The sequence below is a fragment of the Harpia harpyja genome, chromosome 8 (assembly GCF_026419915.1).
Source record: "Harpia harpyja isolate bHarHar1 chromosome 8, bHarHar1 primary haplotype, whole genome shotgun sequence".
Taxonomy (NCBI): Eukaryota; Metazoa; Chordata; class Aves; order Accipitriformes; family Accipitridae; genus Harpia; species Harpia harpyja.
The window spans coordinates 12,169,531-12,298,126 of NC_068947.1; the positions used below are offsets into that span (position 1 = coordinate 12,169,531).

The following is a 128,596-nucleotide window of genomic DNA, read 5'->3' on the forward strand; positions in this document are numbered from 1 at the left end:
GGTACAGAGATCCGTATACTGGCTCTGCATGAAATAGCTTTGGATCTGGAGGCAGTAGAAGTAATATTAACCTCATGCTGGGCTGGGGATCTGCAGCACAGAGATGCATTGTGCCACACTGGCACATCCCAAGAGGCATGCTCCCAAAGCTTTGCAATGCCTGAGGACACAGACTCACCTCCCCCATGGACCATCTAACCTGGAAGCTGCAGGGCAGTGACTTTTCAGCTCTTCTCAGTTTGCAATACCCTGTTTATTACCCAGAGCAGGTGCAGATTCCCAGGGAGACACAAGCCTCCTCCCATACAGGCGGTGCATGAAATCCCACAGATCTGCAGACCACATGCCTCATACCATTGCTACAGGGCCTCCTGGGACAGGAGCTGCACCCATCCATTACTGAGATTCTTCCTCATCGCATACAATATTTATTGACCAGCACAGACAATGATGGAATGATACTCTGTAGGATTATTGAAGCACATGTGATCCAGAACCAGACCAGAAATAAAATTTGCCCTGTAGCATGCCCTGATTGCTCTCATGCCCCATGTCCAAGCTGAGTCACATCCTGCATCAATCAGAAAGCCCCATACTTCACATCGTGCTCTTAGGAAGGAGCTGATGTGCAGCCCCTGAGGCAGGGTGAACTGCTTGGTGTGCCCAGCAGCCCACTGCTGTAACACACTGCTTCCCACTGATAGGACCTTGGTAAAGTTCTCCAGCAGACCTTGGACTGCTGACCAAGACTCGTCCAGACTAAATGAGTAACCCTGGTCTAGTGAGCAGCACGCTGACCAGGGAGAGGGGAGACCTAGGTCCCAGCTCACAGCCCCAACCAACAGCCAACGCAGTCATGCTGAGTGGCTTTTTTCCTCTTACCCAAGGAATTTTGAGCCCTGGAGAAGAGAGCTATTAGCAACTCATTCTCTTTTACTCATGTAAGGCATAAGTCACGTCAGTAAGGGTCGGAATTTTTGTTTTTTAAATCTATTAAGTGAAGTTCATGTAGATTGCATCTCTTTTCTAATAATCTGTATATTTTGGTAGCTTTACTTTCATAAATGTGGCATTGAACAGGGTCAGAAAGAACACAGTGGAATCAGCAGAGGCCTTTCAAAAAGTGCCAGAAACAATACTGCTTATGGCTTTGTAACTGTTCATAGAAAGCAAGAGTCAGCATTGCAGTCCATTTCATAACTAACCCATACACTCCATAAGTAGTTTAAAGCACCAGAGAAGGCAGCGACAAAATCCATTCTTCACTAAGAGGTGACTCTTGTTACGCTCCCTCACCATTTCAGAGATTTACAGTTCAGCTTTCTCTAGGGTTTGCTTCCTGCAGTCCTACTTTCTGAGTATTTTCACCGAACCCTGTCAAAATTGTCCTTTTGTTTTGCACTGCCTTCTCCAGTTCTCTTCTAAAAATGATCATGCTTCTGCTTTTCCAGGCACACAGGAGTCAAAAAGCTGTATCAAACCCAGCATGTTTATCTCAGTATGACATCCCATGTATAAAATGCGTGCCTATTCGGGATGTCAATCTTCATTATTTTATTTACTTCAATCAGACCTAGGAAAACAATCACAAAACATGCAGGGGATTTTTCTTCTTCCTCAGTACTATTTCAGAGTACTGTATGCATCCACAGGATGATGGCATTCCTTTGACTGCTAAGTAAGCATATTCCCTGACTGCACAGTCTCCATAGGCAGCAAGTAGCCGAGCTCCCATGCTGCACAGTTTGTGCGACGGACTGCGTTTGCACAGTGAGATTCAATTCTATCTTCCTGTAGGGACTGTAGCTTGCTTTTTCTTTTTAAAACTAAGGAGCAAAGTTTTACATTATCAAAGGTTTGGTGTTTTGTGTTTTTTCCCCAATTACTGTAACATAAGCTGCATGTAGCCAGAAACTGTGGTGACTATAAATTCCAGCTGCTCCCCTAGTAGACCACGTAGTGGTAGGATGCTACTGATATAGTTAAACATGAAAAAAACGAAAGCTTTCAGAACCCCCATTTTCCTGTCGTACCTAGACCCAGCCTTGCCACTTTCTCATACTCCAGTTTTGTATCACCGCCTCCACTGCTGACAATACTTTTTTCAATGGGAATATCACAGCTGTAGCCACTGCCAGAATCTCTTGGCAAACAAGCTGCTCTCTGAGTCAGAGCCTAATGCCATTACAAGGTCTGCAACAGCTGCAGCAGTCATACATCTGCAAGTCATTTGAACGTTTTATGATGAATAAAAACTATCCATTACATAGACCTATACATTATATATTAACCCTAATACTTATTCAGTTACACTAACAATAACCTTTTCCCTCTGCATGCTGTAAACTTCTTTGGCTACAGCATGTGTTAACAGAGATACTTAGAGCTCCGGTCCCTGTGTACATATTACCTAACTTATTCTACCTATTTAAACACGAAATGGGATGGTGGAAAGAAAGAAAGAAAGTGAATGTAAAGCTATAAAAATTCACACCATGCATAAGGAAACCATTTTTATATAATTGCATGAGCTTGCATACACTCATACAAATAGAGAGGATACAAAACAATGAGAAATGCAGAGGAAGAATGAAAACATGGACTCAAAATATATAGTTGAGAGATTTGATTATGATATGCACAGATCTCAAACCCATCCAGATGTCCCCAGCCGGCAACCTGATCCTCAATACCATAGCCAAGATTTGAAATCTAAAAAGTCAGAATACTGAAGACGGGGTAGCAGGGCTTATGGAAAAAGAAACAGGAGTTGTGAGTAGTCAAAAACCTTTAAAATAATAACGATAATAAAGAAACATAAATGTGGTTTCATGAAGGAAATATATACACAGCCGCAAATTATGAAGTCAGCCCTTCAGGATATTACATTCCTCATGCAAGTTGCTGAGCCCGCTCAACATAAATAGGTGTAAAATACACTCACCGGCTTAGTGACTTCAAGGATAGAGTCCCATATGTGATTCCCTACCAGTGAGTCTTCTACATATGTATACTTTTACAACAGTAAATGCGAACTGGGCAAGACATACCTCCCTATGAGTTTCACCATAAGAGTTTTAAAGAGACAAGGCGAAAGTCTGTCATGACAGAAATCTATCATAATTTTTCCATGAGATGCTTCCAGACCCAGAATTTTACTAGCAACCCATATGCATGTAAATACTATTTCATGTTCCTTCTTTATCTGTCACTTGCAAACTATTTTTGGATTCTCAGAAATACATCTCTCTTGCTTCCCATTCACTTTTACTCTGTATTTCATGTATCGGTTTAGTGCCCTTCATAATATCAGTATCGCTTTGGAAGCAGAATGTCAATTAACTTGCACTTCCACACTAAGTTAAATGTGTGGATTAGTAAGCTATGAAATAGTGTAGGTTTTAAATAAGAAGCAGCTATTAGAATAGTCTTACAGTTAGAGAAGTGACTTTTAGGAAATATTTTCTTGACTTGATCTGCTTCCTCTGAGCAGTCAGAGGCCAAACTGTTTATTTTACTGGCAATCCATCTTTATTGCTTGTGCTGGCTTTAATATTTCCATTCAAACAATCCACATATTAAAAATGAAAAAGAAAATCCTAATAAGGTTACAAACAGTTCATTTAAAGGGGATTCAAAAGGCGTCCAGCAGAGATCTTTTTTTAAGGGTCAGAAAAGCATTACATTTCAGGGTTGAAAAACCACCTTGCCACTGATGAGTGGGATGCTTTACTCAACACGGCCAAATCCCCGTGGTCAGTTTGTGGAGCACCTACCTCCCGCTTAAGAAAAAAGGGAAAATCTTGGCCCTTCTGATTGCAAAGATAACTTACCAAGCGTGACGTGACGCAATGATGTCTTTCTAAGTCAGCAGCCAGCCAGCTGTCTCTTTGCTGCTGCTCCTACTTTTCCCAGGCTCCGGCAGAGCAGAGCTGAGCAGCCAGGCCAGTCGCACAGCCGCTATCGAGTCAAAGGGCAAGAGCGAAGCTTAGAATAAACACGTTGTTTTCACTCGCTTGCTTGAAGTGCTGCCAAATCTCTTAACATTAGCACACATAAATTGGTGAGTATCATGAAGCCCGAGGCCTGAGCAGCTGGAATCTTGTAGTTGTTACCTGAAATCTTAACGTCCAAAAAAATAGCTTCCCCATTCCTTGAGGCTATGTGGAAAATCTCAAAAAACACAATCATAAAAGTATGACTAACATCAAGGAAAAGAACTCCCAATTATTTCTTTCTTTAGTTCTCTTTTTTTATAGTCATCTCAAATTTGCGGGGGTGGAGGGGGGCAATGGGGTGTCTTTCCCTCAAGATTTTCAAACATGCTAGTTTCCCAAGACCACATGGAAGAAAGCACTCATTGATTCTAGAGGTAAATCCTAAAGTTATTCAAAGGGGAGGAAGACTATGAAGATAAGCAGCTCAGGGCCCAGCAGTAAACAACGGTACAGCAGGAGCTAAGCAGCTGGAGGAAGGGTAGACTGGTCGATTTTCCTCTGCCCAACGGCGACCTTCAGGAGGCAGGAGTGGGGTAGAGTAGTGATGTTCCTCCCCTGGACAACAGCTTTGAAATGGTTCTTCAGCAAGGACTTGAGAGAAAAAGCTCCTTCTCCATATCCAGCCGCCAAGAGAAAAGGAGTTGAAAAACACTGAATCCTTACGGCTAATGGGAGGGTGATATAAAAGATGGAGTCCATTGACTGGTGTCCAGAGACAACAACCTGGTATGAATTCCAGCACCATTCCACTTCCCAGCAGCTGGATTTCTCACCAGGGTGGATTGCTGGTTTTGGACACCTCCCCATTTTTTCCCGTCTGTTAACAGTCTTCCACTAGTAAGTATTTGGAACAGTTGTAAAGCTTTTTTTGTATCTAAACGGCCTTGCCATTGCATAAATGCAACTTCAAAATTGCTGGCATTTCTGCACAGACTATCTGAAGTGTATTTTTGTCATGCTGTTAATAAGCGTTGCATCTCCTGGGAGAACCTCAGCTAGCTCAGAGTTTCTAAACGATGTGCACGCTCAATGCAGAAGATGTAAGGAAAAAATCTTTCCCATTTTTTACTGTTTTTTATTCTGAGTTGCTCACTAAATAGATGTGATGAGAAAAAGAGAAAGTTGGGACCACTAACTCATCTATAAAGTGAGGATGAGAACCCAAGAAATGATGCGACTTGCCAACAGTTATGCAGGCAGCCAGGGGTCTCACAAATGATCCAGAGCCAGTCCAATACCTGAGTCACGAGGACTATCCTTGCTCTCAGTTCCTACGTTATCCTTCTGTTTTCTATATTCTGAATTTCTTTCCAGCTCCCCTCACGTTTCTCCCAGTCCTCAAACAATAGAACATAGCTCACTTTTAGGGATACCTCAGGAGAGCTTGGGAAACATCAATAGAGTTTAGAATGGCCTAGTCTGGCATGATTCTAAACCAAAATCTAAACTAAATAGGAGATGCTTTTTGGTAAAGGACTGCATGAAAATAAGAAATGAAAGCATGAAGGGGTGGTTCTTTCAAGTCCCTTTCCAAGCCTCCAGGGAAAAATAACTATTGCCCCCTTCTTTGATACAAGACATTAGCATTTGCCTAGTACAAGGTGTGTTGTGGCTTGCATGTTCCCTCTCCAGTGGTAGACAGATGCTGTCAGATTTCAGAAACCAAGTATATCTCCACTGTGCAAACAGCCAAACGGAATACCAAGAGCACCTCATAACCAGGGAGAGAGGTAAGACAGGAACAGAAAACAAATTAAAAACTCAACCAACAAAAAAAAGCATAAGTAATCTTAATTAGCTCGTTTTTTACATTACTGGATATTAACTGCTTTAGGAACTACCTATCCAGACCTGATAAAACACTCAGATTTGGAAAGGGGTACTGCAATTTGAACCACATGTCAGACTGGAGAAACAAAGACGACTACTGCTAAGAATTTTAGGCATTAATTTTAACTAAGACTCACAGCATGGGTTCTGTGAGTATTAGAAGTTAACATGCATATAGGCTGTACTCTGTGATACTACAGATTTACAGAACCATGTTCCTGTTAATCGATTTTGCAGTTAAATGTTTGTTGAGAGTGCAGGGGAAACCAGAATAAATTCTGAGAGCTTATCCACTGACTCCATACACTGACCCCATACACTGACCCAAAGTTTGTGGGATACTTTATTATCATAAACACACATGCTTAAACTTATGTCCCTAACTATGCATTAACACAGTCTTTTTCATCCCAAACCTGCCACATATCCTAAGACTTTCAGAGGTGGTTATGAATTTCCAAATGTAACTGAATGTGTGTAGGCAAACAAAAAAGAGGGAGCTCAAAAATATGTGCATCGGGAGCGGTACCATCCTGAGATGAACACTAAGGATAATATGTAAGCACCAAAACCATAGAGTCATAGAAAAGATAAATAAGTATTTATAATTCCGTGAAATAGAAGCACATGAAAGGAGAAGGATGATCTGGAAACTTGATGGGATATTTTGTTCAGAGTCCTAAGAGTTTAATTAAAATCATCCAGAGTTTAGAGGAGTTTCTCTCAAAGGATAAAATTAAAACAAATGAAGAAACAAAGCCACAATACAAGAACACCATGGTTGTAAAGTCAATCACTCAAACGTTCAAAGGACCTGTACTAAAGTGCCTATATTACCCTTATTGTGTTAGTTCCTTTTGTCTAACTCTGTATGCAAACAACAGCATACAATACAGAACAGCATGGGAGGGCTGTAAATCACAGGCAGACAGCAAATACTTGGGCCAAGAATGATTCCAAGATTTTTTAATTTGTTTTTACAGCAGGACAGTGGGGACCTGAACCTGCCCTGCACTACTGTCGCTGCATAGCAGCCTGAAGAACAGGAGTCTCCCAGGTCCCTTCCCATTCACTACAGAAGATTCCACACTAAAAAATTAGGAAAATTAACACAAGCCCCCTTCTAGCACGTTATACCTTGAAGCATAAGCTACGGGGAGGAAGACAGTCAGAGACCACTCAGGCAACCTCTGTCGCTACAGAACAGAGTAGGATGCGCCGAGGGCGCGCTGTGACCACGCGAAGACGCAAATGGGCCTGGAGTATGTCGCACAAGGTGAGCCTGAAGGAACGGAGGTTATCTGTTCTGAAGAAGAGAATAAGGGGGATGTTATTACTACCTTCAACTACCTCCTTGGAGGGTACAGAAAAGGCAAAGCCAGGCCTGTCAGAGACATGTAGTAAGGATCAGTGTCAGAAAACAAAAAATTCCAATTAGATAACAGGTAAAGGTTTTGCTTGCTGGGTTTTTTGTTTGTTTTTTAAATCATGAGGGTGTTCAAATGCTGGAGAAGGTGACCAGAGAGATTGTAGGATCTCCATCCTTGAAGATATTCAACACTCAGCTGGACAAGGTCCAGGACAACCTGATCTAATTACACCTGCTACAGAGCAGAGGACTGATCATCTCAAGGCTTTCCTTCCAACCTCAATTTGCATGATTCTGATGTTACAATGCTACAGGATATTGTGAGCGTGCTTTCTACTCGCTCACTCACTGCACAATAGTCATTGACTGGACCCACCAGGAATTAAAACTGTTCGGAACAGACAAGCAGCTGCTCTCACCAGCTTCTCCTACTCTTCCTCCCAAATGCCACAAGACCACAAAATCTCACCAAAGCACTTTATGAGCTGTGGGATTCTCATCAGCATAAAGCTGAGAAGTCCTGCTCTTCTATGGACCTTCAGCAGACTTGGACAGTCTGGTGACTGTTCTCAGCTCACATTCTCATTACCCTGAGTAGCTAAAGGAAGAACTGCACATCATCCCGAGACAGCCTTAAAACTTCTCACTATGTTTTCATCATATGTTAAGAGCTGACTCAACATAATGCACAAGTAGCTTAGACAATGGCTAACCAGAGTGAGATCCACTGAATGTGTTTTGATTGTTGAAAGTTGGGGACATACGGTAGAAGATCTGTAAGTGCAAACAGTTAAAAGTTAACTCTCATTTCCCAAATTTAAAATAAATCTTGAAGATAGCCTTATAGATTGCAGTGCTTATCATGACCGGATGCCAAAGAAAGCACCAGGAAGGCCAAAAAAATCTTGACCTTGTAATTACTAAAGTGATCACCACAAACTCTGCTTGCACTACTACTTCAGGACCTTGGATTAGTGGGTTTTCAACTGCTGTACAGAACCTTCTGGGCTCATAAGTTACTTTCGAAGGTGTAAGGAAGAAGTTCTTTACTGTGAGGGTGGTGAGACACTGGAACAGGTTGCCCAGGGAGGTGGATGCCCCATCCCTGGCAGTGTTCAAGGCCAGGCTGGATGGGGCTTTGAGCAACCTGGTCTAGTGGAAGGTGTCCCTGCCCATGGCAGGGGGGTTGGAACTAGATGATCTTTAAGGTCCCTTCCAACCCAAACCATTCTATGATTCTATGATGAAATTATAAAAAGCAGTTTTATTAGAAGTTTGCTACACTAAAAAAGAAATTCAAAGGACCTAAAGTTTGAAAACCACTCCCTTTGACAAGGAAAGTAGTTGCTTCATCTTTTTAATGAGAAGTTAGTGAATTCCACTTTCCAGATTTCCATATACTCCCCCCCCCCCCAATAACATTGAAAACCCCACTTCTGAAGTTTATGCTGGTTCTGAAGAGCTGGTTTTCACAAACACTAAGCTGAGATTTAATTTCTTTCACAGTTGAGGTTTTCCAGGAATTATGTTAATATCCTGGATTATACATTCTTTAAAACAAGGTCCATGACTGTATCTGACAAGTGCCTAGCATAGCAAGACCAAGTTACTAATGTTACAGAATTTCAGCATATTGTATCACATCCTGCTTGAAATTTAAATGCTAGCATATGACTCAAACACAATAACATCTGATAAAAGCCAAGTACAAAAAAAATGAAGCCTTTTTCATTGAAGTCCAGGAAAACACAACAGTGGGAAAAAGTCTCAGTGCCCTTCCTCACATTATCTGCCCTTCCCGGAGCAGACTGGTTCACTGAACAGAACAAACATTAAGACATGCACTGTAGGTACCAGAAGGGTTATGAAGTTATTTGACTTCCAGCTTGATTCTACAGGCGCAGAAAAGATCACACCGGAAGACACCGAGGCAGGATTAGGAAGGGCATTCACCATTACTTTTTGCTGTAATTGCAAAACAAGGGTAGCAAAATGCCTGGCCCAAACACAGATTAGAATCTCCTCAGCTAGAAATGCAGTTAACGAGAGCGTAGGAGTTGACTAAAAGCAAGACACACTTCTGTTTCAACCCACTCCTCCTCAGCTTATTAAGTCAGTGTTTATAACACCAACCCTCCTTAGAAATAAAAAGGGCACTAGGTGAACAAATCTGACTCCAAACAGCTAACAGTCACCGCTACTGTGGGTAGATTTAGTAAATACATAAGCATATTAATGGACTACATTTAACTTTCACCGTTTAGATTCTGACAATTTGCAGCCTCCTTCTATAATCACAAAACAAATAGGAACACAGTTCAGCACCAACGCAGATCTAAGCTACAGGGTTCAGGTTATTACACAGAGTCTCAGTTAATAACAAAACACAGATTTACTGGGGCCCTCCGGTGGGCCCTTAATAAAGGAAGACCCTTTTCCTTATTCTTTCATGTTTTTAATGTTAACAGCAAATTTCTTTCCATTTTATAAGTACAGTGTACATGGTACCACTGGTGTCTCAAAGTGACTTTCTGCTCTTTATACCTAAGCACATGGATTTATACATTTGCTCATTTTTAAATTTCATAGTTAGAGTCAGTAATACGCTTTTTAGTTTTTACAGGACAATAAAATTGCTTGCCAGAGGTTTTTGACTTAAAATTCTACACAGCAGATTGATGTAGGCCTCTTGATCCTTCTTACCACATTTTTGCCAAGTTAGAATATAAAATATCTGTTCTACTAATTGCACCCAGGGATTTGCGTCCAATATCCAGATAGACTCCTAAAGCTGACTCTGTTTTCCCTTTGATCTTGCATATTCTGTTGCTTGAAAGAATACAGACAGGTGATGGAAAATGCTGGAGCTATTGAAACTACAACTGCTCAAAGACCAATTAACTCCAAAAAACCCCAAACGAACAAGAAGCCAAAATGGAACTAAACCCGCAACAGCTGGTGGTCATCAAGGCAGTTTTCCCAGAGGGCAGAAGACTGTTACTAATAGGATGGAAATACAAAATTTACTGGGACCAACTGTAACTGCTGATAACATATATTGAGGAGTGCCTCATTTCTCACATTTTCTGCAGAGCAAGAGTGAAGCGGGACAGCAATCTTACCTTTTATTGGGGAGGCGGGGGGGAAGAGGGAACTGAAGCATAGTCCCACTGAACAATTAGTACCAGGAGCTGATTTTACACCATAATGCTATTTTCATCACATTTAAAAATAACATTCAGGTCATTCTACTCATAGAAATATGTTATTCCTCAGAATTTAATCAATGTAGTATAGTTCATTAGGAACTGCCCACTGAGGTTCTCTTACATTTTACATTATTTCAGTCACTGCAGAACCTGGATGCTAGAACCCCCAACAGAAGATTAAATAAAGTTGGACGTTCTCCCTTTACAACAGCAGAGGTTTTGAGATGTTTCAATCACATTACGTAAACTTACACTCCTCTACTAACATAAAACATACACTACTTGCCACAGGAGACAAATACTTCTTATGCTGTTTCCAGCCAATGATTTTAACTTCAAATCCAGAGTAAACATAGCCTCTTCAGAGCTGGGAACATGTTTGTGTGCAAGGAGAACAGCCTGCTGCAGTACAGTGATAACAATACCTATTAAAATCCACGGCACATACCGAAGAGGCACATATGCAATGGCCATTACATTCTTTGACATGGTACTGAAAGAATGGTCAGTTTCAAAAGTTTGGAGAAGCTGAAAAGTCAGGACTTGTTTACACTATCACCAAATAATATATACTGAGAGACAGAAAAACTATTTTCATTCAGTGATGATTCATTTGCAGCTCATTCATAAAAGTCAAGTGAGGGACTCCAAGAACCAAAAACAACTGTTCAAAAGCACAAGCATAAGTTATCATGCATCTATTTATTATTTATGATTGATTTATAATACAGATGAAGCAACAGTGCTAAATAGAACAATTTATCATTCTGCCTGGGCATTTGTTTTGAATGTGGTTCTTTCAGTGCCTTGGTGATGGTCTTCCAGAAGATGGCTGAGGCTGCCTGAATTTTGAGAGAACCACAACAGAATCAACAAAGGTATAAATGTTATATTCATGATGCTGAAGGTTCTTGTAGGTAGAATTATCAAATTCTTCTGGAGCAGGCTCAGCAGCTGCTGTGGTCTCTGTGAAAACAAACAGTAACTGGTGACTATAAGGATGCCACACCAGAGGGCAATATTCTTAATTACTGAGCCAGCCTTCATATACTGGCAGATCCCTCATCCAGTCAACATTAATAAAAAAAAAAAAAAAGAAAAAAAGTCAGCAACTATAACAGAAGGATAAGTTTACTAAGTTCTGCTGGTACCTTGTGTGGTCCTAAAGCAGCATATTAGTATGCAGTAGGGGAATGGGAATCAGTACAAGTCATCTAATACAGCATGGGTTTTAAAATCCAAACTACCACCTAATGCTGGGGGTGGATAGGGCAGAACATTTCATTTATATTTTGAAGACATATGTCTGCATTTCCCAGCTTTTTCATAGTTGCCTTGGTTTTCATTCCAGCCAGAACAGTAGGTGACATTCTTAGTAAGCCAGGAGAGGCAAAGCAGCAGTACAAATGATATATTTTCATGTCAGACCATGAGATACAGCTATTAGAACTACTCTACAGATTGAATTTTTTCCATGGGGAGAAGTGATGGAATTATTGAGGTCTCCACAGTTCAATTTCAAATGTGGTTATACTGAACAGTAATATATCAAGAGCCTTTGATGTAAATTTCCTTTCTTCTAAATGTAATCTTCTAAACTTTGTATCAGCTCTTCTTCCTAAAAGAATAACCTAATGAAGTTATTCAGAACTCCTTACTTCACATTAAATCTAACATTAATTCTTACACTTTTAGAATATTATGCAAATTTAGGCAGTACCATTTACATAAAAGGTTCTTGTTACGGGCTGATTTTACAATCAAGGAAATTGCAAGAAATAAAACTTTACTCCCAATATTAATTTATTTTCATATACCCAGAGTTTTAACAACAGGAAAGACATAAGCATAATCTAGTTAAAAGCTTTGTCATATAAATCTGTATGTAGTGGTTTAGGTTAGACTGTATATTAAGCTTCTCTTTGTAATACAACCGTCTACAATAAAAATACAAGAACTCAAGCAACTGAACACCAGAATTTCCCTTTAATTGTGACATAATTATTGCAGTGTAACAGTACCAGTTTAAGAGCATGTATCCATAACATTTAGCAAGACTTGCTTATAAAATGCAATGTATTAAGCCATGGTTTCAGCAAAAGAACACACACAACCTATGAAAGGAAATATCCCTGTGCCTACTGCTTACTTCCTACTGAGACAGCTCATAGGAGACAACACTACAGATATAAAAGCCAGATGATGTGGTCTTTGCTGCAAATAGCCCCAAGAACAGGCAAGCGTAGGCAAGCGTACATTCAACCTGCAAGAGACAGTTGTTCCAAATTAAGAGACAGATGCTCAGGAAGAAAAGCAGATGGAGTCTCATTTTTCCTGCCCAAATACACTGTACTTGGCTTCTTGAAGGAAAAATTTTTCCCTGAGTTCATCCTCCCCATACTTCAGACTTCATCTATGCTTTCTGTCTTAAAGAGCAAGCATTTCACAGGATGTTCTCCCGAAATGAATCAGAGGTATATTTCTGAGTTACCATGCTACTATTTTGCTACTTACTTAGCAGTTAAAGTCAGCAGTTTTTGCTGACTGGTTAGCATGCCTGCTCTACAAAGTGGATGACATCACCTTAACATCCAGGTTTGTAATGAGAAAAATTGCTTTTACATCTTCAGTGTGCCTGCTGCAGAGTTTGCAGATGAACAAAAGAACACAGGAACAGGACAGAAGCAGATTACAGAAGGTATCATTAACTGTGAACATTAAATATGGAAAAGCAGTAGCTGTTCTCAAAGGTGGCCTCAAAAGGAAGAGAGAACAAGATACTCCCGGAGATACCAGTGACACTGTTGAACATGGTGTAGCTAGGTCTGACTCTGCTACCCTCTGGCACCCAAAGACATTACACCAGCAGTAAAGGGGTGTGAACTGGCCTGTACTAACCCCCACCTCTCCTACAGCCACTGCAACATGGTTCTCTAGCACGTACCAAACAAACTTTCCTGCTGTTACAGCCTTACCTACTTCCACAGAGCAAGAGGAGCTCAACAACAAGGGCTGCTTTCAGCAAAGCCAGGTCCTACCCGAAAGGGTTTTGCTGGTGTGGTTATGATGACGATGGGTCTGAGGCACAGTGGTACTACTGCCCCATCGCTACAGATCTACAGGAAAAGTTTGTCACATGGGCTTAACCTTATTCTGGATTTACAGCATCAGAGTAGAGGAGGCTGTTTCATAGATTTTCGATGTATCATAATCTTCACCTTGAATCATTAGCACATATTAAGACCAAGTCCTCCATCTCATACTTGAAATTAACTGAACTAATTTTTTGGGTCTTCATATCAGCTTCAATGTGGGAAAAAAAAAATAATGCTTGAGCATCTAGAACTCCACTGTGGATGAATGGGGAGAAAAGCATCATCTGTAGATAAATACAAATGCCCCCCCCCCCTTTTTTTTTTTTAAAGCAAGCTTCTGCTGCTGACTGCGACGAGGAACAAGTAAGTGAAAATGTCACTTGCAAACACTGCTGTATTTTACCATTTGAGTTGCAGTCAGGGAAGAAGGCAAGCTTAGCTTCCAACTCTTAAAACAGATCAAATTATGAGCCAACTAACCCCTTAAAACAGAAGGCAGGTCTTTTACTCAATACTGTATCCTGAAAACTGATGTACAAAAGCAATTAGTTGTCACTTAACCTGGTTAGACTCGTCACAGAATGGTTGAGGTTGGAAGACACTTCTGGAGGTCATCTGGTCCAACCCCAAATGCTCAAGCCAAGTCAGCTAAAGCAGGCTGCCCAGGACCATGTCCAGACAGCTTTTGAATGTCTGCAAGGATGGAGACTCCACCACCTCTCTGTACAACCTGCGCCAGTGCTCCATCATTCTCACAGTAAAAAAAAAGTGTTTCTTGATGTTCAGGCAAAACCCTGTGTTTCAGGTTGTACCCACTGCCTCTTGTCCCACCAGTGGGTACCACTGAAAAGAGTCTCACCTCTGTCTTCTTTGCACCCTCCCTTCAGGTATTTAACATACATTGATGACGTCCCCCCCGAGTCTTCTCCAGGCTGAACAGTCCCAGCTCTCTCAGCCTTTCCTCACAGGAGAGATACTCCAGTCCCTTCATCATCTTAGTGGCCCTTAGCTGGACTCTCTCCAGTAGCTCAACATCCCTCTTGTACTGCAGAGCCCAGAAGCGAATACAGCACTCCAGGTGCATCTCACCAGGGAAGGATCACCTCCCTCAGCCTGCCTGCAACACTCTTCCTAATGCAGCCCAGGTTACCATTGGTGGTCTTTGCTGCAAGGGCACATTGCTGGCTCATGTTCAACTTGCTGTCCACCTGGACCTCCCAGGCCTTTTCTACAAGGATATCATTCAAAGGATGATATCCAAGCAGTTTTACAATTATGCTGCTTTTACTTCCAAGTAGGCAAATTCTTTAATTCAAAACAGCAACCAGGAAGGGGATCTTAAAATGGTATGCTGCCTAAGTGGAAAGGCAAGAATGGTAAACCACCACAGTTCAGTACAGAGGGGCATTTGCTACTGAAATACACAGAATGAGATCAGTAGGTAAGTTAACAGGACTGGTAGTCAATAAGAAGGCTAAGTTAGACAGGGAAGTATAGCTAGAGAAATGATTATATGATGCATGATGCTCTTTCCTAAAACATATCACTGTCTCCTCCCCAACTCACTACAAAAACTGGTTATAAGGTCAACTCTGTGCTACTTCAACATGACTCGCTCACAACCTACCAATCTCAGAATCAATACCTGTTACTGGCATTACACTATGATTTCTTGAAGTCTACTGAAATCTGAAACACTGCAAGATTAAAAAAAAAAAAAAAAAGGTAAGAGAAAGACAGCAGGATTTAAGCAAAAATCAGATGGCATCAAATTTGGCTCAGGAGAAAGGCAGCTACCAAATCCTGCCAAGAAAAGAGGGAAAACAAGTTTTGTCATACAAAACCCATCATTTTGCTCACAGTGGAAACAATCTTGGTTTCATTTTATAAGTAACTGGTTTATGAAACTAAATACAGTGAAATGAAGACCGCTTCCTTTCTCAGCATAACTGGAAACTGAGTATTACTGAGCGCTTATAACAATTAGCAACGAACAAGACTTTATCTTCCAGAAAGTCACTGCTACATAGTTAGCTTCAGTATAAAGATCAGAGAATCATGAACAGAGAAGATTTAGAAACCCTTTAAAAAAAGTTAAACCCTAGCCCAGATGAATCAATACATTTCAAACAATTTAAAGTTGTACCCTCAATTGTGCTTCTTTCTCCATCCTGGACTCCTGTGTCCTGCATGGTCTCCTCCTTTGCTGTAGTGCCCATCACCGACACTGTGCTTTCAGAAGTCTCCTCTTCTAGTTTAGGAGCAGCTACTACTTCTGCTTCTGACTCCTGTGCCTCCTTCACCTTTTTTTGTTCTCCTCTGGATACCAGTTTTTGCTTTTTGTCTTCCTGAGTCACTGATGAAGCTTTCAGCTGGATAGCTGCTACTTGTGTTCCAATGGACTTTTCCTCCAAATAATCAGATTTATGAGTGACATCGGTCAGGTCTTGGCTGTCAACCATGTGTGGGTCTAAGACCAGCTTCTGCCGATCTGCTTCTTTTGGAGCTGATTTTACTTTGGGGTCTCTTGCTTTGGATTTTGATGTTTCATGGCTAACTGATGTTTTAGAAAATGCGACCTGCTTGACAGGAGACACATCAGTTTCTGTTTTGCATGGCTTCTTCTTAGCTACATATTTTTTGTGGGATTTCTTGGACAAGTTCTCTTTTGCTAGCATTGATGCCTTTACTGCTATGTTCTCAGAAAACATGGAATCTCGTCTAGGAAACTCAACTTTGGTTTTAACGGCAACTTCTGAGTCATCATCATTTTCTTGCTCAGAATCTGAGCTAGAATCTGAATCTGAGCTGGATGAAGATGAAATTTCTTCCTCAACTAACTCTTTCCTCAAGACTCCTTCTGTTGCAGGTGTAGTGAGGTTTTCCTCCTCAAGGGAAGAAACAACTACTCGCTGAGGAAATGCAACCACAGTTTTTCTTGACATGAACATCCTCACATCTTCAGCAGAAGGTTTTGAAGCTTTCTCAAGGTTAGTACTAGATATGCTCTCACCTTTGTTTGCAGATACTAGGAGAGAGCTGGAAGACAACATTTTAGGAAATTCAACTGGTGCCTTCATGGCTAGCAGCTTGGTGCTTCCCTGTGGTGCCACTACATCTAGGAAACGGCATAAAGAGGATTATCATCATTATATCTGACACCACTGTTAATTAGTGATCTTAGTCATACAATTTTAACTTTCTGAGATAATCTAGTACAAAAAGCAAATTGAAAGAAGTTATTATACTAAATACAGGCATTATGAAGCAGAAAGTTTTAAGACATTTTAAGTTAAAGAAACTAGAGTTCTAGTTAGCACTTAGCAGTTTTTGCTGCTGCGATGCTGAAACTCATGAGATAATGCCTTTTGCTCCTTGCTCTGCCAGACTCTGCAAGAGCTGTTTTTCTCTGTGCTTCAATTCTGCATCACTGAAGATGGTTTACAGACACCTTCCTATCTCAGATGAACACTAAGATAGCTTGTTAACCGAGCTCTTCAAATATGCTGCTACAGAGATAATATTTGTCTATGAACAAGCCAGCAAAGCAGAAGACATAGTAAACAGACATAGCAATAGCCAGCCTCTTGCAACAGTTATCTTTAAAGCAGTAGGAAGGGATGACTCCCAAGAGACAAAGTAGCGGAATAAGAGATACCTGAGGCCATACATGAAAGTATTACTTGTTCACGCATCCATGTGACCTACCAACTGAATTGTGTCTAACACAGTTTGACATTATTTCCCCAAGACCTTATCTCCTCCAGTCTTCACTGTCTCCACTTCCTATTTTTGGCTTGAGATCTCTATGTAAAAAAGGTCTTAGAAGATCTCCTAATGCTTCATGTTAGCCTGCCTTTATTTCTTCTCCCTCATGGATACTTTCATTAAGCTAAATTCTCCAGACAAGGAGCCAACAGTTGAAGAGAAAGTAGCAACTTTCAGGCCCCTTCAGAGTACCAAATACCCCTTGGATGCTTGTGCCAATGCTATCCTCAAGAGGCTGATCAACAGCGAATACTGTTGTGGCTACAGAAAACAGTAGGACAGAGAGGACTGGGAGCACATTAGGAAGACACACCACCACTGAAGTTTGCTATAGCAAAGCCAACTCCCTTATGAGTTGCAGCACTTCCAATCAGCAGTGTAATTCAACAGATTTCCAGTCTATGGTGCAGATTTATCTGCACAGTTTGGAAACCCAAATCTACTTCACAAGACCATAAACTAGATGTAGTTTTCCCCCTTACTAGTATTTTACAGTAATACCTTGTATGATACAAGGAGTTACTGTAATTAGTGCTGAATAGAAGCAAGTCTTTAGCAATATCCAAATGAAAATACAGAAGAGAGAGACACATGAAATTAAAAGTAAAGTATTTAAGAAAGAAATACAGAGTTCTTAACATAGGTACAAATGAAAAAAAAAAATCAGTTTACTGTACAGGTAATACTTTGAATAATTTCAAACACATACTTCTCTCTGCCAGATGGAAGGTGCAGGGTGGGGAGGGAAGTAGGAGGATGGGCAGCCACCTTTGAAAGAAGCCTGACTCCCTGCACAGACTGACACAGCCAAACAGCAGCCCGTATAAACTAATAGTGAGGAAATATCACTCAGGATTGAAGAGTTCTTCAAAGAACCATACAGGAAGGTCAAACTAACACAAGAATGCCCAAAGGGATGACAGACAAGTGAAAGCTGAGCAAAAGTTGAAGAAGTATTGATGTTAAGATACCCTAAGAAACCAAGAAGGCAGGTAACGTTCAACTTGACCATTAACAGTAGGTGTTACCCGAAAAATACTTTAAACAGTAATATTTGGATATGTGAAAAAGATACATTTCAACTTTTAATCATAAAGTCTAATACAACTAGTACAGACACTTTAATTAGGGTACTTCAAACTCTGTACCACCTGATCTGTATTTGCATCGCTTTGCCAAAAGAACAATACATTCAAATCAGTAACAAGAATATTATTCCCAGATGCATTCTTACTGATGCTTGTAACATCAGTATCATTATCAGAATGTGTTTAAAACATGTTCGCACTCAGAAAGGTGGCAGGTGGAAATTACAGCTCTATTCCCCATCATTGACTTCGTAAGTAAACACGACCATTTTATTAAAGCAAAGCAAATTTGCACACCCTGTTGCAGGTAGAATCTGAAAAAGACAGATGCATCCTCTACGCCTTAACTAACCTTAACCATTTGCAGGGGAAGCGGCTGGCTGAAAGAGGTGGCCTAAGAGGTCTCCTGACACCTTGTGCAATCAGAGCTGCAGGACAATGAATCTAGAAACTGATGCTAAAGTACATCTCAAACACACTTAAAATAATGAAAAAAAAATTATAATAAAAAGCAATTTGTTATTCAATCAAGCTTATATCAATCTATGCAGCAACAGCTTTCTTAATGGAACAACCAAGCTTTTATTTGCTTTGGCGTTTAAGAAGCTAACATTAGAAGCCAGAAGTCTGCATTCAACTACTATTTCAGTGGTCTTGTCAGCAGCTGTCAGCAAGTCTGATCACTCCTATGTATGGTTCCATGGAGCTTTGCTTTTTAAGCACCTGCATCTCTAATTTGGGATGGGAATCCTACTCACCGAATCAGTGAGCCTCTATTTACAAACAGCATTTTGCACAAGATATCCCTCTTTGAAATTCGTATTCATGTTTTGACTTTAGTCAGGGACAGAAGGGGTTTAAATACTTCTGAATGTCAAATGCACTGCAGCATCCAAACCCAGGTCCATGTATTGCCTTGCTTGCAAACCTATAGGGCAAGAAGCATTATAACTAAATTTAACAGAACAGGGCTGTGGTAGTTTGCTGCAGCTTCTCAAAACTGTTGCCTGGAGCAGATATTCAGATCTTGCAAGTCTTTCTCTCTTTCTGTAAAATGGGATGCTTTTTGACCCTCATAATCCAAACATTTCAAAAGACAAGGGGGAGTATCTGAAGTTCAAAACCAGATTTTGCACCTCATTAAAAAAAGTAACTTGCTACACTCATTTCCACCAAATTTCAGGCAACTTGCAAAGCTTCTTTTTATTAAGACAAATGTAATGATAGCTCTCCTTAAGTCTGATCAAGCATCACAGCAGCTAACATATTAAATTGAAGGTAAACAGGAAAGAAGTGTCAAACTCATAGCATGGCCTATGAATATAAATATATCCCAAGCAGACCCAGTCCTGCCAGACCTTTACTTTTAGTTTTCTTACTACATAGTACATTTCAACAGAAATCCTTGTTTACATGGCGATGACCTTTCACTTTCTGGGCTTACATAGCAGCTGTTCAGAGACACGGCCGTGAGCATTTCTAAGCTCTTCTTGCCTATGTTCTCACCAACAAGGAGGGGCTGGTGGGGAATGTGACGCTCAAGGGCAGCCTTGGCTGCAATGACCATGAAATAGTGGAGTTCAAGATCTTTAGGGCAGTGAGGAGGCCACACAGCAAGCTCACTACCCTGGACTTCAGAAGAGCAGACTTTGGCCTCTTCAGGGATATGCTTGGTAGAGTACCATGGGATAAAGCACTGGAGGGAAGAGGGGCCCAAAGAAGCTGGTTAATATTCAAGGATCACCTCCTCCAACCTCAGGAGCAACGCATCCCAACAAAGAGGAAGTCAGGCAAAACCACCAGGAAGCCTGTATGGATGAACAAGGAGCTCCTGGACAAACTCAAACACAAAGAAGCCTACAGAGGGTGGAAGCAAGGACAGGCAGCCACAGATCAGGTTAGAAAGCTAAAGCCCTGACAGAATTAAATCAGGCCAGGGACATCAAGGGCAACAAGAAAAGCTTCTGTAAGTACACTGGTGATAAAAGGAAGACTAGGGAAAATGTGGGCCCTCTCTAGAAGGAAACGGGAGACCTGGTTACCTGGGACATGGAGAACGCTGACGTACTCAACAACTTTTTTACCTCAGTCTTCACCGGCAAGTGCTCCAGGCACAGCACCCAAGTCACAGAAGGCAAAGGGACTGGGAGAATGAAGAACCACCCACCATAGGAGAATATCCGGTTCGAGACCATCTAAGGAACCTGAAGGTGTCCAAGTCCATGGGACCTGATAAGATGCATCCGGGGGTCCCGAGGGAACTGGCGGATGAAGTGGGTAAGCTACTGTCCATCACATTTGAGAAGTGGTGGCAGTATGGGGAAGTTCCCACAGACTGGAAAAGGGGAAACATAACCCCCATTTTTAAAAAAGGGAAAAAAGGAAGACCCGGGAAACTACAGGCCAGTCAGTCTCACCTTTGTGCCCAGCAAGATCATGGAGCGGATCCTCCTGGAAACTATGCTAAGGCACATGGAAAATAAGGAGGTGATTGGTGACAGTCAACATGGTTTCACTAAGGGCAAATCGTGCCTGACAAATCTGGTGGCCTACTACAACAGGGTTACAGCCTTGGTGGATAAGGGAAGAGCAACAGATGTCATCTGCCTGGACTTGTGCAAAGCATGTGACACTGTCCTGCACGACATCCTTGTCTCTAAATTGGAGAGACATAGATTTGATGGATGGACCACTCGGTGGGTAAGGAATTGGCTGAATGATTGCACTCAAAAGAGCTGTGGTCAATGACTCAATGTCCGAGTGGAGACCAGCAACTAGTGGCGTTCCTCGGGGGTCAGTATTGGGACCGGTGCTCTTTAACATCTTTGTCAGTGACATGCACAGTGGGATTGAGTGCACCCTCAGCAAGTTTGCAGATGACACCAAGCTGTGTGGTGTGGTCAACATGCTGGAGGGAAGGGATGCTATCCAGAGGGACCTTGACAGGCTTGAGAGGTGGGCCCGTGCAAACCTCATGAAGTTCAACAAGGCCAAGTGCAAGGTCCTGCCCATGGGTCGGGGCAATCCCAAGCACAAATACAGGCTGGGCGATGAGTAGATTGAGAGCAGCCCTGACAAGAAGGATTTGGGGTGTTGATTGACGAGAAGCTCAACGTGACCCGGCAATGTGCGCTTGCAGCCCAGAAAGCCAACCGTATCCTGGGCTGCAGCTAAAGAATTGTGACCAGCAGATGAAGGGAATCGATAAAAGGAAATCTTAATGGCTCAGGACCAGGCTATTCCCATGTGCCGCAAGTCAAACCGCCGAGGAAAACGACCGGCCTGGCTGAATGGGGAGCTTTTGCTAGGACTTAAGAAAAAAAGGAGAGTTTATCATCTCTGGAGGAAAGGGCAGGCAACTTGGGAGGAGTACAGGGATCTTGTTAGATCATACAGAGAGAAAATTAGAAAGGCGAAAGCTCAGCTGGAACTAAATCTGGCCACCAGTGTAAGGGACAACAAAAAATGTTTTTACAAATATGTTAACAGTAAAAAGAATCCCAAGGAGAATATCTGTCCTTTAATGGATACAGAAGGGAACGTAGCAACGAGTGATGAGGAAAAGGCCGAGGTACTTAATGCCTTCTTTGCCTCAGTCTTTAATAGTGAGTCCAGTCATCCTCAGGGTACTCCACCTCATGAGCTGGAAGGTAAGGATGAAGAGCATAACATACCCCCCTTAATCCAGGAGGAATTAGTTAGGGACCTGTTACGCCATCTGGACACTCACAAATCTATGGGACCTGATGGGATCCATCCAAGAGTACTGAGGGAACTGGCTGAGGTCCTTGCCAAGCCACTCTCCATCATCTATCAGCGTTCCTGGTCAACAGGGGAGGTCCCAGAGGACTGGAGGCTTGCCAATGTGACTCCCATTTATAAGAAGGGTCAGAGGGAGGATCCGGGGAACTACAGGCCTGTCAGCCTGACCTCGGTACCGGGAAAGATTATGGAACGGTTTGTCTTGAGAGCACTCACACAGCAGCTCCAGGATAAGAGGGGGATCAGGCCCAGTCAGCATGGGTTTACGAAAGGCAGGTCCTGCTTGACCAACCTGATCTCCTTCTATGACCGGGTGACCCGCCTAGTGGATGAGGGAAAGGCTGTCGATGTTATTTTCCTAGACTTCAGCAAGGCCTTTGATACTGTCTCTCATGGCATACTCCTGGAGAAGCTGGCATCTTGTGGCCTGGATAAGTGCACTATTCACTGGGTGAAAAACTGGCTGGATGGCCGAGCCCAGAGGGTCGTGGTGAATGGGGTGAAATCCAGCTGGCGGCGGGTCACGAGTGGTGTTCCCCAGGGCTCGGTGTTGGGCCCTGTTCTGTTTAGTATCTTTATTGATGATTTGGATGAGGGGATTGAGTGCACCCTCAGCAAGTTTGCAGACGACACCAAGTTGGGAGGCAGGGTCGATCTGCTTGAGGGTAGGGAGGCTCTACAAAGAGATCTGGACAGGCTGGATCGATGGGCTGAGGCCAATTGTATGAAGTTTAACACGGCCAAGTGCCGGGTCCTGCACTTGGGTCACAGCAACCCCATGCAGCGCTACAGGCTTGGGGAAGAGTGGCTGGAAAGCTGCCTGGCAGAGAAAGACCTGGGCGTGCTGGTTGATAGCCGGCTGAATATGAGCCAGCAGTGTGCCCAGGTGGCCAAGAAGGCCAATCGCATCCTGGCCTGTATCAGGAACAGTGTGGCCAGCAGGAACAGGGAGGTGGTTGTTCCCCTGTACTCGGCACTGGTGAGGCCGCACCTCGAGTACTGTGTTCAGTTTTGGGCCCCTCACTACAGGAAAGACATTGAGCTGCTTGAGCGTGTCCAGAGAAGGGCAACCAAGTTGGTGAGGGGCCTGGAGCACAAGTCTTATGAGGAGCGGCTGAGGGATCTGGGGCTGTTCAGTCTAGAAAAGAAGAGGCTGAGGGGAGACCTTATCGCTCTCTACAACTACCTGAAAGGGGGTTGTAGTGAGGAGGGTGTTGGTCTCTTCTGTCAGGTGTCTGGAGATAGGACAAGAGGAAATGGCCTCAAGTTGAGGCAAGGGAGATTTAGGTTAGATATTAGGAAAAATTTTTTTACTGAGAGGGTTGTCAAACATTGGAATGGGCTGCCCAGGGAAGTGGTTGAGTCACCATCCCTGGAGATATTCAAAAAGCGAGTGGATAGGGTACTCCAGGGCATGGTTTAGTGGGCATGGTTAATGGTTGGACTTGATGATCTTGAAGGTCTTTTCCAACCGAAATGATTCTATGATTCTATGATTCTCCCCCTCTACTCCACTCTCGTGAGACTCCACCTGGACTACTGCGTTCAGCTCTGGGGCCCCCAACATAAGAAGGACATGGTCCTGTTGGACCGAGTCCAGAGGAAGGCCACAAAGATGATTAGGGGGCTGAAGCACCTCTCCTATGAAGACAGGCTGAGAGAGTTGAGCTTGTTCAGCCTGGAGAAGAGAAGGCTCCCGGGAGACCTTATAGCAGCCTTCCAGTACCTAATAGAGGGCCTACATGAAAGCCAGAGAGAGATTTTTTACACGGGCATATAGTAATAGGACAAGGAGTAGTGGCTTTAAACTGAAAGAGGGTAGATTTAGGTTAGATGTAAGGAAGAAGTTCTTCACTGTGAGGGTGGTGAGACACTGGAACAGGTTGCCCAGATAAGTTGTGGATGCCCCATCCCTGGCAGTGTTCAAGGCCAGGTTGGATGGGGCTTTGAGCAACCTGGTCTAGTGGAAGGCATCCTTGCCCATGGCAGGAGGGTTGGATTAGATGATCTTTAAGGTCCCCTCCAACCCAAACCATTCTATGATAACCAGAGGGACTTGAACTTCAGACAGGCACTCCCCGGTCCAACAGGCAGATAAACTTTTATGGTCTGGGCACCACCACAGGGTGCAGAAGGCTCTCAAGGCTGGCAGGCTGCAAGGGAAGGCAGTTAGCTACCCTGCTGGTTTAGCAGCAGAAAACAGGCTCTGCTACGAGCAGCTGTACGCCCGTTTGCTTTTATTTACACCCCACCACCGCTCAGCACGAAGCAAGCATCTTACTCGTTGGCGGCATCCGGGAGCCCACCGGCTTGGTGCAGAGCGCCGCGGAGGGGGCCGCTCCTCGCAGCCCCCGAGCCTCCAGCCGCAACACCTGCAAGGCACCATATAAAAGAAATGAACGAAACGGGACAAAAACCGTTTCTTGGGTACAGGGAGACGCGGGGGGACTTCCCCCACCCCAAGGCGCATGCGCGCAAACGCCGCCAGTCCCGCCCGCTGTCCTGCCCCACGCATGCGCACCTCCCCTCCCCCGGGCCCGGTGCCCGCGCACCGGGCCCGGGGGAGGGGAGGTGACTGGCTGGGTACGTGCCACCGAGAGGAGCCGAGCAACCGCACGGGGGTAGAGGCGGCCCAAGAGAGCTCTTCCCTGCCCTTGTACCCCCGCCCCGCTCCGCCCGGAGCCCACCCTACCCCTTACCTCACGGGTCGCCGCTCGGCCGCAACCCAGCAGCGAGGGAGCGGCCATCTTGACGTGGGCGGGGTCTAAGCCGTGAGGCGGTGGCGGACGCCGTTAGCGGGGGAGGGGCGGAGGGGAGTGTCGTCAGCGGGGTTGGAAATGAAATAGGCAAGTTCGTGTCTTCTGAGCGGTCTGACGGGGACGCTTAATGCAGAAAAAACAAAGTATTTTCACACAGAGTCGCCGCTTTTACGTTAAAAGCGGTCATTCTCTGCAGCTGCACCCTCAGTGACAGTGCGTAACGCAGCTGCTGAAGATTACCGCATCCCGCTGCCGTGTTCTCTGGCGCAGCCCCGTCAAGCCCCGCCCCCCGACGGCGCCAGGCGGGAGCGACCACCCCAACCCCGAGGCGCACCGGGAGGCGTACGGCACAGCCGGGCGCCGCTGCCATGGCCCCCCCTCGGTTCCCCTCAGCCCGCTTTCCCTCCGGCCTCGGGGAAAGCCGCCGCCGTGACGCGCAGCGGGGCGGACGGACGGACGTTCCCTCACGGGTTCGCCCCCGCGGCCTTCCTTCGCCGCGCGAGCCGCGTCATCGCCTCGTGCCGTGACGCCTGTAGCCTGCGCCCGCCGTGGCGCGCACGTGGCGGTGTTGACGCATGGAAGGTGGCGGCGGGGGACGCGGTCGCGGCCCCGGGCCCGGGCCCGGGCCGGCGCTGACGCTCCGCGGGGCGCTGATGGCCGCCAGCGGCGGCGGCCGGCTCCTGGCGGCGCGGTACAGGGAGGCCGGGTCAGTGCCGGGCGGGGCGGGCGGCCGCGGGGTGCGGGGGCCTGTCCCGCTGGCGGGGCGGCGGATGCGAGCGGCGGAGGCCGCCCCGCCGGTCGCGGCCCAGCGCGGGGTCTCGCTGCGCGGCCCCCGCGGCTTCCGCAGCGAGTGCCGGGGCGGGCGGGGGGCAGGTGGTGGAAGGGTGGAGGAGGCTCGGCCTGCTGCCGCCTTCCGGCAGGGCCTTTGTGTGCGCTCCTGGTGCTGACAGAGCGCTTCAAAGCTTTTTAGTCGTTAAGGGTTTTCTGGCGCGGTTACGCACCGGGAGACGCGCGTCGCTGGTGTGTGAACAACAGGGTGGCTGCTAGTGACGAAGATGTTAAGCCTGACAAAAGTAAAATATCACCGTTACTTTGCCAACAGGTGACAACTTGTTTTTTTCGGCATCTGCATACAGTCCAAGGTTTTAAACTTCTACCGCGTCCGTAGCACTTTAGGAGCCCATTTCACAGGGGTGGTTCCTCGAAATAGGGGTCAGTTGCGCAAATAACTGTGAAATAATAGCATGTTACAAAGGAGCTGACACTCGTCGTAGTTAAACTCATGGTGGTTCTAGTTCCTGTGGTTTTAGTCTGTTGTTTTTTATTTGCAGTGATGATAGTCTCTTCGTGTACGATTGTATCAATGCAGAGAAGAAGACCTTAGGAAATAAAGGGTGAGAAAATCTGCTTAGGTAATCTGCTGTTTTCCTGGAGGGTGCTTCTCCTCCTGAGGTTATGTGGCAGTGAAGGTAATAAAGTCTAGGGATGACTCCTTGATCAGGTGATGGCTAGGTTGTTTTTGCTAACCCTGATGGATATATATGTATGTATTTTTTTGTTTCGTGTTTCATCCTAGAGGGGAGACTCTACATAATTTTCGTTTTTAGAGAAACACCAGTAGTGTAATCAATGATTCTGTATAACTCTTCTTGGTCAAGACGTTTATGGGAGAATGCTGCATTTTTTATTAGACCATCTAAGCCAGAAAAAAACCCCAAACCAGTTATATAATTCCTCCTTCAGGTCTATTCTCTAAGTCATGAGATTTCAAAACCTGAAAAAGTAATTTTCTTAGTTTAAATTCAACCACTGGACATTGTTTTACCTGTAGCCAATTTTACGGCTTTCCCCTAAATTTGTGTTAAGATCTGCCAGCACAAACTCTAGCGTTGGTTGTTTTTTTTTTTTTTTTAACCAGGTAATGATGCAGGCTTAGACCTTATATCAGTTTCCTTTTTCTTGGCTTTTTTCTTTGCACTAATGTTCAAGTTGGGTCAACATTTTAAACACAAATAAAACTTTTAGCGTTGTACTTTGTTCTTCATGCTCCTTCTTGGTGGTGTGGGAACAACCTTCTCTTCTTAAGGATTTCAGTAACTCTCAGGTTGTCAACTGTTGTTCCCCTTCTTTCTATTAGGCAGGATGGAAAACCAACAGATAAAGGAAGTGATGACATCCTAGCTTTTGCCTTCTCCCCATCAGGAGATTATTTTGCCTTGACAGATGACAGCAAACATCTGATTCTGTTCCATACAAAACCTTCCTGGGAATGTGTTAGCATCAGGTAAGAAAGCAGGATGTTGCATGTCACTTTGTTATGGAGTTACAGCTGATTAATTTAGAATTATAAAATAGTAGTACTTGGGATGTTGCCATTTGTTATCACTAAGCTTCCTCTTTTTTTTTTTTTTTTTTTTCTTGCTCAAACAAATTTAATGTTCTTGAGAATTCAAAGATACTTGTCAAGAAGTGATGTGTGGTATGCCCCACACCAAGAATGGGAGTGCACATGTTTATATCATTGGCCAAGGAAAGGCTAATCTCTTTTCTTACTCCAAAAGGCAGTATTTGCATCTTTAAGAACTGAAACTTTACCCACTCCTAGTGAACACTAAGGTCGGGCCCGTAAGAGTGATGCTGAGCAGTTTAGTGGGTGCATTGTCGGTTTCTGTTGATTTGGAGAAGATGTTTTGGGGAGTTTGTGAACTCTCTTAAAAGCATGTCTTCAGAGATGCTGCCAACTGTTTCCTTCTGTAGTACGGTCCTCTTGAGAAAACAGTCTGTAGCTGTCCACCAGAGGTCCTCCAGTTACAAGTTTTCTGCTGCTGCTTGTGACAATTGCCTGTAAAAAAGAGGACCAGGAAGGGCTTCCTGAGAAAGTACCTCAGCATGTGATGTCTCTGCTTCTGGTGGTCTCTGACAAATGTGAGGCTCTGGTTGCAAAACGAAATGGAGTCTCTGTCAGCTTGGCTGTGTGTATAGGGTATGTGATGGACCTTTGGTGAGTTAACCAATCTTGTAATGAGTAAGTTATCACTGACAAAACCAGAAATGGCAAATTCGTTCATTCTGCGTTCTGTCTTCCCTGCTGTCTTGCCCTGTATGTCTTGCCTGTAATATGCCATTGGGTAATTGTTTGATGCAGTTTTCTGCTGAAAGATGAGCTAGGACGACAGCGGGATTTTTTGAGAATGTCACTACCTCCTGTTAGGGAACTGGGAATACAGGCAAAAGGGTCTCTGTGTGAAAAAAAGAATGCCAAAGTTGAGCTATATAATTTGCATTGGTGTTTTGTGGCACACTGTATAAAAGTTTTCATGCGGTGCTAGCTTTTGTATTTAGCTCATTTCAGACAAGGGGAACTTTTGAATCCTTGTGTTTAAGATCAAAGGCAGTACAGTGAACTTGGAGCAAGACTTTTTCTTGTTGGCAAGGTAACCTATTTTGAAACTGTGCTCCCTGAGCCTGCAGTTTGTTAGTAGGCATTCTTGTCCAATACGTTTTCCCATTGTTACGGTATTCCTTTAAACAGTCACTAAAAAGTAACAGAATTTCTGTCTTCCTACCTGAAGTACAGTATATTGTTCTTTTGCCACCAGATGATCACTGAATTTCAGAGTAGGTGAATAGAAATGTCCATTCCCTACGATCCCCGGTGTCCACAGTCCTATGTTAACACACAGGACATAGAGGGGTTTGGAAAAGAGGTGTTATGAAAAGAAAAGAATAACAGTAATAACAATAGCTGTTAAGTTGCAGAAGCATTCTCCAGACTAAGTGATTAAACCTTTTTTGAAACTTGTTCTCTGACATGTATGGCCCTACATTTATCTGAAAAGTTGTAAGAAAACTGTCACCTGCTACACTGGCAGCTGGCACTATATGATACTGGCAGATGATGAGGGAAACTCAGAGTTCAAGTTCAGGGCTTTGCCTGGACACCATACCCTGAGAGCGTGGTGCTCTCACTCTGGATGTGGGGAGGAGTCATCCTTGAGGCTCACAAGGAAGGGCTTCCTTTTACAGTACGAAGTGGCAACTGGAGAATTAGTTTCAACACAGTTTGTAGATGTGTTGCTGCAAAGGACTTTTACTAGGAGAACTACCTTGTCTTCTCTTTTCTACGTGTTTAACTTGTATTTTTATTGTGGAGAGTCTGAGAAAGTCTGCCAGCTTTCTTTAGAGTACTGGCAGGCTGCCGAGGCAAAATGATCCATTGAGAAAGTACCTAAGCAAAATGCAGGCATGCAACTTTAATGGTCTCTCCGTTTTTTTTTTTTCCACCCCCCCCCAGATGTTTGCTATTACATAGTTTAGTCATTTAATTGGTCTCAAAAGTGCTATTTCAGCTCCATACCCTCCCTTAACGTTATTCTCATTGCTGCCATTTCAAGAATGTTGCATCTGAGAGCTTTTTGTCCAGTCTCTTGGTCTGTTTAACTGGGTCTGAATCCAGGCTTGCTGAAGCTGCCATCCAGAGCTGTTCAAACTGTGCCATTTTTCTTTCAGGTCTGTGAGCAGGAGATGTACTTCCTTGATTATCACAGCTGCAGAGGATAAGATTCTGGTTGCAGACAAATCTGGTGATGTCTATTCTTACTCAATAACAGAACCCCAAGCAGATGGAAAACTTGAGCTGGGTCACTTGTCTCTGCTATTGGATGTGGTAAGTATGTGCCTCCTTGCAGTTAGTGTACAAACCTGCATTCCTGCTTGTGTTTGGGTCTTTCAGCATTGCTCTTATCCTAGATTTGGGGGTTTGTTTTTTTAATATAAATGAAGTATGTGGTCTGGATTTCTTCCTACTGAGTTTGTATCTGCAGAGTTTGGTAAAGAAACAAGCTTACCAAAGGGTTATCTGTTCTGGGAGTGGGAGTGTTCAAAAAGTCTTCATGTTACAGTCACAGAAGACTTGGTGGTGGAATGTATATGGGAATTCACCCAGTCTGTCATGTCAGTTGGGCTCTTCAATGTGATAAGTTTCTTTCTTCTTAAGATGCAGTGGGACTTCTGCCTGTACCATTGGAGCTCAGTAGCTTTCACTGAACCCAGTAGTCGGTGTCGCTTGTCTTAGTAAGCGAGGAAGTTACTGTTGTAAAGGTTTATGCTTTCATTGTCAGGGGAAAAGCGTGGCTTAATGTTTGCACCTGCCATTCAGAGTCAAGAGAAACAGATAGTTTACTGCTTATCTTTTTTTTTTCCTGGTTAGCAAGAATTATATTAAAACAAACATTGAACTACTGGACACTAAAACTCTCCTTTTACCAACAGACACTGAGTCCTGATGACCAGTATATCCTAACTGCGGACAGAGATGAGAAGATCAGAGTCAGCTTGGCAAAGGCTCCTCATAATATTGTATCCTACTGTCTGGGACACAAAGAGTAAGTTTGTTGTGTGCAGAAGTTATTGTGTGCAGGTCTTCACTGTGCCTCAGTGGATGAAATGATTGTCTCCTTAAATCATATTAAACAACAGTTAGGTCTATGTTGGAATCATAGAAACGTAGGATGGTTTGGGTTGGAAGGGATCTTTAAAAGTCATCTAGTCCAGCCCCCCTGCAGTGAGCATGGACATATGCAACTAGATCAGGTTGCTCAGAGCCCCGTCCAACCTGACCTTGAATGTTTCCAGGGATGGGGCATCTCTCTGGGCAACCTGTTGCAGTGTTTCACCACCCTCATTGTAAAAAATTCCTTATATCTAGTCTGAATCTACCCTCTTTTAGTTTAAAACCGTTAGCCCTTGTCCTATCACGACAGGTCCTATTAAAAAGTCTGTCCTTATCTTTCTTATAAGCCCCCTTTAAGTATTGCAAGGTTGCAATATGGTCTCCCCAGAGCCTTCTCTTCTCCAGGCTAAACCACCCCAACTCTCTCTGCCTGTCCTTACAGGGAGAGGTGTTCCATCCCTCTGATCATTTTTGTGGCCCCCCTCTGGACCTGCTCCAAAAGGTCCTTGTCTTTCCTGTTTTGAGGGCTCCAGAGCTGGGCACAGTACTCCAGGTGGGGTCTCATCAGAGTGGAGTAGAGGGCCAGAATTACCTCCCTTGACCTGCTGGCCACAAGAGAATCCAAAGCCTGGAGATCGTTAGTTCGGGATGGAGCCTGCCTTAGCCTTAGGAAAGGAAATCTTAGGAAGTCTTTGTGGCTTGAACAGACACTGATCTAATGGCATCTCAATGCAGAGCTCAGACTTGGAGGTTCTGTGGTAATGCAGAAAAAGCTGGCTGTATCAATAGGAAGGATAGAGCACTCTTCCTGCCTGGACATTAGACTGCAGTGAGCTAGAGTGTGCAAAATGGTCCCATAAAATAGATTCAAGGAATCACGTTTTTTAATGTAGTTACCTGGCCTTTCTGGTAGCTGAGAAAAGGGACTTGGTGTTTTACTTGAGATTGGTTCTATTGCTATGAGGAAGAACACTCAGGCAAATAGAAGGATCTGTGGAAGGTGGATCATAGGGGATATCCCTGTAGAAAGGTGATGTGCTGCTGTGTTACTAAGTCCAGTGAAACGTAGGGTTCACTCTGCATCAAAACAGGAAGGATGATCTTTCCTTTCCCTTCCTTTCCTTTCTTCTCCATCCTGAAGTAAAGGTCCTAATTACAGTGATCTAAAGAGTGGAAGGCAGCAAAACAACCTGCTAGCTACACTGATGTGATTCAGATGTACTCTGACTTGCTAGGAGACTGGTAGTTCTTTTGGAACAGGAATGGGGGTTGTCTTCTAGCCAGTTTATCAGGACTTCCTTTTCAGCCTACAGGAGGGACTGTACTTTCCCTTTTCGTCTCAGTAGTCCTTTTCCCATGAAGAAGACTGACATGGCAAATAAACTTTTAAAAGACTTTCCCCCCTACATTTTGCTGCTTAAAATGTCTATGAATTGTAGTATTTTCAGAGTCTCTTGCCTTTGCCTTCCACCTCTATGTGGTTTTGTGGGCTTTTGAAGGCTTTTTGTTGTTGTCAGTTGTTAGGGTTTTTGAGTAGGGTTGAGGGGTTGTGCAAGTTTTTTTTTGTGTGTCCACTGCTACATTTTTAAGTCCACAGTGACAAGGTAACAGAGAAGACATGACCCTGCATAGGGCAGGGAATGCATGTAATTCTGCTTGTCTGGCCACTGAGTTACTTGGGGATAACACCCTTCCAGGCACATTCTTTCATAAGATGATGCAATGTGGTACAGTCAACTCACGATATCAGAAACAAGACTTAAAGAAAGACGGTGTGACTAGAGAACTTGAGATGTGGGTAAACTTGCCCACCAAGGTGTTTTAGTAGAGCATTTAGGACACAGATTAATTTGGAGTGTCAGTTTGATTTTAATAACATCATTTGGTAGTCTAACCTGTGTAGAATTGGCATAGTACAAAAGCAAGAGACTACTCATGTTAAAGATCTAAGTAGTCTTTGATCAGGTCAGTTTCTGTAGCATATTTACAGAGCCATGTCTGATGTTCCACCTACTGTGTACACAGTTGTACTTTCTAATGAACGGAACTTGATGGTTGGAAAGACACATTTAAACCGGGGCTGTTGTGTCTGCACAAAGAGTTCATTAGTGGCCACAGAGTGGAAAGGCACTTAGTGTAAATTGATTGAAATATTTTTAAAAATTCAATATTTAAATTAGGAATGAATAAGCAAAGGATTACATAAAGCAGCTATAATTGTTGTCTTGTTTCACACTCCTGGGTTTTCTTCTTTCAATGGGGTGCATGGTGATTTTTGCTGGATCTATTACACCTGCATGCACCTGCCATTACTGCTTTGTCATGAAAGTTTGTATTACAGTGACCAAATCTCTTCTATTTTTTTCTCTTTCTTTTTTTATTGGCCTCAAAATTAAGTCTGTTTTCAAAAGCAAGACTGTCTCACTTAGGTAATGTTTTGCTCAAGTCACTATGTTTTTAGTTGCTGAGCTCTAAGATAATAACGAACTCCAGAAGTTCAGGTCCTCATTACTCAGCAAAGACAAGTCATGGTAGACACAGCAGTATTACATACTTCTGAAAAACAAGGTTTCTGGGTGAATGTAGACACTGGTGGTAAATTGCCACATGTTTTAAAATTTTGTAAAGATTGCTTTTGAATGATCTCCAAATGTGATGGGAGAGATCTGCTACTCTGAAAGCTGAGTCATCACTGTTGTGTTTTAAAAGCATCTGTTGATTCATGTTTTTAATGTTCATCATGAATTGAGAAAGGGGAATGTGCTACCCAAGTAAGTCTGTCTCCATTGGCATTTTTTGGTCTAAATGGCAATGTTCTCAGTTGGGAGGAAGTCAGTAGAATTCCTTGAGTGCAGATGGGGAAATACTTTTTTTTCTATTAAGTAGAAAGTCAGTAGTTTGTGTAGTATATACACTGTATTAAGTATTGTAGACATATTTTTTTCTTCCTCCTAATTAGCTTGATGTGGAGAATCTGCTTGCTTGTTTGTTTGTTTATTATAAGGTTCTCTTTAAAATTGGTGTTTTCTCTTACTGTGTGTGTTTAAAGACCAGAGTGTCATGCAAGAGAGTTCAACTTTTGACTACTTTCCCTTTAGGTTTGTAAGCAAAATACTTGTAATACCCAACTATCCTGATCTGCTGTTGTCAGCTTCTGGGGTATGTATTGCAATTTCTTCAAAAAAGTATTTTTCTTGAAAATTTAGACTTTAAAACCATTGTTTGCTTGTGTTTCCTGCAAGTTCCTTGGGATACTTGGAATAATCTGTCATGGTTTACAGCATGCCCTCTCTCTCCCCCCTTTCTCAGCTTTCTGTTCAGTGTTCAGTCATTCTATTGCTAGATCATATAAGAGCTGTTTACTGTGTTTATAGCAAGGCTAGCTTCTTATTAAGATCTTTGGGATGAAGGAATCACAAAGTCCTTAGTATTTCTTCATCATTAACTCTTGCTTTGGAGCACAGATAAACTTTAATCATTGGACTATTAAACAACTTTGAAGCAAATGGGTATTATGCCAGTCTGCCATGACAATCAGTGTCTTGAGAATGAATGGCCTTAGAATCACAGATTTTTTTTTTTTTAGAGCTTTTAAGATGAGAAAATTGTTCACTCTACACCCTCCCACTTGCCTTCCCCTGTGAGACTTGTTCTGAATTATGTCCTTGTATGTATGTCCTCAGTGTATGTCCAGTGCATGTTGTGTAGAGATTGCAGGGCAGTGCTATGCAGTGCTCCAATGAGGACTGAAGAAGTGAGTGTTCCCTCCTTTCCCTCCCACCAGCCCTTTCCTTAAATTGATGGCATCCTGCTGTTGTGCCAGACCTGTACAGAGTGAGTAGATGGAGTTGGTCTAGAAGAAGGGAGACAATATTCTTTGTTTCCCAGACTACCAAAATTGCATAGGAAACAAATAATGTTTTCTGTGAAGATGTGAAGATCATAATAATACTTAGCATTTGGTTTCAGCTGCTGCTCTTGCTTCCCTAAGGCTCTTGGCTCTTGTTCCTCTAATTCTTCAAGCAACTCTAGCGTTAGTGCTGTGTGCGGCTGTATTTCATTCTTAGCAAATGCTCTTTGATGACTCTAGCTTCTCTCCAGGAGGTTACTAAATCAAATGACAATTTGGGTGATAACAAGAGTAGGGGCAGAGAAGGGCAACCTGAAAGAATGGCCATTAAAACACTGAGCACATGTATTACTGCGCTATTTGAGTCAGACTTGAAATGCACTCCTCCAGCTACCCAATTTCCACTTCAAAAGGAGAATTAAAGTTAGCGTGATTGAATAATTTAGAATGGAGGGGAAAAATTATGTTAATTAAAATGCTTTATCTGCAATTTGAGGTCTTAACTAAGTGACTATTTAGCAGCTTCTGTGGGAAGCTCTTCAGGGAAATAGGATTTAGCTGAAGGCCATGAGTGGCCTCTCTTTGCCTGAGGTGCTGTTATTAATAGATTTGTGTCTGCTTCCATCTGTCCAGGACTCGACACTGAGACTTTGGGAGTACAAAAGCGGAGAAGAAGTGTACTGCTGTCACCTAAGTAGCATCTGTAGGCCTGAGACAACCAAAACTGACCAGGTACGCACATTTGTGTTAGTGCTTTTGCTAACCTCTGGATCCTTGTGACTCCCAAACGGATTTGTTGCATTTTGTTAGGAGTGCCTCCCTTCTGATGGTGGGTTTTGAAGTTGTGTGGGACCTAGAACCTGTTACAATAGCCTGGAATTTCAGGAAAGGAAGAAAGTCCCTGAAATGCATTCCTGTGTCTTGTGTGCATTTCTAAAAAGTACCAAGCAGTGACCAAAAGAAGCTGTTTGTAATTCTTCCCAAATACAAGTTCTGTGCACTGGACAAAGCCTTCACTAGAAATTTTTTCCAAAAACACAGGTGGCTTCGTCTCGTAGCCAGAAAATATCTTGTAACACTCGAAAGATCTAAAAGTTCACCCAGTTTTAAAAATACTTAGAATTTCAAGTGTTAAAGTTGCAATTTATCTGAGCAAAAAGAAGCTTTGTAACATTTGTAACCAGTCACCTGCAATCCTACTGCCTGGTGGAGTCAAAACACTGGGCTTGTTCCTTTGGGTTGTTCTGAAGCTGGGTAGTGTCCAAAATTAAAATGTGAGTCCTATGTGAAAACTGAATACCCCAGGAACTCTCCTTAGCTTGCAGCCTGTACATGACTGGTGTCATACGTATGCATTTGGGGTGCTACTGTGATTTGGGATGCTAATCTGATGTGAGCAGTGGTTCTGGTAGTAACTGATGTTTGGTTTTGTTCTTTCTTGTCATGTGAATTGGCATATGACCTATTAGCAATGAAACAGTGCACATTCTTGTCCCTGCTGTGTACATCATATTAAGCCAGCTGCTAATCTGTTGGGTCATTTAGGAGTTGTTCATCTTATCACCCATCCTGCTGGGTGTTTTTTTCACGTGAATCTCTAAAAACACTTCTTTCTCTGAAGACCACAGCTGTCTCCCAGTTGTTAGGTGACTGGGAAGCCTGTAGCCATGCATGGCTCTTGAGGCAAATCCACTCTGGAATTCATATCCAGGCTGAAATGGAATTGAAAAGTTCTGTCTTTCCTCCCTTGTGTTTTGTTGCGGTTTTGGTTAGTCGAAGTGTGTTGTGCTTGGCCTCTCCCAGCAGTTGGGAGCCATTCGTGGGGATCTCTGAGATTCTTTGCTGTCCATGTAGGTCTGGCCTGATCTTGTTAGTGGGATTCTTAGTTAATGAACTGGGAGCACAACCTGTGGGAAGACCAAGCTCCTAGGGACAGACCTGACAACTCAAGGTTTCTTCTGTGTAGAAGATATCAGCAAGTTGTTCTTTGTGCTGGAGTAATAACGTGCAACTTTCTGTCCGTACATAAGCCCAAGAAGGCAGCCACTTGCATCACAGCATTCAAAGCTTACATACTGGAAATGTTAGTTTTGGCCTAGAGTTCCTGTTAGCAGGAATTCAGGGTAGTATATATATGGAGAATTTAGCCTGCTCCTGAACTTGAAAGTATACTTTAAAGCACACCTGAGCCAGAGACCTCTTGTACACATTCACAAGGTCTCAGACTCATTTCAGCTTGAGTCTAGTGCTTGAACGCTTTGAAGTAGCTATTTCTGGGGTTTTTTCACAGGCAAAAAATGGGTGTACCAAATTGGGGGACAAGCCCATCTAGCTGGTATCCTCTTACAGTCTAGGCGCAGCAGGATTTGAGTGAGGAATGGATAGTTAACATTGAGGCAAACCTACATAATTACTTTACCACATATAGCCTTCTGGAAATAAGTGGATTGGGGAGTTTCAAAGCCCAAGTGTTTTATCTTTGTGTTCAAAAGTAGCTCATGAATTGAGTGCTTTGAAACAACATGGTTTGATAGACATTGAATCCACGTCTGCAGTAATGTTGCAAGGCATTTCTTTTGGAGAGAAGAATGGTTTTATTTTAAAATACTTTGTCTTCTAGCTTTATTGGATTATTGAGGACTAATAAGCAACTAACTGTGAAGTGGGGAATCTTAATATTAATTTTCAAAATGTTACTTGTTGCTTAGACTGGCTTAGCATTTAGTAAGATAGTTTGCATGTAAATTAACGTGCTTGATCTCACACTGAATCTTAACTCCATTGCTTACAAACAAGTTTATAAAAAATAATATTAAATTATATAATAAACCTTGAACGTAGTATTGGATAAACTAACACGTTAGAGGAAAAAAACTTGGTGCTGCAAGCAAGAGCTATTTAAAAAATTATCTCTGACTCTCTTAGAATGTTTTTGAAGGCTTTTAAATGTAGTTTAGTGATACTTGCCTTGTGTCCTAACACCTGATGAAGCCCCTTCCATGTGATAGTCTTTATGCTGGTTGAGTCTCTCAGTAGAAATTTGGGGTGCCCTTTGACTGTTTGAGGAATCTTTGTTTAGCTTCTTTACCTCGGTGTGAGTAAGCAATGACAGAAAGGGAAAACCCACAAACTGTGGGTTAATAAATGTAACACAGTGGTTAATAAACTGTATTCCTGCAGTGTTTTGCAGTTCTTCTCTCCACTGCTCTATGTGTCTCCTAACTGTGGTCTTGGAAGCCTCAGGCTGGCCTGTTCCTTGAATCTATGAAATTCTGCTTACTGCCCACTCTTACAGGTGTTTTAAAATCTGTCTCTGATGACACTAAATTTGCACAATGCTTGAGGGGTGCAAAAGACTCAGTTGACTTCCAGATTTCATACATACTTGGAACAGTGATCAGACAGTGTCCCAGGGTTTACAGAGAGATAAACGACAGATGTAAACCTTATGCGGTGCATTGCCACCTTTGTGCTGTATTGCTACACAGGTGTCAATATGTACTTCTTTTAGAACAGTTACTATCTTGATGGCCAGCAGGACCAAAGGGGAAAGGAGACTTGGGTTTTGCTGGCATAACAGTGCTAGAAATGCCAGAGATGATATCTGGTGGTAGTATTTAGCCATGCTGTGCATCCAGGTGTATCAAAGATCATCTTCACAACCGAGTGTGACATTTATAGTCTGAATTTAAGGGAAAAATCTCTTGAGTCAGCACTTTGTAGGTTGTAACTACAACCTACAGACAGCATGCTGTCTATAAATGACTCTGGCAACCAAAGATCAGATGAGGACATAAGTGTTTTTTCTTTTCTTTTGTGTTGCATTTCATTTTTACTGTTGATAACCACTGTGAATGCACTGAAGCTTGAAACACAACTTGAAGCACAATGATAATGGAGTCATCAGTAATGGTGGGTTATGTGAGCACATAAATGTGGGCTTATTTTGCTTGGCAGATGATGAATATATGTCTGTTTTGGGAATGTAGGAGTGTTTGTGAGCAGTGTAGCATTGGTTTCAGCTGATGGGTTGCAGATCCTCAGTTCATTTTCCCACTAGAATGGGAGTAATTCTCTAATTTTGTAGTGCTGTATAAATATTTTTCCTACTTCAGAGCTTTCACCTCATCTGATCCTCTTGACAGCAGAAGCTTGTTTAAAGTCCAGAACATGAATTGCACAACTCTACCCCAGTGCTCCAGTACATTAATTTTTCATAGGGTCACCTCTCCTTACAGAGGACATCAAAAGTTAATTTTAAGGTGTTGGCAGGCTGATAACAGTGTCATATAAATGCTGAATAAGTTCAGAGAGTATCAGGTGAACATCTGTTTATCACAGACTGCTCTTGTAGCTCTTCTTTAAGTTAACTGATTTCACAGGCTTGTCCTTGAACAAGATACTACTCTGGGGCTTGCGTTCACTTGGCTGATTGTTAACTTACCCACACATGGAAAGGAAAGAGCTTGCAAAGAAGATGTATTTTCCTGTCTCCATCCAGCTGTGAGTAACACTTGGTTCAAATCAAAAAAGCTGCCACCTCCCTCCCCCAGTGAGGGTGGGGGAGAGCTGCTGCATACTTCAAGTTCACAGAACCCTTTGTCTCTTTGACAAAGCACTCAGCTGTGTAGGTGGCACTTCCCATTGCTACACTTGCCCTGCATGTTTGTCATGAGAGAGGCAGAGCTTTGTTATTAGAAATAAATATCAGAGGTTTGGATTTTTTTAATATATATATATGTCTTGGCTTGTTCCCTTAAATGTCTAAAGAACCCACTGGTGGTTTACAATAGGAGCTGTCAGTTCTACTCTAAAGCTGTGGTGTAAGTGGCTCCATACTGCAATAACTACATTTAGATGTATTAGCTACAGAGAACCTTTCAGATTCAGCCCACTCGTCCTACCTGGTATTTGGAACCGTAAGCATTTTATGTCCATGTTAAACAGGGGTCCTGGGTCCTGATGATAAATATGGACTAACAACTTAGTATTTCTGCAGAGTAGCAAGAAATTAGTCCCATCTGTTCTCAAGAGCTCTGAAACATACCATCCTTTTGATAATGTCTTTTCAAAAGTGCTCCTCTTCTGTCCAAACAGGCAATTATGTGAGTGAAAAGTGTGTGCATGCTGTTGTTCTTGCTTCCCCCCCACAAGATTGTATCACACAACAGATTTTTTTTTTTTTTTTTTTTCCTCATGTGCTGGAGATGCACTGTGTAACCCTAGTTTTCAGCTATATTTATACAATTAATTAAATTTCTTTCCTGCAGTTGGTTTATCTTTTAGTAGTTGCATCATGTGCTGTTGACAAAATAGTTAGCTTCTGGTATTAAACTTGCTGACTTGAATATTTAGAAGCTGTACAGCTTGTTTTGCTTTCCTATACTGATTGCAAAATTCTGAAACAAGCACCCTGAGAATGTCTATACATCAGCTGGTAGCTCAAAGGGTAAAATCTTGTGGTTACTCGCAAATTCAGCTTAAGCTGGCGAACCAGAGGTTCTGTCTAGTGACCAGTGTTGTGTTAGGGAAAGAGGTGAAGGCTGGAGAGGGGGTAAAAGGAAAGTGGACATGATGCATCTGAATTCTGCCAGCAGAGCGTCAAGAAGATCTATTTTCCCTGACCTAAAGGGAATAACTCACTGCTTCTCTAGTAGGAAGGTTTTATTAATCAGAAGTGCTGGTGTTATCGCTACTTATAAAATATACTTGAGAACCAGCCTTTTTGCCTTTGCAGTTTTGTCTTTCACATTATATAACAGATACTTTTGAAAAAGCACTCTAGGGCATCTTCTTGCAGCTTCTCTGCTCCTCCCAAGTTCTTGCTTTGCACTTGAGCCTCAAATCAGTTGCTATATATTTCAGGTAGTATGGTTGTGCAGCAAAGGTATTTCTCTGATTCTCTTCCAGATAAAACTATGTATCTTTTAAATTAGGAGTGTGGTGTGGGGTTTTTTTGTTGTTGTTGGGTGTGGGAGTTTGTTGTTGTTGTTTTGTTTTGGTGTGTTTTTTATTTTAATGAGGAAAATGGCTTCAGGCAGTCTTGCCTTGTTCTTCAGAACACCAGAGACAACACAGCAAGGATATTAGCTATGCATCACTATCTTCTTTTTTTTAACAAACATAACAGCAGCTAATGGCTTGTGTTTATAATCTCTAAGCTGCTAGTGTGATATTCTGGCTGAGCAGGCTTAATGTTGATGTTTTTGCCATTAGCAGTGCAGGAGAGAATATTTGAAGGTGGTGTACTTTTCCTTCATCTGTTAGTTTGTCTATTAAGAGTAGTTCACTAAAACCTTTACATTTGATCTCTGTTTGGATGGCTGTGGAGGGAAAAGCGTGGAAAACTTCATAAAACAGCAAACACTGGTACAAAAATATACTTGACTGCAGTTTAAAGCTAATTATGTTGCTTAACTTGCTGTAAATTAAGACATCTGCTAAATTTTAAAGACATGAAATGGAATGTGAATTTTCTGCCCATAAATGGTCTTAACTTACAAGGATGTTTCTTTTTCTTTTCCTAATAGAAATACCCTGTGTCAAGAATAACCTACTGCTGTCAGGGTGGTTATGTTGCTGTTCTTTGTGATGGGTAAGAATAAATGGAATAATGGCTAAAATCATCACAGCTCCTGCAAAGGCAAGAGCAGCTTTCCCTGTTGGCTGTCCTAACTTTCCCCTAGCCTGCAGTACTTGGTACTGTGGGTCTCTGAGCATCCCAGGCATGCCTGTGGCCTCACAGGGAGCCTCTGAGTCCTTATTGTACTTGGTCTGAGTGCAGAGGTGAGTGTGAGGGGTACCTGGCTTAGTTAAGTTTTGCAGACTTTGTGATGCTTTTCCCTCACAGGAGGAAACGCAAGACTAGGATGCACTGCTCGATGCTCAGGATGTCTCCCTAAATCGCTCTGCCTGACCCGTGTGTTTTTGTTCAGGGTGCTGTGGCAATGGAGCGGCCAAACTTCTGTTACTGTATTCTGCTCCTGTAAATGGGTTCAGCCATTCTGTTTAAAACCACAGCGTTGCTTCAGTTTAAAACTGTCGAGAGGCTGTGTTGACTTTTGGGTTCAAATGTACGTGTTTGCCTAAGGAGAGAGTGCTTGGGAGCTGAATGGCCTAAGCACTGAGGAACCTTACAAATCCGAGTGGCAGGGAAATGTCTTGCGGGGATGGACAAGCCTTCTTCCCCTCTCATTCCACAGCACCTTAAGCATGCCAAGGAGGCTGTTCTTCCTGACAAAAGCTTGCCAACAGGAAAGGGAGAGATTGCCAGAGCTGACTGTACAGTGAAATCGTCAATCTATCCCCTCAGTAGACTTGCTCTTCACCAGAGCAAGGAGCCTTAGCTGCTTCCCATCAGGCTTTCTGCCTGGGCATGGGCATCCAAACTGGCCCTGGAAGGGGAAGCCATGTCAGCCGAGGGCTATGCCCTTGTCACTTGGCCCAGGGGCTGTGCTGTGCTCTGCATCAGGCTTTTATTTCCAGCTCCACAGCCCAGCGTTTCTAACTAGTGCTGTCATGTGGACCTGGTAGGCAACTCAGGAGGGAGCTGAGCTGTCCCGCCTGGCACACTGGGAACCTGTCTGAGGGAGGTTAGGAAGCTCTGCACGTAGAGGCTGTGGCTGTTAGAGGAGTGAGTGCTGATGGAAGAGGTGGAGATGAGTGCAGTGCCAGAGTCCTATTCTTCAGCCGTGTCAAGGTTTTCCTGTCCCTCTCATTCCCTCCTCCCCTCCCCGGCATGTAATTCCTTTCCTGTTTTATTTTCACCGGTGCTCAGCTACATGTTCTTTCAAATGAAGTCCTGTAGGTCAGTGTGCTATGATGCAACACTCCTTATATAAATCCTTAGTAATCCTTATGAAGTTCCCTTTACGACCTTTTTTTTTTTTTTTTTTAAAGAAAAGGCAGCGTTGACTGCTTTTTCTTTCATATAACACTCGAAAAGCCATTTGACATGTTAGGTATTTACAGCTTCTGTCTCAGATCACATAAGCAAACTGCACTTGAAGTGCTAGGGTATTTTTTGCAATTCCTAATGACTTTGCTTTGGCTCTGTTTGAAATTAGAGTAGGTGTTTGCAGTTTGCTGTACAAGTGATGGCTGTAGGTGGATTTGGTTATAATAGTAATTAAGTTTTTCCTCTCAAAAGTATTCCCACAGTCTACATCTTTCAGCTTGATGCCATTGCCCAGCAGCTAGTTTACAGACAGCAAATCTCTTTGAAACATAAAGTTTGGGACATTGCGTTTGAGGAAACGGGAGATCTATGGATTTTGGAGGAAGACAGTGAAGCTCCTCTTCAATTGTACAGACCATGTGATGGACAGTGGAAGGTAGATACTTCTGTTATGCTAACATCCTGAATGTTTTGTGTTGTCTTGAGGCCATAACAAAAATGGAGTAAACTATGTTCCATGAAAGCTAAATGGCACACTTCTCTATGTCTTGAGACTGAATAAAAGTCGTAGATACACATCTACTTCTCTCACCTGTGTATAACACAAAGCTGCTGAGAGCTTGTCATGAATACCAGTCTCTTCTCTGGTAAAGCTAACATCTGGCATATCAGGATCAGACAGAGTAGTTGTCAGCCGTTGCACTCAGTACGTTAAACCATTGCCTGTGCTTTCTGTGTGCTACACTTGATTATTTAAAAAAAACCACAAAACAACAAAATCCCTTTGTGCTTTGCTCAGGAATGCTTTCCACACAGCCTTTCCTGTGCCTGCCTTTCGAGGGATCCTTTGGGGGACAAGGCATTCTGGAAGCATTAGGGGATTTTTATTTTTTTTTCATTGAGAACGGGGAGTCAAATTTGAGGGATGTGCTATCAAGTTCTCTGTAATAGCCTATTAAACAACTAGAAACTCGCTTGTTATCCTTATAAGTCCCCAGTTAATGATGGTGTAGTTGTGAAGTGGTTTTAAATAAAACTTTCTCTGACCTTTTTGTGTTCCTCGTGATATTCCTTTTCCTCACAGATAGTGAGTGGGAATCCATTTTCTTTTCCTTCAAGCTGCAAAGCTTCCCCAGCAGAACACATGATCTCAGGCCAGGTTTTTGTAGCAGTCCTGGAAAAAAGGAGCCTAAAAGACTTCATGGAGGGCTTACACTTGCTCTCGTTTCACTGTACTCATCTGAGAGCTGTTGCATTTTTCAGTGTGCTGTGAAACATGAGATTGCATGGTATTTTGGGAATAATAAACAATGTTCCTTCTTTTCCTAGCCTGTAACTGATGACAAAGGATTACAGAAGATGTCAAAATATCTTCAAGACAACTGGACAGTGTTTGAAGGTGAGAAATTGGGCCTAGAGGCCCAGGAAATGCAGTTTTTACAGCTAAAGCATAATTTTTAGGAGCAAAATCAGAGTTCAGGTCAGCTCAGCTGGCTGTTGAAGTCACTTTCAGTTTTCTCAGTTTCATCACTCCATCTGGTATGGAAGTTAGTGTAGATCATGAAGTGTGTTCAGGTTACTGTTACAACAAAATGGTGTAGGTATTTAGATCGGAATTACAGCATTATAGCTGTTTTACATAGACACCTTATCACAGGGATGTATCTAAACACCCTATGACAGCTGCTGGAGTCTGTCTTACTGCTGTAATATTGAATACTGTTGTTTGTGGTCTTGTCTCTTACTTGGGCATGACACTTTATCAGAAGTACAGCAGAGAGAGTAAGAATGGAATAGCCATGGGAGGAGCAGCTTTGCTGTAAAGATGGGCCATTTGGGTCCACTTTGGCAAAGCAGATTATGTGGAGCTTGCTGTGGGCGGAGGGTGTGACCCTGGATGGTATCATCAGGGGTGAAATTGATTGCTGTCAGGGCTGGTTCATTTTGTTCTTGATTTCTGCCCCACCTCCAGTCTCTGGCAGAAAAATAACACATGATTTACTAGTTCAGAAGCACCCTATGTTTCTGGGATTTTTTGTATTTAAAAACCATCAAACTTTATTTAAAAGCTGAAATTAGGGCAGTGATGGCTGCAGGGGAGAGAAGGGTTGTGGCATGTGCTAGCGGATGTCTCATTATGTATTGAGAGTTGATTAATTGAAATGTCTCTCCTGTACTTTGCTGCGAAACTGGGAACCTTCTTCCTTAAAAAAGGTGTTACAGTCCTCACTGGTCTCTTGGTCTGTTCCTGGTGGTCATACATAAAGGTGATTAACCTACATAGATGGAATTGTTGCAGGAATGGGCAGTCTAATGGAAAGTCTCCTTAATATCTAGTATTGGATGGTTTAGGGTGTATCTGTCATTAAGTTGGTCATTAAGTTGTCATTAAGTTGGTACAATCTTTGAAATTTAAGAGGAAGTCAAGTACTCCTTTAGAAGGGAGATTGTTTGCATGTAGATGTTGCAGACTTGATAGTTACAGCCAGGCAGATAATTAGAAGTATGAGGTCTGAGTGAAAATGAGCAACAGAAGAGTAAAAAGAGCAGGCAGGGGAAGAGGTTCTGAGCATAATTAGCCAGTGTAGCAAATTACTGTGGTACATGGTAGCTGGCTGCATCTGCAGATGGGAAGGGAGGACTGCTCAGATGACAGGGTCTATTATTGTTAATTAGTAAGGGCTGGCTCACTTGATGAGCACTTACGCTAGTGCATAATTAATGCTTGAAAAAGTAGTTACTTCTTTTAAAAAAGGTGATGATTATATTGTTTAAACCCAGTCTTAATGCCTGTATATCGTCCTTTTATAAACTTGTTTCACCTGATTGATGATTCTGTAGCATTTAAGATGTGTAGGTCAATCTTGAAGTACACGTTAAACACTTTGACATTCTATTATAACTGATCTCAGAAAAAGATAGAGCAAGATTTAGTGCAGATTGATCAAGTAGAGAGCAGCATGGCTATTCAACCTGACAGCATGCAATTTCTCGCAGGGCCAGAGGCCAATAAATTGGTTACTATGCCAGTGCAAGACCCTCAAAAGTAAAGGCATGCGCTTTGCTGAGTACCAGTGAGGGAAAGTTGTTTTGTTTGTGTACCAAGAAACAAGGGGATGTTGTATGTACATTACTGTGGGGCAGCACACTAGCTTCAGGACCAAACCCTAGCAAATACTGGATTTCCTTGCATTTGCCCTTTAAGATCGAGAATTTTGGGAAGTGGAAAAAGGTAGGAATACAAAGAGAACTAGAGGTAACTGACTTTGTCAGGTACCACTCTAAAAATTTTTTGAAATGTGGACCTAGCCAACTAGTCTTATTCTGTATTCTCTACAGAAACAATCTGATTGGGGTTTTTTGGAAAGTAGTTAGTTCCCCTGTTAAACTTGTCTAAACTTACAGTCTTGGAGATGGTGTGATGAACATTATGCTGGGTTCACAGAAGGTGTAACAGAACCATTGAGGTGGATATTTAGAAATGTGTATGTGCTGTAGGACATCACTGTTTGAAGTCTACTTCTTTAAGCTTCTTTTAATACTCTAGGAGGCAAGTTAGCTAAGCATAGTTCAGTAGCATATGCCCTTTGCAGCGCTTAAGTCTTGGGGAACAACAAGTGGTGACAGCAGTCATTTTAAAACAGGAACCTTGAAGTTCTGCAAGTGTCCAACATGTAAAAAGAGCTGTGTGCCCTCTTTGCTTGAATGTCAGGTGCTTGCCTCTGCGAATTTAAAAATGGGGGCTGTGCTTGGCTGTGTGAATGCAGGACAGATGCTTACCAACACAAATCAGGCTTATACAGTGCAAATGCTGATATTAAGTAAAGTGGATAGGACCACAGTAAATGAGTTGAAATGCCACTATCTAGAATTACAGTACAGGAAGTAATTGGTGAGACTGCTAAGGGAAATAACACTTGTCTTGTGTTCTTGCTTTGCCCAATTGCAGGTTTTGTTGGCGCAGAGAGCCACTACAGCAGTCTCTACAAGGCTTCATTTGATAACATGGCTGCCTACCTACAGAGGAAAGAGGAAAGGTTACAGCAGCAGAAAAAGAAAAGGCAGGATCTGCAATGTGGGTCGAATGGACAAACAAAAAAGATGAAGACTGAGGAATCATTGCTATGACACTTGTTAGCTTGTAACTTTTGCCTTGCTGAAAGGAACTGATCTGACTGTGGACTGTTTTTAAATGTAAAATGAATTGCAAAAGGAGACTGGTTTAAACTTTTATTCAGATTCAGGTTTTCAGGTAGCCCGATATGAAAATATCCTGCTTGCAGCAGATAATGTGTTTACAATATGCTTAAGCTTCTAGCAGCATACAGGTGTTAGCGGTTCAGTCCTAGGAATCTCTAGGGCATAGTATATGAATATTGGAAATGGTATTTTCCTTGAAACAGGATTTTCTTTTTGCCTACTGTGTTCAGGCTTTCTTCTTCAGGTGGAAGTGCACAGATTAAAGTTGATGTGATTTTTTTTTTTTTTTTTTTATTTGTTTCTTTTGGGTTTAGGCTTTTTTTTTTTTTTTTAACTTTTTAAAAGGTCTGTTAGTTAATGTAACTAACTTACTGTACCTGGCTATGGGAAAGGGAATGTAACGAAATTGTTGCTGTATATGAAAGCTTTTAGCTGAGACTTCACCATCCCTGGTTTTACCCTTTACCTTCAGTTTATATGGTAGGGATTCTGCCTAGCTTCTAATCCATTGCTTCTTACTTGTGGCTTATTTCTATAGCGAGAAGTGCAAAAATAGATTTTATACACTGGAAAGTAAAAGTAAAATGTGTCAGTCAAGTTTGTGTTATTGGAAGATCCTTCTGTTACAGTATGATCCTGGTGTGTCTGTGAAAACAATTTGAGCGCCCTATGTGCAAAGCTTGGAGTGCATTCTGCTTCTTTCAAGAAGTCTTTCATGTTGCAATTAGCCAAAGAATACATCTTTTTGAAAAGTTATCAGTAAGAGCCTTACGGGATCACTTGTTGCTTCATCATGGGGCAGAAGATAGCATTCATCTACCAGATGGCATCATGTCTATATGGAATATAATGTACTTCATAAAACCAGGTGCAGAAAACTGTACAATCGATTAAAATTATTCAGAATTAGCTCATGAACCATGAATAGTTCTCTAGGTCTCTATATAGCTGTCCTCTTTGGAGTATCTGGTCACTTAAAAATTTTGCACTCAAATTTTGGTTACACTGATGTGTAAGACATCGTTGAGATGTAGCTTGTTTTGAGAATAGCAGGTATACAGCAGAGAAGCAGAACTTGCTGCTTATGTCTGCTCAAAATTGCAGCCTTGTCCTTACTGTGTGTCCCAGAGGCCACAAGTCTTTCTTGTGCTGTAGGATATCACATGGATTTTCATGTTACTTCTGTTTGGAATTGCCTTCTTAAGCATAGAGCGTTGCCTGCGTTAGTACAGAGGCAGTCCTTCACCTCCAGAGTCTGATTTCTTCTGGTGATTACCTCTAAGTAAAGAGCCTTCTGCCTTGGCAAAGGTCTCTTTGGACAAAAATTGTGAAGTGTCAAGAGTGGTGGTGTTGTCTGTTCCAGTTAAAAGTCTTAATTCTGGCAGGAGCTGCCTTGGCGCAAATAAAATCCGAAGTAGTTTCTACTATGTGTGCAGTTACATGGTGTAAGAATGCAGTGTCACATCAACAAAGATTATGGTCTTGTGTAGCAGTTCAGCCCCCTCTGTCCAATATCCACATACCAGTGATCTGACGCATCTTGTTTGGATATCACCTACTCAGTTGAGTGCTCCTGGATTACGCTGGCCCTTGGACAAAGGAGAACGTGGTAGGTAGGCATGTTTGGGCTTGACGAGGAGTTTTAACCCCTCAGGTGCAATAACCCTTTTATTACAGAGTCTGCTGAGATAAATGGACCTAACTTTACATAATCTGGAACAAACAATTTTGAGCTGATGTGTTTTTCTGTCTTTCAAGAGAGTGCCTGAACCACCAGGCTGGCCTGGTGGAGTGGCTCACTGGCTCTCACGGCAAAGAGCTGGCCTGGTGTGGAGGCTCACCCCTAGGACAGGGTTAGTGTCGGAGCACGCCGAGTGCCTGAAGGCTCTTGTGCTACGTGGGAGTCCTCGCTGTTTCCTAGAAGTTGGCTTGGGTAGTTTCTTGGTTTGTACTGTGACTGGTGAGGACCACGTTCTCATACACGCAGTGCCCTCCTTGCTCTGGGAAGGTGGTGTCTCTACCTTAGCTACGCTGTATTAGGAATAATTATTTCTGCAGTGCATCATGGTATATGTGTGCATATGTGATGTCATATAAATGGAGCAAATGCTTTGATGTTGAGTGTTATGAGTCCATGTGCATAAACAAAACTCATAGAGGAGGAAAATCTTCTGAGGACGACACAGGTAACTGCTTTCAGTGGGTTGGTCACAGATCCTATATGGGGTTTCGGCATGAACGTTGGTATTGTTACACCTCTAAAGGACAAGAGACTGCAATGTCGGCAGTTTTATCCCCAAGGGATGTTTTTCCCCAGCCGTTTTCTCAGCGCAGGATAGACCTTGGCAGTGATCTTCACTGGCTGTGGGGTACTCTTGTGATCCTCACCCTGCCTGCTGTCCTGGAAGAAACCCAAAATTTCTTCCAGTGCGTGAACTGATGACAGATCGTGGCATTTGGCAGTGAGATGAGATGTGATATCTGGCAGATGATTCAGGCCTTTTTGTTCTTTTTCCTGCAAGTTTTCCTTTCCTATTCCATTTCATGTTTCCTTTTCTGCATGCAACAGTTCCTGAGCTTAAGTTGTGAGCTCGTGTGTGTCTGTGGACTGCTTTGAAGGGGTCTGTGAAAAGTAATCAGAGAAAGGAAACTTGCTGGAAGGTCTAAATCTGCTGTAGTGTGCCTATACCTTGAATGGGAAATGGTTAGACACCCACAAATCATTAAAAAGGAGTGAATACCACTACCACAGAGAGTGAGACAACACTCCTCTCCCTGGTATTTGAACTATTTATTTCTAGTGGTTAAACCTGGTGTCGCTTGCTTGCGTATATTTTCTGAACTTGAACCGAAGCATGTATGTGTGCCTAGCAAAAAGGGGATGCATCAACGAGGGTGTAGTTTTATAGCAGAACTGGAATGCTCAAACCATTGCAAGGGCTGTTTGTAGGCCACATAAGTTCACCCCACACTGCGCTAGACCTTTTTGTGGTGATTGTGTGACTCCCCTGCTTCTTCCCTAAGCACTGACAATTCAAGGAGCCTTTAAAAATGCAGGTAAGGAAAGGAAAAAGTTGAAGCAATAATGAGTTTCTTTTCCTCAGCGTTTTAAACCAAAACATATGCTTCCTACTCCTGTTGCTGGGATTTCACTGAAACCCCTTCAGCACCACATTGTTGAACAGAGTGACTTTTCATCTATCCTAGCAGGAAGGAATCCTAATCAAATGCAGCCCAGTAGCATGCTTTAGAACAGTCCTTACATTTTTAACAAAACTTCGAAAGCGTATTTACTCTATAAACAAAAATGTTCCTTTCTGTAAAAAAAAAAAAATCCCAATACACTACAGTTGCTTTACCTTCAGGCTAATAAAAAGTTGCTGCCAATTTTGATACACTCCAAAGTCTGCTTCAGCTTTCTTTGCTCTTTGCTGAAATATTTTGTATGAAGTGCTTTGATCTGAAAAGGAAAAGCCCTGTGGGCTTAACTCTTTCTGGTTGTCCCTGCTGCCATCAGTCCTGGTGATGTGTGATCGAGGCTAGGATGACTCAGCTGAGTCGTAATTCGCAAATGAGAAAAAACAGGCTGGACGTGATTTGTCAGTAGTTGTAGATGCAGAGGCTGGAAAGAAAAATTAGTAGAGAATTGAATGGCTTTAGAGGCCGACAGATCTCGATTTCCAATGTGTTTGCACAAGTTACTGTGCATCTCTGAACACAGGGGTTCTGGAAAGTCCTGCAAGAACTAGATGTGAAGGTTCTTGCACTCCTGAAGTGGGTCATTGCTTGATAGCCCACATCAGCACTTTTTTACCCAGTGACCTTCTGCACATCCCCTTCCCTCGGTCAGGTCAAGGTCGGAGTAGAAATTCTGTGGAAAAAACCTCTCCGGGACTAACGTGACTAGAAGCCAAAGCAGCAGCTGAGGGATAAACCAAGGGCGGCAACGAGGTGAAACATCCCTGCAGAAGGTAGGGACCTGCATGTGGAGGCCACAATTGAGGGCACATGTGTATGCACGTGTGGGTAGGAGGCTCTCGCAGGTCAGTGCCGAGTTCCCTGGCACGTAGCTGCTTTGAGCAGGGCGCAGAGCGCAGCCCTGCAGCAGTTGCAGTTGCACTGGCGTCCACCCCTGCCACTCAAAACAAGAACGCTCAGGCTTTCTGCTCTGCACTACGATTGGTTTTGTCTTTGCTTTTCTCCCCAGCATCGTCCTTCGCTTCAGACTGAGTCACCCACCCCGGCAGGGTTTGCAGCACTGGCAGTTCTTCTCCTGGGCACCTTTAAGCACAAGCCCCATTTCGGTGCTGAGGTCCCCGAGCAGCAACATTATGGATTGCGGCTGGAGCTGGAGACGCCGTGCCCAGCATGCAGGCAAGTGTGCAGTCACCACTGGTGGTGAGGTGCAAGCCTTGTGTAGTGTGTGACATTTGGCAGGCCTATAATGCAAGGCCACCGTGTCCTGCAGGGATTAGCAGCTAAAATCTATCAGAGCTCATCTCCAAATTGAGCTACCCTGGCTATGGGTGCCTCGGAGGCTGGACCACAGCAGTGAGTAACCATTAACGTGGCGGAAGACTGTTTTGTGTGACCTGATGCTTTGTCTTCAAGAAAGCTCACAGCATCAGCAACATACTTCTTTTAATACTATATTTTTTGCCCCCTCGTTTTTCTGTTAATAGAGATAATGGATGTGTTTGCACATGCATAAGACACATGTTCCTGTGTGCATAACCTGAACATCCAAGAGTGGCTACGCCCCATTTTCTGATCAGTACTTACAACCTCGAGTCTCAACGACTTTTGGTAAGTTTTATTAGAGTCAGTGGGACTGACATTCATTGGATATGGAAGTTAGGGACTGTTGGTTGTTTAATTCAACTTTTAATTCAAACAGTACATTATAGTTAGGTACATGTATTAACTCCAGAGAATCAGCACAAAGCAAATACACGTAGAAGCAAATATGACATTAATGCGGTCATGGAGCCCGCCTGCTTCTATTAACAGCAAAGCTCGAGCTCTCAGTCGAAAAGCTTTGTACACTTGCTCGCTTGTCTGAGATTGATCAGATTTACATCTACAAGCAGGATATAGTATTTCTGCATGTTGCCCATAGGGATAAAAAGAAGAATTTAATAGTCTCATCTGGAATGGAAATTTTGATTTTGGAGTGTCAGACCTAGTCATATATATTTATAAATATAAAATCATATATATATATATATATATATATATATATATATATATAAACACAACGAACAAAAAATCCCCAACCATTAGTAGGAGACCCAAACTGCTTTCTAACACAAAGTAAGGAGACCCCCACTCTGTATTGTATCTTGCTGTCATCCATTGGCTTAAACTTCTGTCGTGGTTTAACCCCAGCCAGCAACTAAGCACCACGCAGCCGCTCACTCACTCCCCCCCACCCAGTGGGATGGGGGAGAAAATCGGGAAAAGAAGCAAAACCCGTGGGTTGAGATAAGAACGGTTTAATAGAACAGAAAAGAAGAAACTAATAATGATAATGATAACACTAATAAAATGACAACAGCAATAATGAAAGGATTGGAATGTACAAATGATGCGCAGTGCAGTTGCTCACCACCCGCCGACCGACACCCAGCCAGTCCCTGAGCGGCGAATCCCCGCCCCCACTTCCCAGTTCCTATACTAGATGTGACATCCCATGGTATGGAATACCCTGTTGGCCAGTTTGGGTCAGGTGCCCTGGCTGTGTCCTGTGCCAACTTCTTGTGCCCCTCCAGCTTTCTCGCTGGCTGGGCATGAGAAGCTGAAAAATCCTTGACTTTAGTCTAAACACTACTGAGCAACAACTGAAAACATCAGTGTTATCAACATTCTTCTCATACTGAACTCAAAACATAGCACTGTACCAGCTACTAGGAAGACAGTTAACTCTATCCCAGCTGAAACCAGGACAACTTCACTTGTAAATGGGAAGAGAACAATACCGCTTGTGGCCCTCACCTGTCTTGACCACTGTGGGAGGAGAAGGGGACAGCCTAAACCCTGTGCAATGGCCAGGGAGCAGTACATGCTGCCACTTTTGAGTTTTCTATGCCATGTGTTAAAGAAAAAAAAAGAGTCCAGTGCAAGCAAGTAGCTGTTGCTGTTAATCCTTTCTGAAGTGACTACTGGGGGAAGGCAGTTACGAAACACAGTATTCAATATGAAAAACACCAATTAAAACATCCATTTCAGCATTCCATCTGTGCAGGTTTTTACGCATGTAGCCTGATTTAACTGCCTTTACAGCTGTGTTGCAACCCACCAGGGTTTTGTGCTTTTAAATAAGAACTGTGTTACTATATTTTCTCATCAGCATGTTGTCAAGATGGCAGCATCCAATATAAAATCTAGTTAGTTTTCTGCAGTGCTGGGTGACTTGGATTTCTCCATTGACTTTTCCCCTTTATAATTGCAGTATTTCACATTGCAGTGCTTCCTTTGCTTTCTAATATTCTAAAGTCCAAGAAAGGTAGGATGAGACACCCCAGCTATTTTAAATTAAAAGCAATATTCATCTGATTTTCTTCCTATTTCCTGGTCTGTGAAGATTCATATTATTATCTATGTACCATTTAGATTTACCTGAAATAATAATTCATCATCGTATCTAAGGCCAACAGTATTCAGCAAATAAACCAGCCATTAGAAAGTGAAGGCTTCTTATCTTCAAGGAAATAATAATTTTAATAATTAGTCACTGTCTTAAGATTTGCATGTACTGCGTTTCCGGAATACTTTACCAAGAAATTCTGTTTTGTAAAGAAGGCAGAACTGTGCCAGGCAACTTCTAGTAAGAACAATAAAAACCAACCAGTGCTTCTCAGTTTTCCTGAAATTTCTTGAGAGTTTCTTTAGAGAGAAGAGTAGTGTCTACCTGCTTGTTTTAATACAAAGACATAGGAACTCTTGTCATTATGTCATAAGACTGAGTTTTCAGCCTTTTTCCACTCTGCCACTGCCTTCATTAAAAAACAAAAAAGCTCTCCAAAAACTAAAACCAACAAAACAACCCTCCCCCAGCGAAATTAGGACAAAAGACCTCAGGGATCCCTCTGCTCAGTGTAAAGTCAGCTATATAAGATTTCAAATTTCTTATCAAAAATAGTCATATCAAATCAGGCTCTGTCCCTTCTCTACTCTCCGTGGTACAGCCAGGAGGAAGTTTCAGCCACTCTGGGGTTTTTTTTTGGTTTTGTAACCCAGCACAGGTATGATCTACAGTAAAAAGAAATAAAAAGAGAAAAATCCACCTGACTCTTTCACCTTTGTAGCTATAGAGAGTCCTCTGCATAAAAGGTTAATGGCTTAAAACTCAAAGTGCTCGTTGGTCAGATGCAGCAGCTTGGGCAACAGTTGGGTATAGCAGCTCCATTTGGATGTGTCAGGTATTAGCATGGAAAAGCTGCTGCTGCGTTTTTGCTTCCTGTTAATAAGAAATGGGTATATTTAGGAAGGCAGTGAAAACAGGTTGAATAAATCAATAAGCAAGAGGTTTTTTCATCCTGTCTGCTTTTTTTTTTTATGCTTGCTGGGAAGCTGAACAGCGTTATCTAGATAGCATAGGGGAAATCCATGCATGAATTAATAACAATTACTGTAATTCCTAGGAAGTTCCCAGTTCACTTATTGCCCTGTGGCCCACGTGGGGCTTTGCTGGCACCGCATAGGCAATGCCCTGTCTCGCTCCTTGCCTGCCTTGTGCCACCCTGCCCTGGCACCCATCTTTCCCCATGCTGGTACAGAGCTGGCAAGGTTGGGGGACCCAGTCTGTGGCTGGGCCTCTTGCTGCATCCCCTTCTGGGAACGCACAGCAGAGCGAGAGCTGCTCTCCTCCCCTGCTGGGCGTGGGAAGGAGGCTCGTGTGCCTGCCGAGGGATGCAGGAGTGCATGAGCCATCAGAGCCCTATTTCCCGCTCTCCCTCTGGCTTGATGTGTCTTCTCTTCTGGTCGATCACCTTCGTGCGTGCTGCTTGTGCTTTGGCACAGCGCCCAATGCTCCTGCTCCGGTCTGGGTTCTGACACCTTGTGTCATGCTGAGAGAAGTGACAGGTGTCAGGATCTCCCTGCAGATGTCACTGGCATAATATGTCTTGCTGAGCAAGGTATGCAGTTGCACCGAACAGTTCAGTAACGAGAAACAGAGAAGTCGCTCTCCTGTTAGGGCTCTCCAGGAGGTACAGTAGCCTCCCCATTCCCACACTCATCCTTCATCGCTCGGTGAGAGATGCCACCTCTTTCTTCTGTTGGCATAGTCAGGCCTGCATACCTTGTGTGCATCTTGGCTCTTTCTGTGATTGCCATCAAGAACCCAGTTGATGTTACTTGCCTGAGGACAATTAACATGTGCAAAGCCTATTGGTGTTAGCCTATTTAAAAAAAAATGTATTTTTTAATAAAATAACCTATTTTTTAAATATAGATGACATCAAAGTTGCAAGAGATGAAGAAGGGGTCAGGAAATTGTGCTCCCTGGTAAGCAATGAACAGCATTGCAAGCGTGGCTGCTGCTTTAGTTCTGAGCAGGAGACATTAAGGCTGAGAAGGTATTTCACCACTCGGATGTTCAATCCTTTCCGCTGCCCCGGGGAGCGGGGTGGTGGCGAGAGGGCTACCCGCTGCCCTTGCTGATCAGCTCCCCTTCATAACAGCAGGAGCGAGCCTGGCAAAGGCAAACACACCGAGACATGCCGACGAGCTGAGGGAGCTGGCTGCGGCTGGCTGTCATGAGCACACAGAGAGAAGGAAGTGGTGTGACTGTGTTTTTAGCTTGCTTTTGCCATCTTTGCCTGCTCCTGAGCTGTGGGCAGATAGTGTCACTGAGGCTGGGAGCTGATCCCACCCTTGCCACCTCTAAGCCGTGGAGGACTTCTGCAGACACAGCTGCCACGAAAGCCAGCCCGCACTCAGGTTTTACTGGCAGTGCTGCTCCTGAGCTGGTCCACCCAGTTCACAGCACTGTGCCATCTAAAGCTGCACAGCCACTACCCACACCCAGCTTACATTGGGCAGGCTCCCTGTTGGGACAGAGCAAGCTCCTATCTACCTGCAGCGTATCACGTAGACTCAGCCCAGTGTGCTCTGCCTGAATGAAGTCCCTCAGGGCCTCAAACCAAAAGGAGTTTAGTCCTAGCGAGCACCTACCGCTTGTTTTTAGCCCTGGCAGGAGGAAAGCCAGCTCCTCTCGGAAGAGACACAGCCGTGCTGCCCCTGCAGTGGGTGGTACATTAATGAGCTTTTACTCACGCAGGAGGTGGTGAAGTGTGTGAGCATGACCCTGCCATGACATTTCTGCCCTGCTCCCCAGGCAGTAGTAGTCACTGATTTCCAGCTCACATGCCTGTCGTTAGTCAAGTATACCCCCATTTATAGGAAAAGTCTTTCCCGGGGAGGGTAAAGGCAGCCTGTTTTTTGGCCCTGTGTGCTTTGCTTTATCCCTGTGAGGTTAGTGGGCTCTTTGCACTTAGCTGAGCTGAGCACAGTGTTCCCAATTCAGCTCATCCACTTACAATAAAATTATGTAATTCAGGAGGAAAGCATATCTAAATTATCCTAATTTAAAAGCATCAGATAAGCTGAACATGCAGGAGTAACATGAGGCCCAGCAAGTTCTAGGGGAGGAAGGGAAAGTCTTTCTGGATCCGAGCTTTCAGCCAAGCTCCTCTGAGAAGCAAACAGATCACCTCTGTACAGAGCTATCTGGCAGGCTTCTGTCCAGGTGTAAGGGAGCTGCATCAGCTCCTGCCTGCGCTGCCATGGGTTGGATTGGTGCAATCAGCAAATCTGTTCTGAACTACAGCAGAAGAAACATGCTGTGACCATCACTGCCACAAGCCAAGCAAGAAACTTCAGCTGAAAAAATGCAAATGGGTTTGCACTGGCAACTTCATTTTGGAGAAATGTAATTAGTGTTTTATGTATTGGGTTCTGCATCCCTGTGAATTTCCCAACCTGTGTCTCCGATCTCTTGGTGACCAAAGCTGGCACCAGCACTGTGTTCACAGAGGTTAATGAGTAGGACCTGCGTGAGGAATGAGGGCGGGAGGAGGAGTCTGCTGTCCCTGCAGAACATTCAGCATCACCAGAGTGCTGCCATCATCTGCTTGCTCATCCTAGGGCATGTATTGCACCACTTGAATTCATTTATGTCCCATTTTGGGTTATGCGGTCAACTTCTTGAGGTAGAAACCATGCTTCTCTTAACATTTGCAGACTGCCCAGCAATTTGGGGCTACGATGATATGAAGTTTTCTTCCAGCAGAAAGTAATGTGGGGTTAGAAGTGAAAAGAGAATTTATGACATCTACTCTAACTTCCCCTAGGAGTGGGAGACACCTGTTTCCATTTTATGCTTACAGGTGTCTGTTTCCTGGTGGAACATGGTTGTCCCTGGAGAAAGCTGGATGAATCTTAAACTGAGAGGCTTCCAGTGAAATGTTACTGTTTTACGTACGCATGTGGATAACCACTGTAGAATTGTCCTTATTAGAGCTAGACTGAAGCAGCAGTGTTTAGATTTGATAGATACAGTCTAAGATTTGAGGTCAGGGTTGCAACTGAGCCAAACCCATTTGGGATGATTCGCATCAGAGACCCTCACTAGGATCTATGATTACAGAATTGTAAAATTGCCAACTGGTTAATCTCAACTTGATCTAGAGGAAGAAAATACTGGAAAAAATTCATGGTAGTTTCCGTGTTGAGAGGGTAAGCGTTGGCTCCATCTTTAACTGTTGTGGTTTTAGTGGCCATGCAGCTTGCCTGTCTTTCTGGGGAGCTGCGCCTGTGGGACCACTCAGAGCTGGAGCCTATGGGTGGCTGATGCACTTTACTTATGGAATCATATTCCTGGCAGAGACATTTGAAGTGATCAGGGGCTTTTACAGACATATAATAGTTACAAAAGTTGTTTATTGCCAGCACCATGTAATCACTGAGAATAGTGGCTATTATCCTCCTCACCCTGCTAACTCCTTAAGGATCAGAAAATGTAGAAGTTCTACCTAATTTTCTTCTCTGATCTTCCCTTGGCAGTTCTTTAATACAACGGTTGTGCAGTTGGGAGTGAGGAGACTGATGTGGGTGTCATTCAAGGGATTTAAATGTGTTTTCCAAAAGGAAAATGAAACGGCCTGCTTGGTGCAGCACGCTTCCAAAGATGGAAAGTCCTTTCAAGTGATTAGTTCCCTTCACCTGTGAAAAGACAGACATCGTTAATATTCTTCTAGGACATTTTGAACAGTAAGTACCAGCACGAAAAGAAATGTCAAGCTCCTATATGTTTCCTTGTTATTATGCTGCTTTTATGTACATGAGAATACATTTAGATGGGCTAAAAAGGGGTTCTTAATGGAGTAGAGTAGATAATAATATAATTCTGAAAAAATGAGAAACTGGAGAAGTTAAAAGGTTTCAGATTTGGACAACATGGGAAATGGATGGAGCTGATGCAAACTAATGAAACCGTATTTGGGCAGAAGAGGGTATAATCATGTCTGATGTAAACACTACAGCCATCCTGTAGCATAAAACAGTACGCCTGTTAGGCCTGCGCATCTGCCATTCTTGCATGCACTGAAGGCTTAATTGGAATTTTGTCTAATGAGGCCGGTATGCAAATTTGTATGCAAATCTAACTGCTGAACCTACTTTGTTAAATGCTGTATTGCAACTTGAAAAACACGCCAACAGCATGAAGGCATTTAACTCTTGCATCCAGGTGACCAGCGCTTCTTATTTTCTGTGTTGGTTACTTGGCAGTAGTGTCTGGCACTTTGTTCCTTAGTTAGGGCCAGCACAGTCCTCAGTTTTATTCTTTACATGCAAAGCCCAGGTAAGGGGTGCCAATCTCCTATCCCCCCCTGGCTTTGCAATGCCAGCTCTTACCTCCACTGCCTGGAGGTGTATGTTGCATGGACCCCATGCAACAGGAGGTCCTCAGCAGGGACGCCACTGCCCTTCCTGAGCCTGGTCTTAGCAGCACTGGCAGAGCAGACATGTGCAGCCTCAAACCTGGAACTTCTTCCCCCTCTCGGAAGGCTGGGGGCGAAGGTGGGGCCTTGAGGTGGGGATTTTGAGGGTGCCAGCTTTGCTCTTCCTTTTGCTACAGCTGCGTCCCTGCTGCAGGGGCTAACCCTGCCCTGGCAGCTGCCAGCTTCCCTACGTGTTAGTGTTGACAGCAAGGTCACAGCTGTGCTGCCATCCCTAGCAGTATCATGCCTTGGTCATTGCCATGTCTACCACCCAAAAAAAGGTGAGCTGTGCAACTGTGGTGCCTTAAGGGGGCTGGCCGTACTGGGAGTGCAGATTGGAGCATGAGCTCCCTTTCTTGCAGACCAAAATGCTCCTGCTGTGCACTGAGGGAAATGGTAAAAGGGTTTGGCTGCAGATCACCCTCTAATGCCTACTGTGATGCCGCCTCCTCTTCTGAGCAAGGAAGAAACAAGGAGCCCCACAGCATAGAGCATCCGTGGCTATGCTGCCAGTCACCTGGCAGTAAAAATACAGCAACAGTTGGGATAGTAGAGTAAGGGCAGCATGTGCACACATACCCAGGGCTAATCCAAGCACTTTTATATGCTCTTGATTATCTGGCTTGTTTACAGAGAAGCTGATTTTCCAGGCAACTAGTTGGAGCACCTGCCTGCAGCTTCAGGAAGACTGCACTGTGTAAATGTACATCCTGAGAGTGAATTCTGATATAACTTACAGTCGTGAAACTAACTTTTTACTGAGCTCTAAAGAAGACAAGGCTCAAAAAAGAAACTTAAAAAACCCCAGGCAAACCCTATCTGGCAAACAGGCTTTGATTTTGACCCCACTGTATGGAGAGCAAATTCTCCCGTGCAGTGCAGCGCAAGATTCACCTATTTTTTGAAAGAATGTCCCAGGGGTTGTTATCCTCTTTTACAGTCTGCAAACACCATTCTTACTCTGCAAACTTTGAGTTCCTCTTGTAAGTCACGCCACCGAGTCCCCCTCCGTGTGCAATGTGTCTTTCAAGATGATTATTGTCTCCCTAGTTAAATTTTAATACCTGGGATGAGAAAAGACCTTTGTCCTAGAGATAAATTCAAAGGTGTTATAAGGTTATTACACTGGAAATATTGGATTTAATCTCAGCTTTGAAAAAAGTAAGCCTCCTGAGTTAGCCTGTATACTTGATGTTTGAAAGAAAGAGCTCTACCATACTAATGGGTGCAAACTTTTTATATTAATCAGCTTGTAACCTTTTCAGTTTACTTTTATGTATTTTCATGCAAAAGACACATGTTGAGCCTCAATTCTGTACAACACCTAAACGAAGCTATATAAATGCCTATAATTCAGTGCAGTTCACAACTGTGGGTGGCACTATCTATGTGTTCATAATTTTCCCCTTAGTCAAAACAGTTACATAAATACATAAATAAAATAAGATGTATGCATAGGAATGCATTTTTTCTGCTTTTTAAATGTACTTGCCAGCAGATGAAGCAGGATGACCTGTCATAGCCCAGTCTCATGAAGGTGCTTAGCACTGTGCAGAGATCAGGCAGCAGCTGATGCTTTCTGCCTGGGTGGAAATGGCAATGTGAAGCACAGGTCAATGAATAAATCACCGTACAGGATGAATAAATGAAACAGCTGGTAGGATAAAACGAAACACTATAAATAAAGGGGAGATTCCTGTACTTTTTGTCCACTGAAGTCCTGCAAACCAGGATCTCCCTGTATGAAGGCTGCCTTCCAGATGGAGATGAAACTCGCCACCCTTCTCTGGCAGAGCATGGGCAGCCTCCGGAGGCTCTGGATGATGCAGCCTTGGCTCACCTTCCCTAAAATGAGTGGTGTGTCCTCTACAAGCAACGGAGCTAGGACGAGTCACTGCAGCTGCAGATCTGCCCTTGGCAACACACACAGTAGCCAGCATGACGAAGAGGATCAAAGTCTTGAGTGAGGCTAAAAAAAAAAAACAGCCTGGAAGAAATGAAATTGTCATTTATGACACACACATTGCCCTGCTGAACTTTCTGAAGTACACAGTGTTTTAGACTTGTTATCCTGTAACCTTTAGGAACATATTATTCAGCTCTTCCCCAAGATAAGCAGCTATCTCCCTGCAGCCAAACCCCGCCGGCCAGCCCCGGCAGCACCGTGCGAGTCCCGGTGCCCTGGACGGCGCTGGGAAGCAGTGGGGTGACGGCTGCCGGTGGGGAAGGAGGCACTAAAACTCCTGGTGCGAGTGGGGTTGGGGCCCACCGGTGCCCGTCCCAGGCTCTTCCCCACTTTCTGGGGTGCACTGGCCTCCTCTCGGGTGCAAGGCACTTACCTGCTGCCCGCACAGCTCCCCTGGCCTGACCCCGTCCTCTGCCCCCCGCCATCCTCCGCAGGGCCCCAGGGCGGCAGAGGGGGGATCCCAGCCACGGCCTTGGCGTCGCCTGTGGTTCAAAATCGAATTAGGCAGGTTGTTTCAAAGCAGGGCAAGGAAACGTGACAGAAAACCTTTCTAATAGGGACGTTGTGGGTTGGTTTGTTTCAAGGGTTTCACCTAAAATTAATAACGTTTTTTGAAAGGGAGATAATAGCTCGAAAATGAAGCAATGTGTAAGCATTGCTCTGAATGTTCATTTAATTTAGCTGAGGATTTTTTAGTAAAGGAAATGAAATGTCAAGCTTCCAAGTTGGTGCAGAAATTTGGAGGGGGAGGGGGAGGGAGGAATTTGCTCATCAAACTGGAAAATCTCTTATTCCTGTAACTTCCATTCTCGAAGCTGTGAGGCTGTCAGGGGCTTTTCCCCACCGCTCCCCTCCTTCCCTTCATTTATGAACCTGGGGGGCTGCGGGGGCAGACGTGGCTGAGGGGGCAGGCTGGGGACGGCAGCCAAGAAACTCCCATGGCGGCCTAGAGCCGCTCTGCTGCTTCTTTCCCCACCGCTTCTGAGCCGCCCTGCGTGGCGTGGGCACCGGCTCTGCCTCACCATCTGCTTTCGAGAGCCACAGGCCTACTTGTAGGCTACGTTTATAGTTAAACTACAAGAGGGGATTTCAGGCCCCGGTGCCATTTTACGTGGCCCCAGATGTGAAGGCCTGACAAGGCGGCTTTTGTGTGGCAGAAAGCCTGGCCGATCCCCAGGCACTGACTGCAGCGGTACGCAAACATGGCCGCTATGTTTTCAGCACGTTGATTTGAAAAGCAGACCAAGCGCTGCAGGGCCAGATAGAAAAGTGCATGAAAAAAAACTATCCAGCCCCAAAAAGAAGCTCCCCCTGAAAAAGCAACCTCAACCAGCTCCCTGATACGAAGCTGGAAAGAGCAGAATGGCCTCAGAGCCAACGTCCCGTTCGTGTGGCCTTCCCTTTGCCAGTCATTTGCATTTACGTTGAAGTCCTTGCAATGCTGGCCGCCGAGGGCGGTCGTGGCTGGGAACAAGAGCCACGGTGCTCAGAGCCCAACGTGTCCCTCACCAGCCGTCCTTTGGGGGGACATTTTCCCCTCTCGGGTATGGGGAGCAGGGGTGGTCAGGCAGCAGACGAGCAGCTGGAGACACCATGCCAGGAGCAAGCTGTGCATACCCAAACACTAAAACTATCTGGGAAAGCCTGAAAAAAAACCCATAATACCTGAGGCTGACAAATTATAAGGGGATGCTATGTCCCCATACCATGTGGTTGCCTGGCTGCCTGTCCCTCTGACTCGACATGTTCTCCTGTGTTAGACCAGGCCAGGGACAGGTCTGGATCTGCCTTTCCACTGAGATGCATGCGTATCTAATGATTTATAGCTTAATTGTCCGTACACAAGCCCATTAGTTATGGGTGCTTTAGAGCATCCTTGTATGCTACGGGGCGGCTGCAAAGGCTGGCAGCTGTCTGGTAGCATGAGTGCTGTGGGACAAGCTGGCTTCCAGGGGTTAAGCAGGGGAGCTATTAACTGGGCATGCTAGAAGGCATGGCTTGAGCACACAGATTTGAGGAGGATTTATCTGCTTTTGTGTTGATTTTCTCGTTGTGTTTTTCAGCCTGGAGCACATCCCAGCTGTCCTGAGCCCAGAACACCATAAGCGGGCTGAGAGCAAGCTCTTTTTGTCTAGAAAGAAATAGAGCTGCTCCAAGTCTCTGTCACCTTGGAGCTTCCTTTAGGGCAGAGGATCTGCCAGATCTGTCAGCCAGGCAATAAGTGTGCTTCCACGCAGTTTGGAAAATAGAGATTTTTTTCCTTAGAGACATTATAGCAAATGTTGGCTGTGACAGGACTAGTTTACACTTTCCAAACCCTCCTGGTTCTAAGTTTATCTTGCAACAGAGCCAAGAGTGGTATTACAAAAATGTCTACAGATAGCCATTTTGTGTTTGTGCATGTGCCTGAGTACACCTGTAATTCCTGATTACATGCCAAAATAGTCAGAAAGCTCTTTTTGTGTGTGTGAGATGATTTGAGAAGTATGACTTCTCACTAGCAAAGAGCCAGATCTACTACAACATGATTACGAAGAAAGAAATGTTTGACTTGGTTACAGCTTCTTCATTTATGAGGACATCTAATAAGTTTTTTGGCCAGAAGTTTCTGTGAAATTGTATTTTCTGAAAATGGTAACTGTTGGTTCTTGCAGTGAGGAGCATTTTACACATGCTGAATACCACAAGGTGCTTTACAGAGGTGGGTCTCTCTGAAAGGAGAGGGAAACCCTGGCTTGGTGACTCGCTCTAGAGGGTATTTGAAGCCAGTGGCAGATCTAGGTTTATTATTAAGACTTACTGGTTTCTTGCGCTATCATAGCACCCACACAGAGACCAGGACTCCAGTGCACCAGTTTTTCAGAGCACAAACTTTACCTCTGCTTAGGCAGTCCCCTGGAGAGCTGAGAGAAAGGAGAGGTCACCCGCTGCACTGCCATGTTGCCTAGAAAAGCAGCATCCAAGCTGTTTTAAACACACTTCAGAAAGTCTTTGCTTCACTTTGCTGGCGCTGAACAGCCTCAGTCGCAAGGGTGCTACATGGCAGAGGGTCGTGCGTACAGAAAGGTGATCCACGAGGGCAGGACCTGCCTGGTGTCCTCTGGACCACAGCCTGGAGCTGGGATGTGCCTGATTCCAGAGCAACCTCTCAGAAAGCAATTTTTTTGCATTAAGAGTCAGAGCAGCAGCTGGATGGCCCTACAACAGGCTGTCCTTTCATATACATCCTTCCTGCAGGCTGGGGCTGAGTGCTCCTTGTCACTAACAGGCATGTTGCTGTGTTTTATACCCTGCCTTGCCACAGGGAAATCAAGGAGATGATAGTGAGGGAAAGAAGTAAATGTGGGGAGATTTTGCATTAGTAGGGTGGGTCATGTGCCCCACTATGTCTGCTCTTCTCACAGAAACCTTCACAACAAAACAGAACAATATGGCAGGAGAATAAAAGAAGTGTGTATGCTCTTAATACCACAAACCAGGCACAAAGGTAAGACTTGTTCTTCAGATGTTTCCAGAGACAAGAGGCAGTTTGCAGTAAAAGCCTACTGTTTAAACAGGAAAATTGAATACTGCTCGACAGTGCTTCTCCTGATGGGCTCATACTCCACACCAGCACTCTGCTTCACTCCCATATGGAGCAGATGCTGTTATTATTGCTGCTCAGAGGCAGCACTGAGATTAACAATTTCCATGTACAGATACTTCTTTGGCATTACAAAACCTGTGTGTTTAACACACACTAAATTTTCATTGCAAATTGGCTGCTGTGGGGGTATTCATATTTTTAAAAAGCTGTTTCCTTCCCAAGGCATGCAGTTATACTATAGCCTTAGTTTGATCTGATTATGAAAGCCATACTAAAAGATGAAGTGAATATGGGGCTGTGGGATCTCATAGTTTTAAAAAAAATACAAAGTAAAATCCCAGGGCTCATCATTAGTTTTCCAAGCTAAACAGTGTGGAATAGTTATAAACTTTGATCACAAGTATAGGAGTAGCAATGTAAGGCTGGGATGCATGTGGCACTGTCATGATGCTGAAAAGACGCATGCAGCAGATCATATAAAGTTCTTTGTAAGGCACCTACTGTAAGCTGAAACAACACTGAGATATAATATTCACTCTTATTCATTGGATTAGGGAGAGAAAAGATTAAATCACACTTGAGACATCTGTCTGGCTGCCTCAGAAAACTTCATTTTCATGCTAAGTGTAGTTTTAAAATGTCACCCTGAAAATGTGTGACATTTTAATGGGCTGATTGCCAAGATTCTCAAATCTGTTAATTTGCATATGAATCACAGCATCAAATATTATGGAAAAAGTATAAGAAACTAGAATTATGAGAGAATGCCTTGCATTCCTCTTGGTTAAACATATGTTGGGAGGATTGTCTTTTAGAAATTTAATATTACAAAGGCAAATGAGATTAAAAAATGCTGTGGTATTCCCATTTATACCAATAGCTGGTTGTGACTGCATGAGTTCTTTTTTACAGCTGTCTGTGAATAGCAGCCTGGATGTTGCCTGTTCTTTCAATAAGCTGCACAGCACATTACAGCATCATGACAGCCACTAGTGCAGCCCTGAGGAAAGGCTGCATTCCCGTCTCCACGTCTCTGATGCAGCTCCAATAAAGTCAGCGGGGTTTCACCAACATCTTCTGATCATGTCTCTCCAGTAAATGGTTTTCAGGTTGCTCTTAAAAATGATGGAGCCAAAATAAGCACCAAGGGCCATCAATTCTCAAACTCCCATGTACTTCAATTAGAGAAAGCTAAGGAGCCTGCACTATGCAATTAGCTACTGTACGCCAGGGTCCATGACTAAGCTTGTGGGAGTTAAGCACATGTATAAATACTTGTTGGATTAGGGTTTATGGTTAGAGAAAATCCTTCCAACTGAAAAAAACTTCCTATCAGGATCTAACTCTTAAACAGTTTTAGTGGGAGGAGGGTGCAGTCAAGTTCCTACAGCAGGTCTTCTCATCTAATGTAACTAGCTCAATGCAGGACTTGGCATATCCTAAGCAATTGTTTGTAGCTCCTGCACAGCACATCTGCTTTGGGAGCTGATTTGTGACAGAAATCCGCTTGAATGGAGATGGTAAATTTGATTTACTTGTGAAAAAGAAGTGAAGAATTCCACAGCAGAACAATCTGGGTCACAATGTACTTTGGATTACAAGATTTAGTACAGAAAAAAGGCCCAAACCACATAATTCAGATCCAACTTTCAAGCATCAAAAGTTTGAGGTTAATCAAAACTAGGGTTTAGTTCATCCATTCATGAAGATGTCTGTGTAGCTTGGAGCTGACCCTGTGCTTTGATCTTCCCTTCTCCCTTGGGGTCCCCCAGGACTGTTCAAATCCAGGGATCAGACCTTTTCCCAGTTTGCAGCAGAAAACCCAAAACCACACAGACAAAAAGCCGTTTAAAGGAGAAGGCAGCTTTGGCAGAAAGAGGCACAAACAGAGAGAACTAGTTGTGGGTCTGTCCTGGGTCTCTGGAAATGTGCAAGCAGGAGCAGGGTAGAGGGATGGATGTTTCAAGGTAATATTGATCTCCCTGAGAGATTGGAGAGTAGCTGAAGTAATAAGAGTTTTGTGCAAATGAAAGAGACCAAACACGGGAAATGGCACTGGGGGAGAAACAAGAGTTAAGCTCAGAGTTAATGTGCAGAAACAACAGGAGAATAAATCTGAATTTCCAGAGCAGGAGGCAGGGTTTGTTGTTCAGTGGTGAGCTTGGACTAGACACCTGACAGAGAGGCTGAGCTTGCTAAGGGGTTTCCTGGGTCACGGGGGGAAAGATTGACCCCCACCTGCTCATCTCTTTTTGAAAGACAAGCTAAGACAATGCATGTGGCTTTGGACTTTGCAGAGGCATAGCATGAGTGTTACCCTTATTGCTAACACACCTAGCAAAGTTGATGGGGCAGCCTTGGGAATGGAGCCAAGGAGGACTGGAGCAACGTGCATGATGCTCCGCCGGCTGCATGCCTAAGGCTGCCAGTGGAGGGGGGGGTAGGGATGTCAGCAAGCCACGGTGCATACAAATCACTGGTCTCAGCAGCCATGCCATGGTGGGAACTGATCCTGTCCGCTGAAACCCCCAGGGAGGGTGACCTTTCCCCAGTGGGAGAAACCAGGAGCAGGTGAGCCACGTGGCTGTGGGCTCACATCTCGTGGGCATGAGGAAGGGAGATATCTTCCAGCCTCCCCTTTGGTGAGGCAGTGCACAGGAGCTGATCACAGTATTGCCTGCTGTCTGTTTGCATGACTGCAACTTTGGGCAAAGATTGGCTCAGAACTTTGTAAAAGTCATCAATGGAAGTCAAGCTCTTCCATCATTGCGCTTATAACACAAAAAATGTTTCCAAAGCTTCTCCTCTTAAGGAGAACTGACCCTCCCCTCTCCTTTACAGCCCCTTACCTTGTGTTCATTATGAAAGCATTTGACTTTAGGAACAGAGATAGTTCTCATGTGAACGCATACACAAAAGAAAACAAGTACAACACCCATTTCTGTAGAAGAATATATTATTTAGCAGATCAGTTTAAAAGTAAAAAAAAACCTGTACATCTTTGAAGGTTTTTCTTGTTGTTGCTTTTTGCATCCATGAGGATAAAAATATGCTCGCACAGTGGTTTCAGCTTTGTGCTCCCTTCTTTGCTTGTGCTGAAGCTTTCTGTCATGTCTAGCTGTACCACGCCACAAAGCAAACCTGCAAACTCGCTAAGGTTTCTTCTGATTTCTTCTAGTGTAGAAAAAGAAAAACCCTGCATCCACTATGCTGGGCTTCAGAATGTACTGTGAACACTATAAAATTCAGAGAATAATACAGAGAAATGTGTCATTAGGGCCTACTAGGCAAACAAAAATATATGCCAGAACCCCTGTCAGAATATAAGTATCTGTTAAGCTATGCTGTCATTAGCATACTGCTGTACACGTATATATGGTATCTTGACTAAACTTTTTCTTTTGTTTTTGGATGCCAGTGGATCATTTTCCAGAAAAGGCTCCTTAGCTAAACTCCGCTTTGTCTCTACAGACTGCGGTCAGTGTGGTCACCAAAAAGGCAAATCTGCTGAAGATTTGAGCCATGCTGCAACCTGTGCAATGTCCGCAGAGGAAGTCCTGCTGGGGCGGCTGCGGTGGGCATGCCGGAGTGAGGGGAGCTCTTGGTGCCCAACGGCGGCAGCACCTGTGCAAGTGGGCTGCAGGCTGTAGACAAGTCACCCAGACAGGCAGGCAGGGCATCCATGCCTGCCACCTCTCCGTGTACATGGTCCTCTCAGTTGGATTTTGACATGGCCACCACATCTGTTTGGCAAATACAGCATTTCTCAAAACCAGAATAACCTTAGGGCTTATGTTTTGCTCAAAGACTTTTTCGTCTCACTTTTCGGTACTGCTGGTAGTCAAACTTTCACTTTTCTTTTTCTGCAACTGAAATGAAGAGCAAAGCAGGATTAATACCCCTGACTCACACAGTGCTGCTTTCCACTGCTGCTGTGAGTCAAATGCTCATCTCTCCACAAGGCACGTGCAACATTTCTTGGGAAATAATAGGCAGCAGCCTGGTATATCACAGGCACTGTTTCATCCAAACAGCTCTGGATGTATGTCCTGAGTAAACAGAACTCAGACTTTCTTATCGTCTGCCGTGCTAGGCTCTCAGATTATTGACTGGCTCCTCTTGTTTCAGGATAATTCTGAATTCAGGCAGCTCCTATTTTCCTAAGACCTCTTGTGCCAATACACCGTAATTAAAGCTCCATCAGTTTGTCTAAAATTTCTGTTTTGACAGCTTCTGTAAACCAGAAGTTAAATCTCGGCTCAACTTGAAAGATGAATAGGACTCAGAAAGTTTGGCAGTCATATTTGAGGAGTTCTTCCCTCCTTTGAGAAATGTTCCTCTCTCAACTGAAGAATGCCTAAAAGACTTTCTTCTCCTTTGTAACTTAGTGCCCTCAAAGCATGTGCTCTTTGATTAACCAGCCTTAGTATTTGTGCTGCTGAGGGGCTTTTCCTCCAAAGCACTTGGGAGGAGGTGGTTGCTACACCAGAAGGCTACTATTCCACTCATCCAGCCAAGGATGATCAAATGAATGAACCTTCATTTCCCACATGTCAAACAATATGAGCAGAACTAGTGCTCCAGGGCACTTCCCAATTTATTTTAATGACAGAGTGACTGATATATCCTATCTACATGATAAATTTGTTCATGTCAGAAAAACCCTACACTGTGATGCCATTTAGGTGGGTTTTGTCATCTTCCTCTGCATGGAAAAGAAGCACTCGAAGAAGTGTGCAAGGCAGGCGTGCAGGCCCAATGTCACAGGCTGCAGGGTGCTGCGGAAGCCAGGCCAGCATGTCGGCTGCTGCACTGCAGGCACAGGGCACTTGCTCCCAGGGCCTGGCCTCGGTCTCTGCCCCGCCAGGCTCCTGAGGCAATTCAGACATGGTCAGAGACAGCAAAAGTGGTTACGTGTATATCCTACTTCCCCTAAGCCTTGCATGTCAAAATGAGAGACGCTGTAAATGGAGGTCCTCACTCAGCCTGGGCCAGAAAATGGCTTCATTGATTGTGTGTTTAATCCTACTGCGTGCTGTGTATGAAAGAGTAATTCCTCATAAATTTTCAAGCACATCCTTGATGATAGACATTTGAGTGGAAGTTTCTTCCCAGAAAATAAACTTATGCATTGGTGGTGCAGTGCCTTGAACTGCCCAACCCCAGGACATTTTGCTGCAATCTAGCCATCTAGCCCAGGCTAACTCCTTCCCGTGGGAAGGCAGCTCCCTTCAGGAAAAGGTGTTTGCTAATGCGCTCCCCTCAGGCACTTATCTCTGGGTTTTGTGTCGAGGTCCCTCTCCTGCAAGCAGCTCCCTCCCCACGGCTACTTGTGTGGTGCCTGGTGGACTCTGCAAGGGCATGCTCTTGTGCACACTTACTGCTTGTGGTTACATGCCTGTCTCCAGCCAGGTATAATGATTGTGTTTCTCATGATAATGATTATGCCATAAGCATTCCTACTGTTTTGGAATTAAGCTGCTATTAAATGATAATGTTTGACTTATTCAATCAAAATGTTTGCTTTATCAAAGAGATATTTAGAGCTTACCTCTTTCATAGCATCATCTATCTGTTTTAATTCCTCATAGTGGTCCCTGGATTCCCAAAGGGGCTGGAGCATCACCTCCTCCACTTCTGGGAATAGCTAGGTGAAAACAACAGAGACAATATCAACATTTCCTTTTGTATTCATTAACTTGTACATGCTAGAAATGGGGTGAAAGGCAGGGTGTGAAGTGTACATCCCCATTTCCCAGGCTAACTAAATGCCTGTCGGAGCAAACGCTGAAGCTCTGCATGCCCCCGCTTCTGCTTCTGGCCTTGGGTGACTTACCTTTGTTACTGTTTCAAACATGGGGATGAGAACGAACTTCAGGAAGCCGATCTGTGCTGTCGGCTTGGTCACTTTATCACGGTCCATGAACGGTGCCACTGGAAGCCCCTCAGATTTTTCTCGGTCGCTCTGGAACAAATTCAGAGTTAACAAATATTAATCCTGGCTAGAAGCCTGTGAGGAGAGTAATATACCAAGCAGATCGCTAGCTAAAGAGCAGTAGCCTTCAGATACAGATCTCAGTAGTGTCTGAAGGTAGCACAGAATAGCAATATGCTTCCCTCGGGCCAATGTATCCTGCTTTGTTGAGAGCAAGCATCTGAATAAAGTGAACTCTGTTCAGTTACCTGTGCATAGCACTGGCATGAAAGCGTTCACCTCCAGGCTTACAGGGCAATGAGGCCACCTAATTCCCTTTGCAAACCCATGGGACTTGTGAGGTAAAATATTTCAGAGCATTCAGAAAGGTGGTAATGGCTCTTGCTGCTCTGGAAGAGAAGGAATAGGTCTTTGACTTCCTCATCATTCTCCAGAGGGTGATTATTTTCAGGTATTCAACCAGAAATTACATCTCCTTCTTTACTAATGATTAAAACTCGTTCTGGCTAGCCAGGTCAATGGAGAATAGTTCCATTGACTGCAAAGACCTACTTGACCACATAACTCACTGTTTCCATGTGGGTTATTTGCAAGGAGGTCACAGACTGTGTGTGCAAAAAAGATATCCTGTAGCAGACTTTATCTCTCAATTATTGGGTCTTTCAGCACATAGTGCCTTTGCTGGATGGCCAAAACAGTAAGGCACACAGATGATACTGTAATTTTGAATAAAAAGCTGGAGACACAGTGAGCTAGAAGTGTTTCTGACACATCATCCGAGATGTCTGTCTCTTGTGAGAAGCCCTCCTTGGCATGCACCCTATCAAAGTATAGACAAAACACAAGAAAGCTCTGGCATCTCCTCCTTGGAGCACTGCAGCTGTGTGTAGGTTAAGATCGCGCTGCTGCAGCACGTACATACTGCTCAGGAGCCCGTGTGCCAGGGGCAGCTGAAGGCTGCTCTTCCAGGGATCCTTTTTTAAGCAATCAGAAACTGTGTTTAGCTGGGAATCCAGTGAGGAGCAATGGTTTGTGGAGCTTAAAGTCTGACTGTGCACACCTCAGCAAGTCTTCTGTTTTCTCTTTAGGGGAACATTCACATGCAGTGAAAATTATCTAAACTAGTTCCCATGTGATATTTGATATAATTTACTTGACAACTTTCTCTTGCCAGTACTCTTGCCCTTTTGGCCCCAAAATCATTTACACATCAAATGAACTTGCAAGGCAGCCACTTTACAGAGAACAAGCTTCAGTCTGCTAGCATTAGGATTTCTAGGTTGCTATTGTCTTTCATCTGCAAATTGCAGTCAATTGCATTCACTTGCTTTCTGAACAGCTTCTCTTGCTGATATTCTTCTCTGACTTTCTGTAAAAGAATCCCTTCCATCCTAGAGCTAGACTGGGCTGTCAGACAGCAGAGCACCTGTAGCTGAGGTGGGATTCAGGAAGAGCAGCAATTTGTGCAATTGCATCTCTCCCTCATTCTTACCTGCATAAAATATTCCTCTAGTAAGCAATCTACCCAGGGCTCTGCTACTTCCATCGGGCGGACTTCGTTGGAGATGTCACAGCATTTTATCAGTACCATCTTCAGCTGAAAGAGGACAATACTTTAATACTGCAGTCTTAATGCCAGCCCTTTTTCCCCTATCCAGAACCTGTGTCTTTACAATGCAGTGAGAGGCAATGTTTTCAAACAAAAAAGACAGTTTTAGGATTAAATGATCTGGATTTTTTTCCACTCTCCCAGTTACTCTATCTAAATCACTTATCCCCTTTCTGCCTTGGTTTCCCTGTCTGTAGCACTGGGATGTGTCACAGTGGGATGTGCGCTTATCTGCTGCATGAAGAGATTCAGCCACAAATGACCATGAAGTTGTTTGTGGAACACTCAGAGGCAGCTGGGGAAAGAATTCCCTGGATGTCAAAGATGACTGGACTGGGAAGTAGAGGATACTAGATTTTGTACTCCTGTGGATACTTTTTGCCCCACAGTAAGGGACAATAAGAGTTTGTGACCTGACAGACTAAATATATTTTTTTCCTGATGGGACTCCAAGATTTTTAAAGCTGGAATAATCTATTTTATATAGAGCACTTCCAAATTGTAATTCTCTTTGGTGGGGCAGAGGACGTAAGAAGGATTCTTTTCTGATAATGTATATTGAATCTTGGTTTTTAAACAAACAAATGGTAATCTACAAGCTTTCACACTATGCACAGAAAAATAATAATCCACAAAACCTCCTTACACAGGTCATGTGTTCTTCATTTGAGTAATCAAAATTTTCCATTTTTTCTTTGAAAGCGTCCAGTATTTCTGCATGTCTCGCCATGTCTGTAGCCAGGATTAACGTAATTATCCCCTAGCAAAGAAAATATGTTCACATATTAACTTGACATTCTTTACAAAGTCTTCTATTGCAGAGCAAAGTAGAGTCTTTCTTACACACAAAAAACCTCAGATGCATTACATTGCTAATACTGAAAGGGGAAGCTTCTGACTTGAAACTGCCAAGCAAACTGGAAGAGGGTTATAAAGAGTTCAAGGTATATGAAGATCATGGTTGGATTGATCTGTAACACTGGTGTGATATTCCAGAGGCACTGAGGTTTTTCCTTTCTGATTGACTAATTGTGGAAAAACAAACTGTACAACAGGATGTTAAAAGCCGCACTCTGTTCGCCAAGATCCACTTTTGGCTCCTTGGAAAGCACTATAGGTTTTGCTGCTGACTCTTAGTGGCCCTAGGAAGAGATAAAGATCAGTAGATGTGGATGTCCTCTGTGCTTCTCCTCCTTTGATTAAGGTCTTTGAAATACCCAGATGCAGCCAATGTGTTAGGAGTTCTGTATCCTTCTGCTAGGCAGAGTTTATGATGGGAAAACATGTGGTTAATTTAAAGTTGCGGGTTTTCATACAGATCTATCCATTTTGGGTCCATGCCTGCTTCCCATGTACTGGCAGTATCAGTAACTCCAACCAGACCAGTATCTGAGCCCTTGTATTGGTCTGCTTTTTCATTCGGTGTTTAAGGAAGGTGCAATGTGGAAACTAAGACCAAATTTTGGCCCTTAGTGCTCTGATGGGAATTGTAGCATTGTTCACTGTCTCAGAGATAACTGTGATGACTCCCAGTCCACCAGAGCCTCTTCCAACAGTACAAATGCTCTGCTGTTGTAAATCTTTTCCCATTTTGAAGCCCCTCTTAAAATTAATACAATGTTCTCTTAAAGCATAAACTTCTGCCATGAGAGCTTAATCCTTTCCCAGTCAGAGCTAATTGGCTTCTTCAATAATATAAATATCTACCCCCAAAATGTCATAGGCTTTAATAGTCAGGATGTACTCATTATTTCTCAGCAAGACATTCCAGGGAGTGCTGCTGTGGAAATTTTCCAAGAATCCCTCTTGGATCCTTCCAGTGTGAGGGGCTTTCTCAGTCATATCCACTAGGGAGAATGATTCACTTGCATTGTACAGCAGGGAAGTCTGTGTGTGCTTACATCTTCAGGAACAGTTTGTACGACACAGATGGGACCAGCATTCATACCTGTCTTATCTGTTTGAATTGGTCCTGGTCAACATTGGAGAAAATGTTGTATTCTGGCTGGGAAATGATCTGGAAAGCCACAGCACAGTGGTGGTTCTCCAGTGGGGAGATGTCATTGTAGCGTACTGCAAGCTCAGTTCGTGCGTTTATCTGATAGCTGATGGGAAGAGAAACAATGAGAACTCCTGCAGACACACACCAGCTGCTCTAAACCATGCTGCTTACTTTTATTTACATGCTTTTCAATACTTATTAAATTAGCCGCAGTTTGGTTTTTGATTGTTAATGCTAAATCAGATTTTTAGAGAAGATAGATATTACTTTAATATCATCTCAGGCACTATTCCGCTGTAGGGTTTTTTTTAAATTTTACCGAGCCTCTGCAGCTTAAAGTGACATAGAACAATCACAGAAGTAACTGTCTGGGCTTCATTCAACCCCCACTAATGTCAATGGGGAGATTCTCACTGATCCGAGTCAGAATTGGGTTCTGCCCTTATTTAATGAATGGCCCCAAATAAATTAGATTCTCTCTCTCTTTTTCACACACACATACATGCACACAAAAGTGTCCATGGGTCAACAATTCTAATTTCCTCACATGATAATAAATAGAATAATATGCACTTCATGATTTATAATTATGAAATAATGTGTAAGTTAAATCACCCTTTGCATTTTAGTGTAATTAGTCCATTTCAGTAAATGGAGCTATAATCATTTATGCCCTTTCTCTCAGCTGTGAGACATTTTACCTTGTTTTCTCAGGAGTGGGGGAAAACGTTGGAATAGAAATCTGAAAAAACATTTTCCTTACAGAGCCAAGGACACCTGGCAACCCCAGCCCAGACCTGAGTTTTCTGCATGAAGCTCTGCCTTGGCCCATATGTGAGTGAACAGCAAGGCCTTGGGGGAAGGTCATGGCCAGCTCAAGCTGTGAGAAGGAAAACCTGTTCTACCAAAAATGCCAGCTGGTATTACCTTCCCAATAAATTTTAAGGGAAGAGAAAGCAAGAGACAGACTTACGTGTTGTTATAGCCCGGATGGTCCAAATCATGGCATACTGCTGCAGTCATGAGAATCAAGATGTCAATTTGGGAAAATTTCTCCTGTAAAATACAAAACATTAATGTAGTATTACAATTTCTACTTCCCCTATCCCCATAAATGAAAAGAAGTAAAAAAACTACCCACATTTACTTTTTAGAGAAATGCAAATCTGAGCAAAATGAAGTATTTTTCCATAGGTCAATTTACTTCAGTCAACAAAGAGAATTCTGCCTTCCCTTCCAGTAAAAATGACTCAGATTTGCCTTTGTTGCATTAAATAACAGCAGCTCAGAGGGGCCAATTTGCTTGAAACTTGCTATTACTGCAGAGATCATATAAAAGCACTGAGATATTAGTACCCTCTTTTACAAGTCATTTGAGCATCCTGATTAGTTAAGGGAGGGCTGGAAGATAGCTTAGTTGCCATTGCATTCTGCATTAACTAAAGTTATGAAAAGAGTGAGAAAAATTAAGTATTGTGTTCCCACAGCTTCTGAGTAGGATGAACTTCCACTAAAGCAAGTTTTTCTTCATACTTTTACTGGCAAGAAAATAGGCTTAGGCCAGTAACCAAGATGTTTAACTATGGAGAAGAAAGGCGTTTTTTAACTGAATAAAATCTGGCTTGTACAGAAATTAAATGAATATATAAACACAGGTTATCCAGTCAACAAAAATAAATGATGCCTATAGTTTTGGACAAAGTACAGGTTGAATGTAAAGCTTGCATACAGTACATGCAAGGCATTATTTGCAGTAGTTCACCTAGGTGCAAGCACACATTTGGAGAAAACCTCTTGTGGGAACATTTTGTGTCACAGATGAAGCCCATATCCACAGACCATAATTCAGTAGGCTTTTGGATCTGATTCATCGATGTTTCATGCTATCAGAGTGTCAAAAGAGCTTCATTGTGCAAACTGGGGATATCCAGGAGGTGAAGGTAGCTTCCCAGCAGCCTCAGAAAGCTGTGCAGGTGCTTGGGGTCTGGGATGGGATGGCTGACTGTGCAGCCAGAGGTGGAAATGCAACAGCTCTCCTCCTCTCCCCAGGGACTGAACAAGTGCAGCTACTCTAAAGCTCATCACTTGCTAGCAAGCTGGTGGGCTGTTTTGCAAGAAAAGTGGCACAGGTGCTGTGGTGCTCAGTGGACAAACATGTGCCCCATGATGGAAATGGAGTGATACTATTGAGGGGGGGGACATACCTGGAGGCTGCAGAGTGAGATCATGCTGTACATCATCTGGGTCACACAGAAGCAGTGCCGGAAATTATGAAAGGGGTTGTTTCTGTAATTGTCGTGAATACATAGCTGCAGAGAGAGGGAATGAAGCAGTCAGAGACAGGAGAGCTCTTTCTTTATAAAAACTTGATTACGTATGCTTCCCAGCCTCCCTGGAACCATTGTATATCCCTACAGGAGTCCTATGGAGCTCCGTATTATTTTCTGCTGGGGCAGAGTGACAGCATGAGGCCCTCTGACACCCTGCTTTCCTGGGGGAGGGTGAGAGATTACTGCCTTTCAAGAATTTGTCAGCAGGTAAAGCTCACAGCAACTTCTCTCTCATACCAGATAGCAATGGGTAAACATCCCAGCACAGCTGCAAATGCATCTCAGTCTTGAGATAGGACTCTGTGCTCTCATCCTGAATTTGTATTTCAAACCGTGAGGTGGTTAAACAGTGACTTTGAGGTGTGTAAAGAACTTAAAGTACATCCCCGTTCCCCTCTCTCGCTGAATGCAAATTGCAGCTTTGAAGTCTTCAAGGCTGAAATGTAGTTATTTCATTTGCAGATGCTCAGAGCTGGCACTTTGGGATGTGTTGCTTGGCAAAGTGAAGATGTGAATGCACACACACTAGCATACCTGTGTGGATTTCCTACGCTAGGCAGCATGGGAGAGATTTAGCCATAAAGGCACATGGGACTGATTTTTGTGTGTTTAACTTTCTACAGATCCTGGCTATGTGCCCTCATTACAAAAGCAAGCTAAAGCTTGTTTTCCCATGTGTCCTTGCTATTGTCGGCTGGGCTAGCTGAGTGAAGGTGGCACAGCTGGGCTAACACATGTCACAGTCACTCTTCCAATGCACTGGATAGCCTTTGGTATCCTGTCCCACAAAAACCAGCCAAGCATCAGCAGCACTGCTGGACCCCTGCTGCTGAAGCCTCCATAGCCTGGACCCTAGAGAGCCCTTATGCACATGCTTCAATTACTGAGCCTGAATTAATGACATGTCCCCTTCTCCAGCTAAGCAGTGAATTTTCTTCAAGAGTCCTCAAGCCCCATCAGGATCAAACCATTCAACCTGGTACCTGATTTCAAGGAAGCCTCAAAGCTCTGGATGAGGTCAAGAGAACTGTGGGTTTTCAATGCTTATTCAATATCTGGGGGGGCATCATTGCAAATGCTGTTCAGATTATTCTGCAGCAAGGACTTTAGAAATATTTTACATTATTTTAAAATGAATAACTAATGGCACAATATGGTTGACAGCCAGGCTCACAAGTGGTGGGCAGTATCTCACAGCCTCCACATGGACACCGTGGTTGCGCTCAGGCACCGTACAACACTGCACGGATGTAATGTATACATCCAGCAGTGGAGCCCAGAGCATCCCAGGGGACTCCTGACTCAGAGCACTGAAGGGCTGGAGAGATTGGGTTGTGTTACTCATCCTTTCCTCCCCTTTCTGGAACGTTTCTGTAGCCAGTGGATGTGGGAGCAAGAAAGCAAGCATATGCATGAGGTGGCTTTTTCTCACCCACTTAAGTTCAAACTGGTGCCCATACTGTGCCTGGGAAACTATCACAGTTTGAAGCAGAGTCCTTGGAGCTTTTTTTGAATCACCTTTCTTTCTGTGAAGCTAGTGTTTAAGAAAGGAAATCTCACCCTGTCTTACCTTTGTAGAAAATACATAATAAACTCCCCTTGTTGTTCAGAACAAGGCTGTCTTAAATGCTAGTGGTAACAAATTGCTTGGAGATACGAGCTAACAGGAAGCTGCCTGCAGTAATGCGTGTGGGTGGCATGTTGATGTGTGTTGACATATCACCTTATTTCCCATGTTTTCAGTTTGTGAGACAGGAGGAGGAAATTTTCTGGTTTATCTGCTCTGTGCTAGCCTTGATTGCATTGGGTTTTGTCCCACCCCTTCTGTTCAGCTGCTTTCTAAGGTCACAATACTGGGCTTTTCATCTGCCTTCTTTGGGGAGAGATTTCCAAGGTCTCGATCATTTTTTATATCTCCTTGAATGTAGTCATACCATTTTTCTAAATTCCTAGGCATAAATTCCAGGTCAGCCTTATACCTTCTATGGAGACATGGTAACATTAGTTCATTTTATCCCTTATTCCAGTCTCTGATCAGCCTAATGCCTTGTTAGCTTCAGCAGGTAGCAGCACACCAAGCAGTGGCAGTCACTGCCCTGCGTACGCTGGTGCCCAGGTGCTTTTTGCTCTTGCTGTACTTTGTGATATAATGAATCCAGTGTTTTGCTTTGTGTTTTCTAGCCACCTTCTGAATTTGTGGAATTTGTTCAGGCCTTTCTGGGAGTCTACGTCAATCGTAAAAAAGTTCCTTCTATTCTGTCCATACTCTTCAGGTAATTAGAAGATATTAGTGAGATATAATTCTTTGCTACAGGAATCATATGAAACATCTGTATAATGAACTTCACATCATGATGTTTTTAATGTTTCAATCAGTTTGTCAGGTAGAGATGTAAGTTTTACTAACCATAATTCTTCAGGGTATCCCTACATCCTTTTTAAACAATGGGTGAAATATTTACTGTTCTACAGTCCTCTAGGAACATGATGGGTTTTTCTGAGAAAGCCAATATATTCTTCAGCTTTTTAGCAAATTCTTTCTTATGGTCTCCCTTGGACCTTATAACCAGTGTTTCTTCTTTAGACATCTTAGTTTTGGTATGATCTCATCTTTATCATCTCTTGCATCTCTGCAACCTTCTCAACATTAAAGACCAAGGCAAAGAAAGTTATATAACTTCTCAGCAATTCTTTTTCCTTCCTGCCTTGCTCTTTTACTCCCTGTGATTTAGGACATCTAGTGATTATTGCACATACTGGCTTTTTTTGCCATATCTGAAGATACTCATCTTGTCTCCATTTACAGCAGGTATCAAGAGCATTCAACAGAAATGAACTGCTTTCAGTAATAGAAAGCTCAGCAAACAAATGCAAAACAGTTAAAAAAATGTAAGCTGTTACCACAAGAATGCAAACATTTGCTGAAGTACTTAAATTTTAAGAATTTTTATAGATTGACTGCTTTCAGTGGGATTCCTCATGTGAGTCAAGTTAATTCCATGACTAAATGTTTTGTTTATTGGTTTTGGGATTTGAAAAATTGCAAATATCAGGAATTTGAAATACTTACCAACCACCTCTTTAACGTGATAGGATTGATGTTGAAGTCTTTTACCAACCCAAGATCATGGTACATATGTTCCAAACAACTCAGCATCTGCAGCCAGGAACAGATAGGTTATTGGCTTGGTAAATAGCACTTTATGATACATTGCAGAGTGAATTTCCTCCTTGCAAACATCGAATAATTGCAGAGCCCTCTTGTTAAGATGAAAGAAAGATGTTCAAAGATTGCATTATTAAAGACAGTGCAAGAGGTGAGACAGAGAGGTTCTCAAAGCTTTTTGAAGTAGACAGATTGCTGTTGACTTCACAGGTTTTGTGCAGGGCTTTGAATCACACCAGCTCTCTTTAGTAATTGTGATTCATGCATACCATAGAGATTCTTTCTGACAAAAAAAGTATTGCCATTTTTCTAATTGAGCTGGGATATGTTCTAATACTCAATGAAATAGTTTTCCACTCACTCCAGAGGCCCTAGCTGTACAGAAATGGATCAGGCCCTAGCTGTATAGAAAGTGACAGCAGAAAACAGGAGATCCTTAAAGAAATATTTGTTCTAGGTATGTGTCAATATCTTCTTTCTTTATGACTTTTTGTGAGTTCCTAAATCCACTACCTTAACTCGGATTTCTTGTTTAGCAAAAGATCTCCCGTTATAACACTACAAAATTGCGGCAGGTTTGTGATTATCCGCTCCCACAAACTGTTAACTATGAATCCCAATAGCTGAAATGCAAAGGCAGGCTCCTCTTTTGAGACAACATCTGCTCTGCAGTAGGAAGGGGGATGCACTACTGCTCCCGGTTAATATCTTCTGGGTTTGAAAATATTGCAAAAGAAAGGTATTGATAATCTGATGTGTCTGGGCAGTTAACGGCTGCCACCAGTCAGAAATGAACAGACTTCAGGAGTTTAGGAGTTTATGTATCTGCATTCCCATTTCTGAAGGAAAAATCTGCAGGGGATGAAATGCAGCCATTGCATTAGCAGATACAGTTCTTAGACCGTAGACTGATCCAGGAGTTTTTAATATGATGAGTGTAATGTCACAAATATGCCTTGGAGACATTTTTAGTTAGGTTTCTGTTATTTAGGCTCTTAAAAACTCTCCAGAAAAATGATTTCATCTAATGAAACTTTATACTTATCCAGGGAATATACATAGTTCACGCAGTAACAAGGGGGCTGGTTTCGAGTCATCCGAACAGGAAGTGACTTTCCTGCAAGACTTGAGGGACAATGTCACGAGCTGAACTGTGCTCAGATCACACGGCCAGCATTTTGCTGTAGACCTTGTCTTGTTCCTAGCCCCTGAGGTAGATTATATGTTTTGCAATAGTTTCAGAAAAGACTTTCCGAGACGATAAACTTGACCTAGAAGGGCTGAATTACCCTCAGAAATGCTTATCTCCCTCCAGTTGTTGCCAAGAGAGCTTTGGGTGAGTGGCAGGGTGACTTTGCCCAGGGTGACAACTGGGCCCTGCCCCTGAACACATGAGAATCTCAGTTTTCATTTTTAGCTTTCTTGGTCAACAGCAAAAGCTTGAATATTGGACTCTTCTAAGGCTTGAAAGTGAGTGGGCATTTGAGAAAGAGAACACAAGCTTGCTGTATAGCTCTGTTCACTGAGATGCTGCAGAGCACAACATTATTAATTTGCTTACAGAAGACTATGGTTTATAACCTGCCTGCCCCACACTGAGCATGTGGGCAAATGCTCATTACTAAACAAGCATTGACAGAATTGAAATATTCTCTGTAAACATAAACCAGAGCTAAAAGGGCGAGATAAACCCATATGGTGCTCGGCTCACCAGAGTTTGTGTGGTATGTTATTTCTGAGCAGCACTCCTCCTTGCAGGGCATGTCTAACCTCCGCACCCTCTTGTTAGCCTCGTTCATGCCACCATATAGTGTTTCCTAGTACTCTGAATGAGTTACTGTGCTAAAATACTATGCCTCAGCACACAAGAATCCGTGGGTAATGGTTTTTGTCTCTCCCTATTCTTTCTTAATAGTCAGAACAACAATGAGCCAGCAGTGTTATGGTCCACCTGGCAGGTCGTAATTCTCTCTTGCTGTAAAGACCTGACAGGCATTCAAAAGCTGGGGGCGAGCCATTTTGCCTGAGCTGGAGAGGGAGCAGTAACTGCAGAGCACCATCCTCAGCTTGGCACGGACCGCACAAGGGAAGCTGTGCCAGCCTGTGTGAATGGGAGATGGACCTAAAGCCACCAGAGAGTCCTTCTGTTATTCTACCAGCCAGATGAAATATCCTGAAGGGAATATGCTGTTCCTGTGGGTGCAGTATGGGGTGGTTTTGCTTGTCATGTTGATCTGCAGGTGCTGAGCCAGAATGACTCTTGTATGCACAACATCTGATTGAGAAGGTAATTAAGGTGATTGCTGCTGGGGTTGCTGCTAGAACTACCCGGTCATTCCCTTGGGAAAAACCTAGTTTAATCCTGCCCTCCCTTACATTTTTCCTAGGTGAGATTTGCTGGTATTTGCTGAATCTAGTTTTACATTATATTATAAGCTGGCCATTACAGAAACATCCTTCTCCTTCATGTTTCTGCAGAGGTTTACAAATGGGCTTTCCAGAACCTTCTGCATTACAAGTGACAAACAACGAATAATACTAATAGCAATAAGAAAAATAAGAAAATGAAGCCATAAGAAAACACTAATAGGCCATGCGTGCAGCTTTGCAACCTCTTCAGAAAACATCACAGAAAACCCCTTGTCTAAAAGGGTATGAATCAATGCATGCACCTCTGCCTGCCTTCACACAGCAGCACGCAGCTTTATTTATCTGAGCAGTTATTGATGATGTGCTTAAGCATACACTTTGCTAGGGATCGATTTGTTCAAATAAAATGGCACGAGAGAACTCATGTGGCAGTAATGATAGTGCGCTGGTTGTTGTGGGACATTGCTAGCAAGGGGTTAAAGAAAAAACAGAGGGATCAGGTTATGATAATGAGCATAATCTATCTGGCATCTGTAGGGAAAAAGCACTGTAATCTGGTGTGATATGAAAATAAAAAAAATATAGAGATTAAGGGCAGAAAATGGGAAAAACCCTGCAGACCATCTCAAAGGGCTCTTCTGGCCTTGTTGTCTCTCAGGAAACGTGCTAACCCAGCTAACATGGCATCCTTACCTCGTTGGGCTCCCACAGCCAGACGTCAAAGGTTGGTTTCCGAAGCGCTTCTATGGTCTCCTGGGACAGCATGTACTGCAGACAAAAAGGCAGTCGGTGTAAGTGAAGGTTCCCTGCCCCGGTGTGGGACCTGCCATTGACATGTCCCTGGGATTTCTGGGGTCCCATTCACATGGGGTTTAGCTGTATTTCCCAAGGATAGAGCAACTGATCTTTCTCTCTGCCTGCCCAACCCTCCTCTCCCTCCCCACCTGCTGCTCGTGGTCATGCCAGGATGCCCATGCCTGGCAGGCAGCAAGCCCCCAGGCACCTTGCTGCCTGCCACGGCACCAGCTGGCAGGCCACTGATCGGTGGTGGAGATCCTTATGGAGCAGGGAGGTGGAGGGTTTGGGAGAAAAGGGAGGAGAACGGAGGTGTTATGGACAGGGTTGCTGGTAGATGCAGCAAGGGGATGTAAGGGGCGCAGGGCACAGATTCATCCCCAGCTGCACTGGTTCTGCTGCCTGCAGAGCATCAGCAACATTTGGTGCAGCCAGTCATGGCTGGGTGGTGTGAAGTGTCTATGCTTATAGTGTTAAATTAGCCCGTGGGCATGATATATTTACTGTCAGATGATTTATGCTCTCATTTTGAGTATTTTTTCAAGAACACCCACATTTTCAAATTGGTTGTCAGCCTGCAAGATTCAGGTGATTTTTTTATCATTTTATCATTTGAGAAGGCAGTGATTTTTGCATTTGCCTATCTCATGTACATTTAATATGACGTTCTGCAAGAAATCTGTCTATTAGGAGTACAGATTTGTTATTTGATAACAGTGTTGTAATAACATCTTCTTTCAGTGGACTCATCACATCCTAGCATCACTGACATTGGACAAATCCAGTACTTGACAACTGATAACAAATTTTGCAAATCTCAGACAGAACCCAAACTTCTGAAACCAAAACTCCTATGAGCTTTGGTCTAGGGACAACCCAGACTATCAATTTACTCCGCAGTCAGTTACTACAACTCTTCACTGCACTTGTTGTTAATTCAAGATCCTAACATCATAGCAGTAGATCAAAGGTTGATCTGACATACATACTTATCAAGGGAAAAATAATTTTTAGAACTGATACATTTTGTGAAAACATGTGTTAGTGTCAGGAGCACAAGCCTCTTGGGCAACAGTTAATTAAAAGAAATGTAAGTCTCATGATGTCTGCTTCAGAGACCTAGAGGTCACTTCTGCTAGGCAGAGCAGAATAAACAGCAGAACTTATAATTTGTTGCTCTGTAAGGCTCTGAAGAAAAATATACAAGGATGCATGTCCATATCATACACCTGCATCACACGGGACCATATGAACTTGAGAGCAGCTCAGCCAGCTTTGATGTGTGCAGGCAAATGCCCATGTTAACTATGATTTGCACATGTGGGAGCTGGTGTTTTGTCAAGGTGTGAGCTGGGCATTGTGCAGACATAATCTGGTAGCTTTAAATAATTCCTGTGGGCAAAGACTGCTGGTGCTAGGACCAAAGATCCTGTGTGCTTCATGGTTTCAGCCTCATTCATCACTGTGGATTTGTACTTGCACTTGCCCAGTAGACATTTTTCTTCAAGCATTACTCTTTTCTCTAGCAAATACAGTAACTCATTTTCACAGGGACAATGAATCATTCTGGAGAGAATCCAAAGTCGCATTTTCGCTTTGTTTTCCTAGGTGAAGCATCCCCATAAATTACTTTTTAAATTGAAAAATAATCCATTAGGAGAAAACAGGCAGCAGCACTATTTTCAATTAGAGTACAACATTATAGGCTACTTTTGATTGTTTGCTATGAGCATGGAGAATAAACAAACATAACTAGACAAAAGAGCGTTAAATGTTGATGAATTCAAAATGTTCATTAACATTTCAAACACTAATGAGCTTTCAAGTATTAAAGACTACTGAGGATCCAGCTTTAAATTACTGCAGGCAGTGACAGCTTTTTCCATTGACTTCCAGGGATTTTGCATCAGGCCCTGGGCTTAGAATAACTAGGAGGTAGATGGCTAGGGACTCATGCATTGTAAACCAGCACTCGTCAGGAAAGCAAGTGCATGGTAGGATTCTGGGAAGAGCAAGCATTGGGTGGTACCTTTGGGTAGGATGGTACATCCCGCCGGGGCGTCAGCCTCTTGTTTTCGTCCAAAAAGTTGTACTTGCAGGGACAGTTAGTCCTGAAATGAAATATTCAGCTTTTGACATTGTGGGAACAGAACCACAGCACAGAAAATGTTTGAAGTACTCTGGTCTCTCAGTAGGCATGGCTTGGAGAATTACCCCACTCCCCAACCTCTCCCTTTCTAACGTGGTGTTGCTCGAATGCTTTAAAAGTGTGATTTTTCTTTAGGATTTTCTCCCCTTGTGCACCCCGTCACTCCTCCATCTATTTGAATTCAAGCGAGGAGCATCTGTCTTCAGGCATGTATCCATGGATACCTAATCACTTCTATTTAAACCAAGTAACTTTCCCTTCAGCGAGCAGCTTGCTGTCCAGTGGCAGGCATAGATGTCCAAGGATGGCAGAACCCTGCCAGCGGCCACGCTGTGTATGGACACTGGCGCGCTTGTGCTTATTTATTAGTGTAGGCACCCACTGAGCCCCACGGCTTATTGCGGCCCAGCTCCAAGCCTTGTAAAAGCTTGGGTAAGACAATCCATTTTGATGGCATGACCATCTTGCCTGCTGCCTTTCAGGCAGGGCAACAACAGTGAGGCACAGGCTCAGCAGACACAGTCTGTTTGGCTCCCTGGTCCTGGAGGAAGGAAGCTGCTGCCAGCAATTACAGGCAATTAACACTTGCCTGGTTATTAACACCAACACCCACTGCCAGTTACCTACTCTTCCTTCCTCTGCATGTGGAAGAGCCAAGCTGATGCTATCCCATCTGAGCAGAGGACCATGATGGTGGGAGGTGCACACCAGCCTTAGAACCTTTGCAGAACATCTAGGTTGCCGCATTGCAGCACGAGAGCAGTTTCTTGCCTTACAGCCACGGGGGGCACAATAAAACTGAGAGCTCTGTGATATCACCCATGGCAATTGTCACACTTTTTAACTCAACATGTGTTTCCCAGGTAGCTGGTCACATGGACTTTAATAACTCTCATGTGAGGTTGATCTGCTTGCATTTTGCATTTATCCCTGTAGTCATAACGTTTGGATTATCCTTTCTCATTTTTCAAGCCTCCTGCCAAATGAAGCTAAAAGAAACTCCCCAAAAGAAGCCAACCAAAGTATTCCATTAACTTTATTTGTCCCTTTTAAAATTATTTCACATATTCTGTATTGCATTTCTTTTTAGTGCTTCTCTTCCTGTTGGGAATTGGTCCGGGTCTCTTTCCTTTTCTCCTCTTAACCTTGATGTCTGCTATAATTTCGGATGGTGTTGTCTGAATCCTGCAAAAGTTATGTCATTTTACAGTTCATGGTGGTCAGCTGGCTTCAACCAGCTGCCTTTTCCTGCCCTTTTTAAGGAGACTCTCATTTGGTGAAAAGCTGCCTTAATTGTTTCTAAAGCTGTTTCCTCAAAACTCCACTATGAGGGGTATTAGTAGGATAAAAATAGTGAGATTGGGGCATTCCTTGCCCTAATTGGAGCTGGCTGCCAGGGTTAGCTGAGGGTCAGCCAGCTATCTCTAATTCCCAACTGTAGTAAGACATTGAAGCGTTCATCTTACCACACTGGGGAACACATCAGAGCCAAGATGCATCAGACCTTTACAAACGTAAAACTGTCTCTGCAAATGATCATGATTTTAAATGACACTATAATGTTATTAGCATCTGCCAGTGGTGAGCACAAAAAGCAGACTAGCAAAAAAAGCAATCTGAGGGGATGCCCGTGGGGCTGCTTTGCTCTTCTGAAGAGGAGAGGTGCACAATTCACTGTGCGTGATGACTTTATAAACCTCGCTGTTCATTCTTACTTTGTCGTTTGGTAATGTAACAGCAAATGTAAGAATATGTAAACATACAAGAATACAGCTGGGTACACTGTGATATTATTGAAGGAATATACACACTCACACATACTTATGTACATTAATTAAATTTAGACGTGATCCCTAATTGCAAATGTAATGCATTATCTAGCAAATGACATAGCACAAGGGATGCCAAGTCTAAATAGGAGCAAAACCATTTCCACTTGCCCTGGGATGCCTCTGTTCCCCCCACAGCATGCACTTATCCCACGCCAATGGGAGAGAGCTTGCTCAGCCGCTCTGGGGTGAAGCACCCCTAGGTTGGGGTCACCGTGGGCTAGTGGCATGGCTCCTGCGGAGCTGTGGTCACTCAGGAATAGGGAACCACAGCTCATTCCTCAGCAGCTCCCGACGGGGTGGGTGCCTCTTAACGGCCAGCCAGCAAGGAACATCTTCTCCTCAGTCCTCTAGCAAAAAGAGGTGACTTGTAGCCACCCCTGGTTATACACTGAACCTAGCCACATCTAGCTGCTGCTTTGAGACCCAAGCCCTTAGAGTACAGGTAATCATGGGGAGAATTTTGTGCAAGGAGGAGGAGCTTTTGCGCAGCTAGGAGGAGGAAGACCCAGCTCAAGGCAACCAAGAAGAGCTGTGACAGGTGCTGCCACATCGATATGGCACAAAGTGATGTTGAGCAGAGCAAGTTAGGCTCCTGCTTCATCAAAAGCAGCTACGCAGTGTGAGCCCAGAGCAAGCTAACTTGGGTGTCCGTGCCCAGCACTCCCTGCTGCTAAGCACCATACCCATTTTTACCACAGCTTTCCAGCATCACACTCCATGCTGGTCTGCGGCTTTTGGTGGCTGTCATATCTCACTACAAGCCCTCGGTGAAGACTACACCTCAGCTGGAGCTGGCTGCACTGGGCAGACGTAGCACTCCCCATTCCTGTTTTTCTTGTTAACAGATGGCTGTTAATGCTACAAAATATAGATTGTAAGGTGACAAGATCTGGGATAGGAATGAGTCATGGCTGCTGCTGGGACAGTCTAGTACTTCCTCATGTGTATGGCGGCAACTGGGCCAACGTGGTTGCCATAACTTCTTTTTTTGGTTTTAATTCCCTATCTGCCTGTGCGTCACTATGCTTGTAAATGCAGCTCTCGCAGCTCCCTACAACAGCTGAGGAAAAGTAAAGACACATGCACGGGCACACACGTTATTCACATTACACCCAGCACAAATCAGCATACATGTTTTTGCGTTTGCTGACAATCTGAGCTCTGATTTTTCTGATGAGATTTCCTCACACGCGAACAAGAAATTACGCAAGTCACAGGGCAAACTGCAATCCATCCTACTGGTATAAATCTGGAGCAGATCTGAGGTTAATAATATTACTTTGCATTTATGCTAGTATGACAGCTGAGTTTGGCCTTAGACTTAACAGGAATGTATTAACACTGTGCCTCCTGACACATCTGGATAGCAAAATTTATAAAAGCGAGTGGTTATAAAGCCCAATTCTTTTAGCAAATCTCCCATTGCCCTCGATAGTAAATAGCTTTGATTAAAGGTCAGAGAATTTGACCCCATATGAAGAAAATGAGAGAGGCTGGCAAGATAGTATAGTTACATTTGCTGAGAAAAATCCCCTTCACCCACACTTTGAGCAATGCAGTATAGCCGTCTTCAGCAACCTTCCCAGAAGTATTCATAATCTCACAGTGATGATTTCTTTGTCCTAATGGGGCATTTCAGTGACACTGGGGGCGGACTTTCCAGCTGAGACCATGTACCGTACAAAATGCAATTTTTTCTGCTGTTGTTTTAATCACAGTGAAGTCAAGCTTCACAATCACAGTGAGCCCTTGAATTAGAAAGTAAATTCCCAATTTCTTGTTGAATTTGAAATGGATGTTTTATAATAGCATGAGATCATAATTAGAAGAACTGCTACATATTTATTTGATATTTTCCCAGAATATATTGGAGCTGATTCGAGTGTTAGCTAGTTCCCAACAAAACGTCGTACTATGCAGAAGTTCTTTTCCCATTCCCTCTCTCCCAGTAAATCTGGATGAAGAACTCCCATTCTGTATGGTGAAATATAACTCTCTATTGCAAGATCTTTTTCTCTATTCCTGTGGCCTGAGCTATTTTAACTGACGCATGGCTATAGATCTTCAAATGTTAAATTAAAGCCACTGTCCTTAATGGTTATTGGCTTCCTTGCTCCTTTACTTCTAAGCCCAGAAGGTAACTCAATTCTGCGGAAATGTTGCATTAGGGTTTGAAACCAGATGCTTATTTCTTTGGTTAGGTCCAAAGCAGAACTTACCTGCTGCTTCTTGCTGCCATTTCCTCCCTCATCTTTTTAATGTCGCTCTTGCATTTCTCAATCTCCACTACTTTCAGGCCTTCCACTGTCAACAAAGGAAAACAACAGGGGTGTTACCATGGCGAAAGTCGAAGGATCTCATTTCACAATTGTGAAAAATTTCAAAGGGCTTTAACAGTGGGGTTATCCAGTGAGCCAGCAAGCTCTTACAGTCTGCCCCGGTTCTCACATATGCAGGTGCTGCCAAAGCGATATATCTTGAAAACCCATAGGAATTCTCTGCTGCCAATTTTAGATAATAGCTACAGTATTTTAATTCACAGAATGGCTATAACATCTCAGCTTTTCCACAATTGTTAGCAGCAGTCAGCTGTTCTGGTGCCTTCACTTCTCTGCCGTAGAACACGAATCAAAGGAAATCCTGAGCAAAAAAACCCTCCCGTGATGGGTTGATAAGCACAGCTAGGCAAACACATCCCTGTAGGATTAGAATTCCCATTAAGATAAAAGGTTTTAATTTGAAAGTTCATGCAGAGCATTAAGGAGCTCTGAGAGGCATTGCTAGATACAGAAAAGCCAAAGTGAGAATGCAGGAGAGAGAGAAATGTTGAAAAGTTTTGCTCTAGTGATTTATTTCATTTTTTTTAGGTATTGAAGATCTGTCACTTCTTTTTGCCAATCAATTTTGTAATCAAAGGTTATTTCTGCATGCGGCACAAAAAAAATCCTATATTTCCCTCTGTATGTAACTATGAGAGCCACAAGGCAAAAAGTTTGATTGCCTGTTTATGCAGCAATGCACTTCATTCCACGTAGCCATGAGAACATAACGCAGTGCAAGTATGAGAATATTCTCCCTTTTCTTTCCCTCTTGTTGAACTATCAGTGTGCTCAAGGACATAATACAGCATCATTTATTAAGTACATGTCATTCATATGCAATCATTTCACAGCTCATTTGTTTACTGAACTCATTGTTTGCATGGACAAGCTGTGGTTCAGGGAACTCAAGGGAATGTGCAATCGTACAATCAGTATTCAGTCACTTTCTTAGAAAATAATAGTAAAAAATCACACTTATCTGGAGGGTAGCATGTAAAAGTGATAAAAAACTGCCTTGGAAGGGCACGACTCTGTAGATAAGCAGACACCTCAGTTTTGTTTTCTTTATGCTAGTAACAACAAAGATTGCTGTTGGAACTGGGAAAGGGGAAAAACAGAAAGGTGTATGAACTGAGTCCAAAATGCCACATATTAGGAGAGGAAAGGAAAAGGGTTTTGCTTTGTGCTTGATTACAGGGATACCCTCCACTTAAAAATCCCATTTCCAATATTTTTTTGTCTAGCATCGTTACAAGCAATTTCTTTGGGTGATCACAATGTGATGATACAGGCAAGATGCCGTCCTGCTTATTCAATATCTTCATTCTGGATATCTGGCTGCACTTTTTGGGTATTCCATTCAAAAGTCGATGATCAGCTGCAGCTGACCTGCAGGCCCTGTACTGCTATGTACCACCCCAGTGCGTTCATCCGGGAGAAGTTCATGGGTTGCCCATCTGCTAAGCTGTCTAAATGGTGGCCGGTGCCTATTTGAAGCAGTGGGAGCAAAGCAGAGTTACCAGAATGACAGGGTAGTGGGGCAGGCAACTGCAGAGAGAAGAGGAGTTATGGTGCAAAATGGCAGCCCTGAGCATTTTTTCCTATTGCGTCTCTTTAGCTTTCTTCCAAAACCTCTCCAGGGGAGCAGAGAATTTACATAATTATTTTCTAAAGGTAGATGTGAGATGCTTACAAATTGTAAAAGGTTTTTGCCAGCTTCCTTATTCATGTGTGGGCTGCTGTGCAAACACTGGAGCAGAGTAAGTCAAGCCACAGGACAAAGCATTCCCAGTGCTTGCCCTGCATGGACGCATTTTCCAAGGGGAAGTCACAAGCTTTAGATGGGATTTAAAAATCAGTTAAAAGATTTGGCTCCTTGAAAACACATTTCTGTGTTACGGCCTCTAGACAGTAACGGGAAGGAAGCTGAGAACATTTCATGTGAGGTGCAGATGTAGCACTGTCATGAGCATTTATCGCCACACACATATCCCCTCTGGGGAAGAAATCCCGGAAATCACATGTGAAAGTGGTGGAAAAGGGATCTCCGAAGGAGGTAGGAGAAAAGGCAAAACAAAAGCACAATTCTTTTCACATTTGGCTTGCAAACGATAAATGGCCCTGTCATGTGCACTGATTAAGGGCCCATTATATTATTCTGCAGCAAGAAATACCTTCTGAAAAGACCCTCTGCTGTCTAAAGAAATCCTTGGGCTGAATCCAGCACTGAAACATGGCTCTTAAAGCAACCTCTGGGAGCCCAGCTCGAGTAGGGAGGTTGGACACTCCCTTTCTCTCACAGTTTTGCTTTTTAAACATGAAAGCCTGGAATTATTTCAAAATATTGCAGATTTGGCTCTGTCGCAAATTCTGGAAGTCCAATTTCAAGCAGATGGGTGCACTTGTAGACAGGCAACCCAGGGAGCTCCTTCCCACAGGCTGAGGCTGCTGGAGATGGGATTGCAAGCGCTCAGGCAGAATGGTAGCAGATTGCTACATCTGCTGCTATTTCCATCAGCGGTGAGACCCACTTACAGAAAGAAGCCTCGTCTGGGGACCAGCGAATTCAGTTCACCTGCACGGCACAGCAGCTCTGGGTAGGCTGCCTTCCCTAAACCAGCAATAAAGTGCTGGAGAGTGCAAGCGCACAACTCTTCCCCACCTGCAGCGGCATGCAAATCTTCCTTATCTCCCTCCACTGATGCAGGCTGCCAGTGCTGAAAGGCAGCGTGTGTACAGGGTGCAGTTAGGGATCCCCGAGGGTCATCAGGGGAGCCAGTGGCCAAAAGCAGCCCCTAGCTGGCTGGGATAATGGCTTGCCTGGGCTGCCAAGGGGACGGGAAGACCCATGGGAACGTTTGCCTCATTTGTTCTAGTCCATGGCGCTTAGCCCTGAGGACTGGAGTTGATCAGAAGTTTCACAGAAAATGCAGAGTGACTGAGCTAATTTTTCTTTTTCCTTTCTTTTTTTTTTTTCTTTTGGACAAAAGAATAAATCAGTGGAACCTTGAGAAAAATGGCAGCCAAGCAGGCAGGGAGGGATTGTTACCCAGGCTCCCCGCAGAGGTCTGTGCGGGGGGTAGGAACGCTGCAGGGTGCCCCCTCCATGGATGTTGCCGTAGGGCTCCCACCGCACCGGGAGCCTGAGGCTGGGGTGGCCTCAGGGAGAGGTTCCCCTGCAGCTGCTCTTTGCATAAGGACATTTTTTCCTCTCCCTGCTGACAAAGGCATCTGTCTCACTGAGCAGCTGCAGGGTCAAGGTAGCTTCTGGTCAGGGGAAATTTCAAGAAAACAACTTCTTCCATGAACCAGAAACTTTTCTTTTTTCCAGCCAGCTCTAGTGAGAAAGTGCTTTCTGCAGCTGTAGTGCCAGGGAAGACTGCCTGCTCCTGACTTAAATGCCGCATATCAGCGAGGATGCGGCCTTTGGTGTCAAAACGGTGCTGGGTGACAGTGCCTTATTCATACCCCTTCCCTGCCTTTCTGGGACGTGTGTTCTGCATAATATACTGAAAAACAACAAGTCAGATGCTGCATGGGGGAAGAAAAAAACCCCCAAACCAGAAAAGGAACAATTTGACCAGGTGAACTTAATTTGATTGTTGCACAGTAACTGACTACGGTTGTGCTACTGTTAACACACTGAACAAGTGAGGAAAAGGATGCTGCCTAGCAGTCTGCCAAGCAATATGGCCAGCGAGGGGTGAACCCCCGTGCTTGCAGCCCAGATATGAGTGCCTCGCGAGACAACGAGGCGGACCCTCCGGCTGCATTGCAGCACACGCTGCGCCGCCTGGTTATGGACGCTTCGGCGTTCACGCTGTATTTGTGCTCCGCGTGCAGCACGCGCGTGCAGCACGCACGTGTAGCACGCACGGGTGCTGCGGGGAAAGGCCTCGCCCCATTTCGGGCCCTTTCCCTGCCCAGGGAGGTGAGCGACATGACACTGAGCAGAAATGCAGTCGGGTCCCAGTGCCGGTGCTGGGCCTCGGTCAGCGGGGAGGACCCGCCTGGCCGCTTAATATGCAGTAAATGCATTTCCGAAAGGAGAAAGTCTCTCCGCAAGGCAACGTGTTCGACCTGTGCAAGTACCCGACTGGAAGTGGAAGGCAGGCAGCTGTGTTACCCTCCTGTAATGAGTTACAAAATGCAGCAGCGAGCGCGAGGCCCCGGGTGTGTTAAGGGGCCAGTGTTTTGCGGGGGGAGGCCTGTGCGGTGGCGGGGGGGGGTCACCGCTGGGTGCAGGGCAGGTGACAGGGGCACGGGGCTGGGGCATGGCGGGGCGTGGGAGGGCAAGGCCGCGGGGGCTTGTAGGTGGGGGACGGGGAGGTGGGCGGTGGAGACCCTCTGCCACAGGGACATGGAAGAAGGAGGACGTGGCCCCGGGCCCAAAGCTCGGCGGAGGGCTCGACGGCCCCTCAGAGGGGAGGCCGGGAGGCGATCGGGATGCCTGCACCGCCAGACGTCCCTCCCTGGCCTCGGCCCGCCGGTGGGTGCCACCACGGGCTCTCGCCTTCCCCACGCCTCACCCCCGGCCGGCCTGCCGCCTTTTGGGCTCAAGGCCGGCCAAATTATGAGCGACTGGCGAAAGCGGAGGGGCTGCGAGGAGCGGGACGGGGGGTACAACGAGGGCAGCGAGGCAGGGGGTTTCTGAGGCACCGGTTCCCACTGCGATACGAATAAAGGGACACTCACATTCAACCTTTTTCTCCAGCATTGCCAAGTGATTAGCTACTTCCGTTTTCAGCTCATTGATTTTAAAAACCCTGAAAAGAAAACCCTTATGTATTAATGTTATACATTTAGTGCCGTACCTACCCTAGGTACAAAGGACTTCTGCTAGAAATGTCTATATTTGTCAGAGGGTTGATCGGTCCAATCGCGGCTGCCATAAGGAAAAGAAAAATTTCCATGGAAATGCTAAAATTTGGGCAGAAAACACACCCGGGTTTAATTTTCAGAAAAATTAACAACAAATGATTTTGTTATGGCCCTGGGAATGTACTGTGGCTCTGCAACACTTCATCACCCCCTCTCTCAGCAGTGACTTTTCATTGTACCCCCCAGGGAAGCAAAGTTAAATTGATAATGCTGTGCCTAACAGCAGCATCTTGGTTTGTCTGCACACTCTGAAGCCCTCCTCCTTTTGACTTATGTTGGTGATTTGCTGAACTGTGGTGGGATTGATCTGTCTTATTGAAACCAGCTGGAATAAAATAAGCAGCTATACAGATGTTGAGAAATCCTCTCGGAGGAGAGACATGTTTGGGTGATAAAGGGAAAAATGAAACAAATCAGATTATTTGACTGTTCAACGAAGAAGCTCTTTCACTTTCTAGGAGGGCAGGAACACAATAAGAACATTTATATTTACTACTTGATCTCCTTTTTAGATCAAAGATAATTGCAAAAATCACTTTTGGTTTAAGCTACCGTATTGCTGTCAGCAGGAAATAACGTGTGTACAAGGCCTAAATTTGGCAGGAAGAGTGGGATTTGAAAGAGATCTTAAATGCCTCTCTGCCTCCTCTGAAAATTTCACTTCAGGCTGATAAAAGAAATAGCATTTTAAATTAATAATGCTCTTCAGCTTCTTACCTTGAGAACTGCTCGGCAATCTGTCCCAATAAATTCTGGAACAATTCTTCTTTCTCTGAAAAAAAATAGGAGGGAGATATAACAGAAAACAACAGAGGAAAGACGGCACCCTCAACACCCCTGCAAAGTGGCAGCCCCAGACTTCCAGCTCTGACGGTGAGGCATTTAGCCAAAAAGTTGTTCTGGCCCTTTGAACAGTAACAGCTTTTGGGAATGACTCCTCATTTCACCTGCCTTCCTCTGCCTGCAGATTGCAGTAAAGGTGTCTCAGAAGGTTTTTTTTGGGGGTGCTGGGTCTCTGAGGGGCAGCTTGTTTTAAGGCAGCACTCTCTGCAAAGGAGATCCCTTTTGTATTTCTTGGGTGGGACACTCAGAATTGCCATCTGCTTTTGAAAGGTCTGACTCACAAGGACTGCCTCTACACCATCAGCACACTGTGCCAGAGTGCCCACCAACAACGCAACAGCTTATGAACACAAGAAAACCCAGCTTGTCTTTCAGATTTACACTGGGACATTATCCTGGAGACCATTTTTTTGGTGCAAATTCGTAAGGATCGTACTGCTATGCATAAACTTCAGGCAAATGTGAGACGCCAAAGTAACTGTCCTTGCAGAATGAGGTCCACCCTTCCTGATTCGTGGGATGGACACAGCAGGGCACAAGCTTCGCAACCCCTTTTTCCTTGATGTCGTGTCCTGAAACCAGGACACTTGAGAACATAACTTGGACAGAGTGACCGTGGGGATCCTGTGGGGATCCCATTGCTGCCTGTGGCAGTGGCCACACTGAGAGTGCTCACGCCAGTAGCTCCCCGCCTCCTGCTGCCAACTCCAGCGCTTGGGCGCTTCGGCTGGCTTGGGAAAGTCAGCCTGGTGAAGCCCCAGCCCCTTCCCGAGACCATCACAGGATTGCAATCACTAATGCAGGGAAAAGCAAATGAGTCCTTAAAAAAAGACCCTAGATTTTGAGGGTCAGTACACTTAAGGAAGGAAGAATTATGATAGCAATGTTCTCCTATCTTTCAGTCTGTCCACACTGCGTTCACACAGACAGGAAGCATAAATCACCTTTGCTGAGCTGTGAGCTGCTCTTTCGAGATTGCTCCCACTTTCCCCCACCAGCTAATTTAAACTGCACTGTGCTGCAGTCATTCTCATGCCTGCAATGTGGATGTACTCTTGGTTTCTTATGCTCAAGGAGCGGAAACATTGCATGCTCTTATATACACGCCGCAGATTACAGAACACCCGTTTATACTCTATGTAGAAATACCCTGACAGCATTTCTGAAGCTACTTCTTGCACTTGCCTGATGGAGCACAATGCCTCATGGGTGCAATCACCCAGGCAAAACACATCAGACAGAAATACAGCCCAGCATTTACACCATATTGCTAAACAATAGCTCTTGTACCTGTTGAAAGGATTTGCAATTCCTCAAGTATTAGAGATGCCAGAAATACTTGTCAAGAGCGTTCACTTTTTGCTGGTCAGAACAATTTGGCTGTTACCCCTGTGTGTCTAAACTGGAGCAAGCACCCTGTGCTCTAAAAGTCTCAGATCTAATTCCCTCCTTTTTTTTTTTTTTGCTGTGATCCAACTCCCAGTGGAGCAGCTAGCAGAGCAAATGAAGAGATTAGTTTTTTTCAGAGACCCATTTTTCGGTTTTCTCACAAAACCCATTTGAAAACCCAAGAGCTGAAACAAAGCAAATGCTGTGTCCTATTTAAGACAGGAGGAAAGCTTACCGTATGCAGCACCTGGGATGGTACCCGAGTCCAACAGTGAGAATAAGCAGAGAAACCCGTGTCCTCTCACTTCGGTGCCGTTCAGCTCTCTGACAGTGGCTGTAGCATGCCAGAGACTGACAAGTTCCCTATAAACACCGTTCCAGTAAAAAAAAAAAAAAATCTTACTTTCACTCCCTCCCCCTGTCAAAACTCACTTGGAGTACTAGGACATTCTCATCCAGGGAACAGTCAGCTGCAATCTGATGTTTATGGATGTAATAAAAGACTTTCAAAATGAAGATGTATGTTTTTATAACCCTAGGGTGCAGTAAAGATATATGACTAAGAGTGGCAGTTCATCTCATCTTAAAGAGACAAAGATCCATTTCTTTGCCCTGTTGCTTTCTGAGGGGAAGACCTCTGCTCACCCCTGATTCTGAAGAAAATGAGACATTGTGCCAATGTCATTTAGTCTCACTCGTCCACTCCTTTGTAAAACATGAAGGCTAGGTGTCCTTTTACTCCCCTCATTACCCTCTGTCATCTTTTTTTTTATACCTCTGGGCAGGGCTGATACCCCGGGTGCACACAGCTACCTTTTCCCTCAGTTGCTTCATTTGTTTTGCTGTGATTCCCTTTGTGAAAAGGAAATCCTACTGCATGTAGCATGGGCAGCTGCAATCTGTGCACCTTGCTGAGGGTCCCCAGCTCCTGCCTGCAGTAACCCAAAAGCCAACAGCAACCCTCTTCTCAGCTCCCCCCCTCCTGGCACCACAAAAGTGCAACATTTGCAAATGCAGGTGTTCAGCAAGTCAGATTTTTGCACAATATGCAGGGCATTTTAGAGCTGACAAATGAAAATTAGAACCCCCCCCTCCAGAAGATGCTGCAATAGCGTAATGCTGGGCAGAGGACAGGCCAGCTCAGGCCTCCCCGGGCTTCCCATGGCTCATTCCCGCGCTCGCTGCAGGCACAGGGACTTTGGCTCCTTGTCCGCTCTCCCTGGCCAAGCTCAGCACAGAGCTTGGCTGGGACATCATGGAGCAGGGAGCCATTTCGCCCTCCCTCCCAGCAGCCCCGTCTCTAGCAGGTCTGGGCAGAAAGCAGGTCTGGGGGAATATGGCAGCAGCACATTTTCCTGCGACTCCTGCCGCGGCCGGATCGGAGGGCTGGCAGCAAGCGCGCACCTTCCCTGCCAGGCAGGGACTAGGTACATGCTGGGGCAGTTCAGGTTACATGTGCACTGACACAGATGGCATATAACTCACTGGCGTGCACCCTCTGCTTCACACCAGCCTGCTCGGCAGTGACTTTTCCTCTCCCGTCTTACCTGCCGGGGAGCCACCTCCGTCCTCCTGCCCTCCCCGGCTCCCCTCGCCATCCTGCCAGCCTCAACGGGGTGCAAGCGGGGAGTGTGTGGCGTTGTGGGGGTGGGTTGGTTTCCCCCTGTCTTTCCTGCTGTGGGCAAGCAAGGCTAGGAGAATGTGGGCATCTGCCTTTCCTTGCCAGCATCAGGTTGGTGAATTCCTGCCATGCAGTCTCTTTCTCATGTGCGCTTGTGCCTCTGGCTCGGGCTCCTGTCTGTATTTCGCTTTCTGTGGTTTGTTTGGATCTGGGCAGTCAGAGGAATTTAAAAAAACGAACAGCCAGGTAGACAAAAGCCTCAGGAAGGGGTGTGCTTCAAGCCCAAGCCCATGTCCATGAATCATGTCATATTGAGTGCCAAATTCGCTCGACAGCTCGGGTTAATTTGGGCTGTCGCATGCAAGTCCCCGCTCAGGTGAGTAATCCTGAAGCAGTTGGCTCCGTCCCGATGCACGCATCCACGTGGGATGCATGTAAGGAGCAGCAGGCAGAAGGGGGATTTTTCTCTCACAGTCTCTGCCTCTTCACTCTTGCCTGAGCTGCAAGCGTGAATATGCCTCCAAAAGGAGAAGAGAGAGATCCCAGAATAAGAAGATTTAGACACAGTGACAAGCTTCTGTCGCTTACCAATAGCAATCTGCACAAGATCTTGTATATTTAATCATTCAGGGGGAAAAAGCAGTCCCTGCAGATCTCTGGTGCAGTCATTGGTGGGCTCAGCGGTGGGCAAGGCAGGGTTAGCACTGATTCAGACGTGGGCCTTCTAGCAGGCAGCTACACGGGTCTTGGTTGAGCTAGCTCTCCCACTGCAAGCCGATTATCCCTGGGGAGAGACCCTGGGTTTTCCTCCAATGCAAGTGCTAGATAGCTTGTTAGCTGTTGTCGTGGTTTAACCCCAGCCAGCAGCTAAGCACCATGCAGCCACTCACTCAATTAACTCTATCCCAGCTGAAACCATGACAGCTGGAAAGGCAAATAACTGAATGGCAAGTGAAGTGGGAGACGAAGACGCTGCCTACAGCCTCAGCCTGGCCAAGTGGCTCCGACGCGTGCTCTCGGGGTTCCCCGGTGCTGAGGCTGCCGAGCAAGGAGTGGCAGGTGGCAAGCTCTCTCCACGTGCTGGCCTCCATCCCGATCAGACATTGCTTCTCCTTGAGTTTCCTCGCCCGTTTCCCCAGGAATGAGGGCGTGTTTGTGTTGAAGGACCCACCAGAACAAGCTTGAGACAGAGGTGCAGGGAGAACTGGGGCTAAGCTTGGCACATCTTATGCTCTTTCAGGTCACGTCCCTGGTGAGATCTTTAAGGGCTCGTTCAGCTACCTGTGTGCTTTGCTGCCCTAACTTTGGAGCAGTGGGAATACCCCTGCGCATGTTCTCCCCCCATTTAGGACTGCGGCGCGTCAGGCTCGCTTGAGCTCCACAATAGCTCCTTTCTCTGCACTATCAGAAACGTAACAGACTTCAATTTTATTTCTCAAGAGTGTGCTGCTAGTAGGATTTGTTCGTTTAATTGGCATCTCCAGCAATATTGCAGAATGCCTGAACCTACTCATTACAGCCACAACACGGCCATCGGTCTGTGAGTTTTGAGCCTGTTCCACCACAGGGACACAGACCAGAGCCTTTCTGCTGTTGGGAGGGAGAAGACGCCCGTTCAATGGGCTTGGGAGTTTAAACACCCCAGAGAGCAGGAAGGGTTTGGCTCCGGGGGTTTGATGCTCTGCTCGGATAGCCACGTGCCTTCTGCTCCGGGACCGTGGGAGGAGGGACAGAACGTGATGCAAGCCCCCACAGGCTCAGGGCCGGCCAGCTGGGCCTTTGCCTTGCAGACAGCTGACCCCGTGGTGATATGGCGATTGCTGCTGCCTCCAACGGACGCTCACTGAAATAATAATTTTTTTTTAATTCCAACCCTCTCCCATGACCATGGCCAGGAAATGAAGAATGTTTCTTAGCAGGACTCTGGTGGATATCTCCTCTGCTGGATAAAAGCCACTGCTTATATTTTCCTCCCAAAGGATCGTATTTTCCAATCCCACCTTTTACAGTCTTTGTTCTGCTGAAGTGTACGTCATTCTTTTCCAGCTGCCTGGGAGACTGCTGAAAAGAGGTGCATTACCTCCCACTGCTGTGAAAATTGGGGTGACCCCTTTTTTGGCATGTATTTGGATGAGTTGCTTTGGGAAGCAGAATCACGCAGGCAGAGTTGTTTAAGAAGTGAAGACTAGAACAGAGCTGGGTTTTTTTCTTTTAATGAAGAGGAACAATTTCCCACTCTGTTTATTCTTCCTACTCTCAGCAAAATGTCAGGAATGCTTAAGATTAATGACAACCCATGTGAAAGAGAAACAGATACCAGGGAATATTAGTTCCATCGCACTCAGTTCAACTTTCCTCCTCTTTCCATAGCAGACTGTCTTATGCTTTGGCAACTTACCGCCAGAATTTTTCTTGCCCTTTTCAGCTTAGATCTTTGGAAATCCTTTTATAAAATGCAGGGAGGGAAGAGAGACCTTGCTGACACAGTGAGCTGTGCTCTGCCCAAAGCAGAGCCATGTGCTGTCAGCTGGGGTGAAAAATGAGGGCCCTGGGAGAGTGCGAAAAGTCATACATGGTCTTACAAAAATATACGGTTAGCTTCATGTTAGGAAAAAAAAAAAAAGGTAGATTTTCTAGAAAGCCCTTTGATCAGCTTCCCAGCTGATATAACACAGTGGCATTCCCTGGTGGAGCCCCACCGGCTCTGTTCACCGGTCTTTCTCTGTCTTGGAGCAAATGGCTATTGGTTACCCACGCCAGCCGGTACACAGAGACACATGCTCTAGTTAAGACCCCACCTTTTCTGATCTGACAAGGCAAATAGTGTACTCCTGGACCAGAAGAGTGATGCTGTTCCAGCAGAGTTTGTTACAATAAGGAAATAGTTTAGGACACACTTCTTTTCCCTTCGCAGTCACGTGTCCCTCGGCTTTGACTACCTCCTTCTGGCAACAGCGGCAATCACTGACATAGGACCGGTTTCTGGCTTGTAATAAGTCCTAGTGTGATAAAGTTCTTCCCTGTTTCCTAGCTTCTTTCTTTGTTCTTTTTGCTCTTTGTTTGCCTTTGCTCTCTGCATACACAAGCTCCCTGCTGTTGCCTCTCCGTCTCCCTTGCACATCCTCCTACACTGCCTTGCTGTGCCCTTTTCCTACAGATGTTTCTGCTGCAGCAGACATGGGTACCTCAGAGAGTGGTTTTGGTTCCCTGCACCTCCCCACCTAAAAAAAAGATAGTGCTGTGAGACACTGTGTTTTCTTGAGTAATACAGGAGCCTGAGCAAGAAAAGGTGGGACCTGCAATTAGCATTAGCAAGAACACTAGGCGGGACCAGCAAAACTGCCTTGCCCCTGTCCCAGGAGCCTCACCCATTCCTGCAAACTACTTTTTCCAGGCCCAGACTTTCTGGCTCCCTCCTGTTCTTTCTATGCACTCTCCGTATCCAAGATAATCTTAACCTCTTGCCCCTTGTCTCTCCTATCTTCCCATTTTACTGCTCCAAACTGTGTCCCCAGCTGACGTCTCCTATCCTCCTGCAGCCCCTGCCTCAGCAGCCAGCCTCTCCCTATAGCTCCACAGTGTACAGGGTAGGGCTCTTGCTCATGCTGCCTCGGAGCCAGTGGCAGAAGATACTGCAGTTGCACAGATGAGAGAAACTGTGAGCCAGATGCTCTACAGGAATTGCCCCAAGCAAATGCTCTGCTCCAGTGTCTGAGAGCTACTGGCCTGAGCATGATACTGGCAGGCAAAGAGAAATGGTAGAAGTGCCACTTCAGTCTTGCCTGTGGAGTACAACAGTGCTGTGCACTGGGGAATGTGTTCCAGATGTGCTCTTTCATCTTGTCAAGTGTATTTAAATATTTATTACACTTAGAGCTACCGTGCCCACACAGAAATTATGCTCTCTCCTCAGCCATTTGGAAATAACATGGGGTTCAAATGTTGTGCTCAGCTTTCAGCAGAGCCTTGCTGGGAGACAAACAAGTTTAACAAAACACTGCAGGACAGGCTTTCAAACACCGTCAGCGTTGCCTGAAAAAACCCACTGCTCCATGCAAGACTTTCCCCAGGAGATCAGTGGTGCTGAGTCAGACCAGAGCTAAGCACTGTGAAAGTCCTCTGGACCCCAGCCATTCCATCTCACCCTCAAATACTTTGAAACTTGGGGACTTTTTTTTTTTAGCTTTCCTCCAGAACACTGTCATCAGACACTTCTTATTCTGCCGCAGCTACAACCACGTCATCTTTCTTTCTTGCATCACAGCCACATAATTTCCACATGCAAACATCTGCAAATTCAGCTTTAGTAAATTCAGTTCAAAAGGGTCGTTTTACCTGAGAGCTGCCCAGTGGCAACAGGTATCACTTTGTATGGAGACCTGGAAGACTCAGAGAAGGTTGATGTTAGCAATACCCAGAAAGCAGTTTGTATTTCACATCCGTATTCCCTGAGAAGTAGGGAGTATCTGAATATGTTCTAAACTCTCTTAAAACCTGTCAGTTTAAATATGCAAAGGGCATTTTTTATGGACACAAGACCCTCTGATTCACTACTAAACTAGAGACAGAGAGATCTTTCCTGTGCTGTATGGTGACACAACAAACATGGTAAAAATGCCTCCTCTTTGGCAAGCCTTGATAGCTTGTGGACTGAGATGGTGAGGAAATTTTGTAGGTCAGAAAGGAGCTCCAGTAGTGGGGATTATCTTTTTGCTCTGTGTTTGCACATCGTCCGGTGCAGTAGATGCCTTCCTACTGTTGGGGCTCAGCCACATGGTGTCAGTGACAGCAATGCCAGTGATAAGTAATGATGAAATATGCAACGAAGTAAATAACAGCAGAAGGAGTAACTGCAAGCAGTCAGAGTGAAACTAAAAGTGCCGGGCTGAACAAGAAATAGGAAGCCAAGGAGAAAAAGAGAAAGGGATTTGGAGGCGAGAAGGGCCAAAGCCAGCATGGAAGAGACCTAACCTCATCAAAGACTTTGACTTTGCTTTGCAAGTAATGTCATGGTTGTGTCCTAGCAGAGCAATTAAGGAGTGGGGGAACAAAGGAGCTGGAAGCCTTGACAGCAAACAGGGTGGGATGGGAACAGATGTTCTACATTAAATACTTAAAAGTGGTATTTTTTCCTCAGACAATTATTCCTACTTTAATAACAAGTAAAAATCTTCAAAACCAGCAGGCATTAGTGTTACAAGCCAGCAAGCAATTCTTACTGTCATTTCCCTCCCTCTAGGGAGCTGCTCACCTCCTGCTGCACACAAAAGGCATCTGCAGGCAACCACCACCCCTTCCCTTAGGCTTGACCCTATTTTTGAAGAGCAGGTTGCAGCAAGGCTTACCTCTCTGAGTTTGCAGGCATTGTCGGATCGATGGATACCATACAATTGTCTGCCGTCAAAAGGGAGATTGTTGTGTTCCTGAAAAGCACGTTTCAAAGAGGTTTATTTGACCTAGAAATGCTAGCTGAAATTCTGTGCTGCTGCATACGGTGCATAGCCATCTTCTCTCCTGCAGCGCTCCTGGCCTGTCCTGGCACTGTCTCAGACCCATTTTACCTTGGTGCAGAAAGGGTCAAAGCACAGGACAGGGTAGGCTTGATGCTTCACCCATTTCGATTACCAGAGAGGTTTCTGGCAAAATGTTAAGTGTGATCATCTTTGATCTCAGAGCAGATTTTGCTCCCTGCTAACTTGTGTATTCTGTTGACTCATCAGCTAATAATTTCTATTAAAAAGCTATGTTTTGTGATACATTGACTTGGCAGATATGTATTGACTCACACTATACAAATGACTACTGGTGCTATGAATATCTTGAAATTATTTAGTTACTCTTTTACAAAACAAACAAAACAAATGTCTTGATGAATATGAGGGCTCTTTTTTTTTTTTTTTAATACCGTGCTAGGTGTGATCTCATAGGCTCAAATGTAAACCTTTGAGGTTTACTTTGGCTCCAGGAGCCTGGTTGAAATGCACCGTTCTTTGGAAGTCTTCTGAGGAAAATGAAGTGCCAAATATGCAGTGAACACCCTGATCATAAATCACTAAAACTGCTAAACAAAGTTTCCTGGGCGATGGAGTGAAAGTATTAAACATCATAGGCAAATGAGAGTTATTAACCTCTCTAATGTCAAATGGGATGAAATAGCCAGGATAAACAGCAAAGGTCATTATTTCTGTCCAGCAGTTTATGCAAATTCTGAGTCAATATAGACAATTTTATCTTTCAATCCCCAGAGCTGGAGTCATGCAATAAACCCATGATTAAAGGACTGGCTTATTTTTTCCTGTGCTTTTTCTGTATTGTAGACCTCTCTGTACAAAGGTAGAGACTATGGCTTATTGCATGCTGCTGTGCATCTGGCCTGCGCTGCTCAAGGTCCGTATGTAGACAGCAGATGCCCCCTTCTAGATGTGACTAAGGGGCTTCCCTCCCCCTGCACCACCACCCTTGACAGGCGGTGCACAAGTGGCTGGGTGCTAGACCATGCCACCCTCCACCACGCGCCAGCCTCTCCCACCCTCACACACAGCTACACCTGATCCTGGGTCCCTCTCAACACAGAGATTTAAGTTGGGTGCTGCTGTCTAGGTTGAAGGTAAGAGAAACAAACCCTACAGGAAATTACAGCAGGAGAGATAGGTGGGCTTTGCAGAACAACATAAATTAGGAAATACTTGGCCTGAGCAATGGATTTGGGGATATTTATGTTCTATAAAATTATTCTGCTGGGGTACTTTGTGTTTGACTATCCCATACCTGGGATTAGATTGTACTGTATCTAAACTGAAAGCTTATCACCTAGTGGCAATGGTTTTCATTGGCCCCACATTTTTCCCTAAAACCCAGGTTCTAAACATATGGTTGCATTTCACACAATATGGGCAAAAACGTAGCGCTGAGGTGAAACTGGTAGGTGCACACAACCCGTGTGCACTCAGGGCTGGGCTTCTGCACTTGCTTTTATTTTTTTAGACTGTGTCTCTTCCCCTTCTACTCTGTTCCACTCTGTTCCTCAGGCACAGCAGGCACTGAGGTGGCTTAACACCTGCCAGACCTTTGTGCACTTTTCCAGCTGGTGCTCTCTGGATTGCCCCAATTTCTTCTTCCAGTAGACTGGAACGAGAGAGAAGCCTGAATAGCAGGTAAATGAATCACTTGGGGCCTGTCTTTAAATCGTCCCCAGGAGTAAAGGAACAAAAGTGAAGTGAATGCCACAAATTAAGAGAGACCTACCTTGGTAATCCTGTTGCAATGCAGAAGAGGTCCATAATATCTTTGGAGTTGCAGTATTTACTAAAGATCACCTTCCAAACCAATCAGCAGCAGGGGAAAAAAAAAATGAAGAAAAAGAAGAGAAAGGACAGTTAGTTCCCAGTGAGATATGAACTCTATTCAGGCATGAACTGGGCTAATTTTAAGGCTTATCCTACCATTTCAATTATCTGATTTGACTTGTGAGCTGGAGTATTTCTCTTCTTCTGTTTAATACCTGTGTCTTTTTTGATAAAGCAAGCAAGCTCTGGAGACCTAATTGCGCTGTTCAGAAGTAGAGCAATAATGTATGTGAACTGAGAGCAAAAGGTTTCTCATAACGCAGTATTGCTGCAGGATGATAACAGCTGCAAATTTAAGGATGTAAGAGCCCAGATTTAGGAAGAAAACAGCCCAGATTTGGGGAGGTCCTTGGATGGTATAAAAGGGCACTGCTTTTTGGACTACACCAGCTTAAGCTAGCTTTAAACTGAACAGAGGGGTTTTTCCCCCCAGGTTGTGCCAAATTTCCTGCTGACTATCAGGCTGTATCGTTCCTGCCGTTAGGTCAGAGCTTGGACCTTGAATTACAAAATTTGCCACTGTTGTCTTCCCATGCCCTCAAACACCTCTTCATCCCCCTGCCCATCCACACACGCCAGGCAGCCCCTATGTGGAGAAGACTGTTCGAGCAGTGCATCTAGGAGCGCAGCATCTCCTTGATCCCATCGTGATACAGCCTTCGATGACACGATCCCCAGACTCCTGCATCCGTCAGGACATGTGGCTGATGGTGCTCCTTGGTTGAGAAGCTCTTCTGCAGCCGGGGTGGGGGGGAGAAAGCCTCTCTGTGTGCCTTTGATTGACTATGGTGGAGGCTTTGAACCTGACGTGGAAATAAAATGCCTCATTGCAGTCAGGTCCGGCTCATCTTCTCAAAGCTAGGAACAACAAGGAGTAGCAGGGCTGGTTTGTCTGGGGGCTGCTGGTGTTAACAGGGCGGCCAGAGGCTGTGGGGGCCAGCGTGCTGTGGGGCGCGGGGGGAGGTGGTTCTGTGGAGCGGGGCAGCTTCCCTGGCCAGTGCTGGAGCTCACCTGCCTCCCACCCCCCAAGAAGAAATAGCCACAGAGCCTCTGGGTTCAGGATGCAGCAGCTCAAAGGGACTTGCGGAGACCTGATGGCAAAACTGAGGAGGAGCAAGAAAGTGATATTTTGCAGATGAGGTCTGAGGCACAGGGGGATCAATGCCAAAAGTCTCCTCTCCTTGCAAGTGCCTTGCTGGAATCGCTATTTTCCAAACCCCACAACCACTCGTAGCATCCCGTATTCTCAGGCACAGTTTCTATTGTCGCCTGTTGTGGGCACGGGAGGTGTGCATGCCCACAGATCAGCCTCAAGGCTGGTGACCCAGAAAATGAGGAACGTATCACCCGGGATGGTCTTCCAATGGTTTGTTTTCACTGCCTTGCCTGGTGCTGCCAGGAGGAGGCAGGGGCTGCAGGCAGCGGGGGCTGCAGGCAGTGGGGGCTGCTGCCACCCTCCCCGGATCGAGCAGGTCCCGTGCATTCAACGAGGCGAAGACCAGGCTGGAAAACTCACATGTCATCATCTAATTAAAGACTCTTCCGAAAGGTGTAGGTGCCAGGAGTTAATTAAGCCTGCAGCCTCACTCCAGCAGCATTGGCCTTCAGGTGCTTTAATTCCTAAATCGTAATAGCGTTGCAGTAACACTGTTCCCACATGCGTTTTCTAAGGTGCCTTTCGGACACGAGGGGAAATCCCTTGCGCGGAGATGTCGCATGGTGCTGACCCAGACCTCTGCCACTGGCAATGGGGAAGCCATGGGAGAGCCCGTGGGATGCTCTGCCAGCGAGGAGCTGCTAATGCCTGCTCACAGCTGGGGACATCGCGAGCCTGAAGTATCAGGAGAGTGGGGACAACACTGCAAGATCTGGCCAACCTGACTGAGCCCTGTTGTGCCTGGGGTGCGACGCACCGACACTTGAGCTGATGCTGAAGCAAGGCTTCAGACCTCAGTTTTCACCGGTGATGAGGACCCCCCTTACTCTTGAGCAAAGCGTCAGGGGTTCTGTGGTAGAGAAGAGAACAATACTGGTCACTTCAAGAGGTGGCTGTGACCGACACGTGCACACAAACCCACCTTCCCTGTTTTCCAACACAGATGAGATTTACACCAGGCAATATCTTTACTTTATAAAACATCAAGGCACTTGATTGTTGAGGTAGTTAGTAACTGCTGCCAGGGAAATGGGTGGGATTAATGCCCAGGTGTGTTTCAAAAGCCTATTTTGCCCAGTGATTGACCCTTGGTTATTAAAATACAGCAGCAATCAAAGCAAGAAAATATACCCAGTTGAGTTCAGATAGGACTGAAACCCCGCTCCTAGCAGAACACAGCATCCTACCAGAGTGATAGCTGCCAAAATTGGCTGACAGAGTATTGGAGGGTACAACAACTGGTACATGCAGTAACTGAGCAGATAATGTTAATTGCGGCTGAACAGAGGATAAAGGCTTGTGATGTGCCAGGAGTGCTATTTCAGGTATTGAGGTTTCTTATTCTGGAAATCAATTATTATTGACCAGGACAGATAATAGAGGAAAAGATTAAAAAGAAAAAAAATTAAAGAACATTAGAGGTAAGAAAGCCAGCCTGACTCATAGAAAGTAGCAGGAGTTTTCAATGCATTGAGGATGAATTTTCATGCTTCCGTTTACTCCACGTAATAGCGAAAGAGTGGGAAGCAAAACAAAGACTGTAGATACTAGATCATAAGCTATCTCCATACGTGCTTTGTAGCTTTCCATACTTGGTATTTTTACTGAAGTTTGCTAAAAGTGGATTTGTGAATCACCCACCGCACTTTGATACTCATCTCAGGATGGTTGTCCTCAGCTGTTTAGGTTTTTTTTAATCAAAGAGCATATGCTACTGAAGTTTTCTTCTATTGCAACCTGCTGAGTTTTTCTGACCAACTTCCTTCTGTTATAAAACAAAGCAGGTAGCCTCAGACCTTTCCCAGCAATATGCAATTGTTCCTGTTCCTGTCTGCAGGTTCATGTTCCCGATAAAGTTGATGTCAGTTGTGCTGATGGAATACGATCGGAATGCATTTTGGAGAGATGGAGGACAGTACTGTGTACTATTGATGGCTCCAGCACAGTATAGGAATCCTATTTGCCTAAAGTCCATTATCATTGCAGGGACATTAGCAACATGAAGGCAATATAGTGACATTTGGCTTGCAGCCATACTTCAGCCATCTGGGACACATGTTTTCTCCTGTGACCAGGGAAGATGGTTGACCTGCAGTTTTGAGGATAGGCAGCCCTGTTGGCACTAGCTGCAGAAGTGAGCATCTTACCCAGTCCTGGGAAGATGTCCATGCTTGGGAAGATGTCCATGCTTGGGCAGGTGTCCTGAAGTCATCGCTGTTCAGCCTGGGTCTCCATGATGATACTTTTCTGGCACTGTTTGTGGGTCTGATCCAGACCCACAGTCAGCAGTGAGGGACTTCATCTCCTTTCAAACCTGTCTCAGCTGTCTCTGACCCACGGTCATCATCTTGCTTTGGTCCCTGTTCGTATGCCTGGGTGGCAAGCCACTACTGCGACGTGTCTCACAGCACCTCACTCCCTGCATTAACGCCTGGCGCTGGAAGATATCACTGCTTAGGACGGGACTGAGACCTTGCAATGGAGCACAACAGAGACCAAAGACAGGAGACCGCAGCAGTTTCTACAGCTGTGGTAGTGGGCTAAGATCATGCGTGTATAGGGTACAGACAGGTTTCCCCATAACACACATCAAAAAAGTGCACAGTCACGCAGGTCAGCACAGCCCAAAAAAGCCAGGGATGCAGCTCCTGACACACCTCCTACAAGAAAGAGTGTAAACAGGGACTCCAATATTGCCTGGTGGTACAAGAGTCTTCTGCAAGACTGGTCAGCACAAGACACTCAGTTGTCAGTGTCATTTCTGAAAGCAAAGGCAGAGCCAAAATCATGTGCAAGCAGAGTCACAGTAATGATGCACCACACAGGAAAGGGAAACAGAGGCCTCTCCTTCAGCTTGCAGATTGATGACTAAATGCCATGAAGAAAATCAGCCACATATAAACCCTGTTAACTGCATCTCCCTTTGATTTGTGCCAGGAGGAAAAGAATGTATTCCTCAAAAGTGATGCAGCATCTGCAAACAATTCATTTGCCCGGTTTGAGAGTTAACATTGTTTCATATTTCTGTTCTTGTTACTGTTAGCAAAACTTCTGTGTGTAGAAAAAAAAGGCAGGAAAACTAGTCTTCTCTGAATGCTTAGCTTGATTGTTTCAATGAGTCTCCATCAAGACCAAGAAGCAGCCATTTGATTTAAGTGGGGAATGCTGTCTGTCTGCCTTGGAAAGTAACATGAAGCAAAGGGGGGAAAAGCAGAATGAATAATAACTGAGGCTTTTTGGAGTGGAAATAATATTTTGATGAAGCATGCAGTGACTACAAAGTAGGACAGCGTGACTCAATAGGGATGCCTGGTTCCTGGCCCAGAGCTCACTTCTGTGGGACTGGTTTCTTTCCTGGAGACAGTTCTGCATTTTTTTGAAACATCTTCCTCTGAAATAAGGGGCCATTGTCTCTTAATCCATAGTATCCACCTCTGGTCTGGGACAAGGATTTTAAAACCCCTCTCAGAAAGATTAGGTACCAGAGCCCTGGTACTCTGGCTGGCTCTCCCACTCAGAGGAGCCATTCAATATTAAGGACTGTGATGGAGATATTACTAAGAGACCATTGTGCACATACTCTGCAACCTACCAGTTTACAACTAATCACATTATATTTTGCTTTCAGATAGGATGGGTAAAAACACAGATTACAAATCCAATTTCTGTTCTATATTTGATCCTCAGAACAGCTAATCCTGTCTGTAAACTGCAAACCCTGTCCAGAATGTTATCCTGTTCTGATCTGCTGTTAGTAATTGGGTTTTCTTCCAAGAATTTAACTCGCATTTGTTTTTTTTTAAGCTAGTAAAATTCCTTAATAAATAATGCAGAAATATTTTCAAACTCAGTGTACCCTCAGTTTCCAGTCCTACTTCCTTTTGCTGGTCTCAACCTGCTGTGTTCAAGACTTTTAGCACTTGGAGATGTCTTTCATTCAGCTCAGTAAGCAATGTTCAGAGTCAGAGCTGAAATTGCAGAGTTGAAACAATCTAAAATGATAATCTTTCACAAATGAGATTGGAGGAGAGTGTTTCAGAAAAGAGTCTGGTAAAACTCAGTTATGTATCTTGTATGGACTGTGAAAATTGTTGCTGCTTCTGTAAGAGCAGCTTTCACAGAGGATTTCTGAATTGCTAAGGCAGAAGGCTGATGTGAAATTTTTCATTGTGATTTTCCCTGTCTTTTCAGTGGTCTTTGTTGTCCATATAAAAATGAAGTAGGATCCAGAACTTTTAGATATCACTCTGTAAAAATCACTGGAAGGAATTCATATTTCTAAATGTGTAAGCAACTAGGTCTTCCTCAAAAAATAGTGATAAATGACCTATCAGTCATAGTTCCCAATATCCAACAGAAGCCTTACCTAAAATCCTATATCTAAACATCTTCCAGGTTTCTCACTCTTTGCATTCAGATACAAGCATAGCATGAGCCCAACTATATCCAAATTATCTGTCTATTTTTCACTTCTCACACTAATTCACAGTTGATATTCAGAAAACCATTCCATATATCTGAGCTTCAAATATTGGGCGATATTAAAAAAAGTACCATCTGTTTGATGCAGTAGGAGCTTCTCTAAGACGAGAACAGAAAATAAGTGCATGTGTACATGTGCAAGCGTGGAGAACAAAACATGAGAACCCTCAGCTGAGAATCCAAGCAAAAATGAAAGCTCCCCTGCGCTCTTCAAACACAGCTTCTGTTAGAGGACGAGGAGCACGGTAGGTGTTTTACTTCCAACAGCCAGAGCTCTGCAGTCCTGCTGATTCACACTTACCTTCGGGCAGCGATGCGGCTTGACAACATTCATTTCAACACAACACCTAAGCGAAATGTACAGGTGGGATTTGTCTGACGTAACTTCAACCATGTACAAGTTCGGCATCTCATGCATGTCATTCTGCTAGACTCCCTCTCTTGCCAGCAGAGAAAGAGGACAACGTCCAAAGGGTAAATCAGCCCACACGTCTCTGAAACCCAGTTTAAGATGGGATGAATCATCCTCTGGAGATACCACCCGCCTCCCCAGTGACTGCAGGGGAACCTGCGTGACTAGCTTAGCTTGGAGCAGTCATCGCTAACTTTTAGATGGCTACTGTTAATGGTTAAGTGGGGTGAATCCCATTAGTTTCCTGATTATATACATTACCCTAAAATAAGAAACAGGAGCTGCCAGACAGAGCTGACGTATCAGGATCCTGAGGCACATGGCTGTATGGTAAGTCGCAATTCCCATCCCTATAACATCTCTGAATAGAGAGCTATGGGAAAAGAGATTTTTCTCTTTTCAGGAAAGAGAAAATGTCTACCAAACACTCATACGTGTGACCCCCAGGGCAATCCTGGATGTCCACTGAGAGGGACAGCATGGCAGAGGCTGGGTCTTTCACTACGAGCAAGGAACGATCTCATTACTTTTTAGAGTTATTGGGGCTCATAGAAGAAGCGAGGTTACATTAAAGAGAGCCTTGTGTAACCTACTGACTATACTAAAGGACATATTGCTGATATTCAGTCTTTCAGTGCTAATGATTAATGGCAGAATATAAGCAGGAACCAGCAAGGCTGATTGTGAGAGGCTGAGCTGACAGTTTCTTATTTTCTGCAGCAGACATAAAAGTATCTCAACCTTTGACAAATAACACAAATGTCTATACTCTGGCTTTTCTTAACATAAAAAGGGCATATGTTTGCTGCTAATGGAGTACTAAGTGCAATTAACCCTGTAGCACATTAATGCATTAGGCTTGAAATGTTTCGTAAACTGGATAATAAGGATGCTTCAGCACCAAATGTCCTCACTAAATGTCAGTGAAGCTAGGCTGTTTGTTTCGAAACTACTCACACAATTAATGCCTGATATTACAACATGCTTGATAATATAGGACTGTTAGAAGGGTAATGTTCGTTAATGGAGTAAGGAAAAGCAGGTATGGTGAGAGGCCAGTGAAAGGCGATTTGTAGCTGTAAAAGTAAGTTCACTACAAAGGTGCTAGAAACAAAATGGTTTTGTCTTGTTTGTACTAAGCCAGAAGAGGTGTGTATGAGTAGCATAAGTTGCTACAGTTGGCTTGTGCGAATCCGTAGGTAATGCTAGCGGGAGAGTGTTAAACTTACACTTTGTCTTGGCTAATGTGAGCATGAACTGTAATAACTGTAACAGACTGCATGTGACTTCAGAAAGATAAACAGCAGTAAACAAGCCTTTCTGGGTGTTGGGTACAGAAGAACTATGGAGCTATGCTGGAATTATGGAGCTATGCTGGGATTGAGGTTTGGCCCCCTAAATGCTCTGAAGAGCCCTCACAGGGGAGGAAAGAGAAGGGGGAGTAGGGGAGAGAGAGAGGCCTCAAGTATGACATTTTCTTTCACTGTCTTAAAAGCATGGGTTTAAGCCATTTTTACTCTTTAAAATGTTTATGTGCTGTCATGTGATGGAGTTTTAGGAACTTGCTGTTCATTTCTTGCTGCTTTACAGCAAGAACATCTAGCAGCTGCCTTGAATTCACTGGGGCCAGCTAAAATCGGAGAGCCAAGGTTAGCCAGGACCACTGGCCAGACTCAGGCTGTGCTACCTTGCACCCTTCCTTACCCACAGAGATCTGCCAGCACTGAGAAAATGGCCTTGATCCCACAAAAACATACTTATGCCTCACCATGCTAAAGCGGGTTTTGGCATCAGCTTGTCCGTGCATGGGAAGAACCTGCGAACACCAGCCAGGCAAAGCAGCCCCCCGGAGGTGTCCGTGTCCTGACTGCCCATGAACCCCCCCTCTGTGCACCCCTCGGATGGTCGGCAGCTGAAAGGGTGTTGCCCTAAATCCTCAATCCAAACAGACGGGGATGGGGTCCCTGGGCACCGCAGAGCATGCTTGGCCTGCTGTGCTGCGAGAGTCACCAGGACGCAAAAATACTTAATCGCCTTGAACTGATCATCACGCCATTATTTTTCTGCTGTGTTTTGTTTTTAATCTGAATCCAGTTTGGCGTGTTAAAAATAGCACGGTGAGCTTTAGAAAAATCTGTTGGGTTTGCTAGAGTCTAGGCATTTATACCACAGTTGCTGTTGCTCTAATTAAAAAGAAAAGCTCACATGACAGAAATGATTCCTATGTGCTGACGTTTCAATGCAATAAGCACAGCACCAAAATGCAGCCTTAGCGTTGTTCTGTTCATTGTGGACCTCAGGCCAAGAGGAACAACGGCTGTAAATGGCTCAGTGTCCTGCTCCACAGGTCAGTACAGTAGACACCCAGAAAGGTTGAACTCAATACATTTCTTGGGGAAAAAAAAAAAAGATGGTCATTTCTCTGTTTGGCATCCAGAATGACTCAGTAAACCAGAAAAATCACTCCAAAATTCTTTACTTGCTTTCTGAAGAGGATGAAAATACCACCCTGAGTAATTTCATAGAATCCTTGACAAAGGCGGCGGTCCTTTTCTTTTTTCCAGTTAGTTCAGGCTCTGTACCCCTCTGACTTTCCATCCTTGTTACAAATATGATGTTGATTAAGACACTGGAAACAGAAATCCTCTTGAATTAAGCATTTTTCTCGGAGGAACTCCTTACAACTCCGTAAGCAAAGCCACTACCCTGTGACATTTGAAAACGAGAGCCATGAAGCCACCCACCTGGGAATAAGGCCACTGGCTGGTTCAGCTCTGTTACCATTTAAATCTCAAAGGTCAAAAGAAAATGTTCCCCAGTAGTTTCTTCATGGAAAAAAAATTGGGCATGAGCTGGGGAACATGTTCTTGCTGGTGGATTTTTAATTGGAAACAGACTCAATAGGAATTTTTCTTGAAAACGTGGCCAAAGGGTTAATAACATTATGAAGGAAAATAGGACTCTGCAGCAAACCTCACTTCTCCGCTGGCAGGTTGGGGGTTTGGGTGGGTACTGCAAAATCACCTTACCCTATATGAAACATGGCCATGGCTCCCCCCATCCCACCATCTTCTCCTTTGCCTGGCAGCAGACCAGGCTGTGGCAGGGGTGGGACACGGGGGTGTTTCACAGATGTGCTAAGCCCTGGGCATGCGTGCGAAGCGCAGAGGGAGGTGTGTGTCCAGGCAAGCGGGTAATGAACTGCTGTGGGTCTCTGGGTGAGAGGATCCTTTAAAAATAAATAAACCAAGCAGCGCTTGTTTCCCCGAGGTGCGCATCCCCTTTATGTAGGTGCTGGATAGGAAGCGCATTACGCTGTAATTTCATTTTTCAATCAGCTCCGAGAACAAGTGACCTCTTTGAAGCTGGTTTGCACAGAGCCCCGGTTCGGTGTGTGGCTGTAACGCCGCGAAGCCTTTGATCTTCCCTCTCCCGCAGCTCCAGCACAGCTGTCTCCTCCACCTCCTACTTTGCGTTTGGCTCTACCTCCACCAGCTTGGCAGGTGGCCACTCCATGGGACATCCCCATCCCCTGCCCCTTGGCTGGGACACAGCTACCAGCAGCCCGAAGTCTTCCTCTGGTGGACATGAAAACCACCTTTTTGGGGATCTTGAGCTCAGGTGCCTGTGGGTGTACCAGGGTTGGTGTCTGCTGGGCTGGGTCGGGTCATCTCCTGTCCCTCCCAAAGCAGAGCCCTTGCTGCCCCAGCATGGGGAGATGCTCAGTCAACTCTGCCCACTGGAGGAGAGCCCGTCCCTGCGGTCAGCTTTGGTGAAGACCATTTTGTGCCTGCCCATGCCTCTGAAAGGTCAGTTTATCAAACCGTGACAAACGACCGGGAGCCTCTGCAGGCGCAGGCAGGATGGGGACACAGGGAAAGGGCAGGAGCCAAGGAAGTTATGTAGGCGAGAGCTAAGCTTCCCCAGTGTGGTGTAGGAGCGATGCACAGCAGTGCTGGGCTGGGCTGGGCTCCCCTCTCCCCCCGGCCTCCCACCGCCCCCCCGCAGGAGGCTACTGGTGTTCATGGCACTGGCCTTGCAGGTATGGACCTCAGACCTTCCTCTGGGACGTGTTGGCCTCAGGTGTGGCTCTGCATTCAACCCCTGCTGATGGTGCCTCCTTTATTTCAACAACTACCGAGAGGGGCTTCAAAGCCAACAAACTCCTTCAAGGATCGCCGCGTCCCTTTGCCCTCCCTGCTGTGCCCCTCTGGACCTGCTGACACACAAACCTACTTAGCTTAATTCAACACTCCTGTTGCAGAGCACTTTCAAGTGCTCTTCTGCAACACGCAGGTTCCTGGGAGAGGTGACACGGCTCTCTGAGCCTGGTTTGTCCTTTCATTTACCCCCGTGCCAAGGCAGAACAACTTCTCCCAAAGTCAGTAGCACATCCTGCGGCTGCACCAGTAGAAATTCAGGATGAGGCCGTGGAAACACAAAATTACCTGTGAGTAATTGCCATCACAATTAGCGGTATTGTAGGATGCCCAGTTCTATTGCACAAGTCCGCGATGTCCAGCAAGCCGGTTGCAAGTTGGAGCTGAGCCCTTTCAAACTCAACAAATACTGTTATAATGAAGCTCATACCTCATAACTGGGTTGATGAATAGCTTAGCATTCATTTAATGAGTTCCCTTTAGAAGCCTCCAATACTGCATTCCTTAGAAGATTAAGGGTTGGTTTTTATTTTTTTATTTCTAATGATGTTGTTACTGAGGAGGCATGAGAATCTGAGATATGCCCTGCTTACCCCTGGGTGAACCCCATTTACACAGCATTTTTACTGCAGGAATCCTTCCAAACATTGCACAGATGGAATTTCACATCTGACAAAAGAAACAGATAATGTTTATCGAGAAAAAAAAACCCTTAATACTGCCTGAGTTTGCATTTGCTTTCTCATGCAATTGTGCCTCTTCTGTGTTTTTAGTGTCAAAAGTACTCTCCAGAGACTGGTTCTGAGACATGCTTTTTTTTTTTTTTTAAACCAGCATAAATGACAGACAATGTGCTTTACCAACGTCTATAGGAACACTCGCCACCCTTTCAAAATACCAAAACATTGTCGTACTGAACTGTAAAGATGCCAGGGAGCTCTGTACAAGCCTTGCTTCTAGTGGCCATCAGGCAACCAACTCATTAAGCTCTGGCAAAAAAGCAGCAGTGCCTTCAGCCCAGCAGAGCCAGCACGCTCCCACCTGCCAGGACGGAGGAGCCCGCGGGTGGCAGAGGGACCACCGTCACGTCTAACCCCCGAGATGGATGAAGAGGAGCAGCCTGCTGTGGGGAACCTGGCACAGATTTGGATTCTCCGAGGTCTTGTTCCTGAGGACATAACTTTCATGGTCGTGGTGGTCTCCAGGGCAGTGGCAGCGGGGACCATAGGCAAGAGAGGTGTGCACGGTGGGATGGGACTGTGAGTATCAGCTCTCCCTTTACCTCGTTTCTGCCGTCACTCATACAGCAAAGGGGAGGGAAGGGAAAGGGTATCTTTGCTGTTTCTTTTTAAAGGAGAAACAAAAGGCAAGGCTGGGTGAAATGAAAATTCAGAGCAGGAAGAGAGAGAGATTTGAATTTTGCAAGTCAGAGTTTACTTGCTCTTCAGCCTCGCAGCGGTTCTCCAGTACAAAAAGGCACTTGGTTTGTGGCCAAAAAATTGCTGACAAAAAGAAGAAAAAAAAGACTTGCAAAAACGCGGTGGCATTGTTTCTGTTTAAAAGCAGCGGGCTGTCAGTTCGACAGTGTGCGAGCTCTCCCTTTTAGCCAGAATACATTTCTCTCACCGTTTTCCCTGTGCCGTGAACCCTGTTTAAGCAAACAGTGCAGGCTAATGAAAGTGAAAGTTTTAATTAATGTTTATCATCATTTACGAACAACTTGGCAAAGGTGGCAGGGACCCCACAGCCCCCCAGCGATCCAGCGGCACACCCCATCGCACAACAGCCGGGCACCTGCCTGCCGTTCAGCTTGGCAGTAGGAAAATGTCCATCGCTAAACCCCCCGTGGCAGGTAATCTCCAAATAACTCTGCACGCCGTGCTTTCCGGCTCCCACTGCTTGGGTGAAAACCGCTCCTCCGGCAAAACTTTGTAAACACGTCGCAACGCTACTCCGGGAAAGGAAGCTTGCACGGCTGCTAAACCGAGGATCCCCACACCATCGGTGAGAGCTGGCAGCACCCAGCCCTCCCCTGCTGCCAGCCTCCCCTTCCCCTTTAAATAAACATCCGTGTACAAAGCAAAAGCTGCTCAAGATCCCCCCTCCTTCCCCTTAAAAAGAGATTTGAAGCCTGCAACGGCACTGAATGCAAGCATGCATCTAACTCACGTTACAGAAATAGGTCGTGCAGCAAACACAGCCCGCAGCGGCTGCTGCGTCCAGAGACACTACTTTGTAAAAAACAGCAAAAGTACCTTTTGAATTCTTCCATCAATATCCAAATAAATACACTTGGGCCGGTAAGTTGAGGAGGCAGATCCCATCTTGCTACAATTGGGCTTTCACTGGACTTTTTTCCAGTGCCAAACAGAGCAGAAAATAAGGTTTATCCTACCAAGCCGAGCCACCGCTGCCTGACAGTTTGGTGTCCCCGCTCTTCTGTATCCCACTGTACTCTCATTCTGGGAAGGTCCCTCCTCTAACATGCATGCATTTTGCTGTGCTTCTGTCTCTCTCTGCCACCTCCTTTTAGTTTTGTTTCCCTCCAAATCCAGCTGCCTCGGACAGGGAAAGACACAGGCTCCAGATGCTGTCTGCAAGTGCCCTCTCGACTCCCATAGCAACAACCCCTCTTGGCTTTAGGGCTGAGAGCTGCTGCTCTGACCCTGGGGCCGACCAGCTCCTCTTACACACAAGACCAAGTGGCATTTATCCCCCGGGGGGGGCTGGGGAGGGGAGAAAAACCTCCTTCATCAGGGTGGTGAGAGATGTCATTCATTTTATGCTGAAATAGGACCGTAATCATTAATTAGTGCCGACCCTTCTGGTGAGCTGCCCGCACCCTGCAAGCGGTGTGAGAGGCTCCCAGCTGTGCCCTGCACTGGAAGTGTCCTTTCAGACACCCACCGCAGCCGGGGCTCAGACCGTCTCAGCCCAAACTCAGCAGCTTAATTTCCACATCCCTCCTGTTATCATTACAAGGATGGAAAGAAAAAGCAGCAGCTTTTTTTTTCCCCTGCAAGCTCCAGAAGCATGAAGAAAGTGTAAAGCCCATGCTCTCGCCCAACACCATCCGTGCCACCCCCGGAGCGAAGGAATTTGTCATTTAAGGGAATGTGAAGTATCCTGGCAAAGGCGTCTCCCATGGGAAGGCGCAGCCGAAAACCAGGAGGGAGCAAAGCATCCGATGGTCGATTGTCTGAGCGGATGCCAAATGCCATCTGCCGCGTGTCTGTGCTGTGCTGCAGTGCCTGTGGGGAGCCGAAGCCGTGGCGGGTGATGCTCCGTCACGGAGAGGAGAGAGCTTTGGAGGCAGCCGCTCCTCCGCCCTCGCAGGGGAGAGGCTGTTCGACGGGCTGCAAGCATGCACAGCGGCTGGAAACAGCTCACCCTGCGAGTGTTAGTTCTCGGTGTTTTCTGAGGCTTCTAATGGAAGAGCTGCAAAAAACATTTCCCGGCCTCTTTTGCGCCGCAGTCTGGGAGAGACGGGCTTGCGGCAGCGGGGTCGGTGCCGCCTTCCCTGCCCACCCCCAGGCCCTCGAGCGAGACACAACTGACCCGCAGAGGAGGCCAACGTGGCCCTGTGGGCTACGGCACGATGTGCAGCCTCGGCTGCCCCCCGCAACACACGGGCAGGGCTCGTTCGCTGGGAGAAGGGGATTCGTAAGAGCTGGCAGGGCTGAGCGGGTCCTGGAGCCAGAGCCAGGCTGGCCTTTCGGACCGAAGCCAGCGGTACTCCCTCGCAGCCAGTGGCACTCCCTCGCAGCCAGTGGCAAGGCAACTCTTTGGGGAGGTGCAAGCCTTTGCTTCACATCTTTCCTCTGCCAGCTTGGAGCAAGCACTTGAAGTCTTTCAGGAGAGAGCCCTTGCCACTGTAGGGCAATCCTGTAAGCTGTCCCCTAGGCTATCCCCCAGGCTATGTCACAGTCCATCCTGTAAGCTGTCCTGGAGGCTACCCCCAGGTTATCCTCCAGGATATTTTGCAGTCTACCCCACAGAGTATCCTGTAAGCCACCCCGGAGGCTAATCCCCTAGGCTATCCTGTAAGCCATGACGTAGGCTATCCCCACGGCTATTCCAAGGTGGGTGCAGCCTCTCCCACTGCAGCAGTCCTTCCTCATCAACCCCACTGCTTCTGTACATCGGTCGGGACTTCTGTGACCGATCATTTCATACCCTGCTCTGCTAAGCATTGCCTTAATCCTCCTTTACCATGGTTCACTCCTGAGTGACTTGATTGACCTTGACAAGCAGCAGGTACCCAAGGAAGACGGTCATGTCAACAAAAACGCAGCCATTTAGAAAGAGGCAGCAAAACTACTCACACGGGGAGATGTACATGGGGCTTTTGGTCTTGTAGAGGAGGCAGCTGAGATCTATCCCTGTGGTGGCCTGCTCCAAGAGTGGTCAGATGAGGTCTCTGATGCATTGCAGGATTTGATCGCACATCATTGAGACACCTAATGGCCAGAATCTCACACCGGTGAGCATCCAGCTTTTGATTTCCATTTAAAAAAGTGACCAGCTGCTCCAGCAAAAGGACAGGCTCTGAAATCCAGGTGATGATCCTGTTCCTGTGTCTCCATCCTATCTATTGTCCCTGGGTATTTAAACTGTGTTTCTTAAGCTCCAGCACACATCCCACTCCCCTGCCTTAATTACATTTATACTTTTTGGAAAAATTGGTTTGCTGTAAAATTGCTGAGTACCGCACTTTTCAAGAACTTTTCATGTAGAAGTGAATCTAGAAAAGCTGAGCTCTCAGAAATTATGGTAAGAGCCTGATGCAATCTAGGGCACAGCTCAGGCCCATGCCTGAAAGGCGACAAAAGATGGTATTCATTAAAGAGGATGTGCAGCTCCATGAGATAGCTGCCTTCCTTTAGCTGGTTTAACCCTCCCGAATCTCCTTATTTCATTACATGTTGTGCAACGTGTGGCAAAAATGACTTGGAAGAATTATCCTATCTTATCGAACCCTTCAACAGTTCATCAGCTGGGCCAAATCCTGGCAATACAACGTCAGACGATGTTTCTCCATCATTTGCCTTAAACGAGCATTTTGAACAGCTACGGGCAGCACTAAGCTATTATCCCCCAGACCGCAGGGGGCACGTCAAGTGTTGCACAGCTCTGCTTTGCCTTCTCTGCTAAGTTGTTCACCGAGGCCAACACACACCACTTTGTACACACAACCCTTAAAGGCAGATGTGGCTTTCAGAGGGCTGCGGGGCTTGAGCCTTTGGCCTGACGATCTGGCGGTGCCCCAGCCAGATGTCACTTACGCCGGCGGGTGCTCCCAAGGAGTAAAAAAAAGGTGCCTCTGTCTCCTGGTCCCAGCGTCTGCTCCACATAGGCAGTTCAGAGGCAGCTTTATTAAGGTTTCCAAGGTGTAACTGTAGGATATTCAGATCACACACCGTTTGCACTTGGTCTCACTGCTGTCAAGGCACAGAACATCCACGCTGTCTTTACACGGGTTGAGATCCCCCCCTGCTGCAAGTGCTGCTGAAAGGGCGAGTGTAAAGCTTTAGGGATGAAGAGGGCTGCATCAGCCACTCTCCATGGAGGGCTGGCATGGGGTGGCATGGCACCATCCCCATCCACTCTGTCCCCCCTGCCCACAGCTGCAACTACGCAGAAGGGACTGAGACAGCGAGCTGTCGAGGACAAGGCAGGGACAGCACTGCCACTGCCTCTGCTCGCCTTTCCCATGGACTGCCAGCCTGTGCAGCCCCTCCGAGGAGCTGCCCCTGTCAGACCCATCTTGAGGTGGCAACGTCCTTTTGTGATAGTCTCCCCAAATCTGTCCTTTCTCCGAAGCATCCCCATCAGTCACAGTCACCTATTTACAGCCATGGGACGGGGTTTCCAGGGCTCGCTTCACCAATCCTGAAGTCACTGTGCTCACACGGTGGCACCCACTGCAGACCATGACCCCCAGCCTCTCTAAAACCTAGTTTTCCTGCAGCACTCAAGAAACTAAGTGCCCTTGCAACCTGCTGTGAGCAGCTGCACATCCAAACCGGGCGAGTGCAGGGCGGTAATCTTCAAAAGGAATTAGATGGGGAAAAAAAAAGCCAGGTAAGTTAAACCTTTCAGGGAAAGATGTCCCATTCACTTTTCCGCAGGGAAATGCATTTCCATGAGTCATCGCTGAACCCCGGTTCCTCACTCTCCTTGTCGTCCGTGGTGGAGCGAGACCTCTCGGTGCCCTGCCTGCGGTGCCTGCCCCTGCCCTGCGCCCCGGGAGGCTGCGTGGGGCTGGACTCTACACCGGGTAGCTCACCCCACCTGCAGGGCAGGGAGAGGTGCCTGCGGTTGAGGCCAGGGAGGGAAAAGCTTTGGGCTTGTGCAAAGCACAGAAAGTAGCTGGGTGCCCTTGGAAGGGGCTGATAAGGGTCTAAGGCTGTATTTGGAAATGCCTCCTGGGCCATTGGGACTGGGAAGGCACAGCCTGGCCTGAGAAGGTGATGGGCAGCTGGAGCATGACTCAAGCCAAGTATTTTAAGGACAGTGATATATTTTGAACAAAGTTTGCCTAGAAGAAAAAGCAGAGAATAGTGATTTTTAAAAATCAACTTTTTCCTTACCTACTCCGTATCTAAGCTTCTCAGCTGCTTCCTCTGCCCATGAATCCCTTCTCTTGCAGGTCCCCTCCTTCAGCGGTAGGTCTCTTGCACGTGTCTGTCTCCATGTTCCCACAGGGCCTTGTCTTACTGCTTTACCTCTCCATGCCGTTTCCCTCAAACTGACCAAAACACCAGATTGCCCCTGGAGCTGGGAAGGTTTCCCCTTCACTCCCCCAGCTCCTCTTCCCCTCCCCTGGTTCGCTCAGTCTTCTCTCCCCCCTTTCACCATCTTTGGTGTTTCATCACTCTTGCTTCTAGATTTTTCTCCCCCACAAACCTGTGAGTCAAGGTCAAGTCTATACAGGAATTAACTTTCCATGGGGGTTACACCGTTAATAGCTAAACCAATGGCTATGCCCACAGAAGCTCCTCCATCACGCCTGTTGTGGAGCATGACTGACCTTTTCAGTCCAGCTCTCACTCCTTTCCATCAGCCTATGGAAAGCCTATGGCTTGCTGTATATGGAAATTTTAGCTTGCTTCTTTGCACATTTCTTCTATATGCTGCCAGGTTTCCACAGGACCGGTCCTGGAAATGATCATATTTAATGCTAATTACAGAATGACTGATTATTAACACTGGCACCTTTATATGATTTGTCTATATGGGCCCTGAAAGCCTGCATTTGGCCCTTCACCACACAGCAGTCCAGCTCCCCACCTCACTCTTGGCTCCAGCCCCATCTCTGTGTCCATCGCTCAACCCATCCTCACCCCCAATCTACACGGTGCAGCCGTAATCGCCCGCATCCCGGTTTCCATGGCAAACCCCCAGGAACATGGGCTGGAAGGGAGCTGTGGCATCTCCTGACATGGCTGGTCTGGGGCACCAGGGTGCAGATATAGAGCCCTGTGGGCTGGAGAACGTAGTATTACTCACTCGGGAACCAGCCTTGCTCTTTCATCCAACAATGCTGGCCACCTTGGTGATAATACTGCCTTTATTCTGTTTACAATTGTTGTTAAAATTCTGGTACCAGTAGTTCTTGCTTGTGTCTCAACACTCACACACACCAGTTAATAGGCTCAAATCTTGGGAAAATAAAAATAGCAAACCCTGTTAACTCACGCATACTTGTCCATGTGTGCAGTACGGGCTTGGAGAAGGGGAAGAGCAGTCTCAAGCCGCAGGAGATCCTTCCACTTTATGAAAGCATGTGTCCATTACAGCATCTGGCATTTCTTGACTTTTCTCTTCTGCCTACTGAGGGAAAAAAAACTTCTTTCTCCAGCTCTATATTAGCAATTATTTTAGCAATCTGTTTTCTAAAGCACTTGCAATACCTGGCAGTTCCCCAAACTGATTTCCTAAAGGTCTCCCGGTGGTGCAAAGCCATTGCCTTTCCCCGCTCCCTGCTGGGTGTGGAGGAAGCTCAGCCTCCACAAGCGTTTCTTTTCACTGCAGCGCTAGCGCCAGGTCCTTGGCACAGGCCCTGCAACGCAGTGGCACAGACAACCCCACGTCCTGAATTTGCTAAGAGCGCTTTGCATCACCTCCCCAGGCGACCCTTTCTCCCTGCCAGGAGCAGGACCTCGGGCATCGCCATGCCCCACGCCGCGGTGCCGAGTGTGCCAGCTGCCTACGGAGACACTTGGCCGCACCCTCTTCCATTGCAGCAATCCTGCCACCTCTCTGCTTGATTTTCAGGCTCCCGTCTCTCTCTGCTTTCCATTTTCCACCTCTTCCCTTCACTTCTCACTCCCCTCCCATCTCCGCAATCCAGCTATCTGTTCCTAGGCCTTCATTTAAACTATCAACATGGAGCCAAGAGTACCCGAGTGCCTTGCAATCTTGCCCTAGGCACTGCTGTATACAATATGAAGCATGCAACACATATACAATATGAAGCATGCAATACATACATACGCATACAGACCCTAACTAGCTGCTAATGACACATGCAGTCAGCGTGCCGGATCCCTGGTATAGAGCTTCTGGGAAAGCCCAGCTATAAAAGCTGTGTTTTCATAAGGTTATGGAAGAAGTTAGCAGACCCAACTGGAACTTTCAAGAGCTGATGAGAAAAAAATAAATGACATTAACTGTGTCTGGAGTCACCCGCTAGATCATTCAGAGGGATGATAGCCAAGAAGTGGAAAAGTCAATTCCCTCCACTGGACAAGGTTGGCTCATGCTCTTGGCAGGAAAGCCTGAGCGGGGGCCGCAGCCCAAGCTCCCAAACAGGAGGGAGGCAATATATGGCTCGACTTGAAGAAAACTGCCTGGCATTTTATGTGGTGCAGGAAAGTGAAGTTACTTCAGATGCCTGTTTTGGGAGACTGCCATCTGAGCAGCTCAGAGCTGTTCAGTGACTCACTGTAAATCAGCTATTTCCATCTTTTTGACAAGCGGACCTCAGACACCCTAAAGTCTTGGCAACCCAAAGATTGCTAATACCAGTGCCAGCCTGGCGTAATGTATTTCACATGTTCACAAGATGTGGGGCCTGGGGGACGGGGGCATCCATGCACTTTTGTGTCTGGGCTAGAGACCTGACTTGGGCAGAGCAGGAGGCAATCACTGCTGCATCCGTGACTCATCCCTGGGTGCCTCCTTGTCTGCATGCGGCTGCTCACCCCCTCCTTACGACACCGACCCACCATCACATCAGCAGGAATGGCTACGAAATGTTTCACTACTCGACATTGCTTTTCAGCAAGCTAAGTGCATTGGCAAAGTTCAGACCCTGGGTGGGAGATTGTACCTCAACTGCATCACGCCTGCGTCCCATAAAAATCAGAGCTAGCCACATGAATTCCTGGGGGGTCACCATAAAGGGACTTTGCATAGTTCTTTGCAGTACATAAAAAATTAGACCTTCTATTTTGTCATGATTTTAAAAATACAGACCTTCATAGATAGCTAGATAATACCTCAAACATATAACATTTTTCTGTAACGTACATATTTTCACATATTTGTTCTCTTTGCACAGATCAGTCCTGTTTCCATTAATGGGCAGAAGCACATTTTCTAAATAAAGAGATTAAAGAGTCTCATCTTTTAGGGTGGGAATCCAGAACAGAGCCACAGATACTGTGCAAAAAGGATGACAAAAGCCTCAGGTAGCACTGAAAGTGCCTGATCTACTCCACCAGAATATTGAAGGCTGCATGAAATGGAGAAACTTTTAACTATTCTTGCAGTTTCCAAAATTACATTGGGTTCAGTGACGCTTTTCCATGAGAGCATTACCTAGACAATCACTCATCACATGTCTCTCTCTATTAGCATTGCCACCGTTTCTCAAAATCATAGGTCACAACCGAAGAAACTCAAAAGACTGGATGAGAAATCATTAGCGTCTGCTTTCAAATAAGACATTTGTGCTTTTTTTTTACTTGTCTCCTATTTTTTGAACCTGACTGTTCATCCAGGTCACGTACGTGAGCTTTCCTCTACAACTTTGAAAGCCAGAAACTTTCACCAAGGAACAAAACTGAACTGAGATTTTCATGCAATAATAAGACTCCATTCACCAAGGAAAACAGTAAATGACATAAATTCACGGTATGGTCAGGAGGAAGGGCAGCACTGAAGTATTACAGAAAATGTAATGGAAGTAGCTTATGAGGGGAGGGAATGCCTCACGCAAAACCTGAATTTTTTTTTTTTTTTTTTAAATATTTTTCACTACTCTTTCTCCATCCTCCATTGGATTTTGCCCTGCACAGCCCAAGTTTTCACCATGGCGCTGGGTCTCGGCCCATACCTCCCCTGCCCTCCTGCACCCTCCCTTTCTTAGAGGTGGCCCCAGGTGAACCCTGGGACCAGTAACATTGGTTTTGAGATGTGAATATTCAAGTCCAAGATACTGCAAGAGGTAAAGAGAATAAGCTCAAGATAGTGCTTCCCTTCCTAGCTCCTGCCTGCACAGGGAAGGACCCAACATCACCACGTTGAGGCTAGGTCTACAGCATGTATTTAGCCTCAAAACTGAGGAGAGCAGCCCAGGGACTATCACCAGGGACAACCATCGTGGCCGTCTCTGAGGGCTCCTAGCGGGACAGTTGCTGGCTTTTAGTGGGAAGCTTCTTCCAGAGGGACTTTCCTCTCCTGTCACACTCCAACACAGCTGAAGCCATGCCTCCTTCCTAGTCTTTTGTCCTCCTCTTCCTCCTTTCTTCCTTCTTTTTCCTTCTTTGAATGGGTTTCACTGGATTCACACAGATTTTTTTTTTTTTTTTTTTAATTCTTATCCTCTCACCTTCAGCTCCTTCCACACAACCTGGATACTGGATGTGAAGGTTTTCCCCTCTTTGGATCTCTCCCACAGCCCAAGTGTTTGATGAAAACGCACTGATGGCTCTTAGCCACTGTCTAAAAAGTTCCTATAGGCAGCAAACAAGTTTTTGGACAAGAAACCAAGATGATCAAGAACATACAGAAATGAAGTAAACACACAGAAATAAAGTAAAAACTCAGCAGACCTCCGCTACAAAGGGGACAACGTTGTGCCCAGCTCTTCTCTCCAACCCCACACCTTTTCCCTGCACTTTTACTCTTCGTTTGTTTCTCTTGTTGCTTTTCTATCATCTCCTCTGACCAGCACTCTGCTCCCCGCTGTCTGCCCCAGTGTCTTCACCCGCCACGGTTGGGGGAGCTCCACACTCTTCCCCTGCCCCGTGTCATCCGAGGGGCACAGCCTCCCTGCCGTTGGCCATCTGGCTCTCCTGCCAGCAGTGCAACCGGCTCCGCACCATCCCTCCGCCCAAGAAAACAGTGCCTATGAGCAGCAGAAAAGCCACAGAGCCAGAGTCACTTACCAACAAAACAGGATTCCTGCAGAGACGCCAAGCCCAGCTTGCTTTGGAGCGTATGCGTGCTTAACCCTCGCGCTTGCTAGGGAGAAGGCCAAAAGGCAACGCATCACTTTGTTCCTCTGAATAAAATGGCACTTGCAGTCTATTTATCTTCTACACATCCCTCTCCCCTCCTCCAACCCAATCACACCATGTTCCTGGAGGGAGCAACCGAGACCAGTGTCTTATTTGAAGAACTTTCACCTGTTGCTGAAGAGCTGCTCTTCAGAGGTGCACCTAGTTCGTGTGCCCGTGTCTGTGTGACTCTCTATAAATCTTTCAGGTACGGCATGCATTATGAACATGCCTCCCCTGCAAACACCCCCACCCCCAAGATGTGGTGGCTACCATAAATTAAATATTGCTAGCGTGCTATAGCATCAGATTGCAATACACAAAACATCACCATTACTAGCCTTTTCTGCATTGCTGAACATTATTTGCAGGAATTTCCACAGAGTCCTCCACGAGGACATCCAAACCTCCTACAAGATTAAGACATGCCACCACTACTTGAGAGGAGCCGCACGCTCTTCTCACGCCTTTGGAGTCCTCTTTATGCCCAGTGCTGCTGCTGTTGCTCTTTGGGTGCATCTGCTCTGTGTTTCTTTTGATGAGACTTCTTGAGCACCTGCCAGCTTCAACAACCGGCTCTGCTTCGTATTCTAAAGGTGAGGAGGTTTAAGCTCAGCCGAGTCATCCTGAGACACAAAATCCATACCGTGGATCACTTTGTGAAAGCATCCTGCACTTGGCATCCCGGCCCAGCCTCTGCCAGCCAGCGCCTCCCCCCCCGGGAGCCTTAGCTGCTGCAGACAGCCCAGGTACCTGTACAGGCAGAGCCCAGCAAAGGCTGCACGCTCCGAAACAATCCAGGATTTGATTCTGGGTGAATTGAACTGTAATTCACAATGCAATTGCTTGGACAAACTTGCTTGAAAATAGACTCATGCCACAGAATACTAAACTTGCTGGGAAGTCATGCAGCACCTGAGTGCTTACTAGATCCACTTTTTGGCCTAAAAAAATAAGACTAGCAAGACAGTTTATCACAGGGTGGTTTGTTGTTGTTCTCAGCAGAACCCATTTATGTGGAAAATTTCAACTGTGCTTGAAAAACAGAGACAGCAGAAACAACGTAGAAGGCAGCTCCTGATATTTACAGGGATGCATAAGGTGAATGTACTGGAGCTGCTAATCATCCATTTTGACTGCTTTTATGGGTCTGGGAAGGTGAAAAAACTGTGTATAGGAACCAGTCTGCGCTTCAGAATAACACTTCCTTTCTGATGACACACAGAAATGACATTTCGATGCTGCTTCAACAGATGCATTATTTTATTAGAGGATTTCAAGCAGGCAAATACAGGAGCTTTGTTTTCCCTGTTACTGTATGACTTACATCATCTGTAACCTTTCTACCAAGAGGTCTCATTTCAAATGACAGTGAAAACTGTTCTGAGAACTAGATGTGTTCTATTTCAGATGTTCAGGGGATTTAATCCATTTACCATTTCTAGGTGCTTTCCTGGAGAGGGATTTCATGCTCCTCAAAAAATTATTTGCTGAAATCTGGGGTAAATTTAGAGTCTTATGATTTGCCTGACAGCAAAGTCTATGGGAAGTCAGTCTATCTAATGTAGCTCTTAATACAGATATCAATCCTAAAACACACGTTCTCAGGCTTCTCTGCCTTCACCCCAGATTTGTCAGTCAGCCCAGTTCTGCCTTTCTGGGTCGGTGACCCCTATTTTGAGAACTGCTGCTGTGAAAATCACAGCTAGCAAACCAGAAGGTTTCTCGCTATTGCTCTCCCCTTTCAGCAACTGCACTGTTTTGCAAGCAGACACACAGACCAGCTGTGGTAGTGGATTCCCCAGTGCCAAGCAAGCGAGCAAACTTTCTTACTTCCAAACCCCTAACCCAGCCAAGAGGAAAGCGAAGAGCTGGCACCGAGCTAAACACACACACGCTTCGGTGGGGTGATGGTCACCCCAGCACAGGTGACCTTGCATGCCATTTCAGCTCTTCTATTTGGGAGACTGTGCTTTTGATACATTTTTGTGACCTCTTCTCTTCTTTTATTAACATGCTTTCTTCCTTTCACGTAACTGGAAAGCTGCAGCCAAAGGAAAAGGGGGAGGAAGCTTTATAAAGACTTCTAACAGGGATGGCTAAATCGAATTCTGCAGTTACACCTACCAGTATAAAACCAAACCTACAGATTCTGCCACAGAATGGCGAAACGTTCAGCTGTTTCCTACAAGATCATCAGAGCAATTTAAGAACAGATTCAGAACCAGCTGTACTTACTAAGCTGAAGTCTTACATGGCCTGCAGTGAAATTGGATGACTCAGACTCAAATACAATACTTCATCCTCTGTAGCACAAATAACATCACTGTGTTTGGCAGAAACCCACTCCTTCCACAAATTTTGCCTGTACGTCACTCAGCTACGATGGACTGCCTATATCCTTCATATCACAAAAATGAGAAGGTGAGAATTCAGAAGTGACAAAATGATCG

General features: G+C 44.9%; 3 protein-coding genes and 1 long non-coding RNA gene across 11 annotated transcripts; 2 read left to right on the forward strand and 2 right to left on the reverse strand.

The window, feature by feature from the left end:
• Window positions 1-11,089: 11,089 nt before the first annotated feature.
• Window positions 11,090-24,991, reverse strand: NDUFV3 (NADH:ubiquinone oxidoreductase subunit V3). Of its 2 annotated transcripts, XM_052793826.1 has the most exons (4): window positions 24,819-24,991; window positions 24,401-24,491; window positions 15,648-16,619; window positions 11,090-11,372 (listed from the first exon to the last, which is right to left on the reverse strand). In XM_052793826.1, the coding sequence occupies exons 1-4, from the start codon at window positions 24,864-24,866 to the stop codon at window positions 11,206-11,208; spliced, it is 1,278 nt and encodes a 425-aa protein (XP_052649786.1). In that variant the 5' UTR covers window positions 24,867-24,991; the 3' UTR covers window positions 11,090-11,205. The 2 variants fall into 2 exon arrangements, with proteins under 2 accessions (XP_052649786.1, XP_052649787.1); XM_052793827.1 differs by lacking the exon at window positions 15,648-16,619 and having other exon boundaries at window positions 24,819-24,945.
• Window positions 24,992-25,428: 437 nt separating this feature from the next.
• WDR4 (WD repeat domain 4) lies at window positions 25,429-49,675 on the forward strand. Of its 3 annotated transcripts, none has more exons than XM_052793828.1 (11): window positions 25,430-25,584; window positions 26,210-26,272; window positions 27,016-27,162; window positions 29,388-29,544; window positions 30,150-30,262; window positions 33,429-33,489; window positions 34,814-34,912; window positions 40,711-40,775; window positions 42,330-42,513; window positions 43,407-43,476; window positions 46,027-49,675. In XM_052793828.1, exons 1-11 carry the CDS (start codon window positions 25,454-25,456, stop codon window positions 46,203-46,205), a joined length of 1,269 nt encoding a protein of 422 aa, XP_052649788.1. In that variant the 5' UTR covers window positions 25,430-25,453; the 3' UTR covers window positions 46,206-49,675. The 3 variants fall into 3 exon arrangements, with proteins under 3 accessions (XP_052649789.1, XP_052649788.1, XP_052649790.1); XM_052793830.1 differs by lacking the exon at window positions 25,430-25,584 and adding an exon at window positions 25,886-25,980; XM_052793829.1 differs by lacking the exon at window positions 26,210-26,272 and having other exon boundaries at window positions 25,429-25,584.
• Window positions 49,676-56,567: 6,892 nt separating this feature from the next.
• Window positions 56,568-66,779, forward strand: LOC128144984 (uncharacterized). The gene is made up of 3 exons (XR_008236278.1): window positions 56,568-57,551; window positions 62,312-63,735; window positions 64,747-66,779. It is a non-coding gene; the product is annotated as an uncharacterized LOC128144984 (long non-coding RNA).
• Window positions 66,773-117,658, reverse strand: PDE9A (phosphodiesterase 9A). 5 transcript variants are annotated; one of them, XM_052794521.1, is made up of 18 exons: window positions 116,889-117,658; window positions 104,323-104,393; window positions 102,423-102,500; window positions 101,413-101,456; window positions 93,942-93,996; window positions 93,039-93,109; window positions 88,242-88,326; window positions 84,071-84,152; window positions 81,940-82,014; window positions 78,781-78,867; window positions 75,585-75,689; window positions 74,354-74,436; window positions 73,327-73,483; window positions 72,025-72,138; window positions 71,262-71,366; window positions 69,671-69,799; window positions 69,386-69,481; window positions 66,773-67,703 (listed from the first exon to the last, which is right to left on the reverse strand). In XM_052794521.1, exons 1-18 carry the CDS (start codon window positions 116,955-116,957, stop codon window positions 67,653-67,655), a joined length of 1,557 nt encoding a protein of 518 aa, XP_052650481.1. In that variant the 5' UTR covers window positions 116,958-117,658; the 3' UTR covers window positions 66,773-67,652. The 5 variants fall into 5 exon arrangements, with proteins under 5 accessions (XP_052650481.1, XP_052650485.1, XP_052650482.1 ...); XM_052794525.1 differs by lacking the exons at window positions 93,942-93,996; window positions 104,323-104,393 and having other exon boundaries at window positions 116,889-117,655; XM_052794522.1 differs by lacking the exons at window positions 101,413-101,456; window positions 102,423-102,500; window positions 104,323-104,393; window positions 116,889-117,658 and adding an exon at window positions 95,692-96,690.
• Between the last annotated feature and the right edge of the window lie 10,938 nt (window positions 117,659-128,596).

Bases quoted from the DNA above. Each gene is read 5' to 3' on its own strand.
- NDUFV3 (XM_052793826.1), bottom strand. From the start codon at position 24,866: ATGGCCGCTCCCTCGCTGCTGGGTTGCGGCCGAGCGGCGACCCGTGAG. The intron at 16,620-24,400 runs GTAAGATGCTTG...GCCGTTTCCTAG, and splicing joins CTCCCGGATGCCGCCAACGA to ATGTAGTGGCACCACAGGGA. The intron at 11,373-15,647 runs GTACAACTTTAA...TTGTTTTCACAG, and splicing joins AGAAAGAAGCACAATTGAGG to AGACCACAGCAGCTGCTGAG.
- WDR4 (XM_052793828.1), top strand. From the start codon at position 25,454: ATGGAAGGTGGCGGCGGGGGACGCGGTCGCGGCCCCGGGCCCGGGCCC. The intron at 25,585-26,209 runs GTCAGTGCCGGG...TTTTATTTGCAG, and splicing joins GCGCGGTACAGGGAGGCCGG to TGATGATAGTCTCTTCGTGT. The intron at 33,490-34,813 runs GTATGTATTGCA...CCATCTGTCCAG, and splicing joins TGCTGTTGTCAGCTTCTGGG to GACTCGACACTGAGACTTTG.
- PDE9A (XM_052794521.1), bottom strand. From the start codon at position 116,957: ATGGGATCTGCCTCCTCAACTTACCGGCCCAAGTGTATTTATTTGGAT. The intron at 78,868-81,939 runs GTAAGGATGCCA...TCCTGGCTGCAG, and splicing joins GGCTGTGGGAGCCCAACGAG to ATGCTGAGTTGTTTGGAACA. The intron at 73,484-74,353 runs GTAAGTCTGTCT...TCTTCCCATCAG, and splicing joins CATCCGGGCTATAACAACAC to CTATCAGATAAACGCACGAA.